The 141,169-nt window shown below is 36.9% G+C and overlaps 1 protein-coding gene across 4 annotated transcripts; it reads left to right on the forward strand.

Annotated features, from left to right (window-relative positions):
• Positions 1 to 4,124: 4,124 nt before the first annotated feature.
• On the forward strand, positions 4,125 to 120,798 carry C2H12orf56 (chromosome 2 C12orf56 homolog). Of its 4 annotated transcripts, none has more exons than XM_074220785.1 (13): positions 4,125 to 4,501; positions 27,105 to 27,261; positions 35,569 to 35,641; positions 60,005 to 60,386; positions 66,147 to 66,220; positions 78,230 to 78,374; positions 97,462 to 97,568; positions 97,902 to 97,991; positions 110,076 to 110,199; positions 113,017 to 113,091; positions 114,632 to 114,706; positions 115,462 to 115,640; positions 119,877 to 120,798. In XM_074220785.1, the coding sequence occupies exons 1-13, from the start codon at positions 4,250 to 4,252 to the stop codon at positions 120,004 to 120,006; spliced, it is 1,863 nt and encodes a 620-aa protein (XP_074076886.1). In that variant the 5' UTR covers positions 4,125 to 4,249; the 3' UTR covers positions 120,007 to 120,798. The 4 variants fall into 4 exon arrangements, with proteins under 4 accessions (XP_074076886.1, XP_074076887.1, XP_074076889.1 ...); XM_074220786.1 differs by having other exon boundaries at positions 113,023 to 113,091; XM_074220788.1 differs by lacking the exon at positions 119,877 to 120,798 and adding an exon at positions 117,989 to 118,208.
• The last annotated feature ends 20,371 nt before the right edge of the window (positions 120,799 to 141,169 follow it).

The following is a 141,169-nucleotide window of genomic DNA, read 5'->3' on the forward strand; positions in this document are numbered from 1 at the left end:
AATTAATCAATTATTTTCAACTTCTGAAGTCAACAAACATTTATTGAACACCTCTTAGCCAGGCTGTGGCTACAAAAGGAAAAAAAGAATTGAGATGGAAGAATTGAGATTACATGAGAGATTGAAGGAAAACAAGATTCCTCCCCTTAAAGAGATTTTATTAGAGATTCTCACAGCAATCTTGTTGGGAAAACTAAACTTACAAGAGAATTAGAGAATTTAAAGGCCATTAATTAAATGCTGAATTGTGTATGGTGGTCTGGAGTAGAGGGATCCCTTCACATTTCTTTTTTTTCCCCCAAGGCAATAGGGATTAAATGACTTGCCCAAGGTCACACAGCTAGTGTCAAGAATCTGACATCACACTTGAACCAGATTCCAAGACTGGTGCTCTATCCATTGTGTCCTCCCTACAGTTTTTTTCCTTTGTTAGAGAATGCCTTTAAGTGATTAGCCCAAGGTCACACAGCTAATAAGTATCAAAGTGGTCTGAAGTCAGATTTAAACTCAGGTTCTCTTGACTCCAGAGCTAGGGTGCCTATCTGGGCCCCCCCCCGCCATGAATTTCTTAATTCCACTGATATTCATGGAGCTACACAAGCTTTTCCAGATCTTGTATACAAATCAATTTTATTTCTACTTCTGGGAAAGTATTTCCTTTTGCAAATGTGTATGCATTTAGACTGTAACAAGCTTTGTAGTTCCTGAGCTTTCCTCCAGGTGGGTGTCCCAGACCATACCTCCCTGGGCTAATAAAGGAATCAGGAGTACATAGGTTATCCTTTGTTAATAGGGCAAGTTAATAGGACAAGTCCCTTGAGCAGTTTTCCTTTTGAAGAGGTTTCTACTGCAATGCTCTTCAAATTCTTTTGAAGGGATAGGTTTCAGATTTGAAAGACTCAATTACAATTATCAATTTTGTCAGTATAATAATGTTTTCAATAGTGCCTTTCAGGTACTCAGTTATTGGCAATATGATGCAGAAGGAAGAATTCTGGATTTATTCTGAGAACCTGAAATCCTGTTCTGCCACCCATTTCTTGTATTCATGCTGAACAAGATACTTAATTTCTCTGGAAGTTAATTATCTCAAATGGGGAACTTGAACTAGATCTTCTGTCTCTAAATCTATAATTGTATTAACTTCTGAAACCGAGTATTTATTTCACACCTTTTAGGAATCAGGAAACCAAAGAACAGAATCTGGTCTGGGAGCTAACTGCTTCTCTACCCCACTTCCTCATTTCCCATGAGGAGGGTGTTTGGTAAAGCTGAAGAAGCACTGGTTCAGGAGTAAAAGCAATGTGGTTCCAATCCAATTGATTGGTCTACTCCCAGTGTGATCTTGGGCAGAAGTCCCTTACCTTCTTGGATCTCAGTTTCTTCACCTGTAAAATAAGATAGTCTGACAGCTTACAAGGATAAAAAAAAAATCAATCTTGATCTTTTATGGGCAAAAGTCACTCACCTTAGGGCTGCTAGGTGGGGAAGTGAATAGACCACTGGCTCTGGAGTCAGGAGGATTTGAGTTCAAATCCAGCCTCAGACACTTAATAATTGCCTAACTGTATGACCTTGGGCAAGTCACTTAACCCCATTGCCTTTAATAAATAAAAAATTTTAAAAAGTCACACCTTGGATCTGTTTCTTTACCCATATAATAAGATGACTAGTCTTACAGCTTATGAAGATTAAAAAAAAATCCTTGATTTTTTAAATTTTTTTCCAATTATGTGCTATAAAAGTTTTGCAACATTCATCCACATGCATATTTATAATTTACACAATTTTTTTCTACCCACCCTTCCCATTCCCCTCCCCTCAGTGGCAGGGAGTCAAGAGAATATTGTACATGTACATTTGTGTATAATGTTTACATATTAATAATTTTATGTATGAGGAATTAGGAAAAAGGGTAGAAAACCACGAGATAGGAAGGAAAAATATGAATTTTTTAAAAAAGTAAAGTGTTCATTCAGATTCTGCAGTTTGTTGTTTTGTTTTGTTTTCTTCATTTGGATATACATGGCATTGTCCATAACAGGTCTCCCAGGGTTGTCCTAGCTTTCTCAACTGCTGAGAGGATCTGCATCATCAAAATTTACAATTTTGTTAATATACACAATGTTTTCTTGGTTCTTCTCCCTTCCATCAGCCTCAGTTCCTGAAATTCTTTCCAAGCTTCTCTAGAGTCTGACCATTCATGATTTCTTTTTTTAAGATTTTTGCAAGTCAAATGGAGTTAAGTGGCTTGCCCAAGGCCACACAGCTAAGTATTAATAAGTGTCTGAGGCTGGATTTGAACTCCGGGACTCCTGACTCCAGGGCTGGTTCTCTAAGCACTGTGCCATCTAGCCGCCCCCATTCATGGTTTCTTATAGAACAAGAGTATTCCATAGTATTCATGTAGCATTACTTGTACAGCCATTCCCCAATTGATAAGCATTCCCTCAATTTCCAATTCTTTACCACTTCAAAAAAGAACTGCTATGATTATTTTGGAACATGTGGAACTTTCCCCATTTTTTTATAATTTCTTCTGGATATAGGCCTAATATTGGTATTGCTGAGTCAAAGGGAATGATCAGTTTTATTGCTCTTTGAGCATAGGTTCATAATTGCTCTCCAGAATGATTGGATTAGTTCACAGCTCCATCAACCAGATTCTCCCACAACCTCTCCAACACTGATTGTTTTCCTGAGCACTATTCTACCTGCTTCTCTGTCCCCTCTCCCCCCTCCCCCTCAGGAGAGAGTGTGGTAGAGCCCATGAAGCTCAGGACTCAAGACCATGTGGGTTCCAATGCAATTGTCTGATCTACTCCTGGTGTGATCTAGGGCAAAAGTCACTTACCTACTTGGAGCTGTTTCTTCACCTGTAAAATCTTATGGTTAGTCTTCCAGCTTACAAGGACAAAAAAAAGCATCCTTGACTTTTTATTAAAGGATAATTTTGGCCAGGAGGATCTGAGTTCAAATGTGACCTCAGACACTTAATTGCCTAGCTGTGTGACCTTGGGCAAGTCACTTAACCCCATTGCCTTGCCAAAAAAAAAGTAAATGTTGGACAAAAGTTACCTTCTTGGATCTCAGTTTCTTCATCTGTAAAATAAGTGGGTTAGTCTTCTAGCTTGCAAGGATAAAAAAAATCATCCTTGATCTTTTATTAAAGGACTATCTTGAGCAATAGTCACTCATCTTTTTTTTCCAAAGATATTTTATTTTATTTTTCCAATTACATATCATGAAAGTTTTCCAACATTCATCCACATGGATATTTTAAAATTACACAATTTCCTTCCACCCTCCTTTCCCACCCTATTCCCCTCAGTGGTGAACAGTCTAGTGACCTCACCTTCTTAGATCTCAGTCTTTTCATCTGTAAAATAAGATGGTTTAGCCTTAAAGTTTGCAGGGATAAAAAAAAATCATCCATGAGCTTTTTTTTAGAAAGATTTTATTTATTTTGAGTTTTACAATTCCCCCCATTCTTGCTTCCCTCCCCCAACCCCGCACAGAAGGCATTGTTTTACATTGCTTCCGTGGTATACCATCCTTGATCTTTTATTAAAGGGCTATCTTGGACAAAAATCACTCACCTTCTTATTTTTTCCCCAAAAGACATTTTATTTTATGTTATTATTCCAATTACATAGTATGCAAGTTTTTCAACACTCACCCACAAGGATATTTATAAATGACACGATTTCCTTCTACCCTCCTTTCTCACCCTGCTCCCCTCTGGGGTGAATAGTCTAATGACCTCACCTTCTTAGATCTCAGTTTCTTCACTTGTAAAATAAGATGATTAGTCTGACAGCTTATAAGGACGCCATCCCACCTTTTCTTTGTAGAGGGGAGGTGGACTAAAATCTCTAGTGAATGATAGGGGAAAGGCGGGAAGGGAATGAACCTACAGTGGGTTCACTTCCTAAACTGGGGGGCTGAGGATCCCCGTCCTCTTCCAGGATTTGCGGAAGGGAGCAGGGTAGTCCCCGGGCCGGCCAGGGGAGAGAAGCCGGAGTGGAGGCTGAGAAGAGACGGGCGGGCCTGGCAGCTTTGTGACGTTCCCGGGTTCCAAGCCTGGGGGAGGGAGGACCGGTGAGTGGCGAGGCGAGGCTAGTGGGTGGCGAGGGCGGGGCGCTCCGACGGTTTACCTGAGCAGTTCCAGGCTGTGGCGGCGCCGTCCAGGGGGGTCCGGGGGCGCCTGGGGGCGCCCGGCGCCACGTCCCGAGGCTCGGCGCGGTGCATGGCTGGCTCGGGTCCGGTGGGCTTCCCCTGCCGCAGGAACAGCAGTCTGGATTCCTTCCTGAAGCGGCACCTGCGGCAGGAGGTGTACGATGCCATCCGCGCCTACGAGCTCTGCCTCGTGGTCTCCGACACCGAGCTCCGGACTTTCCAGTACGTGGTGCTCAGCGACAGGCTCATCTACCTCACCGAGAACCCGCCCAGGTCCATCCGAGGGGTCGTAGCCCTCCAGGACGTCCAGGCCATTGATCTGGTGAGAAGCCCGGGCTGCGCCTCGAAGCCCTCCTCTCCGCTTTCCTGCAGCCCTCCCTTCGGGCTGGGCGGCAGGAATGGGGAGCAGGAGGAGCAGGTGGGGACAGGGGGCTCGGCTTTAGCCCAGAGACGGTCCCCTTTCCTTCCACCAACTACCCTCTCCTCCCCCCTCCCAACAGCATTCAGGTAAAAGAAATACTGAGGCTCTTCTCCGATCCCAAACAAAAGTACAGCTTTCACTAGTGTTTGGGTTTTTTGGGTTTTTGTTTGAGAGCTCCTATGCGAAGGTGTGGGCAAACAGGTAAGAGAAAACTAGAGCGCCCAGGGGAGCCCTTTCAAGTCACAAACTTTTTCTTTAGGCTTTTATTTTCAAGGCAAATGGAGTTAAGTGGCTTGCCCAAGGCCACACAGCTAGGTAATTATGAAGTGACTGAGACCGGATTTGAACCCGGGTACTCGTGACTCCAGGACCGGTGCTTTATCCACTGCGCCACCTAAGTCCCAAACTTTTATGCCACCCCTCTCTTCTTTCAGCAGTCCTTATGTCCCAGGAATCAAGTCCTCTCCAAACTTTTTCAGAAGAACCAATTGATTTAGGTTCCTTTCCTATCGTCATTTTGGCTTTCTCTCCCTTCGAACTGTTTTCCTAATATATTCCACCCACCCCCAATGGGGGTAAGGTATCTAGCCTTATCTTCACTTTCCCTTGCCTGGTTCTCTGCACACCTTAGGGAGAAGCTGGCACAGCTGGTTCCTGACCAGCTTTTTTTCTACCAGCATTCTTTGTTCTGAATTCAGTCACAAAAAAATGAAAGAACAAACCCACTTTATTTTATTTTTTTAAGAAATCCACTTTAACAGAAAAATACTCTCTGCCTCTTCGAAAAGCACCTTAATGAGCTTATTTTTTTTTAATTAGAAAACTTTTTTATGTTAAGATTGAAAGAAAAATGTGCTTTCACTGTTTCTCGTGAGAGTGACAGGCAGGGGAAAGGGGGAGAGAGAGACAGAATAGATAGAGAGAGAGAAAGAGAGAGACAGAGAAACAGAGTGGAGGGGGGAGGTGGGGAGAGAGAGAGAGAGAGAGAGAGAGAGAGAGAGAGAGAGAGAGAGAGAGAGAGAGAGAGAGAGAGAAATGAAAATTTTAAAGTAGGAGAAACAAACAGTATAAAGAAAAGAGAGTTGTGTATTTTTCCTTTGAGTCTGGATACAATTTGACCAATACTGAACATCTCTAGAAGCAAGTGTAAAAAGAACATTGAATTTTGAGCCAAAGAACCTAGATTTCATTTTCAGTTCCACCAATTCCTACCTGTATGACCTTAGGCAAGGCATTCTCTGCCTCAGTTTTCTAATCTAGAAAATGAAGTCATTGGACCAGTTGTTCTCTATTCTCTCTTCCAACTCAACCTATGATCCTAAATTTAGGGCTAGAGATAAAACCAAACCCAGTCACAGAAGGCATATTTTCTTGGTTATGGATCACCATGAAGATGCAGCCTGGACTCTACAAGAGACCTCTACTTGCACAAACACCTTCAAGATCACACTACCTTTACATCACTGAATTTATCCCCTACTATTTTACCCCAGATGGAAAAATTCCTCTTTACAGGTACAACAGAAATCACTAATTTGCCCAGTACTGACTACTTTGTCTGAAGTCTTGAATAGTATATGCTTTCCTGATAAAGTCACAGTTACAGCATAACAACTCTATCCTCAGTTTTTACAGTTACTCTTTACAAACCTCTCCATTACATAATTGCTTTTGAAGCCAAATGTCATCTAATCAAGCTTCCCTTCTTGGTCTTTTATTTGTTTTAGGATGTTTTCTTAATAATGGAATTTTTAGGGGGGGCTAGGTGGCACAGTGGATAGAGCACCAGCTCTGGAGTCAGGAATACCTGAGTTCAAATCCGGCCTCAAACACTTCATAATTACCTAGCTGTGTGGCCTTGGGCAAGCCACTTAACCCCATTTGCCTTGCACAAACCTAAAAAAAATGGAATTTTTAGGGGCACCTAGTTGTTGTAGTGGATAGAGCACAGGCCTTGGAGTCAGGAGGACCTGAATTCAAACTCAGCCTCAGACATTTAATAATTACTTAGCTGTGTGACCTTGGGCAAGTCACCTAACCCCATTACCTTGCCAAAAAATGGAATTTTTTATTTTAAGATATCTTTGGTTGGTGGCAGCTTAAGGAACTTATGAGTTATCTGGCCTCTGTTCACCTTCCCATCATTACTGAAATCATTATTGTGCCAGAAATGGCACATACTATTTTTTTTGTTTTTTTAGAATTTTTTATTGAAGGGGCAATGGGGTTAAGTAACTTTCCCAAGGTCACACAGCTAGGCAATTATTAAGTGGCTGAGACCAGATTTGAACTCAGGTACTCCTGACTCCAGGGCTAGTGCCCTATCTACTGTGCCACCTAGCTGCCCTGCACATATTAGCTATTAAAATTACTTGAAACAGAATCCACAGATTACTATTGGTAAAAGAGAGTTCTTGAGCATAGACCTAGGACCAGATAATAGCCATGAAGACCTAGGACATAATATGAAAGAGGGTGGTAGTGCAAGGAAGGACACTTTTTAATTATAAAAAATATTGAGGGACACTTATTAGATTACTTTTAATATTCTTTGTCAGGCAAGTAGGTGCTATAGTGGATAGAATACTGGACTTTGAGTAAGGAAGACTCATTTTTCTAAGTTCAAATTTGGCCTCAGATACTAGCTATATGATCCTGGACAAGTCACTTAACCTTGTTTGCCTTAGTTTCCTTATCTGTAGAAAAAGAAATAGCAAACCTCTCTAGTATCTTTGTCAAGAAAACCCAAAATGGAATCACAAAGAGTAGGTCATGACTGAAAAAAATGGCTGAACAATATACTTTTTCAAAGGAAAGAAATTCTATTCTTCATGATAAAAAGTTGTGTCCATATATGTGTTTGTGTGTGTGTGTGTGTGTGTGTGTGTGTGTGTGTGTGTGTGTGTGTGAATTTTTTTTTCAGGCTCTTGTTTCAAATCCCACTTGTGCCTAAGCTACTGAGTATCAAGACTTACTAATTTGAGTTTCAATTCATTATAAACTTTGAAATATTCTAGAAGAACCAAAATAACACCTTCTCCAAAAAAGGAGGAGATGTGGGGAAGCTCAGTGAGATAGGGAGAGAAATAGTCATTATTAATCTGATCCTACCCTCCTTATCCAAGTTTAATTCATGTAACTCCCTAATTTGAATCCTGTGTTTGAGGCAAGATTTTGGGTTTTCATTGTACTAGGCTATATTTGTTCAAGGCTATATTTGCTCCCCAACTAAGACATCATCTGCTATTCTCTCCCGCTTCCATGAAACCACCTCTGACCACTTAGACCCATAATGATTTTTTTTTATTACTACTATTTTATGCTCCATACTTTTTACAGGTGGCCAGGAGTAATATTGGGTAGAGGACCTGAATTTAAATGTGGCATAGAACACCTATTACCTGTGTGACCCTGAGCAGGTCATTTAACTTCTATCTGTCTCAGTTTCCTCATAGGGAATAATCATAAGATAATAATAATAATAATAACAATAATATTTCACAGGGCTATTATGAGGCTCAAATGAGATAATATACATCAAGTGCTTTAAAAAATGAAAAGTGCTCTGGAAATATTAACTGTCATTTATGGCATTTGACTTTATATTTTCTTATGTTGTCTCTTAGTTGTTTCCTGTGTATCTTCTTGATGACTTTGTTGGTTTCACAGTATCTTATGATCATAAATTTTGTATACTACACAATGAAACCTCACTAATATATGTTGAATTGAATCCAATATATCACATAGAGGTTAATTGATTGCTGAAAATTGTAGACTTCTGTTTAAAAAGACATAGGCTGAGTGATTGAACTATAGGGAAACTGTGGACCTGTGGAGAGACAGCTATACTTGAAATTGTTCTTTGTCACTTCATTCTTTTTTATTTTTGTTTTTGCAAGATGAAACAAATGATTTACCCAAGGTTACACAACTAAGTAAAGTATTAAGTGTCTGAGGTCACAGTTGAACTCAGGTCCTCTTGACACTAGAACTGGTACACTATTCCCTGAGTTACCCAGCTGCCCCTTGTCATTTCATTCTTGAAGAAAACTATGACATCAGGGAGGTGATGCCATGACATGCAAGTGATTTAAGTGAAGTAGGACTGTACAATGTCACCAGTCTCATTTTCTCCTCCAGAGTTATATGGAGGGTACCTTCTTTATGTCTTGGGGAGTTGTCCAGGGGCAATGAAAGGTTATGTGACTTGCTGGGGTAGCCTAGCTATTATATACACCAGAAATGGAATTTAAACCTTGATCTTCTGAGGCCACTTCCTTATCCACTATGACATATTGTCTCTCTAATTTTATGAATATATGGAAATCTCAGTGTGCAAATTTCATCTTCTAATATATTTGGGCAGCACACCTATGACTTGGAATTTTAGATAACTGCTTGGGGCCCTGAGAAATTGAATAACTTGTCTAGGCTCACTCAATTGGTATTTGTCAGTGGCAGGCCTGGATCATAAATCTTCTGTCTCCAAGGCCAACACAGTCAATGCATTATGCTCATTGCCTTTCCAATATTTTCATAATCTTAAAATTTTAATTAGAAGGCATATCTTAATCCTTGAAAGCAATTGTTTAAAAGTAAATACTTGTTACTACTTTTCAGGGTAATGTAGTTGAATATATAAATTTATATGTGTGTATTATATTGTCTTCAAGATTATACAATTACACATAACATACACATATACACACATGTCTTCAAGTTTTTTTTTTTTTTAGGTTTTTGCTAGGCAATAGGGTTAAGTGGCTTGCCTAAGGCCACACAGCTAGGTAATTATTAAGTGTCTGAGACCAGATTTGAACCCAGGTACTCCTGACTCCAGGGCCAGTGCTCTATCCACTGAGCCACCTAGCCGCCCGCCTTCAAGTTTTAAAGACATTAGAAATGCCATTTTCATAATGAGTTAATAAGAGTAATTAGTGATGGTTGGAAGTATGATCTTTACCTTCTAAGACATGCTATAAAGAGAAAATTTGTCTTCTCCCAAATAATCCCTTGTAGGAAAGGAACCCATGCTAGAGGTACCATGGTTCTAAACCAGAAGAGCCTTCTTATATTCTTATGAATAATCCAGGGATAGCCATCTTGACTACAATACTCGAAAAAATCTGTATTATTCCTTAGGCAATTACATGTTTTGCAATAGTGAAAATCTGGCCACCTCAAGATTCAAATTACCTAATCCCTGGAGGAATAAACCAAAGGGAATTCTTCTGTTTACATCATTAATCAATAGGAGAAGAAAATGAAGTCATAAACAAAATTTTCTATTATTACCTGTTCTGAGATAAGGTTATTGTTCATCCTGCTATCCATGTTTGCAGATTAGGCTGAAAAGACCTTACTCTGATCCTTAGTCCTTTTCAAATTGGGAAATATGGAGGATCTTACTTCTTTTGGTTGCTGATATAGTACCTTCTATATGCTTAGCTTTTCCAAGTTGTGGCTCAGTCTTTTTGCCTGGAGGCAATGATTTCTAGTTCAGGTTTTGCTGACAATGTACCATCCAGATTGTCTCCAACTTTAGCAAGGTATACCTCAGAATCTTTAAAACAAAGTTCATTTTTCTTGGCCACTATGGGTGATTTTTCCATGCCAAGAATACTTATAGACCTTATTACTCTAAAAATAGATGTTCTATTCAGACTTTCCCTGGGGACTGTTGGCCTAAAGTCTGAGTAGAAAAAAAAATATGCCTGCTGGAGACCACAAAGAGATGCATAAGTATTACTGTGGCAACAGATAAAAATGTTCCTATTCAGGTCAATTTTTAAAAATAGCTGAGTAGACAATTTGTGATAGATATTTTCATCACTTTGAGGAGTTCATTAAAAGGCTGTCTCCCTCTCCACCTAATTCCCAAGAACTTTCCACTTTCCTCATCCATCTTCTTGGGATTCCTTCCTTTGGGTTGAGGAGGCAGCTAGGTGGCTCTGTGGATAGAGTACTATGGTCAAGTAAGGAAGACTCAACTTCCTGAGTTCAAATCTGGCCTCAGATAACTAGCTCCGTAACCCTAGACTAGTCACTTAACCTCTGTTTTCCTCAGTTTCCTCATTTGTAAAATAAATTGGAGAAGGAAAGGGCAAACCACTCCAGTATCAAATTAGGACAACAAGTTGGACATGACTGAAAAACCATTAAACAACTCTACCACCATCTCCATCTTTGTATTAAATACTGTTTCTTCCTTTGAATCAAACACTGTAGTCCTCTCATCAAGTTCAGATACACTTAGTAAGTATAACCTGTCAAATTGTTAACATTGTGAACTGGTTTATCTAAATTCTTTCTTTCCTAGCTAATTATATTACTGGAGCAAGTGCTCTGGGTTTATTCTCCTGAAACTGAAGGTTCCCAGTAATTGACTGGTTGGTTACTCCCACTCAAGGTTTTAGAGAAGCAAATATTTTATACAAAGACAGATTTAGCTGTAGCCTTCTAATTTGGGGAATTTTTATGAGCTTGAACTCTTTTTTGGTTTATTTTTATTTTGTTAAACATTTCCAATTACATTTCTTTTTTAGGTATTTTGCAAGACAAATGGGGTTAAGTGGCTTGCCCAAGGCCACACAGCTAGGTAATTGTTAAGTGTTTGAGACCAGATTTGAACCCAGGTACTCCTGACTCCAAGGCTGGTGCTTTATCCACTGCTCCACCTAGCTGCCCCTCCAATTACATTTTAAAAATTATTTTAACATTTATTTAAAGAAATTTTTTTGAATTCTCTCCCCTCCCCACCCTTTTCCCTTAAGAAAAGAAGCATCCATATAGATATAGATTATCCATATGCAGTCATGCAAAACGTATTTCTGTTTTAGCCATATTTCCCCAAAAACCACATACAGAGGGGCGGCTAGGTGGCTCAGTGAATAGAGCACCAGCTCAAGAGTTAGGAGTACCTGAGTTAAAAAAAAAAACCCCAAGAAAAATAAAAAAAAACTGTCTTTCAATCTACATTAGTTAATTCTTTGGAGGTAGCTAAGTCCCTTGAAATTATCTTGGATCATTTTGTTACTGAGTACATAACTAAATCATTCACAGATGATCATCATACAATATTGCTATTATTGTGGACATTGTCCTACTGGTTTTGCTCACTTAAAATCAGATCATTTAAGTCTTTCCAGATTTTTCTTTTCCTTTTTCTTTTTTTTGGTTTTTGCAAGGCAGTGGGGTTAAATGACTTGCCCAAGGTCACACAGCTAGGTAATTATTAAGTGTCTGAGGCTGGATTTGAACTCAGGTCTTCCTGACTTTAGGGCCAGTGCTCTATCCACTGTGCCACCTAGCTGCCCCTCTTTTCAGGTTTTTCTGAAGCCATTCTGGATGATCCTGAATCATTGTGATTACTGAATACATAAGCAATGGATTATGAAATCAGCTCCTGCAGAAGAAAAATATGATCTCCCTTGGTAGAGCTGGGATTAACTAGCTTCCGTTGAATGAGTTCATTCATTCTTATATATTTACTGGCATATTCTAATCTCTATAACTTCTCTGATTTCTGTTTGCTATCTGCTTGGATAAATGACTTCCTTCTTAATCACCATTTGTGACAGTCATTTATATAACCAGTTTTGGTGGGAGGGTTTCAAGAATGGATGTAAACTTGGAGCAACCCTCCCTCTTTAAGGGTTAGTAGCCAAGAAAGCAGTTTTTAAAAAAAAGTGTAATTTTTTATTTCATGTTTTATAAGATTTTGAGTTTCAAATTTTTCTCCTTCCCTTACCACCCCACTCCCCCAAATGCTAAGTAATCTGATATAGATTATACATGTGCAATCAAGTTAAACATAATTCTACATTAATCATTTTGTGAAAGATGAAGCAGAACAAAGGGGGAAAAGCCATCACAACAAAACAAGACCAAAAAAACCCAAAGTGAAATTATATGCTTACATCTGCATTCCATGTGTTCTTTCTTTGGAGGTGGGTCATGTTTTCCATCATGAGTCTTTTAGAATTGTTTTAGATTCTTTTATTGCTAAGAAGAACTAAGTATGTCCTAGTTGAGCATTTCACAGCTGGTTTTTTTTTTGTAATGAACTATATTCCTCTAGACAAACAGTATTAAGAAAAATATCTCTTTAGTGTTTTCTGTGAACCACTTTTAGAAAATTCTAATGGACATATATAACCATGTGCACAATATATACTTTGTTCATGAAAAAATCTCTTATTCATCTTTGATTCATTCATCACATTCCCCACAATGGCTGTTCCAAAAGTTCTCAAGCTTCTGACACCTTCACACCTCTCTCAGAAAATGACCTCTCTTCCAACTGTGTTTAGAGCTACCTCACACTATTCTTTGGTTACCCTTATCTCCATCGTGTGCATTTTTTATTTTATTTTTATGTTTTTGCAAGGCAGTGGTGGCTTGCCCAAGGCCACACAGTTAGGTAATTAAGTGTCTAGGGACAGATTTGAACTCAGGTCCTCCTGACTCCAGGGTCAGTGTTCTATCCACTTCGCCACCTAGCCACCCCTGGTTAACCTTATTTTAAAGAAATTCTAAATCCTCTAAATCTTCTCATCCTTTAGCCTTTTCCCTTGTGTTCTCAGAGGTTGAAGTGGTCCTCCTTTGCAAGAACTAACTAACCCTTTTTTCATTTATATTTCTTCCTCCTTGGTTATAATGTATAATCTTTGTGATATATTGCTATAATTGGAGCAGCTAGGTGGTACAGTGGATAGAGCACTGGACCTGGAGTCAGGAGGACCTGATATATTGCTATAATCTCCTTGCTAGTATTTCATTTAAATATTTCATTAATCATTAGGGAAATTGGTCTACAGTTTTCTTTCTTTGTTTTTAATCTTCCTGGTTTATATATCAGCTTCATATTTGTGTCATAAAAGAAATTTGGTAGAACTCCTTTTTTACCTTTTTTTTCAAATAGTTTATGTAATATTGGAATACGGTCTTTAAATGCTTGGTAGAATGGTGACATAGAAAATAGAGTGCTGCGTTTTGAATCAGGAAGACTGAATCTAACAAATTTTGGTATGTTGTTGCATTGTCATTCTCTAATGAAATTATTATTTTTATGATTTGTTCTCTGACTCACTCAGTCTTTAGAATTATTTATTTCTCAATTAAATTTTTTATTTTGGCAAGGTAGCGGAGTGAAGTGATTTACTTAAGGCCACACAGCTAGGTAATTATTAAGTATGTGAGGCTGGATTTGAACTCAGGTACTCCTGACTCCAGGGCCAGTGCGCCACCTAGCTGCCTCTAATTAATTTTTTTAAAGAAAGATTTTATTTATTTTGAGTTTTACAATTTTCCCCCTATTCTTGCTTACCTCCCCCCATCCCCCAAAGAAGGTAGTCTGTTAGTCTTTACAATGTTTCCATTGTTTACATTGATCTAAGTTGAATGTGTTGAGAGAGAAACATATACTTAAGGAAGAAAAATAAAATATAAGAGATAGCAAATTTACATAATAAGATAATGGTTTTTTTGTTCAAATTCCACAGTTCTTTCTCTGCATACAGATGGTATTCTCCATCAGAGATAGCCCCAAATTGTGCTGCTTCATTACCTATTGTAACTTTTAGTAAAATGAAGTTTCCTGCTTATCTCTTTTTCTTAAGTTTATTTTTGCTTTTGCTTTGTCTGAGATCATGATTGTTACCCCTGCCTTTTTTTATCTTAGTTGAAGTATAATGGATTCTGCTCCAGCCCCTTCTTTTTACTTTTTTATGTCTCTCTGTATCAAGTCTATTTCTTGTAAACAACTTATCATACATTACGTTCACATTCACAGTTATAATGACTGTGTATTTCCCTCATTCTATTTTTTTCCTGTTTATCCTTTTCTATCTTTTTTTACTGTATTTCTCCTCAAAAGTCTTTTCTATCTTCTAGGACCAAGCAAAGAGAATCTAATCCTTCTTTCATAATATCATCTTTCAAAATTTAAAAAAAAAATATTACTTTGGGGGCAGCTAGGTGTTGCAGTGGGTAGAGTACCGGCCCTGGAGTCAGGAGTACCTGAGTTCAAATCCAGCCTCACACACTTACTAATTACCTAACTGTGTGGTCTTGGGCAAACCACTTAACCCCATTGCCTTGCAAAAAAAAGAAAAAAATAAACCTAAAAAAACTAAAAAAATATTACTTTGTAAATACTTGAAAAATACTTATCACACCCCACCTAGCATTCTAATCCATCCTTCATATTACTACCAAAATTGTCTTTCTTATCTATAATCTGGTCACATCACTTCTGCTCGAAAATATTTTCTCCCCATTGCCTCCTGATGGCCCTCTGTAATGTGGCAATTCCCTATCTTTCCAGCCTTATCTCATATTATTCCCTTACACACACACACACACACACACACACACACACACACACACTACATACTATATTACAACAGAATTGAACAATTATCTGACCATGTAACTCACATATTTATGTAGATTTCTCCAATATCTGGTAGGTCCTGCACCCCAACTTTGATGACAGTATTTTGAATGCAAATACTTTTAAAAATGTTACTTTATTTTTTATTATATGTAAAAATAGTTTTCAGCATTCATCTTTTTGTAAGCTTTTGAGTTCCACATTTTTCTACCACCCTCCCTTTCCTTCCCTCTCCCCATGGTAGTGAGCAGTATGATATGATATGTTATACATGTTCAATCAAGTTTGACATATTTCCATATTAGTCAGAAGAATTAGAATTAAAGGAGAAAATACACGAGAAAGAAAAGACATAAAACAAGTTCTGAAAAGTAAACATAGTATATATTCAGCATCCATAGTTTTTCTCTGGATTTGGATGGCATTTTCCATCACAAGTCTTTTAGACTCTAGAATTGTTCAAATGCAAATACTTAAAAAAATTTTTTTAAGATAATTGGGGTTAAGTGATTTTAGGGCTAGTGCTTTATCCACTTTTCCACCTGATTGCCACTTGCAAATACCTTTTTTTCTTTTTTAAAAAATTTATTTAAGGTAATGGGGTTAAGTGACTTGCCCAAGGTCACACAACTAAGCAATTGTTAAGTATCTGAGCCTTATTTTGAACTCAGGTCCTACTGACTTAAGGGCCGGTGCTCTATCCACTGCACCACCTAGTTGCCCCACAAATACTTTTTTAAAAGCATTGAAACTTTGGAGAACGGAATAAAATGTAGAATATGAGCAAAGAATTTTCAGATAGAATCTACATGGCATAGTCAGTCAGTTCAGCTACCATTTAAGTGCCTATTTTGAAGGTAGACAAAAGATAATCATATTGATCATACTGTGTTTGATGTAAGATGACTGATAATGTAAATATCTCAAAGGCATTTGGACAAACATGGTATTTTAGTATAAATTAAATGCAGAGCTAGAATGTCAGTTGTATAGAGGTGATCTTCAAAGTAATGGGAATGAATAAATTCTATGAGGAAGTGAGGGTAGAAAGAATAGAGAGCTGATTTTGGCCTCAATATACTTATATTTACATGATTTAATTATAGGTGCAATTAATTGTACTTATCTCTAATTGTAGGAACAGTTGGTCACTTGCTGTCATAATATTTGTTGTTACTTGACACATTTTGATTATTAGTAACTTGCTAGGTACTATAAATTAAAGAAAATTATATAATTGCTGTATTTTTCAACCAGTCACTGAATCAGTGAACAGAGAAGCTGCTAAGTTCTTAGACTGGGGGTAGCTAGGTAGCACAAAGTGGCAGCTAGGTGACACAGTGGATAGAGCACTGGCACTGGAGTCAGGAGGATGAGTTCAAATTAGACCTTAGACAATTAATAATTGCCTATCTATGTGACCCCATTGCCTTAAGTAAATAAATAAATAAATAACATTTTTTAAAAAAAGTTCTTAGACTTATGACTATGGGATAGGGGCAGTTGCATGAATGATCCTTTTCATTTTTACAAGTCTGATTTAACTTTGAAAAATAATATACAAATTAATTTCCATTTTAAGATCCATATTCTTATGAAATTAAGAGAGTGTTCTTTTTATTTACTTTCTGAACTCATCCAAGATGATGTATAGTTTTATACTTGAGTAGCTAAAAGGATGATATAGTTGTCAGATGAAGGTAAGTTAGAAATGGGAGCCAGTTTTAGAGAGCAGATTAGTAAGAAGTTTACCCAGGAAAGGATGTAGACTGTTCATATGGCAAGAATGAGGGATAACAAAAAACAACAGCAGTAGCAACAACAAAAACAACTGGTTCCCATGGAATAATAAAAAGCAATAAAGGATGTTGTCTGAATTTTCTCTTTAGAATTTATGGAAGAATAGAGAGTCACACAGAATGAGAGGGTGTGGATGTGCATCAATTACTACAAGGGATCACAAATCATTTAAGTATTAAGAGGATATATAGAACTTAACTAAATTATTTCTATTTATTAGTAAAGAGAGGATCCACATGAGGGAAAAATTCTCTTTTTCTTTAAGGTCTAGTCTACAAGGTTGCCAAGAAAATATTTCATATAACTTGGAAAGATTTACATGAATTGATGTTGAGTGAAGTGAGCAGAACCAGGAGAATGTACACAGTAGTAGCAACATCAAACTATAATAAACTTAGCTCTTCTCAGCAATAGAATGATCCAAGACAATTCCAAAAGACTTGTGATGGAAAATGCTAACTACAGCCACAGAAAGAACTATAAAGTTTGAATGAAGATCACCCGCCTTTTAAATTTTTTTTTAATTTAAGGCAATGGAGTTAAGTGACTTGCCCAAGGTCACACAGCTAGGCAATAATTAAGTGTCTGCGGTCAGATTTGAACTCAGGTCCTCCTGACTCCAGGGCCAGTGCTCTATCCACTGCTCCACCTAGCTGCCGCATGAATGAAGATCCAAGCATACTATTTTCACTATTTTTTTTCTTTCTCATGATTTTGCCTTTAATTCTGATTCTTCTTTCCAACATGATTATCATTATCATATTTTTACATGATTGTACATGTATCACCTACAGTAGATTGCTTGCTGTCTTGAGATGGGGGGAAAGGAAAGGAAGGTGTGAGAAAATTTTAGAACTTAAAATCTTACAAAAATCAATGTCAAAAATTTTTTGGATGTAATTAGAAAAATGTTAAGGATTTAATAATTTTATTAAAAAAGAAAGTATTCCAGAAAGGACAATGATCAATGTTGGAAGGGATGTGGAAAATCTGGGACACTAATACATTGTTGGTGGAGCTGTGAACTCATCCAGACTTTCTGGAGAGCAATTTGGAATTATGCCCAAAAGGCAGCAAAAATGTGCATACCCTTTGATCCAGCAGTACCACTGCTGGGTTTATACCCTGAAGAGATTGTGAAAAAGGGTAAAAACATCACTTATACAAAAATATTTATAGCAGCACTGTTTGTGGTGGCAAAGATTTGGAAATTTAAGTGAATGTCCTTCACTTGAGAAATGACTGAACAAACTGGTATATGTATGTCATGGAACACTATTGTTCTATTAGAAACCAGGAGGGATGGGAATTCAGGGAAGTATGGAAGGATTTGCATGAACTGATGCTGAGTGAGATGAGCAGAACCAGATGAACATCAAGATGGGGGGTGATGATCAACCTTAATGGACTTGCTCATTCTATCAGTACAACAATCAGGCACAATTTTGGGGGTATCTGCTTATCTGAGATGGAGAATACCATCTGTATCGAGAAAGAATTGTGGAGTTTGAACAAAGACTATAACCTTCAATTTCAAAAAACAAAACAAACCATTATCTTACTATGTAATTTTGCTATCTTGTATACTTTATTTTTCTTCCTCAAGGTTACAATTTCTCTCTCATTACATTCAACTTAGATCAGTGTATACCATGGAAACAATGTAAAGACTAACATACTACCTTCTGTAGGGGGGTGGGGGGAGGGAAGCAAGGTTAGGGGGAAAATTGTAAAATTCAAAATAAATAAAATATTTCTTTAATAAACAAAAAGGGAAAGTATTTCATAAACCTTAAAGAGTATTATATATCTTTGTTGCCATTACTATTAAATAACTTAATAAAAGAGAAGCAGCATGGTGTAATAGAGAACTGACTTCAGAGTCAGAAAGTTCTATGTTCAAGTCCTACCTTTAATGTATAGTAGTTAACTGAAGTTGGGTAATTTGCTTAACTTACTGACTAGGCAATGCTTTAAGACTGTAAGTTGTATGACAGTTATTTTTCCTACATTGGAGGATGAAGTTTTCTGATCAGGAATTCCCTATATCAATTAAATCACAGATAATGATCCTAAAATAACCAACAAGGGTGGTTAGGTGGTGCAGCAGATAGAGCACTGGCCTTGGAGTCAGGAGGATCTGAGTTCAAATTCGACTTCAGACACTTAATAACTATCTAGCTGTGTGACCTTTAGCAAGTCACTTAATCCCATTGCCTTGCAAAAATAAAAAAACAAAACCAAAAATCATCAACAAAAAGCCTTATAACAAAGACTTACTTCTGAAACTAGGGGTTTCCTTCTAAAGAAGATCTTAGAACTTGATTCATGTGCATGGATAGGTCCTGTTTTAGGCAAGGTTTGGTCTCACAGAGAGAGGTCTTGTTCCCCCCCCCCCCCCCCCCCACTATAGAGACTTGAGGAGAATTACTTAAAGGTTAGGTATGGTTCATATCTAGAGTGTTCCCAAAAAGGAGTGGGTAGGTATGTAATATAAAAGGTAGATTAGGTGTGGAATTTCTTCAGCATAAAAGAAGTGCATAAAATTAAAAAAAAAACCCTCACAAGTGTATCTTGAACAAAGCCTTAAATATGAATATGTGACTTTAAATGTGAATTTTATTTTTAGGTTTTTGCAAGGCAAACGGGGTTAAGTGGCTTGCCCAAGGCTGCACAGCTAGGTAATTATTAAGTGTCTGAGACCAGATTTGAACCCAGGTACTACTGACTCCAGAGTCGGTGCTTTATCCACTATGCCACCTAGTCGCCCCTAAATATGAATATTTTCTGAGACTGAATAACAGCCTTTCATATTGACCTTGGTGCTGTCTACACTGTCTAATAAATCTCCCTTGGTCAATATATTTTAGTGAGCCAGATTGGAGTTTGGGCTTATCATGCCTGTACCCTTTGGGAAAAAAATAAACACTGGAGTAGTCGTATAAATGTTTTCCTTTTACTCCTCAGAACAAGTCCCAGCAAGAGTGAGTTACAAACCAAGAATTCTGGGGAGCCAAAAGAGAGTGTGGTAGAGGATAGAGTAGCTCTGATGTTCTTATAGAGTAACTCTAATAGGGTAGCTCATGATGTCATGAAAAGCAGTAGGAAAGAATTAAGGACTACTCATGATTTGCTTCAAAATCCAAAAGTCTTTCAGCTCTGAAGTTTGTTGTCCAAAGATCAAGTATTCTCTTATGTTTACCCCTATTATTCTAATGCATCAAGGTTTAGCATTTTTTTTTTTAGGTTTTTTCTTTTTGCAAGGCAAATGGGGTTAAGTGGCTTGCCCAAGGCCACACAGCTAGGTAATAAGTGTCTGAGAACAGATTTGAACCTAGGTACTCCTGCCTCCAGGGCTGGTGCTTTATCCACTAGGCCACTTGGCCGCCCCTGCTCATCATTTCTTAAAGTACAAGTGTCCCATTATATTCAGAAACCACAATTTATTCAGTCATTCCCCAACTGATCCCCATCTCGTCAATTTACAATTTTTTGCTACCACAAAAAGAGCTGTTTTTGTATGTGTAGGTTCTTTTAATTTTGGAAAGGAATGATTTCAACAGGGAGCAATGGTGGGACATTTCTTTGTTCTTGTTCCCTCTCTCTCTCTCTCTGACAAAAACAAAAGTATAGAGACAATACAGAGCAGGATAAGAACAGATGTTGAGAAGCAGTCCAGTTTAGTTGGATCAGAATACATGAAAAGCTGCAAAGTAGGATACGATTGGTAAAGCAGATTGTACAGATGTACAGAATACAAAATCTGTGGTTGAATGCCAAGATCAAGAGCTTATGCTTTATTTGGTAAGCCATGGGAAATCACTGAAGGTGTTGTGTGTTCAGAGTCATTTAATAGATTCTCTTGACAGTAGTATGATTGATGGTTTGGAGAAGGGTGAGATTGGAGACAGTAGCTTCAGTTAGGAGGCTATAAAAATAGTTTAAATGAAAGAAGATGAGTGACTATACCAGGATGAAGGCAACAAGAATGATGATTAGGTGTCGAGTATCAGAGATATTTTGAGAATAAAATTGATGGGACTCCTTGAATATAAGTATTAGTTTGCTTATATTTCTATGTTCAAGCATAGGGCTTAATAGAGTAAATTTCTTCTTCTCTTCTATTTCTTTTCTTCTCTCTCTTCTTTTTTCTTTTCTCTCCCTTCTCTCTTTTCTCCTCTCTCACTCACCCAATTACCTACCTACCTACCTATTCAAATTGACCTTACTATGCTTCAAGTAAGACATTCTGTCCCCATCTTCATATGCCATTCCAATACTCTCTCCTTATCTTGATCTTTTGAAATCCCTAGTTTTCTCCAAAACTCAACTACTACCTTCTACCTTTTCTAATTAATGACTCTACTCTCCATTTCACATCCCTGCAACCCCCCCAGAACTTTTTCTCAAAAAAGTAAATATTTTACGTATATTTATATACCTACATATATCTCATGATAGAATTAACCTTCTTGAGGGGAGGGACTATTTGATTTTTGTCTTTGTATCTCTAATACCTAACTTGTGGATTAGAAAGGGAAGGAAAAGTAACCCATCTATTATAGATAAGGAAATTGAGACTCAGAAAAGGAAATTAATTTGCCAAATTCACATATCTAGTTTGTGGTAAAACTATGACTAGAATTCAGGTCTTTTACCATCTACTACAGCAGAACGAAACCAAATTAATTGTCATCCACAAAAATCGATTTATATTCTTAACAGTTCAGTGATGTTTGTCCTTCATTCTCAAAGAAGATCATGACATTAGGAAGGTGATACCATGACAGGAACATGAGGTGGATTTGGATGAGGGGTCACTTTTTATTGTTGTAGTTCTTGTAGTCTTTCAGGCATGTTTAATTCCATGTGAACCCATTTGGCGTTTTCTTGGCAAAGATATTGGAGAGATTTTCCTTTTCTAGATCATTTTATAGAAGAGGAAATCAAAGCCAAGAGTGTTAAATGACTTGCCCAAGGTCACACAAGTAGTGTCAGAGGCCACATTTGAACTCTGTTCTTCTTGACTCTGGTGTTCTATAAATTGTGCTACACTTTCTCCCAGATCATTTTATTCCCAAGGTTATCTAGGAAGGCAATCCTCTTTCAATTCTAATCTAAATCTTTTCTTCCTTCAAAGCCTACTCAAACCCTTTCCCCTTTTTCCTAGGATACTAGGCTTTTTTTGTTTGTTTTTAGGTGTCTCTAAATTCTAAACTATTTACTTTCTTTTTCAATAAACAGTAAAGTTATCCTTGTGTATTTTAAGATAAGCTGATTGTAACAAGGATTAACATATCAAATGGAAAGAACTCAAGTCCTGGAGTTTCATATTTGTTTATTTACATTTGTTGGGGGTAATTTAACTCAAGAGACTTTTGGAATGGCCACTGCTAGGGAGTATAGTTTAAGGAGGTAATTACATCATTTTAGGCCTTTGCAAGAGTAGTCAATAAATATTAAACAGTAATTACAGAACAACATCTCTACTTTTGTTTTTTTGTTCATGAGTCTAGATGCTAAGGAAACTTGCCACAAGTGTTGGGAACACATGCCGTGGAAAGAATATAAAAAGGTCTTTGGTAGGGTGTTTTTTTTTTTAACATAAATAATGTGTATAATCACCATCCTATTATTATTATTATTATTAGAGAAAATAGTATATTTTAACTTTTTATACAAATTAAATGAAGTCCCAGTTTGAGATAGCTTAATTTAGGGATGATTTTGATGTGTGTGGACAGAGCCAATATAACTGCTTAGAAAATACTTTTTTTATTGATCAGGCAAGAGTTAAGGCAAGAATGTAAGAAGTTAGGGCAGTAAAGTCTTCTAGGGAATAAGCTGTTTTCAAATACTAAGCATTGTTTAGAACAGTTGTTCTAAACAGTGCTTCAAGAACCCAGTTAAGAGTGGCCCATGATGCTTAAGAGTGAGGAAAAATACCATTGCAGCAGACCAACCCTGTCTCCACTGCTTTCTCTTCCTGTCATCACTCAACTCTTCTGCCTCTTGGAATTCTTAGATTCCTCTGACCTATTTCCCAATCTCCAAGCTGATAGTTCTGTTCCCCCTCCCTCTGCCCCCATTACTTTTTATTTTTAAAAATATATTTTATATTAACTTATATGTGTACATGTTCTTTACCTTGTGTAATATAAACTCCTTAAAGGCAAGGGACTATTTCATTTTTTTATACAATGCCCAGTATATGCAACCTCACTTTCCTCCTATGTTTCTATATAGTTAATGGAGGTTCCCTTATTCCATTTCTATTCACTTCCTGTCAACCTTAATCATAGATTTTCTTTGTTCTTATTCCCAAGGTGCTTAATGTTGCTGGAAGAAGTCATGAAATTAATTTTGTCAAATGGTTCCAATACAAATCCTTGCCAACTATCAGTCTCAACTGGGCTCTCATTTCTTTATGGCAATTCTTCCCCACCCCAATTAACTTTCTTTAATGCTCTCCTATGAAGTGCCTAATTCCCTTACCTGATGTCTCTGAAGGTGGTGTTGCCTTTAGTTTTTTTAGAATCTGTTTTGAAATTTCAGTGCTTTGAAAGCACCATCTCCTCAATAAAGATACTTCTCATTTCCTACTTTCTCACTTCTCAATTTATTTTTCATTTACTTTTTTATGTGCACATTGCAGTCCCCCCAACAAATATTAACTCCTTGAAGGCCGAGAATATTTTATATTTAAGTTTTTATGTCTAGCACCTGTAGAGACTTGCAAGTGGCATACATTTAAGGTTTATTTGTCAAACTGAATCCATTTATATCCAAGAAATTGATAAACCTTTTACTAATCTTATCTGTTAAAATAAGGCCCTTGAAGGTGTCAACTAGAAAGTATTTGACAAAAAAAAATACTTTGTAACTCTAGTTTGAATTACCATATATACTTTAAAATAACATCTAAATTATATATTCCATCTGGAATATTTCCTTAAATTAACTTATCTGTCATTTATATTGTGCTAATTTTTCAATTGCATAAGAGGAGAAATGTGTGGTTAAAAGACAATTTCCACATATTTAAATGAAGCTTATTTAGGAAACTTTCCTGATTTTTGTATTTAGGATGTCCAATTTTTAATATTGCCTAATGATCCTTTTTACTCCACTTTGTTTCACTACATGGCACTAGTAGGCTGCAATTATTTCTGATAACCAATGGGGTTATGACCATAACTCTCAGGATTCCAGCCTTGTTAATGTGAAGATTAGCAAAATTTTTAAAGAAAAGTCAGGGTGATAAAGCCTTCTAGGGAATAAACTCTTTTCAAACACTAAGCATCATTCTAAACAATGCTTCAAGAACCCAGGTGAGTGCCACCTTTAATGGTGAAGAGTGAAGAAGGATACTATTGTAGCAGACTAACCCTGTCTCCACTGCTTTCTCTGCCTATCTCATCACTCAACCCTTTTGCCTCTTGGAATTATTAGACTCCTCTGACCCTGTTCAAGAGTCACTTCCCAATGTCCCTATCAAGGTATTTGACCCCCTCTACCTTTTATTTAAAAACATATATTTTAGGAAGGTAGGTAGGAAGGAAGGAAGGAAAGAAGAAAGGAAGGAAAGAAGGAAGATAGGTAGGTGCCAAAGACCACTCATTTCCATTTGAAACTTTCTTTCTGATATTGCTTGGGAGAAGAGGAGAGAAAAGGAAATGAAAAGACTGAAAAAGACAATTTTTTGGGGGAAAGTGAGTAGTTGATGCTAGATACTAAAAGCTGCTTGTTTGGGGAACCAAAGATATAACAATTAATACAACAGATATTAAGTATCTACTTTGTGTGAAGTACTATTCTTTTTTTGGGGGGGGGGGGCAACAGAGTTAATGACTTGCCCAAGGTCACACAGCTAGTAAATATCAAGCATCTGAGAATGGATTTGAACTCAAGTCCTCCTGACTCCAGGATTGGTGTTCTATCCACTTAGCTGCAGCTTATAGTGCTATTCTAAGTGCTGGGGGGTGACACTAAGTCTTTATATTCCTGTAAGTATTTAATAAATGCTTGTTGAATTTAATATCCTCATGATTTTGAAGTTTAGTCAAGAATTGCTTACTGGATATTTTGAATTTGTTTTGTTATTTAGTCATTTTTTCAATTGTGAATGACTTCTGACCCCATTTAGGATTTTTTTTGCAAGGCAATGCAGTTAAGTGACTTGCCCAAGGTCACACAGCTAGGTAATTAGTATTAAGTGTCTGAGGCCATATTTGAACTCAGGTCCTCTGGGCTCCAGGGCTGGTGCTCTAGACACTGTGACACCTAGCTGCCCCCTCCCTCCCATTTGGGGTTTTCTTGGCAAAGATACTGGAGTGGTTTGCCATTTCCTTTTCCAGTTCATTTTACAGATGAGGAAACCAAGGCAAACAAGATTAAGTGGCTTACTCAGGGTCATGTAGTTAGTGTCTGAAGCCAGATTTGAACTTAGGAAGATGAATCTTCCTTATTCCAAGCCCACTTCTTTATCCACTATACTACCTAGGTGATCTGGTTCATAGCTATCTCAAATTCAATGTCTAAAACAGAAGTCATGATCTTTTTTTCCCCCAATCCCACCCCTTCCCTCTACTTTTCCATGTTCACAACCTTGGTTTTAGCTTTCTCTCCACATCCTCACTCACTCCGAATATCCCATCAGGTGCCCAGTCTTATTGTTACTATCTCATTAATATCTTTCCTAGTGGTCCCCTTCCCTCCTATTCACAGAGCCACCATCCTAGGTCAGAACTTGATCACCTGTCATCTGGACTATTGCAACAGCCTCCTAAATCAGAACTCCTTCTCCTCCTACCTTGTTTCTTCCCACTTTAATGTATTCTCCACACAATCATCAGAGTGATTTTCCCCAAATAGATCTGACTATGTATCCAATGATTTCCCATTATCTTTCCAGGATCAAATAAAACCCTACCATATGTCAGTTAAAACTCTTCACAGCCTGGTGTCTGCCGATGTTTGTAGTCTTCTTTCACTTTACTCCTTTCTATGCATTTTCACTGTTCAGCCATACCGGTCTGTGTTCTGTTCCTCATATACTAGAATTCATCCCTCATTTCTGTCTTTGTATAAGCTCTTCCCCATGGCTGGAAAACCCTCCATCCTCAGTTCAATCTCATGGAATCCTTCAAGACTGTACAAGCACCACCTTCTACCACAGGTCTTTCTACTCTGCCTTTCCTCTTCAGGTTACCTTTTATATACTTTGCATGCATCTCTTTATACTTGTTTATATACATGCTATTCTCTGTGAGAATGTAAACTCCTTGAGAACAAGGACGATTTTGAATTGCTTCCTCAGCATGGAGCACAGTAACTGGTCCACAGGAAGGGTTCTTATTAAGAAGTACTTGCTATACCCTTTGATCCAGCAATACCACTACTGGGTCTATACCCTGAAAAGATGATGAAAAAGGGTAAAAACATCACTTGTACAAAAATACTCATAGCAGCCCTGTTTGTGGTGGCAAAGAATTGGAAATCAAGTAAATGCCCTTCAGTTGGGGAATGACTTAGCAAACTGTGCTATATGTGTCATGGAACACTATTGTTCTATTCGAAACCAGGAAGGATGGGAATTCAGGGAAGCCTGGAGGGATTTGCATGAACAGATGCTGAGTGAGATGAGCAAAACCAGAAAAACACGGTACACCCTAACAGCAACATGGGGGTGATGTTCAACCTTGATGGACTTGCTCATTCCATCAGTGCAATAGTCAGGGACAATTTTGGGCTGTCTGCAATGGAGAATACCATCTGTATCTAGATAAAGAACCATGGAGTTTGAACAAAGTCCAAGGACTATTTCCTTTGATTTAGAAAATAAAACTGATATCTTATTGTCTGATCCTGTTATGTCTTATACTTCATGTGTCTTCCTTAAGGATATGATTTCTCTCTCATCACACTTAATTTGGATCAATGTATACCATGGAAACAATGTAAAGACTGGCAAATTGCTTTCTGTGGGGGGGGAGGGAAGTAAGATTAGGGGAAAAATTGTAAAACTCAAAATAAAATCTGTAATTAAAAAAAAAGAAGTGCTTGCTAGTTGTGGGCTGCTTATGGGGACTCTCTCTTTCTCTCTCTCCCCCTCCCTCCCTCTGCTTGTAAAATGACATTTTAGATAAATTTTCAGTCTATATCAAAAAGTGCTTATAGAGGTTGTGCATTTGTAGAGATAAGTGCATTTTAAAAAGAAGTGGAATTGGAGTGATGTTATTTTTTTTGAACAAGTTAAAAAGTTTTGCTCTTCCTCAGTCATATAATTCCATTTTTGTTTTTCAGATTCAAGACTATCCAGACTTTTTGAATGGACTAGATAGAGAAATTAATCAACACATTCGCATAGTCTATTCTTTATCCTCTTTGAAAAATTCCTGTGGAAATGTGAAAGGTTCTAAAAAATTATTTCCATTTCCTCGATTAAAAGGAAACAAAAAAGGTATGGAATGCATTATTATTTATACATAATGCCAAAATAGATAGTATCTGTTTATGAAGAAGCTAAAACATGTTGTATTTCCTGTGATGGTAATACCAGCCACACTCTTAACCAGTTCTCCTTGACAACTAATTGATTTGTATTTTGATGAATATCAAAGAGGCACAGGTTCAAATTCTAGCTCTGACATATCCCAAACATATGAATATGGCCAAATTATTTTGTTCCTCTAAATGTCAGCTTCTTCATCTATTAAATGGAAGTCATGATACTATTTACCTTATTGGGTTGTTCTGAGGAAAGCATTTTTTTAATGTCAAAAGCTAAACATAAATTAGTTTGTTTTTTAAATCATATAGCTAATTAAATTACAGGTACAAATACATTCTCTGTGTGATACTAAATTGCCTGTTTATCCTTTTTCCGTGTGGAATTTGAAAAATTTGAGATATAATTTCTGGATAATTTAATCATTTTGTTAATAATGCCAGAATTTTTAATAATAGGTCAGTGACTCTCTCAAAAGCCGAATAAAATCGAGAAAAGCTGAGTCATGTTTTATATGCCTTTGGGAGAGGGGTAGTGCTTAGGATGGAAATCAACTCTGATTGGTTAACAATGAATATTATTACAATGAAGGGCTGGGCCTATTCTAATTAGTTTTAATTATGTCATTTACATTTAAATTACCCCCAGCCTTGGGCAATCTATTCAATCTATTTTTTTTCCTTTGGTTTTTGAAAGGCAAAGGAGTTAAGTGACCTACTCAAAGATCGAAGCTAAGTAAATATTAAGTGTTTCTGACCTGTTTTGAACTTGGGTCCTCCTGACTCCAGGGCCGGTGTTCTATCTACTGAGCCACCTAGCTGCCCCACTGGGCAATATATTTAGAGAATTTTTTCTCAGGGCAGCTAGGTGGCACAGTGGATGGCGCACCGGTCCTGGAGTCAGGAGGACCTGAATTCAAACATGACTTTAGACACTTAATAATTACCTAGCTGTATGACCTTGGGCAAATCACTTAACCCCATTGCCTCGTTAAAAAAAAAAAACCCAAACTAAGAATTTAGTCTCCCTCACCCTCCATTCCCCCAGCCCCACCTGAGTGGAAGGTAGGGTGGAATCTGACTAAGATTGAGGATAGTTAATTTGATCTCTTTATCAATGATGTCCAGTATTGTTGTGAGTAACATCAAAAGCTTCCTGTATACTATGAGAGAAGACATCATGTTTAAATTAAGATTTAATGGCTAAAGTTGTCTTATAATTTAATATTATTTTTTGAGTATTCTTCATCAGACTATTAATGATTATTCCTGGCAAAATACAATACTTAAAAAAATTAATATCTGTGATCAAATTGTAGATAACCATATCAACAAACACAAGTTTCAAACAAAATAATGCTGATTCATATCAAGTGTAATAGTGAGGGTTATCTATTTGGTCTTAGACTAATCAGCATTTCTATTACAAAGGTGATAATTTCCAGGGTGCCATCTATTTTCTGGATGATCTGAGGTTTAGTGAAAAGAGTGCTAGAATTAGAATTAGAAAATCTGAGTCCAGATTCTGGTGCTGTCACTTACTAGCTGTATTTCCTCAGATAGCTCACTTAACCTCTCTGGAGCTTAGTGTCCTTATTTGTAAGATGAGAGTGTTGACTTAGATTACCTTCTGGGTATCTTCCAAATATAAAGTGATGTTGTGGTTCAGTCATTTCCATCATATCTGTAAAACTTTGTGACCCCATTTCAGGTTTTCTTGATAAAGATATTTGAGTGGTTTGCCATTTCCTTCTTTAGTTCATTTTACAGATGAGGAACTGAGGCCAGCAGGGTTAAGTGGTAGATAGATGTTTGTCCTTCATTCTCAAAGAAGACTGTGACATCAAGTGATGCCATGACAAGCAAAAGAATTGGATTTGAGTGAGGAGGGGACTTTGCTAAGTCACCAGCCTCACCTTCTCTAGGGCCATCTGGATCCAGTGGCCAAATATGAAACAGGATAACTGGAAATGGTCCTGGATATGAGGCAATCAGGGTTAAGTCACACAACTATTAAGTGTCATGTGTCTGAGCTTGGATTTGAACTACCATCTTCCTGACTCCAAAGGCCAGTGGTCTGTCCACTGGACCAGAATTTTTCAGGGTCACACAGCTAGTGTCTGAGGCCAGATTTGAACTCAGAAAGGAGTTTTATTGACTCCAGGTCTGGTACTCTGGTACACTCTGTTATTCTGTTACCTTGCTGCCCATCAGTTGCCAATAGATAATGCTATCATCCTATTTATTAATGACAATCATGTGATGCTTTTCATAAGATCGAATGGGAAAAATTCACAGAAACCATTTTGGAAACCTAAAAAGTACTAGATAAACATCAACTACTATTACCTTTACTGGAGGTTGTAGGATGCTCATTATACTAACACAAGCATCCTCTGTGATCCCACTGCTAAGCAAAGGAGGTCAGTGACAAAAAGGAAGACCCCCTTAAACACCAAAATATTTATATTGACACTTTTTGTAGTAGCAAAGAATTAGAAACCAAATAGATATCAGTTGTGAAATAGGGTAGCAAGTTATGATACATGAATATAATAAAATATTGCTATGCTATAAGACATGACGACCAAAGAAAAGCATGGAAAGACACATGAATTGATGTACAATGGATTAAACAGAACCAGGAAAACAAAATATACAATGGCCACAAAAAAAATGAAAATGAAAAGACAACAGTTTTTCTCTCCTTGTTTATTTTTTGAAACATCTTAGTGGAGAGGAAGTTGGTCTTGAAATCAGGAAGACCTTTGTTCAAATGTGGTCTCTCATAAGGACTGATTGTATGGTCTTGTACATCACTAACCTTAATATTCTTGGAAACTTTCTAATATTGCAAGTTATGGAAAAGGTGTGACTTGTTTTGGCACAGGGAGTTTTTCCCTCTGGGATTTTTCTAAGTCAATGAATTCATAGGTTTTTCTATCTATCCCTGTTATATCATAAGGGACAAGTTCCCAAGATTGAGAGTACTCTACTGAGAAGCATTGGTGATGTAAAAATAAAATATATCAACAATTAAAAACACAAACAAAAAAATTACTGGAGTTAGTTGCATTCTTTAAAAAGGCTAGGGAAGGTTGAGAAGATCTGAATCTACTCCCTACCTATTTCTCCCTTACCTGGTGTACCAATTGCCCATGATTCACTACTCATCAGATCTTAATTCCTAAAGCATATTGGTAGAATCATTCTGAATATTAATTGAATAGTAAAAATGTACGGGAACTTTGCCTAATGTTTGTGAACTTTCAAAACAGGGTATAGTCCCTCAGTGGAATACTGTCATGGCAACTGTTTTTAGCCACTATTGTAATTAGATATTTTATTAAGTCCCTTCTTGCTTAGCAGATCCCATGTCACACTAATGAGGATATCTAACTGTTGTTTATTGCCTTAAATGCATATTTATCCTTGCATGCAAGCATAATTATTCTTGGGTTTCTCTTGCTCAAAGGGGTTTGTGTGTGTGTGTGTGTGTGTGTGTGTGTGTGTGTGTGTGTGTGTGTGAGAGAGAGAGAGAGAGAGAGAGAGAGAGAGAGAGAGAGAGAGAGAGAGAGAGAGAGAGACAGAGATGGTTCCCATTAAGGAAAGCAATCCCAAGTTACACTGATCAGTGCTTTGTAAAAATCATGGAAATAAATGTGGATAGATGTAGTGAAATGATTTGGGTCTAACCATTAATGGAATTTAAAAATAGCTTTATTTTAAAATATTGCTCCAAAGGTGCCTGTCAAATTTCTTCTGCATAGAAAAAAGTATCTAAGAACAGAAAGTTCAACTATCATAATGATTACTAGAAAAATCACCAATCTGCCTTTTCATTCTTGAAATGAAACATTCTGTCCTCCAACAACAATCTGTCTCCTTTGACACTCACAAACATTTCCTTCCCTTGCACTACCACTTCTATGCAGATAACTCCCAAATCTATAATCAAGCTGTCATGTTTCTTATTTTAATTGATACTTTATTTTTTTCAATCATATGTTAGGAAAGTTTTTCAGCATTCATCTACATGCATATGTATATTTTTAGGTTACATAATTTCCTTCCACGCTCCCTTTCCACTCCCCCCTTTCTTCAGTGGCAAACAGTCAAGTGAGTATTGTACATACACATTTGTGTTTAACATGTTTACAGATTATTCATTTTTGGTATGAGGAGTTAGGAATAAGGGAAAGAAAGAAAATCAGGAGATAGGAAGGCAATACATAAGAGAAATTTTTAAAAAGTGAATGTAGGGGCGGCTAGGTGGCGCAGTGGACAGAGCACTGGCCCTGGAATCAGGAGTACCTGAGTTCAAATCCAGCCTCAGACACTTAATAATTACCTAGCTGTGTGGCTTTGGGCAAGCCACTTAACCCCATTATTGCCTAGCAAAAACCAAAAAAAAAAAAAAGTGAATGTAGTGTTCATTCAGATTCTGTAGGGTTTTTGTTTTGTTTTTCTTCCTGTGCATATGGATAGCATTGTCCATAGCAGGTCTCCCAGGATTGTCCTAGCTCTCTGAATGGCTGAGAGGAGCTTCATCCATCAAGGTTGATCAACTCAACAATGTTGTTGTCATATAGTTTCAACCTTACCTGTAAATCTAGGTGCCTCCAGGATAGGTCCCCCTGGCATCTTCAACTCAACATGTTTAAACTGAACTCCTTTTCCTTTAAATATTCTTCTCCTGCTTTTGTCTAATACTACTATCTACTCATTCTTTCACATTGGAAATCTTAGTGTTATTATTCTTATGAATTCCAACTTTCACAAGTACCTCCCCTAATACCATCCCCCTCCCAAATTAATTCATTGCTCCTCTCCTGTTAAAAGCCTTTATAAACCTGGATTGTTGCAATAATTTCCTCACAGACCTCCTCACTTCCACACTCTGTTCTGGTGGCAGGAAGGTATTTCTTATTGGATCATGATTGGGACATATTACCCTCTCACCCCAAAATCTCAAGGTTCTCTGCTATCTTATGTCACTTACCTTCGCCACATTTATCTCATATTTTTATAAATGCTAGATAATCAAGATCAGTTAGTGACAGTGAATTGTTTAGTACATGGAGGAAAAGTATGATTTAAGAACTGGTAACTGAGTGGAGGATGGACTAGAAAGAAGAGAGACTTAAGGCAAGGTGACCTAATAGCAGATTCTGCCAAGTCCATGAGTGAAGTGATGTCTAGAGTCACATAACCAGTAACTATCAGAGGTTTGACTTGAATCCAGAATTTCCTAGCTTCTAGACTAACAGTACTATGCCACTTTGCTTCAGAGCCCAATTCAAATGCTGCCTCCTCCATCATGACCCTAGAAACTACTTCATCATTCAAACTTGTCCCAGTCCTGGAATTCATCCACTGGAAGTATTTTCTTCCAAGTGATCTTTCTCCTTGACTGGATGACTCCTCTTAGAATCTCCACTTAAGAAGAGCATTTAGACCAGTCATTCAAGTCATGTCTCATTCCTCTCTAGTTCACTCAGAGAACTTCCTCTACTATGCTTACAGGCTTTTGATATTCCTTCCCAACTGTCTTTGTTTCCTTTAATGTTTTGTTTTCATCTATAAGATTGTAATCTGGGGGTATAGTAGGTGGTATAGTAGAAAGAGCTTTGGTCCTGGAGGCAGGAGGATCTGAATTCAAATAAGGCCTCAGACACTGTGCCTGTGTCTTGCTGGGCAAATCACCTAACCGTGATTGCCTCCAAAAAAAAAAAAAAATGCACGCTCCTTGAGGGGAGAGACTTTTCTGATTGCTTTTGTATCCTCAATACTTAGCACAGTAGTATCATACTTTAATAAATGCTTGTCAACTTTTGTTGACTTTGTAACTCATCCTTTCCAGGTGTGTTAAGATAGTAGTTATTTAATTATAGTTTTCAGAAGAGAAAAGCAGGGTGGAAAATGGCAGAATGAAGATTTGGTCATATTGCACCAGAAAGAGCAGAGCCAAATGACTCAGCTCCACCAAAGTAAAGCATCTGGAAATGGCTTAAAAACTTTGGTTATTGTAATGACCTATCTTAACTTCAGAAGACTGAAGATAAAACATGTTATTCTATATCTTGACAGAAGGGTGATAGATTAGAGACACAGAGTGAGTTGGATGTGACCAACATATATATATATATATATATATATATATATATATATATATATATATATATTTTTTTTTTTTTTTTTTTTTGTTTGGCTATACTTAATTTGTTATAAGGGGAGAGCATCAATTTGGAAGACTTGTGGGTGCATATGGGGGTAATGGAAAAAAAGGAAGAGACAAAGGAATGACAAATATTAAAATAGACACCTCCTACAAGAAGTCTTTCCTGAGGGGTGACTAAACGTCGCAGTGGATAGAGCACCTGGAGTCAGGAGTACCTGAGTTCAAATCCAACTTCCAACACTTAATAATTGCTTAGCTGTGTGACTTTGGACAAGTCACTTAACCCCATTACCTTGCAAAAAAAAGTCTTTCCTGGTTCTCCTTAATTTTAGTGCCTTCTATCTGAGACTACCCCCCTCCAAGTTATCCTATTTGCACATAGTTGTTTGTATGTTTTCTTCTAAATGAATAATCATAATAAATACATAAATAATAAAAAAATGATAATTTATTAAATGAGATGAGAGCAGAAAGAATTTTAGAAAAGGACAAAGACAAGAAGGCAGTATTAATAATAATCTTGCTAAATTTAATCTACACTTCTAAAAAGCTGAATATAACAGAGACTCATATATGATCTTTTTTCTCAGATGTGGGAAAGATATTAATTTAGAAAGATGAGTCATCTATTGCTTCCCAAACCATGGTCAGTTGACCTGACTTTTGTCTAGCCACTGGGCTATGGAAGAGAGAATGAGGCTGATGACTATTTGCAATTCTGCTTCATTTAAATTCATTTCATTTGCAAATCAAACCATCACCTATGACATCCTTGGTCCTCTTTGAAAAAATGAAGGACAAACAACAAATGGGGTTAAGTGGCTTGCCCAAGGCCACACAGCTAGGTAATTATTAAGTGTCTGAGACCGGATTTGAACTCAGGTACTCCTGACTCCAGGCCTGGGGCTTTTTCCACTACGCCACCTAGCTGCCCCTCTAATCTATCTTTTTAAAAAATTTTATTTATTGAAGGCAATGGGGTTGTGACTTGCTTAAGGTCATACAGCTAGGCAATTATTAAGTGTCTGATGTCGGATTTGAACTCAGATCCTCCTGATTCCAGGGATAGTACTGTATCCACTATGCCACCCTATTTATTCCATTTTTCACATAATGGTTAAAATATTTTGTTTTGTTTTGTTTTTTTAGGTTTTTGCAAGGCAAATGCGGTTAAGTGGCTTGCCCAAGGCCACACAGCTAGGTAATTATTAAGTATCTGAGACCCGATTTGAACCCAGGTACTCCTGACTCCAGGGCCGGTGATTTATCCACTGTGCTGCCTAGCCACCCCTAAAATGATTTTTCTTAAAGCAGAGATCTACTATGTCCCAACTCCCCTTGTCAATATAGACTAATGGTTTCCTATTACATCTAGACTTGAATATAAACTACTCTATTTAAAATCCTTCACAGTTAAGACCCATCCCATTTTCCCAATCTTAATATACATTACTCTCCACACATACCATATTGCCAAACACACATACATCAGCTAAACTATCCTTGTTTCTTTCGCTTACTACATCATCTTTCTCTTTGCCTTAATGTTGGCTTTTTCCCATCCTGGAATATTCTTTGCCCTTGCCTTTGCCTCATAGTTAGGGATTCTTTAAAGTTCATTTAAAGCACCACCTTTTTAAAAATCCGAGTCAGTAAAGAATCAGATCTAGATTATACATGTAAAGTAAAGCATCACCGTTTACATGAAGTCGTCCTTGATTTCTTCTAACTGCTAATGCCGTAACCTCAAAATTACCTTATCTCTTTTGCATATATCTCTGTATGTACATGTTGAATGCTTCAAAGGCAGGGATCTTTTCACTTTTATTCTCCTAAAGTCTAGCATATAGGAGGTACTTAATACAAATATTTCAAATTATTTTTCAGATTGAGTGACAGAAAATATTTGACAGCTATTTTAATATGAAACTACACAGAACAAGTTTGGTTATTTGATATTAGAGTTTTAGTTGCAAATTTATGTGAAGTACATGCTATCAAAATGGAAGATATGAATATATCTGATAGAAGATCAATTGAAGGACTGTATTAATCATTAATTAATTCTTTTCTCCTTAGTCAAGGAAAAGAATGATGGACTGTTATCAGCTGAACACAAAGAATATGGAAATCTAAATGATTCACTTCTCAGGTAAACTTATAACCAGAGAATATATTAAATCACATGATCAATTTAATACTTAAATTTCAATTGATCTGGGATGTTTTTGATGTGCTCCCTTTTCCCACCTTTACAGATCCTAACTCATCAAAACCCTTTCTCATTCTGTGTCTTGATTGTTAATGGCTTCCCAAAAGTCATCCTTCAATGATCTACCCACATCTTGGAGATTTACTTTGTCTTTTAATAATCCATAGGTAGTAATCAGTCTGTTCATCAATTACCCTTTATTCTTGCAACTGGCTCATTTCTTTTTCCTATCAAGCTGTAAGGAAGGGAGGATGTTGTCCTTTCCCTCACTTCAGTTGATGTCTATAGAAAGCCTAGAATGCAATCACAAATGTTAATTAAAATGATTGTAAAACTGAATCTAAACCCGGATCCTTTTATTAAGTGTGAATATCTCTCATCTCAAAAAGAAAACAGAGACTGGCTGAGCAAATACATTAGATATGATTTGATGGGTTTTAAATAGCTAAACCTTAGATGAATATTAGCAGTTTGAGTTCAAACATGGGGAGGAGTTGCCTATGGAGCGGGGAGAGGGGGAAGAAATTTCTAATTTGAGAGAGATTCTCTTTCCAATTTTCTCCTTACCACAATGACCATATATATTCAAGGAGGAGCTATAGAATAGGAGACACCTTATCCAGTGGAAAGCAGAAACAGACTCTTAGGCACTAATACTGAGAGCCTGAAGCCAATTCAAGGAGCTTAATCCCTAGATCAAGTTGGGTTATGGAGAAGAGCAGACCTGGGAAAAGCAGTTGAATTTAAGAGAGAGATCGTTTAGATCTGCAGTAATGGGAATTGTGTATTGTTTTTACACTAGAATTCTACATGTGTGCCTTCCTACCATTATATTCTAGTTTTGAACCTTTCCTATTTTTCACTGGGCTGTACAATTCTGGTCATTATTGGGAAAACCTTATTCTTACAAGATCCTGTCAGCTTGGTCCCTCCCCTCCTTTTTGGATTTGTCTTTCCCCCATTGGATTGTAAAGTCTGAGAGGACAGAGATTAGCTTTATTTTCTTTTTTGTATTTGTACTTCTAGAATTTATTTTATTTTTAAAAATATTTTATTTTTGTGAGTTTTACAATTTTCCCCCTAATCTTACTTCCCTCCCCCACCCCCCACAGAAGGCAATTTGTCGGTTGTTTCCATGTATACCTCTAGAATTTAGCAAAGTACCTAACATAGAGTAAGAGCTTAATAAATATTTATTGATCATTGATTGATGTTATTTTTTCCATTGATAAAATATTTGTGGGAAAGCACAAAGGAGTTTAAAAAATTTTTTTTTTCCTTCTAATTCAGGTGAGGTAGGGGAGAGGCAACTCTGTTTAGTGTTGCTTATGTTCAGGTAGCTATGACTATTTAATTTGTGGAGCAAATGTTTCTGTACCTGTTTAAGGGGCCTAATAAATTAGTTTCAGACATTCTTGGGAGAAACAGATAAAGGCCTTCAAGAAAGACAGCCAGAGGATCAAAAAAAAAAAGATGTCTCAAAAATCTTAACAAATATGATTGTTGAAAAGTGTGTTTTACATGTAGTTCGAAAAATAGATAAATTTATAAAATAAGGAAAAAAGAGAGAAAGAGGCATGAATGTTTGAATGGTTACTGTGACTTTCAGGAACACAGACTTGTAAGAGAAGCTGACTTCGAATTTTCCCTAATTTCTAGTTTACTTCACTACTGACTTCTAATTCCTTTCTCCTGGTTTGAACTGAGATTTTATCTCATTCCCAGCTAAAGAATTATGATTCCCACTAATTCTACCAGCTTCTTGACTTTTCCTTCAAAATTTATCTTGTTTATAGTACATCCATGCCAGATAAGCAAAAACCTGGAGCAGCATACTTCTCAAAAAATTGTATTTTTCCTTTTTAAGCTGCTGAATTGATTCACTTTATGCTTTGAAGGGAGTGAGTTGCTTTCCAAATTTACTCTGTAAATTAATTTTATTCATTTACTGTATTAAGTAATCTTTAGAATATCTCCAATTTCTATTTGTTTTGCTTTAGATTGATGAATTTACTTGCCATTTAATATTTTAGATAATCTTTTTAACATTTGGTGGGAGGAGCTAAACTGATGAATATAAATTAAGGGTTACCCTCCACCTTAAGAACAATTAGTGAATCTTAGGTCTGTATTCCAAAAAGAGATGCAACACAAAGAAAAGGAGCTATAGTGTAGGATGATCAGCTGTGAATGACTTGGCTTTTCTCAGCAATACTATGACTCAAGACAACTTTGAAGAATTTATGAAAAAGAATGCTATTCATCCCCAGAGAAAGATCTGATGGTGTCTGAATACAGATTGAAATATACTATTTTCCTTGAGGTTTCTTTTTTGGGGGGAGGGTGTCTATGTTTTCTGTTATAAGATGTCATAACATGACTATTATGGAAATATTTTGCATGACTCTACATTTATAACCTGTATCAAATTGCTTGAGGTGGTGCAGTGGATAGAGCACTGGCCTTAGAGTATGAATCTGACCTCAGATATTTACTAGTTGTGTGACCTTGGGTAAGTCACTTCACCCTGATTACCTCCCATCCAAGGTCATCTCTGGTCATCCTGATTCATATCAGGCCACTGGATCCAGATAGTTCTGGAGGAGAGAGGATGATGACTTGGCACACTCACTCAAATCTAATTCATGTGCTTATCATGGCATCACCTCTCTGATGTCATGGCTCTCTTTGAGAATGAAGAAGACATTATCATTATATTTTATCCAATTGCTTACTTTCTCAATGATGGGTGGGATGGGGTAGGATGAGAGGAAGAGAGAGAATTTGGAACTTAAAATATTAAATATGAATGTTATATTTTAAATATTTTAATATTTTAAATTATTATTTTAAAAATATGTATGTTAAAATTGTTTTTATAATATAACCAGGGAAAAATCAAATACTAAAAATAAAAAATTAATGAAGAAATTTTTCTTCTAAACTTAGACTTATACAACTAGACAAGAGGTATTTGAGAAAGAGCAGATACACATATACACATATTTATATATTTTGTCTAATCTAATACTCCTCTTAAGGCCTAGAAGAGAGATTGCTTAACCTCAGCAATAATGAAATTTTCTCCACGTCCTCCCTTTCCACCCCAAGGTAATATGCAAGTAGTATAGGCTTTATCCTTCTCTGACTTAGCAAAGGTGGGTTAAACCTCACCTTCAATAATTTCTGTCTATGACATCTACAATCCATGTCTATGCATGTCTGTCCACTCTGCATAGTAATCTTATAACACTGTGCTGTCTTAGTAAATGCCTTTGCCAAGAGCTAATTATGATAACTAATTGTTTATTTTTTATTTTTAAAGATTTTATTTGAGTTTTGAGTTTTACAATTTTTTCTCCCAATCTTACTCCCCCCCCCAACGGAAAGCAATCTGTCAGTCTTTATTTTGTTTCCATGTTGTACATTGATCCAAATTGAGTGTGATGAGAGAGGAATCACATCCTTAAGGAAGAAACCAAAAGTATAAGAGATAACAAGATCAGACAATAAGATATCTGTTTTTTTTTTCTAAATTTAAGGGAATAGTCCTTGAAATTTGTTCAAACTCCAAGGCTCTTTATCTGGATACAGATGGTATTCTCCATTGCAGACAGCCCAAAATTGTCCCTGGTTGTTGCACTGAGTAATCTTTTTCCTCACCTCTGCCTCTTGGAATGATACTTTATGGGGGGAATTGCCGTTCAAAGGTACAGGAATAGGAGATGGAGCATGGTGTGGGAGAAACAACAAATGAGCCAGAATAACTGTACTACAGAGGGAGTGTTGAGTGACACTTAATAATTACCTAGCTGTGTGGCCTTGGGCAAGTCACTTAACCCTTCACTTACAAAAAAAAAAAGAAAAAAGGAAATAAGTAGGATCTGAGTTGAAATTCGACCTCAGATACTTAATACTTACTTAACTGTGTAACCTTGGGCAAGTCACTTAACCTCCTTGTCTTATAAAAAAATTTTTTTTAAAATTATTGGAAGCCATTGGAGTTTGCTGAATGGAGGCTGATGATGACATAGTCAGACCTGGATTTTAGGGTGAGGTGAGAAAAATCACTTGGGCAGCTAACTCTGTAGAGAATTGGATTTCTGGGAGGCTAATTTGAAGACTGTTGCAACTTACTAGGCAAGAGGTGATGAGAGACACATATTGTGTACAAATCATCCTTGGTAATAAGTTACTTATGCTTATCACTCATTTCTCCATTAGTTTGAGAAACATCTGCAATTCTGCTCCTTTAGAGATTCTGACCAAAATGTATTTATTACATCCAGCCCCAGAATATAGAGTGCCAGGTTTCTAGTTCAATTATAGTAAGAGCAAGTTCATAATGATGAAATGGTCTTGGAACCTCAAGCTTGTGCAGGTATTATTGCTTTATAAGACAGTGGTAAACATCTTATTTTTATTCTATCCCTAAGGGATATAGAGAAAACCAGTGACTTGTGATAATGAGACTGAGAACTCATACTTCTCAACCCTCACTGCTGTCTTTCCTCAGTAGACACATTTCTCCATTTAGATATATTTTATTGATTAGGGAGCTTAGGAAGGTACTTCACTTTACCACTTTTCTAGGACCACTACTATTGTGGGAGCTACTTAACAGCTCCTAACAGTTCATTGTATAAACTCTAAATGAAGTCTGCAACCATTTGAACACTTTTCAGAAATGAGTTTATTTTTAAGTGTAAGAAAAATGCTATTGATGTTTAAGTCTGAAGAGTCATTCTCAGTTGTGTTTCTATTTGCAACTTCTATCGATTTTCAGCAAGTGAAAATAAAAGACAATTTATTGCTACAGATCAGGGTAAATAAATAGATGGATGAGTTTTGGTGATAATGACCTGGCTGATAAGTACATATAAATCCAAACAACCCATCTTTTGTATAAATGTGAAATGTGCTGTGTTTAACTGGCACATTCTGGGGAAAGAGACATAAGGAAAAAAAAATCAAAAAATCAAATGATTGCAACTTGGGTTTCTGCTGTACCCTGTTTCAGAAATTCCTGGCTTTCTTGCTAGGAATAATCATTAAAACTTTATTCAGGGGCAGCTAGGCAGCACGGTGGATAGATGCTTGACCCTGGAGTCAGGAGGACCTGAGTTCAAATATGATCTTAGATACTTAAGAATTGCCTAGCTGTGTGACCTTGGGCAAGTCACTTAATTCCATTGCCTTGCAAGAAAACCAAACCAAACCAAACCCAAAAAAGCTTTATTCAGAAAGTGGTCCTAGAATCCTTTTGTTTTATCCAGGGGCAGAATGATTTTTGTATCTTTCAGCTATCACTAATTATACTAAGTATTCTTTAAAAGACATTAAAGAACTAAAAAAATAATTGTCATTAAAAAAAAAATTTATCTTTAGGAGACACTGAAGTATTCAGCAATGTCGAGTAGCCAGTGAAGTGTGGCTCCTGGAACAGAAATATCTGGGTTTAATCCTGCTTTTGACAGTAATTTGCATATGACTCTAGATATAACACTTTTCCCTTTTAGTCTTCTTGTCCACAAAAGGGCAAGATAAGAGCTTTGAATATAGTCTGTGGATGGATAGCTGGAAGTCTATGAACTTAGACAGGAAAAAAAATTGTATCTTTATTTTGACTACATTGTAACTGAAATTTGGTGATTTGTTCAATTGCTTAACAGCATTACTCTGAGAAGGGTATCCAGGCTTCACCAATCTGCCAAAGCAGACCACAATACACAAAAGATCAAGAATCCTTCTAATACTATATAGGTTTGTGAGAAAATGGTAACCTGCCAAAAGAGGGAGTTTCCTATATCAGTGTCATCAAACATCTAGTCCAGTCTCTATTAGTTTGATTTTTTTCACTTTGCTGTTGATTTTTTTCAATGAACAAAAATCTGTTTTCTGTTCCTCCAACTCTTTTCCTCATTGGAAAAAAGAAAAGGAAACATTTTTTATCAAATCTATTCCTTTTAAAACTGTCAAAAAATTCATTCCAGTCAGTCTGTTTCCTATAAGCAGAAAGCTTAGGGTTTTGTTTTGTTTTTAGGGCAATTAGATGGCACAATAGAAAAGTGTTGACCCTGGAGTCAGGAGGACTTGAGTTCAAATATGACTTCAGACCCTAGCTGGTAAAATGAGCTGGAGAAGGAAATGGAAAACCACCCTAGTATTTTTGCTAAGCAAATCCCAGGTGGGGGTCACTTGAAGAGTCAGACACAACTAATCAGCAAGCAAACAAAAAGTTTGCTTAGTCAGAGGGATCAAGTGCCATTCAGATGATTTCCCCCATTTGTTACAGAATCCAGGTGATAATAACTCAGCTAGAAATGGATACCTGGGGGACAACATTAGAAAAAACCTCAAATTAACATTATCTATGCTATATTTTATTTTTATTTATTTTGTTAAACATTTCTCAATTACATTTTTATCTATGTTAGGCTGGGAACTTTACATCTCTTGTTCTTGACAAATAATACAACTATCATTTTGCCCTGTCTTTATAGGTATATTTATCAAGGTTAGTAACAAACTTATGGGAAAAGTTGCAATGACCTGAGGGCCAATTGTCCTCATACTTTTATATGACATTATTCTTTTTTGCTTTCTCTTCCCTTTTGTCACAGGTTGCCTCCCTAGCTCGCTTGCTACCTCTCTTAGCAAGGGAAACCTCAGTCTGATATGTTTCTAGTACCTTAATTTCAGTAACTTAATTTCAGTTGTGTGAGCATTTATTTTTTAATTTAATTTTTCCAGTTACATGCAAAGATAATTTCAACATTCATCTTTTTGTAAGCTTTTTGAGATCCACATTCTACTACCACCATTCCTTCCCTCCCCCTCCCCATGATAGTGAGTAACCTAATAGAGATTCTATATGTACAATCATGTTTAACATATTTCCATATTAGTCATGTTGTAAAAGAGGGGGAAAAAGGAAAAAAGAGACAGAAAGAAAAAATATAAAACAAGTTTAAAAGGGAAACAGAGGCTGCTTTGTTCTGCATTCAGATTCCATAGTTTTTTTCCTTTGAATGTGGATGGTATTTTCTATCACAAGACTTAGGATTGTTCTTGATCTCTGAACTTTGAAAAGAGTGGTTCTACTTACTTCACTCAGGATTTATTCATACAAGTCAATGAGCATTTATTAAGCCTCTGCCATGTATTCTGGGCAGGGAAGGGAGACATAAAGACCAAAATTAATTTTGTTTCTACCCTCAAGGAGCTTATTATATTCTACTTGAGAGGGTTAAGTTCTGAGTTTCATCATCACAGGTCACTTATTTGAAATCCTTTAGGAGGATAAGAGTAAAGTGTTTTATTACTGTCTTGTAAAGTAACAATAACTGCATAACCACTAAAAGATATTACTACAAAGTAAGAAAATTGATTTCTGGATTTGTGCTATGGGAGGTCACTTATAACAAGTTGGGAAAGGCTTCATGTGACTTTTTTTTAGGTTTTTGCAAGGCAAATGGGGTTAAGTGGCTTGCCCAAGGCCACACAGCTAGGTAATTATTAAGTGTCTGAGACCGGATTTGAACCCAGGTACTCCTGACTCCAAGGCCAGTGCTTTATCCACTACGCCACCTAGCCACCCCTCATGTGACTTTTGAGTTGTGTCTTAGTTGGGTCATTGTACATCACAGGCTGGTTCCCTCTACTATCTAAGAAAATCATCATTCATTCCATTATACTACAGACAGGACAAGTCTTCCTAAGGTTCCTCTTGTTCACAACACAATACACAATTAAGTGGAAATCTCAGGACTTCCTTTGCTTGGTCCCTCTTGTCTCAGCATCCTGAGTTTGTAAATCAGTGAACTGGTATAATATAATCATTTAACAGCACTAGATGGGCTTATAGATCATCAGGATCTGATACTGCCTCTGAACAGCTCTGCTTCTCCTAATTAATGATAGGAGCCATTACAGATAGATGATTGCAGTGGCTACCTTGTGAATCAGTAGAAGTAAACAGAAGCCAGGGTTCCACATTAAGAAATGCCAGAGGTGGATGGAAGCATGAGTAATTCCCAGGTAAAGGTAAATAGAACAAGACCACAACTCCAGGAAAGCTGAGAGAATTTTAGGCTGAGATATTGCTCCATGATTCTTGAGCTAACATGACTTTGAGGATTTCTTTTCACAGATGCATTTAGCTTCATGCATTTTCCTTGTTTAGCTGCTCTCTGATCAACAATTAATTTAACTATTTAATTCAACTCACTGGAACCATCTGGGTTCTGCAAGCACCATGGTAACCAATACAACCTGACTTTTCAGTTCTCCCTGCTTCTTTTGCTCCAGATGAGAATGACCTTAGCTGCACTGGCACCCCTTTTCCCCCTAATCATCAGAATGTGTCAGTAGTGGTAGTGGGGGAAGAACGGGGGAGGGAAGGAAATGATTTTTCTCTTATAGTCCACAGTATGAGGTTCAAAGACCCCAAACTGCCATAGACATTAACTTAACATTCTGAAAAAAATGCAAGGTATATTGGGAGATGAAATGAAATAAATGTCTTGGAGCATTTGGAGGCAGAAGCCCAGACTCTAACAAACACCTGAAATTTTCTCTGCAAAGGACCTCCTATAATTCATGACCCAGTCATGTGGCCTATTAGGGTTCTAATGATGTTATGGCCATTAGTTCCTGATCATTAGATCCTCTGAAAGGACTCATTGTGTAACCCTGGGCAAATTACTTACCCTTTCTATGCCCTAGTTTCCTTATTTGCAAAATAAGAGAATCAGACTTAAGATTCCCTCCAGTTCTAAATCTATGATGCTGTAATTTTCCAGATATCTAAGGAGAGTTTTATACCACCCCAACCCCACCCCAGAACCTAGCCTGTTTTACATCGCATTAGCTGGTTCCAGTAGAAGAAAGGAACCATGATGGATGTAAGCAAAATCCTTCTAGACCATGGATATCCAACCTTTAACTTATTCTGGCCTGTTACCCAACAAAAAACATACAGAATTTAGGATTTATTTATGATTACAATGCAACCCATATCACCAATGAATATAATAATAATAAATAATAAATAATAAAATAATAAAATGCAGTAGATAAAGGTTAAAGTGATGTTGCAACACTGCTCCATGTGCTCACCCTTCTTTCATTTTCCAGTTATGATATGTGTCACATGAATGTCCAGTGTGGGCTGGACATACCTAAACCAAGAATCATGACTGGGCATTGTGGACCAAGTTTTTGAAGGTTTAGTCATGTTCATCTAACACAAGTTAGACACAGCTACCAAAGTTACTTATTTGACAATATGTCTTGCCTTCAGTCATGGTCAACCACTCACACAGCTTAACCATCAGGAACTGGCTGCAGGACTGAGGAGGAATCAGGGAAGCTTAGAGAGTACCATGTCTTATTCCATTGATTCCCTCTATTATTTTTACATTGAATTTCCTTAGCCACCCAAAGATTAGCCTGCCAGACTTCTATATAGGAAAGGGGAAAGCAAAGCCCTTAACCCAATCCTTATCCCTGGAGTTTCTTTTTTATACCATAATCTATTTCTTCTGATAAAGAGGGCCCCCAAATCAATAACATGATCCTATGTTCTGTGAACTTTTTGGACTGAGAATTTTGCCATAAAGAGGGGAAACAATTGACAGGAATTTGCTGATCTGGACCAATGACCCAACAGATTAGACTTTGTCCCTTTGGATCTGAATAAGAAGATAATTTAAAAAGCTTATCATAAAAATAGTATACTTCCCCATCTTTCTGATAGTACTGGCTATTAGTGGACTGAGTCTGCAGCAAGTAGAACTGAAGGAAGTCAAATTTCCACTTGCATTACAATGTCAGAGACATTGATTAATATTGTTGTCCCATATCCCATATCCCATGTCCCAGGTCCCATATCAGTCCTCCTTCCCCATACAAGGACAATGGCATGGCTAAGGCAAAAAAGTTGGCTTCACAAAGATCAAAGCCGCAATCCTAGCCAGTGGGACTTGTCAGGATTGACTAGGGAGGCAGTGACCATGCCGAATTTCTTGGAAGAATTTATCATTCAGAATATTTACATTTCTTGGCATGGAGATACAAGGACAGGGCATGTTAAGTACTGTGTAATGTGTGGGCAATTGTTTGATTCAGTAAATATTTATGCGTCTACCATGAACACAGGATTCTTATGCTAGGAGCTGGAGATTCAAAGATAAAAATGAAGCAGTCTTTACTAACATAGAGGTTATAATTCTACCCAAAAAATCCCCCCAAAGCAAAACTAAAAGAATTCTTATCTTTGAGAAGCTTACATTTTATGGTGGGGATTTTCTTTCATAGTTTTATCCTGTATATTTGCACTAGGAAAAACAAGAAACCAGTCGATGGGGTAATGTTTTGTTGTGGCTCTTTTTTTTTTTGGGCTAGTGAGGGTAAGCTGGGGCATAACCAGACCCCAGGTTATAAAGACACTCTTCCAGTGTTGTCCATTGACCTCGTAGTTATTAAATAGTCTTCAAAAGTTTGTGGTTGAGACTTTTCTTGCTAATACCATCAATTGGAAGGCAATCTATCTTGATCAGAGTTTTTCCATCTATCTAGGGGACATACCAACTCTGGACCATTTTTCTTTGTGTTCCATGGAAAGAAATGGCTTTTTCCAGGGAAGATTTCTTTTACCCTCTCAAGTTGCCATTTAAATTATGGGTCATGACTTTTCCATTTGCCTCAGAGACCTTGGATTCACATTATACTAAACTTACTACATAGGTGACCATAAGTAAAAATCAGATAACTGTCATGGGTTTCCATTTCCTCAGCTGTAAGGAGTGGAAAAGGCAGAAGTTTGGACTCAATGTCTTTTGAATCACCTTCTAACTCTAGATCTATGATCTTTTTATTTTTAAATTTTTTTTTAAATTTAAGGCAATGGGGTTAAGTGACTTGCCCAAGGTCACACAGCTAGGCAAGTACTAAGTATCTGAGGCTACATTTGAACTCAGGTCCTCTTGACTCTAGGGCTGGTGCTATATCTACTGCACCACCTAGCTGCCCCCCTATGATTATTTTTAAAAGAAAATTATAATTTATTTTTGATGTTCATTTTTTCCTCACTTATTTTTCAATATTCATCCTTTACAAGTTTTTGGGTTCTATCTTTTTCTTCCACACTCCCTTCCTTTGTCCTATGGCAGTGAACAATCTGTTATAAGTTGTAAATGTACAGTGTATTTAACATATTTCCATATTAGTCATTAACATTCATTTTTTTTTTTTAGTTTTTTTGCAAGGCAAATGGGGTTAAGTGGCTTGCCCAAGGCCACACAGCTAGGTAATTATTAAGTGTCTGAGGTTGGATTTGAACTCAGGTGCTCCTGACTCCAGGGCCTGTGCTCTATCCATTGTGCCACCCAGCCACCCCCTAACATTCATTTTTTTTTTTTAGGCCTAACAATCATTTTTTTTTTTTTTAGGTTTTTGCAAGGCAAATGGGGTTAAGTGGCTTGCCCAAGGCCACACAGCTAGGTAATTATTAAGTGTCTGAGAGCGAATTTGAACCCAGGTACTCCTGACTCCAGGGTGCTTGATCCACTGCGCCACCTAGCCGCCCCCTAACATTCATTTTTAAAAAACTTTTGAGTTCTGAATTTCTTCCTCTCTCATTCTCCTTAAGAAGGCAAGAAATGTATATCAGTGGTGCACATGCAATCATGCTAAATGTACTTCTATATTATAGATTTATAATCCTAATGACTTGGAGGGTGATGATATTCACAGCAAAAATAGGGATGTTAGAGAGGAAGATGAGTACTCATAGGTGTCCATTAAATTTGAAATGTTTATGAAACTTCCATGGGGAGATAACTAGTGGGTATTGATATCATACTACTGAAGTTCAGGAAAATAGATCTTGAAGTAATTTGTTTAGATATGACTTTAACTCATGGGAGCTGATAAAAGTCATATGCTTAGAGGTGATAAGCCCATGGGGACCTGATGAGTTCTCCAAGAAAGTGTGTCTGGAGAGACAAGAAGAGGTCTCAGATCAGAGTCCTGGAATAGAAGCTTAATGAGGCAAGAGATTGATAATGATCCAACAACAGATCCTGAGAAACAGCTGGCAAGAAGAAGCAAGAGTGATGTTATCAAAGCCAAGGAAGGTAATAATGTCCTGGAGACAGAAGTGGCCAACAAAAAATCAACACAAACTTATTAAGCATTTGCTCTTTTTGGGGCAGCTAGATAGCACAGTCAATAGAGTATATGCTTGGAGTTAGGAAGACTCAGCTTCTTGAGTTTAAATCTGGTCTCAAATACTAATTGTGTGATCCTGGACGAGTCACCTAACTTTTTGACTCAGTTCCTCATCTGTCAAAGTAGCTGGAGAAGGAAATGGCAAGCCATTCTAGTCTCTGCTAAGAAGAGTTAGACATGGGGGCGTCTAGGTGGCGCAGTGGATCAAGCACCAGCCCTGGAGTCAGGAGTACCTGGGTTCAAATTCGCTCTCAGATACTTAATAATTACCTAGCTGTGTGGCCTTGGGCAAGCTACTTAACCCCATTTGCCTTGCAAAATAAAAAAAAAACCTAAAAAAAAAGAGTTAGACATGAATAAAAAACATCTAGGTGGAAGTAGATTGATATCCATCCTCCCCCCCCCAACCCTCCCAAATACTGAGAAAACATTTAATAATAATTTTCCTAATCTTAAATGAACATTCATTTAGAGTTTACTTTGTGCTTGGCACTTTATAATTATCTTATTTGATCCTTATAGCAATCCTGTGAAGTAGGTGCTATTATTATCCTCATTTTACAGATAAAGAAACTGAGGCAAATGGAGATTGAACAATTTGCCCAGAGTCCACTATTCTTTTTTTTTATTTTTGCAAGGCAATGGAGTTAAGTGACTTGCCCAAGGTCACACAGCTAAGTAAGCATTAAGTGTCTGAGATCATATTTGAACTCAAGTCCTCTTGATTCCAGGGGCAGTGCTAGAGCACTACTGTGCCACCTAGCCACCCTGAGTCTGAAACTCTTAAAATATGAGGTTGGATTTGAACTCAGGTATTCTGACTCAAAGTCCAGTACTTTTTCTATTATGCCATTTATAAAAAAAAAAACAACTTTATGAATCTTTAACTCTAAATTCTAAAACTATACCACTAACTAAAATCTTTTGATATCATTCTTATCAAAGACCTAACCAGTTTCTCATTCCCTACCTTGACCTCTTTCTCTTATCTACCCAGGAAGGATTCCTCTCAGTGATTAGTGTGGAAACCCCCAGGATAACCACTAAGATTGAGCCACTTGATACATTAAGAGATATTATCTTTTATCCCTTTCTTGCCTTCATTTGGGTAGTGGTCACACTAAGTGAAGGAAGAAGGTTTTTTTTATTACTTTAATTAATGAAGCAGCTTTTAATTTTACTTCTGGACAGTTGGAAAGGGCATTCCATAAAATGACTGGTTAAAGAGAGACTGAATGAGTCTTTTGGAAAATTATTAACCAAGAATGTGTTGAAAGTTAAGATTTCCTAATCAATTGTTATTTTTGATGAAGCAAATTCTGACTGAACTTCACATTGAGCTCTATAATTGCTTGATCTTATTACAGAATTTTCTCTTTTGTTTGGGAATATTACCAATTATTTACTCTGGCTTTCATTGAAGAGGAATAATAGCTCCAATCCAAGCTTCTTGGATTGTTTAGGTTTTGATGGCTTACAGTAATACCAATGATATTTGTTCTTCGTTCTCCAAGAAGACCATGGCATCAGAGAAGTGATGCCATGACAAGCAGGAGAATTGGATTTAAGTGTGGGAAAAGCTGTTCTAAGTTACCAGCTTTACTTTCTCCTGTGGAGCCATATGGGTCTAGTGGTCAGCTATGAATCTGGACAACTGGATGAGAGGCAATCAGAATTAAATGACTTGCCCAAGGTCTGAAGCCAAATTTGAACTCTGGGTTGTCCTGACTACAGGCTGGTTCTGTATTCACTGCTCCACCTTGCTGCCATCTATCTCAGAATGAATATAAATAGCAGTTGTTTCCTGTTCTAGTTAGAACAGGAGGGGTTTCCCCTCCCCGACTGAACTATTTGTTCTGTTAAATTGAGTCATCTTTTGTCTCAAGTCTTATTCAACACTTAGCCATTGAACAACCTTGGCTTTAGACAAACTGAGACCTGGGAAAGACTTTAAAATAGGAAGGCCAAAGTCACCCAATGCATTCTGGGACATGCCAGTTATCTTGACCTTGTCTTGCCACTAGACTTTTATGACTGTGGAGGAAAGAGTGAGACTGATGATTTTGAACATACTTACCTTACTCTTATCCAATTCATGATCAAGTCAAGAAATCGTCCTTGTGAATTTCCCAAAGTTCTCTTTGAGAAAGTAGGACAAACAGCAACAACAGTCATAAATTGTGACTCCAAAATGACTTGTGTTGGAGACTTTCAAAATCAAGGGTAATTGCCAGCCTTTGGTTTTCTCTATGCAGAATTATTTAGATTAGAATAGAATTAATTGATTAAAAATGATCCTTGAAAATTTGTCCTGAAATTGAAGACTTGAAGAATTTTCTTTCATATCCTTGCCAGATATGGTGCTAAGAACTAGGGATATGAAGAAGTGCAAAAATAACTCCTGCCTTCAATTTTTTTTTTTTTTTTTTTTTTTTTTAGGTTTTTGCAAGGCAAATGCAGGCCACACAGTTAGGTAATTATTAAGTGTCTGAGACCGGATTTGAACTCAGGTACTCCTGACTCCAAGGCTGGTGCTCTATCCACTGCACCACCTAGCCACCCCTGCCTTCAGTATTCTAATTAGAGAATATAAATGGACATATAGAAGAGACTCATAGAAGAGTAGGGGAGGTAACTGTAGAAGTGAAGACTCAAGTGAATTTTTTTTTTTTTGGATTTTGCAAGGCAGACTTGCCCAAAGTCACACAGCCAGGTAATTATTAAGTGTCTGATGCTGGATCTGAACTCAGGTCCTCTTGACTCTAGGGCTGGTACTGTATCCACTGTGCCACCTAGTTGCCCCTCAGTTTTTCTGCCCCTGTAGAAAAATATATTTGAGTTGAGTCATGAAGAAAGTTAGAGATGGGACAAGGCAGGAATGAATAGGAAAAGCATTTAAGATATAAAGGTAAGCCAGGGCAAAGAGAGAAAGAGGAGATGGAGTAGTGTGTGTGGAGAATGAAAAGGGAACCTTGATTTACTTGAGACCCTAATTATCCAGGTAACTGGCAAGGGCTGTATGAAGATTGGTTGTATCAACTATGATACTGTTTGACTTGATAAATCATTAATCCTTCTGGGTAACCAGTACACTCAGCTGGACATGCATAAAAATCATTATTAATTTAGCTTATACCAGTATTGAAGCAGATCCTGAACCATTTGATGGTATATGGACCTTCATGAGACATTCTTATCTTTAGAGACTCCCCTAATTATTGGTTATGAGACTCTCAGACACATTGTGTTTTAGGGTTTTGGGAGACATTAACTCATTTTATTGTTTGTGTTCAAACCTTGAACTGTCGGTCTGATTTTTGTATCAAAGGTTACATTACAGCTCTGACACCTGGAATTCCTCACTCCCCCTCTTGGATCTTTGAGGTTTCCTGACTTCTCAAATTCTTTTCTTTCCTTTGTTGAAAAATATAAATATCTCACTCTTTCCAACTGAGTTTTGAAGAGTGAGTCAGTGTTCTCCCCTGTTCCAGCTTGTAAGCTTCTTCTTCTCAGATAATAATGTGTTTATAATCAGTGTAAATTGTGATTGAATGCTGGTTCATTCCAGATTCCATTTTTGACAATTTAATATTAATTTAACAATTTACAGGGGTTTTTTCTTTAATAGAAGAATATCAAGTGTGCCAACAGTACTGCATCATAGACTGTGTGGAGGGGAGTAAAAAAAAAATATGAGAGGTCTGGGAAGTCAGGAAAGGGCCAGGTTGTTAAGGTCTTTAAATGTCAAACAAAAGTTCTCTATATTTGATCCTGGAGGTAATGGAGAACCATTGGACTTTATTAAGAGTGCTAACATAGTCACACCTCACTTTTGGAAAATCACTTTGCCAGCAGAATAGAGGACAGAGTTGTTACAAGGAGACGAATTAGAGGGTTATCAGAGTAATTCAGGTTAGAGGTGATAAAATGATGCACTAGGGTGGTGGCTGTGCGAGTAAAAAGGAGAGAATATAGGAAAGATGTTTCAATGATAGAAATTAAAAGATGGCATTTGATTAGATACTGTAGGGGAAAAACAATATTCAAATGGAAGCTGAAAAGGTGGGAGGTAAAGAACTTGGGCCGTGATGAATGAATCCAAAGAATACATCCAAGTGGGAAATGAAGAAATGACTGGCCTGCATGCCCTCCTTAAATAGAAGTTCTGGAGGAGCTTGTTAATTCAACCTTCTTCATTCAAAGAGAAGGACCCCGGGGCGGGGTGGGGGGTAGATGGTACTGATAACTTGTGAATTCCACTGTTAAAGTGATCTTACAGGATGATGAGGTTTCCAAGGGAAGATGGAGAAGTGCAGAGAAGTTCAGCTTGTGGGAAATAAAGAACAGAGACACAATCAAGTGGTGGGGGTACAAAACCAGAAAGCAAAGCATTAAGAAATGAATGGGAAGAAATTTAAATGGATGGAGATGATTCTAAGAGTGTGGCAATAAAAGTTATTGTTTTTTGCCTGCATTCTTGAAGAGGACCATGATATAGGGAGATGATGCCATGACTTACAAGTGAACTGGTTTAAACAGGGGAAGGGCGATGTTCAAAGTCTCCAGCATCACTTTACCAGAACCATCTGGGGCCAGTGACAAGGTATTAAATCAGCAAGACTGGGGAGGAGTCTGGATGTAGTAGGAGACCTTGGACTTTTTTAAACTAAGATCTTTTAACAGGTCTCAGTGATTAGGTCTTGGTGAGAAAGAAATGTGGCAGAGAATGTCTACTTTTACCTAGTAAAACAAAACTAACAAAAACAGAAAGATGAGCAGTTAAGGAATAACTTGAAGGATTGCAGGGCTGATGAAAGGTTGTTTTTTTTTAAAGTGTGGGATAGACCTGATTATATTTGTAGACCAAAAGGAAAAAGTGAGTAGATTGGATGAGAAGCTGCTGAGTGCAAAAGTCACTACTTAAGAAGATTATATTTACTCCTTCTGGTCCAGTGTGTCAGGGACATGAAAGGAGGTGCAGCTAGCACTGGAAAGTCTGTGTTGATAGCAATGCTATATCCTCAAGAAAGAGCTAGATTTCTATTGCAACCCCTGCTTCTGAATTAAAGTTTTTAAAAATAAGAGTTTAATATTTTTTTAAAGTGTATTTGATTTCAGTTATGACTTTATCTTCCTAAATAGTCCTGAGATTCAATCCAGAGTCTGGACATCTCCTTTCTTCCCCCCCCCCCACCCCCCTGTTTCTCATATCCAGCAAAAATAGAAGAAATTGTTTGTTGTCTTTTTGAAACAACCAGTTTCTTGCATCTCTTTCTTTCTTGTGGGGCCAAGTTTTTCCCTTAGAGGTACATAAGTAGCCCCTTAGAGGATATTTTAGCTTTCAGTAACCTCACAATGTAAGGTTAAGATGCAATCAAGCCAATTAAAGTTCCTCGAGTTTGTATTTCGAATAAACTGCTGAGAGAAAGAAGAAAGAGATAGAGATAGAGATAGAGATAGAGAAATATCCAGAGAGAGAAGACAGATACACAGAGACAGACATAGTGAGAGACAAATAGAGACAAATACAGAGAGAGACAGAGACAGAGACAGAGAAAAACACAGAGACAGAGACAGACACAGAGAGAGTCAGAGATGGAGAGACAGACAGAAAGACAGAGACAGATATACATAGAAACTGAGAGTGGTGTTTGGGAGAGGAAGAGAATTATTATTGAATTGCAAATAAAGACTATGATTTGATTCCATTACTAAGCCCAGTTTAATTGGTACCAGCTTAATAAGATACAGAGTCTATTTGTACTACTAAGTAAAGATATCTTTTATAGAAACACTTCTAGAACAGAAATTGTCTGAATGATAGGTTCTTTATACAAAAGAAAGAAGCAAGAGACATTTCAAGAGAAATTTTTCTGTATTTTCCTATATTTTACTGAAAGAGCACAGATACTTAGCATTTTGATGCAGTTCTATCTCACTTGCATTTATTTTGCATCTCATTTCCATTTATATATATATAGTTTTAATATATAATAAGTACAAGGATAGGAAAAAATAATCACTTTGGAAGGGCCAAAGCACCTGCCATCCATGTTCATACAAGAAGAACCTTTTACATTCACATCTTGGTATTAAATATCTTCTATTTTTAGTTAGATTGAGAACACAGCTTCATAATACTAATGTTATAGGGAAAACAGGGTGGAATAAGAGCTAATTATAGCTTTTCGAATGAGCATTTTCCAGTTGCTTTTTAGCAGGTTGGGTGTGGGAGGTGTGCTCAGGTGGGTAACTCAGTAAATACAATTTTTTGTGATGATGGAACACCATTTCTTGGCTGAGTCTGCTGCTTTTCCCTTGTTCTTTAAGAAGTGGGCAGCCAGTGAATAGACATTATTGAGAGATTACAGGATATGTAACATTATAAAGGTCTTATTAACTTACAAATGGCCTATCTAATAAAATGAGGATCAAGTGCATTTTGCTACAATAATGAGAGCTGGCATTTATAGTAACACTTGAAGGTTTGCAAATTGCTTTACATAGCTCATTCCATTTGCTTTCATAATAACCCTTTAAGAGTTTATCCCCTTGTGTTAATATTGTATCTTGTTCTGGTCTCCCCAGCCAACCCTCCCTTCTAGTCAGTAGAGCAAGTTTATGAATAACTAGAGTAATTGGACAATAGCAAGAAGTAAGTTTGCAGAAAGAAACCTGGAAATGACATATAAGTCATTTCAAAAATTAAAAGAACATATTATAAATATAATATATAAATTATATATAATTAAATATTATTCTATTATACATATATATTAAATTATTTTTATTTTTTCTCAATTACATGTAAATAAAAGGATTTTAACATTTGTCTTTTAAAATTTCAAATTCCAGTTCTCTCCCTTCTTCCCCCTCCCCTTTGGAGAAGGCAAACAATTTGATATAGATTATATGTGTTCAGTCATACAAAATCTATTTTCCTATTAGCCATGTTGTAAAAGAAAACACAAATCAATAAAAGAAAAAAAACAAGGGAAGCTAAAAAAATATGCTTCAATCTGCATTCAGACTTTCAGTTCTTTTTCTGGAGGTGCTTAGCATTTCTCATCATGAGTCCTTTGAAATTGTCTTGGATCATTGTATTGCTTAGAATAGTTAAGTCACTTATAGTTAATTGTATCATATATTAATCCCAAGTCACATCCTGATAAAATGTGCTGAATCAGGGGAAACTCTTCCCTCTCCTAATGATCCATGTTGCTTCATTGTGCCAAACTTGAATCTGCCATTACCTTAATGAAAGAAAAGAAACGAGACATTTCAAGAGAAATTTTTCTGTATTTTCCTATATTTTACTGAAAGATATGCACTTAAGATATATGCCTTCTTTCATCATTCCATCCCTAGTTTCTCCACTCTCTGCCTCTGTATCCCTTTTTTTCTTTTTTCCTTTTTAAATTTTTTTGACTTTTACAATTTTTTCCCCAAATCTTGCTTCCCTCCTCCCACCCCCCACAGAAGACAATCTGATAGTCTTTACATTGTTTCCATTCTATACATACATTGATCGAAGTTGAATGTGTTGAGAGAGAAATCATATCCTTAAGGAAAAAATAAAATATAAGAGATAGCAAAATTATACAATAAGATAACTTTTTTTTAAAAATTAAAGGTAATAGTCTTTGGTCTCTGTTTAAACTCCACAATTCTTTCTTTGGATATAGGTGTTATTCTCTATTGCAGTGTGTCCCTTTTTTAAAAAAGGATTTATTTAAAGCAATGGGGTGAAGTGATTGCCCAAGGTTACACAGCCAAGCAATTATTAAATGTTTGAGATTAAATTTGAACTCAGGTCCTCCTGTTTCCAGGGCTGGTGCTCTATCCATTGCACCACCTAGCTCCCCACCCCCTATATCTGTTTTATAGATTCTCTCTGTATTTTCTGTGCTGTTTGTTTTCACACCCTCCTTATCTTGTTAAAGGATGACTGCTATCATGTTTCCTGATGCCATCATCATCTTTCACCCAAAGAATCCCATTGTACCTATTCCATAATTTCATGAATTAATTAATAATTCATCCATTTTACAGGGTATCCCAACTAATCTGAGGTTGGATTCAGACTCCCATCATCCTTCCTGGAATCAGAGATTCTATTTATTTTACCAGCTAGTGACACATTGAAATGCAAGTCAACTAAAACATCTTGCTACACTAATCATAATTCTGAATTTTAGAGTACAACATAAAAAGAGGATTCACTGTGAAACCATCTTAGAGTAATTCAGCAAGTATTTCTTAGCTAGCACAGTGTCTAGCACATAGTATTCAAAAATATTTAATGATGGGGCGGCTAGGTAGCACAGTGGATAGAGCGCTGGCCCTGGAGTCAAGAGTACTTGAGTTCAAATCTGGCCTCAGACACTTAATAATTACCTAGCTATGTGTCCTTGGGCAAGCCATTTAACCCCATTGCCTTGCAAAAACCTAAAAAAGAAAATTTTAATGAAAATATTGATTGATTTTTCCCCCCCTAATTTTTTTTATATAACTGAAACCTACATTTTCAACACTGTCTTGTCTGTATCTCCTTCTAAACTACTTTCTTTTATTTATTTTTAAATGTTTAACTTTTTTCGTTTCTCACTTTTTATTATCATTATCACTGCTTCCCTCACAACTCTCCTCCTCCACATTAAATCCTTCCCTTGAGGAGTTACAAAAAATAAATTCACAAATTGGCTGGATATGAAAATATGTGTCTATTTCTGTAGCTCTAGTTTATCATTTCTCTGCCAAAGACAGAAGAAACATGGTTCATTAGCAGTTTTCATATCCATTAAATGACCTATAAATGTCTAATTTTGTTTAAATATTTATTAAAAACTACCAGGGGTTTAGACTGAGGTAGGACCAGTTCAAAACAAATAGTATCCACTATATATGTATAGTTTAGGGAATTTTGGGGTATTTTTCCAAATTACCTTCCAGCAGTATATTAATATGCCTGTCCTCCCACAACCCCTCTAGGAATGGTCATTTTCCTATTTTTGTCATTTTTGAAAATTTAATAGCATAAGGTAGAGTCTCAGAGTTGTTTTAATTATTTCTCTTTTTATTAGTCATTTGAAACATTTTTATGTTTGTCAGTTGTTTGCTTTACTACTTTTGGTAATGTTCTGCTCATATCTTTTGATCATTTATCTATTGGGAAATGGCTCTTGTTCATATGTAAATATCAATTCCCTTTATATTGTGGATATTGATCTTTAATGGAGAAGTTTATTACAAAGATTTTTTTCCCCACTTAAAAAAAATCTGTATAGCAAGTTTCCCAGATAAAGCTCTCATTTCTCAAATATATAGGGGACTGACCCAAGTGATATGAACCAAGAGTTTTCAGGGGAAGAAATTAAAAGTATCAATAGTCATATGAAAAATTATCTAAATCATTAATAGTTAAGAAAAAGAAAATTAAAATTATCCTTATCAGCCCTTCATATCTATTGTACTTAAGTAAGAGGACAGAAAAGAAAAATGACAGATGGGAGAGGGGATATGGGAAAACAGATACACTAGACCACTCTGGAGAACAATTTGAAACTATGCTCAAAGGACTATAGAAATATGTAAATCCTTTCATTCAACAATATTAGATTTGTATTCTAAAGAGATCAATAAAAGAGAAAAGGGTATATACATATATATGTGTATTGAAAATATTTGATAGCTCTTTGTGTGGTGGCAAAGAATTAGAAACTGATTGAAACTCCATTAATTGCAGAGTGGCTGAATAAATTATGGTATATGAATGTGATATGGAATACTATTGTGTAGTAATAAATTATGAATGGGATGGTTTCAGAAGAATTTGGGAAGATTAATATGATTAATATGCAAAATGTAAACAGAAACAGAAGAATAACCTAGACAGTAATAGCAATATTGAAAAGATAATCAGTTGTATAATTCTGATCAATACAATGATCTACCACACTTCCAAAGGACTCATGATAAAAAATGCTATCCACTTCCAGATAGAGAACTAATTGACTTAGTCTACAGGGGAAGTATATTTTTTCACTTTCTTTTTCTTTTTTCTTTGCCTAACCTGGCTAATGTAGAAATATGTTAGCATGATTTCACATGACTAATGAGTTTCTTGTGTGGGGTGGGATTAGAAGGAGAGAGAGAGTATTTGGAACCAGTGTCAACTAGTTCCTTCTTCGGAGAAAGTGTTCAGGATACTGAGGAAAGAGACTTTTTGCATATAAATCTTTGATTTCTCTCATTTCTTCTTACTGAACCATGTAACTACCTGATGAAATAAAGAATACAATGTATATATGATTAATCACATAGCATAGTAATGCCAAGTGTCCAATGACACTGAGAACCCAGAGGAGGGAGAAGTCATCATGACCTGGGAGGAAGTCAAGAAAAGTGGTCAAGGTAGGAGGTAGACACCGAAATTTAGTTTATACATGGATTGCACCTGAAAAAGGTGCTAGTAGTATGGGGAAGGAGAGGTGTTTTGGACAAATAACAATAATAATTATTAATATTATTTATTAATATTATCATTAATGCCAATATTATTTTATTATTTAATTTTATTCTTTATTATTCTTTAATTATTCTTTATTAATATTATTAATTCTGACTACTGAATAATTTTTCTTTGTGGGATCCCTTAGAAATGTACAGGCATCTTAGGTGGCACAGTGGATAAAGTGACTGTCCTGGAGTCAAGAACACTAATCTTCATGAGTTCACATTTGATCTCAGACACTTACTAGCTGTGTGACCCTGTATTAATCACTTGATCCTGTTTGCCTCACTTTCCTCATCCATAAAATAAGCTGGAGAAGTATGAGAGTTTCTGGTAATTAATAATCAATTTATTAATTAGGCTAGCTAATAATCCATAAATTGTTGGTCAGTGGTTTCTCTGACTCCAGTGGAGAAAATGAATGGCTTAAATACCTTTGTAAAAGAGAATGCTCCTGACAAATAAAAATCAACTTCAATTGATGGACATTTAATAAGGAAGTGGGCTAGAAGTCAGCTTTTCTTGCTGACTTGATCACGAGACTCAACTACCTCCAGCAATCTGGACAGGGAAATCCATTTCTATCCAGACTATTCTGGTCAGTTTTCTCCTTGAACTGGGTCACCTTAATCTTTAATGGAGGAGTACAAGAAGAGGGCCTTATTTCTTCTGGGTAGGAACTTGCTTAGACTGGATTGCTTTTACATTCTAAACATCCTAGATGGGTGGGTCTCGAATAAGATTGAAGAGCAAGTACCCTGAAGGCTAAAACAATCTCATCCGTCAACTTCAGAGAATGAAATGAGGAAACTTAGTAAAATCATAATTTCTTTCAGAAGGAAATGAAAACCACTCCAGATTTTTGCCAAGAAAACCCTAAATGGTGTCATTAAGAGTCAGACAAGACTGAAGCACTACAAAATAATAGAAATGCACATTGTATGTCATGAGCTGTCAGTAATTAAAACAGAGTATGATTAAGTCCTATGAATGCAAGGTCTGAGATACTATGAAAGCGAAAATAGAAATTGAAGTGGTCAGTTCTGGGAGGATTGTATGTGGCCTGGACCTTGGATTTCATTGATGCAGAAAACTTCTGGTCTGGCACTCCTACCACCAATTCAGATCAGCAACTTCCCTGTAACTGGTAGTGTTAGAGATTTGCCTGGGGATATTGAAAGTTTAAGTGACTTGCTTACCGCCACATACCTAGTAAAGTATGAGGAAAGATTTGAATCCAGATCTTCCCATCACCAATATTATTCACTTTTTTTCTCAGAAGTATACTACTTAACATATAAAATATATTTTGCAAAGACTTTTTTTTTCACATTTTCTCATGTTTTGTTATAATTTTACTGTATGTTTAATTCAATACAATGATAAGAAATGAGGCAAGCTTCTCTCCCTTTCTTGAGTAAATATTCTTTTCAGATAGTCTCCTACATATCATATTGTACAATCAGGTTTTTTTTAATTTATTATTTTTTGTTTTTTAATTCCTGTTCTTAGAACATGCAATTCTATGTCTTTTTTTTTTTAATCTCATGCTACAGGAACCAGTGGCCTGATGGGGATCAGAGTGCCTTTCGACCCTTGCCCATCCCCTCAGAGAGGAGCTGTTTATCTACTGTATCCACTGGCATCTCAGACAACAGCCTCTCAGCAATGATGAATCGAACAGAAAGTATCCTGTCATACACAACAAACCCAAAAGAATTCCAGACATCTTCTGATCTGAAAAACTTTCCAAGTGAAATGCAGTTCAAATTCAGTGGGAATAGAGATGATTTATACTTGAGAAATGTCTCCAGTAGGGTTATTTTACCTCACAACCCAAACCTGGAGAAAAAGGAGTCTGAGCTTCACCTGTATATTATTTCTTCTACTTCACCCATGTTTCTATACTTAAAAAGTTCATGGAATAATAATATCATAGTAAGTGTTCTCTACTATACTTCACTGCCTCTCTAGTATACTGTATACTCTCCAGTATACTCCAGTATACTCTCCAGTATACAGGACAATAAAGCAAATGGTCAGTTTGGGCATCATATTCCTAATAGTGTTAAGAACTGCCAAAAGGAAATAGGAAAGCTTTTTTTTTTTTTTTAGCAAGGTAGTAGGGTTAAGTGACTTGCCCAGAGTTATAAGTAAAATCTGAATTTTTCTCTGACAATACAGCTAAAATATTAGGTTTCCTTAGAGGAAGTTGTTTCAATCATGTTCAACTCTTCATGACTCCATGTAGGTTTTTTTGGACAAAGATACTGAAGTTTGTTTGCTATTTTCTTCTCTAGCTCATTTTACAGATGAGAAAACTGAGGCAAACAGGGTTAAATGACTTGCCCATGCTCATACAACTAGTAAGTGTATGAGGTTAGTTTTGAACACAGGAAATGAATCTTCCTGACTCCAGGTCTGGGAGCTCTATCCACTGTGCCATCTAGTTACTCCAAAGTATACTTAAAGAAGGCCCTAAATATATCCACAGAAAAATCTGAATTAGTAGCACATAAGTAAGATGAGAAATTTTCAACTCTGAACTCTGGAATTTTTCTAAGCATAAATATTGTGGAAACAATTTGAGAAAGCTTTCTCCTTTCACTATCATCTCTTGAGCTCTCTCAAGGTTTAGGCTATGGATAACTTGCCATGCTAGACTCTTCTGGAACCTCCCAGTTCATGGATTCTCTCCTTTTTTTTTTTTTTTTTTTTTTTGTTAGGTTTTTGCAAGGCAAATGGGGTTAAGTGGCTTGCCCAAGGCTACACAGCTAGGTAATAAGTGTCTGAGACTGGATTTGAACTCCAGACTCCAGGGCCAGTGCTTTATCCACTACACCACCTAGCCGCCCCTCTCTCCTCTCTTAAATACTTAATTTTTAATACTTAAAAAATGTATTTGCATTTGTTTTTCCTTTGTATCTTCAGTCTATAACATGGCCATTAGCACATAGTAGAGACTCTTAAAGTGTTCCATAAATATGTATGTTACATAGTATATAAGTATGTATATATATATGTGTGTCTCTTAGAATTCAGCAAATTTGTAAGTATAAGTTACAAAGTCAATGAGATGTGTGTTGAAGTTGCATTTCATATGTAGACAGAGGGACTATTCCATACTTTGTACAAGAAATAAGTATTTGAATTTGTGTTTACATATGAAAAAGAAGCAGAACTTCCCCCCAACCCCCAGACTACTCTTAAGCCTTTTCCACAGATACTCATTTGCTTATACCAATAGTAACAACCTTAAAGTTAAAAAACAAAACTTGGAGGAACCTCTAATCTAGAGATGCATAGTCCTTTTTGGGTAAATGACCCAATAACAAATATACTGGATTGTCATCAAAAGTTAGGGTGAGGTCTTTCTCACTGAGATTCTTCATACCTCTGAATCAAGAAGAGCCGTCAGAAGGTTAAAAGTAACCTCTGTTTTCATGCCTCCTTTTGAAAAGATGACAAGTATCAGGGCATGAGCCCTGAGGATGAATGTAGAATTGAAAAACTGTAACTAGTCTTGGGGACCTCCTCTTTCTTGGAAGAGTTCAGGTGAACTTGAAGTTGGAGATGCTAGAGAATAGAGCTACTAGTAAGGAGCAAGCCAAGGGAGGCCTGTGAATTAACTCATTTAATAGAGAAGTTTTCCTCCATGAGGAGCAAATCTAGCTGAGCAACCGGTGTAGTGCAGATACTCAACCCCCCAGTGACAATGCTGAAGCAAGTCAGTTGCCTTGGTCATGTTTTCCTAGATGCGTGCCTCACTACCATTGTATTTTGTTTGTTTTAATTGAAATTTTATTTTATTTTTCCAATTAGAGGTAATGATAGTTTTTCAAAATTCATCCATTTGCAAATTTATGAGTTCCATATTTTTCTTCCACCCACCCTTCCCTCCCCCTCTTCCCATAGTAACAAAGTCTGGCAAAAGTTGTACATGTACTTTTCTGTTTAACATATTTATATATCAGTCCTGTGAAAGAGGAATAAGAACCAAGGGAAAAGGAAAAAACCATGAGAGAGAAAGAAATAACATAAAAGAAGTTTTAAAAAAGTGAACATAGTATGCTTTGCTCTGCATTCAGACTCCACAGTTTTTTCCTCTGGGTGTGAATGGTATTATCCATAGCAGATTTCTCAAGGTTGTCCTTGATCTCCAAACTGCTAAGAGAACGCCATCCATCATAGTTAATCATCTCACAATATTGTTAATGTATATACCATGTTCTCTTGGTTCTATTCATTTCACTCAGCATCAGTTAATACAAATCTTTCCATGTGTCTCTAAAATCTGATTGCTCATGATTTATAGAACAATAATACTCTATAACATTCTTGTGCTAAAACTCAACCATTTGCCAATTGATGGGCATCTCCTCAATTTTCAATTCTTTGCTACTAAAAACAAAGCTGCCATAAATACTTTTGAACATGTGAGACTTTTCCTTTTTTTTTTTATGATTTCTTTAGGCTAGAGATTTAGTATTAGTATTGCTGGATCAAAGGTTATTATCAGTTTTATTGCTCTTTGGGCTTAGTTCAAGATTGCTCTCCAGAATAGCTTGATCAGTTTACAACTCTACCAACAATGCATTAATGTTCCACATTACCACTTCCCCACAATCTCTCCAACACTGATGCATCATTTTTTGCCATCTTAGCCAATGTGATAGGGATGAGGTGGCATTTTCTCTGGGGTGTAGTGTATATTTGTGAGAGAGTATGCTTAGGGTTTATGGGGAAGATTTTTTGGTTAACTACTGTTCTTTGCTATGCTATTTGAGTAAATGCATTTCATAAGTGCGAATTGAGTTCACTGATTGATTGCTAACAGAAAATGCACTGGTGTGAGCTTATGGATTATAGTTTTAAAAGAGCAGTGTAATAGAGTATAGCCTTGAACCTTGATTATAGTAATCCTTCTGGGGAATGTGAGGGAAAACTAGGTGAGTATCCCAAAGTGGGTTATATAACATGAACACATCTAACATATATTTAGGTGCCCTACATATTTGCAGAGATTCACTGGAGAGTCTTCAGCTTGATCTCTCCTTCTAGAATATCTTAATTTTACAAAGAAAAATTAGCATATATTTTCATTTGTTTTAGACTATAATTAGATAGTTTTCTGGTGTTACTTTTGCATGGTTCAGTGGTTTAAATATTGTTATTTATTTTACTACTGCATTTATTTCAAGTCTGGAGGCAATGTACTTGTATCTTTCTGCTCTGGATGTTGCATCCCTAAAATACTGGTGCTTTGTTCTATACCTTGAGTTAAACAGGGTACTCCTATGTAAAGGTGTGTCACATGACTTAAGAAATAAGAATATTAAGAACATTTTTTTTTTTAGGTTTTTGCAAGGCAAATGGGGTTAAGTGGCTTGCCAAAGGCCACACAGCTAGGTAATTATTAAGTGTCTGAGACCAGATTTGAACCCAGGTACTCCTGACTCTAGGGCTGGTACTTTATCCACTACACCACCTAGCCGCCCCTAAGAACATTTTTTAAGATGCTATTTCTAATCCTTAAGGAGTTTTGTGCTCATTGAATGTTATAAAGGGAAATATCAAACTTTGTCCATTTTTCAAAAATTTCCTAAGGATTTGAATTTTTCTAAAGTTTTTGGTAAGAAAGGAGTTTCAGAAAATGTTTGGAAACTGATTCCTAGGCATCTTGCAGAGAATAAAAGGATACTGCCTAAGGCTAAAACTCTGCCAATCATTGAAGACACATCTGGGAACAGATAACTGCAACTAACCTAGAAGAAAAAGTCTTTTGAAGGATTGAGGTTGGATTAAATTACACACATTGGAACCATGAGTCTAATTTAAAATTTATCTCAAGTCCCTCTGGGGGAAACCCCGCCCCATGAAATGTCTGGTTAAGAAATGTGGCCAAAGCATTACATCATTGACGTATACTTTTCATGTTGTCCTACTTCCATCAAATTCCTATTCTAGTCACCTCAGAGAAGAATCAGATCCTATCACAGACATTTAGCTGTGTGATCTTTGGCAAGTCACTTATCCTTTGCCTACCTCAGTTTCTTCATCTGTAAAATGGGAATGACAATAATAGTACCTACCCCCTGGAGTTGTGGGGACTATATATGATATTTGTGAAGTATTTTTAAAACCTTAAACCCCTATATAGGGGCTGCTAGGTGGCGCTGTGGATAGAGCACCAGCCCTAGAGTCAGGAGTACCTGAGTTCAAATCTGACCTCAGACACTTAATTACCTAGCTGTGTGGTCTTGGGTAAGCCACTTAACCCCATTTGCCTTGCCAAAAAAAAATGTAAATGAAATTATCATTATTACCACGAGCATTTTTGTCAAAGGACTTCAGGTTTCATTCTTTAGACACTGTAAAATATCAAAAGCAGATAGGATCATTCACTGGGAGAAGCCAGGGGTCAAAAATTGACTGAAATAATTTATTACAAGTAGCTTACATTCTTATGGGGAAGAGAACAAATATATCTATCCATCATCATCATCATCATCTTCCTACCAATCATCATTTCTATATTTATATATATATATATCTCAATATTTTATGTCATCTTATTTAATCTATTATTTAACTCATCATCATCTATTTACCAACCTATTTACTTATAAGTATATATAGGGTAATATAAAAATATAAAAAGAATAGATACCAATAAATCCAAAGCATTTAAGTATAAGTTAGATTACACTAACAGTCAGAGAGATTCAGAAAGGTCTTGTAGAATTGGTTGATGAATTGTGAGTTGATCAACTTTGATGGATGCAGCTCCTTTTAAGCACTTCAGAGAGATTGGACAGCCCTGGGAGACCTGCTATGGACAACACCATTAAAACCCCCCCAATAACTGCAGAATCTGAATGAGCACTATGTTCATTTAAAAAAAATTCTCTTATATAAGTTTTTCCTTCCTAACCCATGGTTTTCTTTTTTTTCCCTTTAGTTCTAATTCCTTATATGTAAAATGTTAAGCACAAATGCATGTGTACAACATTCACTAGACTGTTTGCTGCTAATGGGAGGGGGGGTGGGAAGTGGGAGGGGAGGGTGGAAGAAAATTGTGTAATATAAATATGCAGGTGGATGAATGTTGGACAACTTTCATAACATTTAATTGGAAAAATAAAATGGTGGTGATTGAACTGCATTTGAAGGAAGAAAAATTCTGTGAGGCAGAGGTGAGGAAGGAAGGCATTTAAGGCATGTGGGGGGGTGGAGAGCTGTGGAACAGAGCTACAAAGGTGAAGATGGAGACATATTTGACAGCTTTGAAAGTGCCACTGAAAATTTTTGAGCAAGGAAATGATGGAGTCTATCTGTGCTTCAGGAAGATTTTGGATTGGAAGTACTAGATAATGGAGAGGAACTGAGGTCAAGGAGATAAACTAGAAAAATTTCTTTGGAAAAATTTTAAAATTGTATAGCTTCTCATCTATTGGGGATAGGAAATTAACTCTGACAATTAACCTTCCTATTATAATAAATACTATAATGATTTAGTATTAAATTATTGATAATAATGAAATAACAATAAGTTATTGTTAAATAAAATATAATACAAGATAAGGAACTAATAAGTAATGACAATAATATTTTATTATTAAATGATTAGTAATAATAATTAAATAACATAAGTGTATTGTTAAATATACTCTAACTCTACTTTTTCCTCTATTCTAGCAATCCACCCTCTTGCAAGATCCACTGTATGCTAGCAAGTTCAATTCTACATCTGGATGCCAGAAACCATATAGGTATGTCTGTAATAATTTGGGTATTAGGATAAGATTTTTTACTAAGTGGAATAGCTACTATCTCTTTTTTTTTTACATTGTCCTGGCCATTCAGCATGTGCTGAAGGGTTCTTTTCTACCAGTGAAGTTAGAAGCATAGATAGAATAGAATCAGTTGAAGACTTTATATATATGTCTACAGCTAGAGAGAGAGAGAGAGAGAGAGAGAGAGAGAGATCCATTCTGCATTTTTTCAGAAATGACTTCATCTTTTGTGGCAATATTCTATGGTTGCTGCCTTAAATAGGGTATAAGAAAAGTACTTGCTTAAGAGTCTTACCTGTAGGAGTTGACTTGCCTCATGTTTTATGCAAGATTCCTAAAATTCAAATTCCAATAGAGATTCAGATGCAACTTCAGAGGTTATCTGGTCACTTTACAGATGAGGAGTTTGTGGGAAATTGTCACAAGGTTATTCAGGTAGTAAATGGATGAGTTAGGATCTGGATCCTGGAACTAATCCCAAAAGTTAGCATAGGGTAGTGCAATAATTTTTGAGCTTTTAGGGTCACAGAATCTCTCTACATTTTTTTGTTTTTGTTTTTGTAAGGCAGTGGGGTTAAGTGACTAGTCCAAGGTTGCACAGGTAATTATTGTATCTGAGGCCCGATTTGAACTCAGGTTCTTTTGACTCCAAGGCAGGTGCTCTATCTACTGCACCATCCAGCTGTCCCTATCCTGCCACATTCTTAAAAATTATTGAAGGCTATATTTATTGGTACCAAATTAGAATGAAAAAAATTTCAGTATTATTATGAAAATAGTTTTCACTTTGTGGATCCCTTTAAAGAATCTTGGGGTATTTTCAGGAATCCTTTGAAAACTTCTAATATGTAGTACATCAAAATTTGGTTCAAATCTTGTTCTTAATACTTATTGGTCATTTGGCCATTGGTCAATTATTTCATATCTATGAATCTCAATTTCTTCACTTGTGAAATGGGCATTATTAGACTTAAATCACCTTTTTCAAAGAGCCATTATGAAGAAAGTCTTCCATATACTTTAAGGTACTTTGAGTTTTTTTAATTTATTTTTTAATTTAATTTATTTGTTTGGGGGGGGGTTGCAAGGCAATGGGGTTAAGTGGCTTGCCCAAGGCCACATGCTAAGTAATTATTAAGTGTCTGAGGTTGGATTTGAACTCAGGTACTCCTGACTCCAGGGCCAGTGCTCTATCCACTGCACCACTTAGCTGCCCCTGAATTGTTTTTATTAAATACTAGGGCTGACACACAAGGCAATAGAAAAATACATAGTGCATACATAGGATGCTTTGTAAATAATAAATAGATACCTTGCTGACACAGTTCTGGGAATCAGGAAGACCTGAACTCAAACCCAGTCTCAGTCACTTACTAACTATATAACTCCATGTAACTTAAATATTTCTCCTCTATACAATTTCCTCATCTGTCAAATACAAATAATATTAACACCTTCCCAGGATTGTGATGCAAACCTTAAAGCACTTTATAAATGCTAGATATTATTATTATTAATATGCTTTTTTCATTTATTCATTTACATTATCTGTATAATATAGGGAGTATTCAAGTCACAAATGAGAAAAGGGACATCTATGTCCAGAAAGGGAGGAGGCTTATCATGTTATAATAGACAACAGATTGACAACCTGAGAGTTGAGTATAGCCACGAGCTATTAAAAGAACTGGCAGAAGACTGCCAACACATGTCATATGGGCTAGAGTCATAGAATGCAAAGAGAGTATGTGTTGCAATCTCCATCTTTGCTGGGAGTACCAACTAATAAGATCATGCATCCATTGAAGTGAGAGTCATAACAAGAAAAATTTTCACTGGGGACAAAAACAATTAAACAGGATGGATTTATAATAATATAACAATAATATATTAATAATATGATAATAATAATAGCAAACATTTTTTCAATTCAGGGGCACGATAGTAATGCTTCAAATCCCAGGTCCTTCTAGTAGCTATCTTTCCAACCAACTAGAAATGATATCTAGCTCTTCAGTATCCAAGAATCTCCATAATGAGGAATTCTTTTTTACCTTATAGCTAGTACTGGGGATTGGAGTGAAATAACCCAAATGTAAAGATCTAGGTCCATATATGTAGTGGTATTTTTTTTAATTTTATTTAAGGCAATGGGGTTAAGTCACTTGCCCAAGGTCACACAGCTAGGCATCATTAAGTGTCTGAGGTCACATTTGAACTCAGGTCCTCTTGATTCTAGGGCTGGTACTGTATCCTCTATGCCACCTAGCTGCCCCTACATGTAGTATTAAGTAGAACAGAGACCATTGAAATACAGGATGAATATGTGTCAGTGCTGGGAAGTTATTGTGACTCTGAGAGAAATTATTATACTTTTATAGTAATAACCAATCATTAAATTGGGATCCAGGCTTTTCTCCTCCATTTCCTCATTAAGACCCAGCTCTTGTTAAAGTCAGTCTCAGTAAGATGTGACTGATAGATGAAATTGCTCCTAGCTCTTTATTCTTGGGTGGGATCTCACCCAACACTTCTTAGTTATCTTTTTCTTTTAGGGGTTTTTACAAGGCAGATGGGGTTAAGTGGCTTGCCCAAGTCCACACAGCTAGGCAATAAGTGTCTGAGGTCACATTTGAACTCAGGTCCTCTTGACTCCAGGGCCGGAGCTCTATCCACTGTGCCACCTAGCCATCCCCCAACACTTCTTTAGAGTATAAACAGAATCCAGTTTGGGTGAGTACTTAACCCTGGGGAACCCTGCCCTTGTACCTTTCTGTTAGAGTTTAGGGTGGCACAGCTCATGAAAGAGAAAACTAACCCTAATGGGCTGAATTTCCCTGTCCAGATTCCTGGAGGTGACTGATTCTCAAAATCAAACCACATTCTTATTAGCAAGGGGAACTGAAGACTTCTAGCTGACTTCCTCATTAAGTGTACACCAATCAGAGTTGATTTTCAGTTGCAAAGGAAATTTTCTTTCAGATCTTTCAGATGCTTTCAGCATCTTCATTTGTTGTCTGGTTACCTGGAGAAACAACTCCATTAATCTATTGATTGCTGAATAGCCTAATTAATAAATTGACTATTATTAAATTACCTAGAAACTCTGTCTCTTGAGGTTTTTCCATTCATTTCAACTATGAGGTTCAATCTCTTGATGATGAAAAAGAACTGGTTAGTTTGGTGGATTAGCTTCTTTGAAGAACCTTTGAGGGGCTTAACCACATCTGAAACATGATACCCCTGATTCTCTATGGACTTGGAATCTGTTAGATCTAAGTTTTAATTCTGCTTCTGACATTTATTAGCTATAGAATCCTAGACAAAGTACTTTCCTCACATGTACAATTGTGATAGATTGATAATACTCCCTTCACAATGATTATGTAGATCAACTGAGAAAAAATATGTAACACATTTTGTAAACCTTAATCAGTGTTAACCATTATTTTTTTAGAAAGATTTTATTTATTTTGAGTTTTACAATTTTTCCACCCCCCACAAAAGGCATTCTGTTAGTCTTTACATTGGTTCCATGTTATACATTGATCTCAATTGAATGTGATGGCAGAGAATTCATATCCTTAAGGAAGAAAAATAAAGTATGAGATAGTAAAATTACCTAAAAATAATAAAACATTTTTTCCCCCTAATTTGATAGTAATAGTCTTTGGTCTTTGTTCAAATGCTCTAATTCTTTCTCTGGATACGGATGATATTCTGCATTGCAGATAGCCCAGAATTGTCCTTGATTGTTGCACTGATGGAATGAGCAAATCCATCAAGGTTGATCATCACTCCCATGTTGCTATTAGGGTGCACAATGTTTTTCTGGTTCTGCTCATCTTGCTCAGCATCAGTTCATGCAAATCTTTCTAGTTTTCCCTGAATTCTCATCCCTCCTGGTTTCTAATAGAACAAGAGGGTTCCAAGACATACATATACCACAGTTTGTTAAGTCATTCCTCAATTGAAGGACATTCACTCAATTTCCAATTCTTTTCCACCACAAACAGGGCTGCTATAAATATTTTTGTACAAGTGATGTTTTTGCCCTTTTTCATCATCTCTTCAGGGTATAGACCCTGTAGTTATATTGCTCTATCAAAGGGTATGCACATTTTTGTTGCCCTTTGGGCATAATCCCAAATTGCTCTCCAGAAGATCTGGATGAGTTCACAGCTCCATCAACAATATATTAATGTCCCAGATTTCCTGCATCACTTCCAACATTGATCATTGTCCTTTCTGGTCATATTGGCCAGCCTGAGAGGTGTGAGGTGATATCTCAAAGATGCTTTAATTTGCATTTCTCTAATAAGTAATGATTTGGAGCAATTTTTTATATGATTATGGATTGCTTTGATTTCTTCATCTATAAATTGCCTTTGCATATCCTTTGACTATTTGTCAATGTCAATTGAGGAATTAGCCATTATTATTTGTTTGCCTTTTTTAAGCCTCTAGCTGCTTCTTCTGTAACCTCCCATTCCCCAAGGTAGTTATCCAGAGCTGGGTTGGTTGTATGGGGCTATCACGATACAAATGCAACCCAGTTTATCCCAGCCTTTCCTTGATGGAAAGTGAAACAAATCATCCAACACTACAGACCTCCTCTGGCCAAGAGTGTCTTTCCCACTTGGGTCATAGACAGTTTCTCCTCTATGCAGGCTTCCTGTGCCTGTTGTTGGTCCTGTTCTGGTCACAAATCACATACTTGTCTGAGGCAGAGCTTCTGAGACAAGGCATCTGATTACAGTAGCCTGGATCGTACGCATCAAAAAAAAGTTAAACTGGCTTAGGATGGGGGAAAAAGGGGGGGGGAGGATATGCCCTCTCTATATGTCTCTGCTGTTTTGGATTCTTCTACATCTTTGTGGTTTTACTAGACAACTGGTGTGTGTGTGTGTGTGTGTGTGTGTGTGTGTAGTGACACCTCCCCCTAGAAAGTTATAGCTGTCAGTACTGGCAAGGAAGTTATTCCTTTTTTGGAATGATTTTTCTACTACTGATAACATTCTAGGGGAAAAATAAATGCACTGGATCAACATACCCAAGGAGGAATTGCCTGTTTGGGATAGGATAGCTTTTATTGCCCAGTCAGAGACATCATTTCTTTTTTGCTGTTGTTGTTGTTTTTCCATTTATTTGTTCTTATTTTGTACAAATAATTTTTTTATACATTACTAAAATATTCTTGTTTAAGAGTAAACATAATGCCCCCTCCCTCCAAAAAAATATAGACCCATGTGAGCGATAAAGGGGAGAGAAAAAAATTAAAATTAAAATAAAAAATAATAATAGTTGTAGGTATGGCCAGGTGGCACAGTGGATAGAGCGCTGGCCCTTGAGCTAGGAGCACCCGAGCCCAAATCTAGCCCCATACACCCAACAATCACCCAGCTGTGTGACCCCATGCAAGTCACCCCAACCCCACTGCCCTGCAAAAACCAAAAAAAAAAGACCCAAAATAAAATAAAATAGTAATAATAATAATAGTAGGGATGGCAGGGTGGCAGAGAGAGCACCGACCCTGGAGTCAGGAGCACCCGGGTCCAAATCCGGCCTCAGACACCCAACAATCACCCAGCTGTGTGGCCCCAGGCAGACCACCCAGTCCCATTTGCCCTGCAAACCCTGCCCCCCCAAATAATAATAATAAAAAATGTGCTTCAGTCTGTGTTCCAACACCACCAGCTCTGTTGTGGGTGGATCACATTCTTTGTGATAAGTCACTTCTCCACAACCATGTACTATATTTTCTCTCTCCTTTCACTCTGTCTCTGCTGTAGGGTAGCTGAGTGGTACAGCAGACAGATCCCTGGCCCTGGGGCCAAGAGGTCCCGAGCCTCCATACCACCCCTTAGTCCCAGCATCCACCTGACCCTATGGTCCCAGACAGCCCATCCAATCCCAGCCCCTTGCAAGAAGTAAAAAAGAAAATGTGTTATATCTGACCATTCTCCCCCCCATGGTCCATCCTTTCCTCCTTCATTCACATCCCCATCCCTTCCCCCTGACCCCCCTTTTCTTCTTACTCCAGATGCCTATACCTCATTGAGTATATATGCTGTTTCCTCTCCTAACCATCTCTGATGAGAGCGAAGATTCCCTTAATCCCCCTTGCCTTCCCCCCTTCCATATCACTGCAATAGCTCATTGTAATAAAGAAAAATATTATTATATGAAATATATTGGCCTATTCCCCCTCTCCTTTTTCTTTCTCCCATTACATTTCCCTTTTTTCCTATTGACTCCATTTTTATACCACATTTTATCTTCAAATTCAGCTTTCTCCTGTGCTTCATCTATAAAAGCTCCTTCTACCTTAAATGAGAAGGTTCATATGAGTATCATCAGTGTCATTTTTCTACACAGAAATACATGCAGTTCATCATCAAGTCCCTCATATTTTCCCTTTCTCCTCCAATCTCTTTACTTCACCTGAGTCCTGTATTTGAAAATCAGACCTTCTGTTCAGCTCTGGCCATTCCAGCAGGAACATTTGAAACTCCCCTGGTTCATTGAAAGTCCATCTTTTTCCCTGGAAGAGGATGTTCAGTTTTGCTGGGTAGTTGATTCTTGGTTGCAATTTAAGCTCTTTTGCCTTCCAGTATATTAGATTCCAAGCCCTACGAGCTTTTAATGTAGTTGCTGCTAAGTCCTGTGTGATCCTAACTACAGCTCCACGATATTTGAATTGTGTCCTTATGGCTGCTTGTAATATTTTCTCTTTGACTTGGGAGTTCTGGAACTTGGCTATAATATTCCTGGGTTTTTTTGGGGGGGGTCTCTTTCTTGGGGAGATTGGTGGATTCTCTAAATTTCTATTTTGCCCTCTGCTTCTAGGATATCAGGGCAATTTTCCTGTAGTAATTCTTTGGAAATGATGTCAAGGCTCCTGATTATGACTTTCAGGTATTCCAATAATTTTTAAATTATCCTTTCTAAATCTGTTTTCCATATCAGTTGTTTTTTCAATGAAATGTTTCACATTTTCTTCTAATTTTTCATTCTTTTGGTTTTGAAGTATTGTGTCCTGATTTCTCCTAAAATTAGCAACCTCCCTTGGTTCTAGTCTTTGTCTGAAGGATTCGTTTTCCTCAGAGAGCTTTCTTATCTCTTTTTCCATCTGGCCAGTTCTGCTTTTTAAAGCATTCTTCTCCTCAATAACTTTTTGAACCGTGTTATCCATTTGACCTAAGCTGGTTTTTAACGTGCTATTTTCTTCAGCATTTTTTGGATGTCCTTGACAAAGCTGCTGACTTCTTTTTCATGTTTTTCCTGCATCTCTCTCATTTCTTTTCCCAGTTTTTCTTCTATCTTCCTCACTTGATTTTCAAAGTCTTTTTTGAGCTCTGTCATAGCCTGAGCCCAATTTCTGTTTTTTTTTCTCGGAGTCTTTAGATGCAGGAGCTTGTCCTCAACTTCAGATTGAGAGTTTTGATCCTTCTTGGGATCACAGGCAAAGTATTTTTCAATTGTGTTCCTCTTCTTTTCTCTGTTTACTCATTTCCCCAGCCTGTGCCTGGTTTTGGGGTGCTTCCTGAGCTTTTGAGTATTGGTGGGACACCTCCGCAAGGATCTCCGTGTGTGAGGTTCTGTCTTCCCTCCTGGTCTGTGAATGACCACAAGCACACCCCCCCTGCCATGGGGCTGAGGTGGGGGGGGCCCTGCTGTTCTATGGGGGGCCTAGACTGCGATCAGGATCTGAATGTGATCAGAACCCCAGAGTCCTTTTCCAGGGACAGAGGACAGAGCTCGGCAGTCTCTCTCCACTCCCCTCCCTAGGCTCAGCACTCAGACCCTGGGGTCTTCTGCTTACTGGCTTCTGCTTCCTGTTCCTGGATCTGGGCTTCCTGGGTCATGCTGCTCACTGTGTGCCCTGAGGGCTGGGCTTCACATGCTCACTCTGGCAGGGGTACTCCCTCCGATCCCCCAAGTTGTTTCTGGTGCTCCCTGGGGTCTAGGTCAGGAAACTGCCCCTGCTGCAGTGAGCCAGGCTCCCAGCACCCTGGGGTTGCCTTCCGGAGGCTGAAGTTCCTTCGCTCTGGTGGGCTGCCCTCCAACCCTGGGGGAGTGGAGCCTTTCCACTCTTTTCCAGGTTACCTTGGGTTGGGGAACTGCCTCATTGGATCCCTCTGTGGATTCTGTCTCTTGGAAATGTAGTTAGAGTCCTTAGTTTATAAGTTTTAAAAGAGAGCACCTAAGAGATGATCCTCTATTGTTGCCATCTTGGCTCCACCCAGAGTCATCATTTCTAATATGAATGACTTTGGGAATTTTGGATATCTTAACACAAGGGCACTCATTAATGACTGTATTACCTCATAAAGGTAGCTTCTGCTTAAAGAATCCATTAAGACATTCTGGAGTCTTGAGTTCTTGAGAACATCTTGAGAGGCAGCATTTTGATTCAGTGAAAAGAGCCCAGGTTCTTAAAGTGCTGTTTCAATGTGAGCCCTTATTTGTTTGCCTTCTGGAAACTTATAGTAAATGCTCTCTTATAGTATGTAATTAAAGGACCTGAGTTCAAGTCTCATCACTGACCCTTTTAGTGTGTGGGACTTTGACCAAATCACTTAATTATTCTCAGTCTCAGTTTCCTCATCTGTAAAAGGAATGGGTTAGACTAGATGTCTAAGATCTCTTCAACCTCTGTATGAATCTAGGGATAGGTTGTAATCTACTATTAACCAGGTTTGAGTGGGATTATGGGTACATCAGTTCCTGTTGGATTGATTCATTGTTCAAAAAGCTGACTGAGATCTTCAAATACACCAAAGTTTAGATTCAGAATACCCAACCTCCTGGCAGGTCCTTGTCAAGGCAGGAACAGGCAGCATGGTAAACATTCAACTCAAGGAGCAGGGGGACATTATGGCTCAGGTTTCCTCTCTATGGAATTCTTATTTCAGACAGAGAATTCCTAAGCTGGAAGGGATACCAGAGATCATTTAGTCAAAAGTTACCTTTTTTCAAAATTACCATTAAATCATCATCTAATTTCTGAGAGTGACAGCTAGGTGGCACAGTAGAGAGAGTCCAGGTCCTGGAGTCAGGAGGTCCTGAGTTCAAATTTGATTTCAGACACTTACTAGTTGTGTGACCCTGGGCAAGTCACTTAACACTCCAATTGCCTCAAAAAAAATCCATTGAGACAATCCTTTTTAATTTTAAATAATTCTGTTTCATAATTCTTTCTCATTTCCTGCTGTAAACTGCAACTTTACAGCTTCTATTTCTTATTTCTGTTCTAAGATTAAGTAAGATAGATTCCTTTTTTAAAAATGTCAGCCCTCAGGTGGCTAGGTGGCGCAGTGGATAAAGCACCGGCCCTGGAGTCAGGAGTACCTGGGTTCAAATCCAGTCTCAGACACTTAATAATTACCTAGCTGTGTGGCCCTGGGCAAGCCACTTAACCCCATTTGCCTTGCAAAAACAAAAAATAAAAATGTCAGCCCTCTAGGTTCTTAGAAGCAGCTATTCTGCCTTGACTAAGTCTCTACCTTTTTTCTTCTTTTTCCTACTTAGCTTTTAAAAAGTCACATTTGCTTTCCTTAGCACTCATTGCAATATTCAATTTATTCTGGTCTTTATGTTCTGACATTATTGTGGTAGGACCTTATTTATATACAGGAGTTCAAATCCAGCCTCAAACACTTGCCACTTGCTAGCTGTGTAACCTTAGGCAAGTCATTTAATCCTTCAGGGTCATCTCCAGTCATCCTGATTCATAGCTGGCTACTGGACCTAGATGACTCTGGAGGAGAAACTGGCTAGTGACTTAGCACAGACCCCCACCCCCATTCAAATCCAATTCACATGCTTTTTTATGGCATCACCTCCCTGATGTCATGTTCTTCTTTGAGAATGAAGGATGAGCAACCCATCCTTGACTATAGTCCTTCAGCACATATATTTTCAACTATGTTGCATAGTAGATAGAATGTTGAACCTGGAGTCAGGAAGAAATGGGAACTCTGTGACCCCGGGCAAGTCTCTCTCTCTCTTTTTTTTTAATTTTTATTAAAGATATTATTTGAGTTTTACAGTTTTCCCCCAATCTTGCTTCCCTCTCCCCACCCCCACCCCACAGATAGCACTCCATCAGTCTTTACTTTGTTTCCATGTTGTACCTCGATCGAAATTGGGTATGATGAGAGAGAAATCATATCCTTAAAGAGAACAGAATTCTCAGAGGTAACCAGATCAAACGATAAGACATCTGGGTTTTTGTTTTTTTTTTCCGAATTAAAGGGAATAGTCCTTGTACTTTGTTCAAACTCCACAGCTCCTTATCTGGATACAGATGGTATTCTCCTTTGCAGACAGCCAAAAATTGTTCCCAATTGTTGCGCTGATGGAATGAGCAAGTCCTTCAAGGTTGAACATCACCCCCATGTTGCTGTTAGGGTGTACAGTGTTTTTCTGGTTCTGCTCATCTCACTCAGCATCAGTTCATGCAAATCCCTCTAGGCTTCCCTGAAATCCCGTCCCTCCTGGTTTCTAATAGAACAATAGTGTTTCATGACATACATATACCACAGTTTGCTAAACCATTCCCCAATTGAAGGACATGTACTGGACTGGGCAAGTCTCTTAACCTGTTTACCTCAGATACCTCATCAGTAAAATGAGTTAGAGGAGAAGAAAGTGGCAAACTACTCTTAGTATCTCTACCAAGAAAACCTCAAATGAGGTCATGAAGAGTAGGACAAGACTGAAATGACTTAACCAGAAAAGCCCAATTAATCTTTTTATATTCTTTCTCATCCTGGCCATCCCATTTTCTGTCCTAATCATTAGTGATTGTGTGGTCATAATTTTAAGAATATTCCATCCATCTTAAGCCAATTTCCACCTATAGATTCTTAGTCCATAGGATTTTACTTACTTGTCTTTTTCACTTGTTGGTCAGATATTTTTTAATAACTCCATGGTAGTTATATTGCCTTTGGAGAGGGGATGGAGCTGAATCCTCCTAGACTATACCTATCTGCTTTGGTTATGGTCAACACCTTTTCTTTTCCCTCTTCTTTTCAACTGGGTAGGTAGAAACTGCTTATCCTCAGGTGCCTATTTCAAAGGGACCTGCCAATGAATGAATGATTTACTTAATACTGGAGCAGAAAGAAGAGTCCCAGGTTCTACTTAAAATGCTGCCTTTTGTGAGTTTTATCAAATTACTAACTAAACAATGCTCTGTGTCCTCAGATCAGTTCCTAGATCTGGTTGCTAGAACAGAATAGAACAGAATTTTTCCTGATGAAGTTTTTTAAAAAAATTCCTGCATTTTCAGCTAGGCACTGAATCTTTCCTTACCTTTTTTACCTATCCCTCATTTCTACTATTATATAAACATGCAGTATATAAATTGAATGTTCAAGATTGTATATAATGAGAAACAAAATCAGCACAACTTAAAACATAATAAAGAAACCAGTAATAAATGGTTGCCAGGTAATAACTAGTCATGGCAGAATGGGAGAATTGGAGAGAAAAAATCTTTCTGAAACATCTTTTGGTCTTAAAAGGACCCAATATTATCAGGCTGAATTCTCTGTTCATAGAGCAGAGATTTTCTCTGAGGCTAACCTACTACATTAAGTTCAAGGTCTCATGATACCCCCACAAAACTTATGCAGGAACCCAATAGTTATCCCTTCTTTTTTCACCTCTCTCCTAGTTTTTGCTCTATCTCTCTGCATCTCTCTCCTTAGTTCAGTTCAAAGACTTCCTTTGGGTCAGTGTAATTCTTCCTAGTCCAAAAATTGCATGTTATATAAGCTGAAAAAACTACTTTTTTCAGATATTGGACTATAAAAATCCTTAGCTAACTCCTGGATGCCTCTTCCTTTGCCTGTAAAAAAAAAAGCTGACTCCTTTGGAACTGGGATTAAGAATAGACATAAAGTGATTTTTCCATAAAGTGCTCCTGTGACATTTTGAACTCCCTGGAATTTGTTTTTGTTCTTTTTATAGGTCTGAAAAGATGATTCAACTATTCAGTCAACTGAAATCTGAACTCTTTCTTAAAGACAATACATTAGGGCGGATAGCCTGCTTATTGGCAGAACTTAAAGTCATAGCCCAGAGAAACTTCATTTTTAGAAAACTTTTCTGGAAAGTAAGTGATTTAAATTTTTAAAAATATTCCCAAAATGTGGAACTTTGGTAGAGTCTTCATAAACATAAATGGTAATCAGAAATTATATGAATAAATATTTTGTTTCTTTTTAGCATTACATTTAAAAAATAAATTTGATATCTTCTTTTTTATGTTGCCTAAATCTTTTACTGTATCTTCCGCTTCCTCCTTGTAGATCCCCACCATCCTTTAAAAAAAGGGAGGAAATTATTATTTATTTATTTTTTTTTGCAAGGCAATGGGGTTAAGTGGCTTGCCCAAGGCCACACAGGTAGGTAATTATTAAGTGTCTGAGGTTGGATTTGAACTCAGGTACTCCTGACTCCAGGGCCAGCACTTTATCCACTTCGCCACTTAGATGCCCCAGAATTATTTTTAAAAGAAAAAAAGAAAGAGGAAGAGGGGGAAAAATCAGCAAAGCAGATTAATATGTGGAAGAAAAATATGATGATATATGTAGTATTCCATAGTATGGAACTGCAAAGTTGTGGAGGATGTGCTTTCTAATATTTCTTCTTTAAGGATTCCTTTGTTCTTTATAATTTTTTTCAATTTTTGCTCTTTCTATTTACGTTTATAGTCATTTAATATATTATTTTCTTGACTCTGCTTGCTTTACTCTGCATTAGGTCATATAAACCTTTCCATGCTTTTCTATATTCATCACATCCTTCATTTCTTTCAGTCCAGTGTTATTAAATTCATGCACCACAATTATTATTTTAGCCCTTCCCTAATCAATAAGTGTCTATTTTGCTTCTAGTTTTTTGCTACCACAAAAACTGCTGCTATAACTATTTTGCTGCAATATATATGGAACTTTTTTTTTATCAGTGCAAATTGCCATTAGTGTTTAAATATATTATCAAGCAAAACAGATTCAGGCAGGTCAATTAGTTTCACTAATCAAAGGGAAACCCTCACCAATCAGCCACTGAATCACTGTTTGTTTCTGGTTACAAGGTGATAACCTTCTTTACCTGTGACCTCTGCCTTTCCCTGTCTCAGCATCCTTCAGTAGCAGCTGGGGACTCCTGCGGTTCTAAATTTTCTTTCACTAAGTTGTTAAAGTGTCTCTGAAGTCAGCTGTATGGTACAAGAACAGTTGAATATCCAGAGGCTCAACTGGTGACAAAGGGTGATCCCATGAATAGATTGGATGGATTAGACCTCCACTGGAACAGGAAAAGAATTTAAAGTGGATCAGCAGTATCAGTCATTCATTTATCTATCAGTTTGTAACCACAAACTTGAAGAGACAGTACATTATACATTTAATAAGTTTTAAAGCCTTCCATTGTCTACTTGCCTATATCCAAGACTACACACTCTACTTTGATGAGCAGGCTAATAAACTAAACGATTTGTTTCTGTCTTTCAATGTGCTCCCTGCTTAGGGCACTTGATACAATGACAATTTGCTGAACTAGCTCAGCCATCAATCAAATGAGTTAAAGGGGTTTCTCATCATTGCCAAGTTCAGTGGGAAAGTCTGAATCATCCTAAGTCAGAGAGATAGTTGATAAAGTCCAGTCTGAGAGAATGCCTTCTTTGAGATAACTATTTACAATAAATTGAAATATAAAACTAGGTGGAACTGCCTTAAACATCTGCTGAGCTTACTACCAAGTAAAGTGCTCTGTAAATCTTTGTAATAGCTGACATTAGTACTGTGCCTATTTATAGCATCGGTTCTCTGGTTCAACTTAAATTAAAAAATAAACCTCCCTCTCCTCACCTTGGCTCTTGTTACACTCTCCCCCTGGATGCCTTTTACTTCTTGCCTCATCTGCTTTCTCTATGATACCTCCTTCATAAATCCTTTGGCTTCTACCAACCAAATCTAGGTTCCCAATCTTTTGAGCATTCATACATCTCTGTTATAGTACTTAGATATGTTTATCTTGAGAGACAGTGCTTTGCATATTTACCTTAGTCAAGTAGACCAAAGAAAAGAGTACGGTGCATGGAATCAGGAGAGACATTGGGTTTTAAATCTTGCTTTCTGATACCAGCTGGATGATCAGTCAATCAATCCAGTTCAGCCTTGATAAGATGGGATTCAACTCATAAGATTGTTATAAGACTCAAATGAGATAAAATTTGTAAAGTCCTTAGAGAAGACTTAAGGAAAAGTATAATGATGGGATGAGTGATTTCATGGATACAAGAAAGTCCCCATGAGGAAACTCTCCATCGATGAAGGTCAGCACTTTTCTTTGCAATTTGTGGTCATAGAGAGTTATTCACAGGAAAGAGTGGTTAGGTGACTTGCTAAGGGTCACAAAGCCAATCATTTATTGAGTACTTACTAGATGACAGGCACTTTTTGCTAAGCATGTAGGATACAAAGAAAAGCAAATAAATAGACAAACAAAAAAAGTCCTTTCAAAGAATTCTGTTTAACTGGAGAGAAAACATGTAAACAACTATGTGTATCCAACCATTATTAATGTCTGTCTGTCTATATGTCTATCTATATAATCATGATATATTGAAGATAATCTCAGAGGAAACATATTAACATTAAAAAAGCCTGGGAACAATTTCTTATAGAAGGTGAGACTAATGACAACTTGAAGGAAGTTAAGGGACTCAGAAGGTCTGAGTGTCTTGTTCCAGGAACAAAGAGACCAGTGTCATTGGAATGAAGAAGTGGAGCAAGAGTAAATTATAAGAAGACTGAAAAGATGGGAAGTGGGGGCGGCTAGGTGACGCAATGGATAGAGCACCGACTCTGGAGTCAGGAGTACCTGAGTTCAAATCCTGCCTCAGACACTTAATAATTAACTAGCTGTGTGGCCTTGGGCAAACCACTTAACCCCACTGCCTTGGAAAAAAAAAAGAAAAGATAGGAAGGGGCCAGACCAAAGCTTTTAAAAACAAAACAGAGGATTTTTATATTTGATTCTAGAGGTAATTAGGAACCACTGGAGTTTATTGAATGGGGGTGAGGGAGTTGTTAACATGATCAGACCTGCACTCTAGGAGGATCACTTTGACTGATGAGTGAAGGTTGCATAGGAGTGGGAAAACCTTGAGGCAAGGAGATCAACCTACAGGCTATTGGACTATTTCAGGCATAGTGGGATGAGGGCTTGAACCAGGGTGATGACAGTGTCAGAGAAGAGAAATGGATACATTCAGGAAATAATATGAAGGTAGAAGCAATAAGATTTGGCAACAGATTCAGTTGTGGTGATGAGAGAGATTAAGAGTCAAGGTACTTGAAAGGGAGTCCAGTAATATAATAGCCAAGTTACAAAACTCCCAGGATAAGGGAAGATATCGGAAGCAACAAGAATTTAAATTTAATTTAAATAACATGGAGTTGCAATAAAGATTACACAAGCAGCTACCATGTTGAAACACCATGGATTTTGTAATATTATAATCCACAAGACAAAAGAACTGGGATTACCCCAAAGGGCAATTTACTCAGCAAAGTTAAGCATAATCCTGAATGAAAAATGGACATTTTTTATGAACTGACAGAGTTTCAGGGGGAAGAACATGTTACTTTTATTGGGAATAGGTTAAATAAGGAACTATATATCTAAGAAAAATACACAAATCTTCTAAATTCAGAAAAGAATAATATGGTAAGGGAATAAAGTTGGGGGAGAGGATAAGAGAGATTTTTGAAGGAATGGGTAGGTTAAGGAACAGAAGATCAAGGTAGCAGGTAGAAATAAAACAAAGAGGTTTAGGGTAAATAGGGTAAGAAGGATAGTGAGGAAAAATAGGAAGGAAGAAAACAAACAGCAAGTAATTATAGCTTAGAATGTGAATTGGATGAATTTACTCATAAAATGGAAATTGATAGTAGCTTAAAAATTTGCATTCAACAATGTTGATTTCAGGAAACACTTTAAAAATGAAAGATAAAATAAAACAAAGAGCAGGAGCAGAATTTATTATATAAAAGAGCAAGGGTAGTAATCATGATCTCAGATAAAGTTAAACTAAAATAGATTTAATCAAAAGAGAAAAATAGGGAAACTGCATATATGTCAACAATATTAATCTATATTGTTTTAGAGCATTTTAAATAAGTAAAAGATGTAAAATATCTGAGTATACCTGCCAAAACCAACACAGAAACTATATGAATATAAACATAAAACACTTTTTATACAAATAAAGTTAGATATAGTAATATTGAAGTAATATTTATTGTTCATGGGTTGGTAAAACCAAATATAATTTTTGAAATGACAGGTTTATCTAACTAATCTATTTATTCAATGCCGTCCTAATTAAATTACTAAAAAACTATCTTATATTCCTAGTTATGCCTTGTATATAACAGATTTGTTGTTCACTCATTTTTAGTTATGTTCAAATCTTTGTGACACCCTTTAAGATTTTTTTTTATGGCAAAAATAATGGAGTGGGTTGCCATTTCCTTCTCCAACTCAATTTACAGATGAGGAAACTGAGGCAAATAAAGTTAAGTGACTTGCTCAGAGTCACACAGTAAGTCTCTGAGATCAAATTTGAACTCAGGAAGTGAATCAGTCTTCCTGACACCAGACCTAGCACTCTACTGTATACACGAATGAAAATAACCGCTAGACCTTTCTTGGTCATATGTGATTTTTCTCATATTTATCATATTTACAAGAGTTATCACTAGAGTAGGGCCATAAGGGGCTTGTCCTAAAGGCATCTACTTTGGAGGACCCAATACAATTTGCCATCTTTCAGCACTAGAAACAATGGAGCTCAGCATCTACTTAGCAAATAGATTATATTATATTAATTAATATAGGGAGGCAGCTTAGGTGGCACAGTGGATAGAGCACTGGCCCTGGAGTCAGGAGTACCTGAGTTCAAATCCGGCCTCAGACACTTAATAATTACCTAGCTGTGTGACCTTGGGCAAGTCACTTAACCCCATTGCCTTACAAAAAAACAAAACAAAAAACAAACAGTTAATATAGGAAGCTTCAAGATGGCAGACAGCTTTGCTTTTCTCTGCATTATCAAGGTACCTCTTCCTCTTATGCTAGCCACAGTTTTTTCTTGATTACTCTCCCCCCCCCTTAACTGAAGATCAACTTCAAAGCACTTAATCTGACACAAAAATTAATCATTTTATAGATATATTTCAGTGGTTTAGGAATTCATATTCAAGGACTTGGTATTGTTGTTATAAAATAGACTTCCCTAATGTTAGAAATCACACTGACCAGTATAAAAAAAATAGCACATCCAACACTCACAAAACTGAGAGGCAGGAAACAAAAGTCAATAATGTATATAAACTGCTTTAGACCATAAAACACCTTGGAATGTAGGTAATTGTTGTTGCTATTTTGGAGCACAAATGCTTTAAGTACTACTATCATTCAAGTTTTTAACTCCTTAATTTAAAAGGATTATAGAGATATCTTAGGCGTAGTTCATGGTGAAATGACTTTGAAGGAAGAAAAATCTTCCCCTGAAATATATTGATGATATTACCCTGTGTTTGACCTGTCAGGGCTTTTGGTTAGTGATGGCAAGCTCAAAATAGAAATTGGGAGTACTAAACTTTATGTAGGGGCATGCTCAGGGCCTGGAATCAGGAAGACTCATCTACTTGAGTTCAAATCCAGCCTCAGACACCTACTAGCTGTGTGACTTTGGGCAAGTCATTTCATCCTGTTTGCTTCATATAAGGAGCTAGAAAGGGAAGTGGCAAACTACTCCAGTATCTCTTCCAAGAAAAGCCCAAATGGGAATCTCAAAGACTGTACAACAACAAACTTTATGTAAGCACCTTAAGTAACCTTATGTAAATATCTTATTTTATGCTTTACTGACTTAGTTTTAAGACATGACACTATATTTTATTGTGATTTTTCTTTATTTTGTTAGTTATTTTCCAGTTTTAATCTGGTTGGGCCACATTCAGGAGTTTTATATGTTTTATGGGTTGGGCATTTGATATCTCTGATTTAAGGAGCTCTCTTTAGATGATGTTTTAGAAAAGGTGCTGACTTTCACTGGTAGAGGGAGTGTTCTTAGTAGGTAAACAATCTAAACTGCATCAATTCATTTAAATAAATATTTATGCTTTGTTTTGTTTTTAGTTTTTGCAAGGCAGTGGGGTTACGTGGCTTGCCCAAGGCCACACAGCTAGGTAATTATTAAGTGTCTGAGGCCGGATTTGAACTCAGGTACTCCTGACTCTACTGGGCCACCTGTCCGCCCGTAGATATTTATGTTTGTGGAATGCACAGTGTTAAACTGCTGGGGAAGATAAATAAACAGAGCCTCTGCCCTCCAGGATGTTACTATCTAGTTGTTGTTCAGTTGTCTCTGACTCTTTGTGAGCCTGGATTGTAGAATGCCAACTTCGTTCTTGGGATTTTCTTAGTAAAGACATTGGAGTGGTTTGCCATTTCCTTCTGCAGTGGATTAAGGTAAACAGATGCAGTAACCTGTCCAGGATCACATAACTAAAATGTCTCACCTGTGGCTTCAAGAAGCTATAGCATGTGCAGTGGCCATGGTCTGGTAAACTGTCTCAGCAGATAGGTTAATGAAGGTTGAGGTTAATTGGCAGGTCTCAGACCCATCAGTGAGATAGGGGGATATCTATCCTAAGCATGTGAAGACTTCCCCCATCAGAATAGGAGGATGAGAACAGTGTGTTCCAATAGTCATGAAGGTGGCTGAAGCAACTTCTGTGGAGCACTTAGAGATTGATCAGGTTACACTCTCCACCCAGCTGACTTCCTAGGCAATCATAAGTATCTGAGGTCAAATTTGAACTCAGACAGCTGATTGATGCAGTGGATAGAGCCCTGAACCTAGAATCAGAAAGATCTGAGTTCAGATCCAGCCTCAGACATGTGCTGGATATGAGACTCTGGGCAAGTCACTGCACCCTGTTTGTTTCAGTTTCTTCATCTGTAAAATGAGCTGGAGAAGGGAAAGGCAAACCACTCCAATATCTCAAACTCCAAATGAGGTCCCAATTGAACAGCAACAACTTCTTAGTAGGAGTCTAGAATAAAGGCTAGCATAAACTTAGAATAACTAGACTAAAACTTAACTGTCACTTGTGCAGCTCCCTCATTTCATGGTTCAGGAAAAATCAAGGTCACACAGAGCAAATGGAAGAGCTGAATATTAAACTAAGATCCTCTGATTCCAAATTAAGGCATCTGTGTAGCAGAAAAATTGAGAGATGTGAGTAAGACTATAACCACCTGATGGCACTGGTGTGCAAAGCCTCAGAGCCTGGCTGTAATTATCTGGGACACTCATTTCCTCCTTCCTTTACCCTAGCTCCTCACTTCCCTTCTGGGTCCAGGTTTTCTTTCTATTTTTTTTTTGCATGTGGTTGGAAAAATGAATAAATAAAATTATTTTTTTTTCAGGCTTTCTTTTTGAAGGTGAGGCAGAGGTTTGCCAGCTTTGCTTGTCTTTTTTCTGGGGCTATGTTGGCTTCCCTGAGTATTTTCCCCAAGACCATTGACATAAAGAGTATCAAGAACCCTAAGGTCATTTAATCCAACTCCCTGATTTTTTCCGATGGGGAAATAAAGGCACAGAGGAGTTATTGAACTTACTAAAAGTCACACAGGCAATAAGTGGCAGGGCTGGGATTCAAACTCAGGGTCATCTGACTCTAGACTTGATACTCTTTCCATTGCATCTTGTTGCTTCAATCATTCAATATTTATTAAATACCAGTATTTCTCTGTATAGGGGTGGCCAGGTAGTATGGTGGATAAAGCATCAGCTCCAGACACAGGAGTTCATGAGTTCAAATCCAGCCTCAGACACGACACTGAATAGCTATATGACTTTGGGCAAGTCATTTAACCCTGATTGCCTTGTACTCAGGACCATCTCCAGTCCTCTAGGAGTTAGATGGTTCTGGAGGAGAAAGAGAGGTTGGTGACTTAACATGGAACCCTCTCACTCAAATACAGTTTATCTGCTTGTCATGGCATCAGCCTTACTGATGTCATTGTCCTGGACAAATAGCAACAACAATTATGTGCAGGCATGGTGCTAAACTGGATGGTGAAGACTTATTTTTCTTAATATTCATTAAGATGATAACGATAATTTTTGTTGTTGAGTCATTTCAGTTGTGCCCAATTTGCCATGACCTCATTTAGGATTTTCTTTTTTTTTCTTTTTTCTTTTTTTTTTCTTTTAGGATTTTCTTGGCAGGGATACTGGAGTGGTTTGCCATTTCCTTTTCCAGCTCATTTTTAAAATTTTTTTTTTTATTTAAGGCAATGGGGTTAAGTGACTTGCCCAAGGTTACACAGCTAGGCAATTATTAAGTGTCTCAGGCCACATTTGAACTCAGGGCTTCCTGCTTCCAGGGCTGGTGCACTATTCAGGGTGTCATCTAGCTGCTTTCCACAGTTTATTTTAAAGATGAGGAAACTGAGGCACATAGGGTTAAGTTACTTAACCAGGATCACACAGCTAGTAAGTATCTGAAACCAAATTTGAACTCAGGTCCTTTTTAATACAAGCTAGTTTACTGCACCATCTAACTGTCCAAATTGTAATAGCTTGCTTTAATATATCACTTTGAGGTTTACAAATATTATTACATTTTATTCTCACAACTCTAGGAAGGTAGATGATATTATCTTCATTTTACAGAAGAGGAAATTGAGGTCAGAAAGGTTAAGCAGCTTCTCCAAGGTTGCACAACTAGTTAGTGTCTGAGGCTGGATTTGAACTAAGGTCTTCTGGATTCCAAGACCCACTGTCCATCCACCGAATCACCTAGCTGTCTTCTAACAAATATTGATCTAAACCTTTATTAAACTCTTCTTGCTAGAAATTGTACTACAATTAAATTCAATGAAATTATAAACTAAAGGGGGAAACTATATATTTTATACATTCAACTGAAACTTAAGTAAAGATATATATGATGGGCTGGATTTATATTGATCAATAGTTTTATCACATTTAATAGTTTAGAACTAAAAAATGAACATGTAAAAATATTATAAGCAAATTAGAAGATCAAGGACTAATTTACCTGTCAGATCTATGGAAAGGGGAGCAGTTTATGAATAAGGAAGAGATGGAGAAAATTATTAAAAACAAACTAGACAATTTTGATTACACTTAATTAAAAAGCTTTTGCGCAGACAAAACCACTATAACCAAGATCAAAAGATATGTAGGAAATTGGGAAATAATTTTTGCAACTAGTATTTCTGACAAAGGATTCATTTCTAAAATATACAGAGAACTGAGTCAAATTTTTTAAAAAAAGGCACCCCCCAATTGACAAATGGGCAAAGGATATGAAAAGACAATTTACAGATGAGATCAAAATGATCCATAGTCATATGAAAAATTGCTCTAAATCATTACTTTTTAGAGAAATGCAAATTAAAGCATCTCTGAGGTACCACCTCACACATCTCAGACTGGCCAATATGACCAGAAAGGACAATGATCAATGTTGGAAGAGATGTGGAAAATCTGGGACACGAATATATTGTTGGTGGAGCTGTGAACTCATCCAACCTTTCTGGAGAGAAATTTGAAATTATGCCCAAAGGGCAACAAAATTGTGCATACCCTTTGATCCAGCAATATCACTACTGGGTTTATACCCTGAAGAGATTATGAAAAAGAGTAAAAACATCACTTATACAAACATATTCATAGCAGCCCTGTTTGTGGTGGCAAAGAATTGGAAATTAAGTGAATGTCCATCAATTGGGGAATGGCTTAACAAACTGTGGTATATGTATGTCATGGAACACTATTGTTCTTTTAGAAACCAGGAGGGATGGGAATTCAGGGAAGCCTGGAGGGATTTGCATGAACTGATGCTGAGTGAGATGAGCAAAACCAGAAAAACACTGTACACCCTAACAGCAACATGGGGGTGAGGATCAACCTTAATCAACTTGCTCATTCTATCAGTGCAACAATCGGGGAAAATTTATAGCTATCTGTGATGTAGATGTCATCTGTATCCAGAGAAAGAATTGTGGAGTTTGAACAAAGACCAAAGACTATTATCTTTAATTAGAAAAAAAACCCATTATCTTATTATGTAATTTGCTATCTCTTATACTTTATTTTTCTTTCTTAAGAATATGATGTCTCTCTCACCACATTCAACTTAGATCAATGTATATCATGGAAACTATGTAAAGACTAACAGACTGCCTTCTGTGGGGGTGAGGGGAGGGAAGGAAGAATAGGGGGGGAAATTATAAAACTCAAAATAAATAAAATCTTTAATTAAAAAAAGGCTAGAACTGAAAAAAGAAAATATATACTATGAAGATGAACTTTTTCTCCAGGAAGCAAGAAAAAAGCAGGGATTTGTTTTTTTAATTAAAATTTTCATTAATAAACATTAATTAATAAATTAATAAATATTGATTAATAAGCACTCATTTTCTCTCTTTCCCATACTCCCCCTTTGAAAAAACAAAAACAAACCCCTTGTAACATATGTACAGTGAAATAAAATAAATTCCCACATTGACCATGAATTGAAAATAATACATTTTGTCACATAAGTTGGTCTGGTATTGAAAGTTACTGTGAAAACTGATTGTTTCTGTGTAATACGCTTAGAATCCAAAATTAATTAGCAACCACTAAAAGAAAAAAAGAAACTCTAATAAAGGCAAGACATGATTGTCACTGAAAATGTCTATCTGCTTTACCTTCTGTCCATCATCATTCTGTCAAGGGGTAGATAGCATACTTCACCATCTGTTCTGTGGGATAACAGTTAATCATTGAATTGATCTGAGCTCTTAAGTCTTTCAATTTTTTTTTGTCTTCAAGATGTTATTATTATATAAATTATTCTTCTGGTTCATCTCATTTCACTCCTTATTTCATATTTATCAGTCAGTGAGTAAATAGTAAGTCCCTTTTATAAGTCAAATACTGTTCTTAGTGCTTAAAATATAAGGAAAGATAAAAGACAGCCCTTGATCTCATGGAGCCAATAGTTTAAAGGCAGAGAATGAGAAGTTAAGAATGATACTTACATTATAAAACTGGATCATTGGGAGAATGGAGGTATCCTCAATAGTAATAAGGAAGTTAGAAAGAGGGGAGGGGTTGAGGAAAAAGGATAATGACTTCATTTTGGGATGAGGGAAATTATTATTTTTCCCTTCTATTAATAATCAATTATTGAATTTGGAGTGGGATTTTTTTCAGAGACTTCTAAGGACAATTCTGATAATGAAATTGAATTAACTTTCTTCTCAATATAATTGACTCCACCCAACCTTACAAAGAATTTACTCTAAGGTGGGAAAGCCTTCTACATAGGATGGATAAGGATAAATTCTTTGATTAAATTGGCCAAGATTTAAAAGAGAATGATATAACAAAAATTGCATCCCCCAATCCCTCATCAGAATAGGTTCATCTCTCATCAGAATATTAATTCTCACATTAATTGTTAACCAATCAGAGCTGTTTGCCACCTTCAGGAAAATCACCATTCCAAGGACATAGAAAACTGTGAACCCAGGGTCATGATTTGTCATTGGCATTTAAGCGTGTGTGTCATTGACACTTTTATTAGTAAAATGCTAGCATTATAAATAAAATGACTACTTACCCAGAAATTATGTCTCTCAAACTTCTTAAACATCACAGGGAATCTTGTATTTAAGATGTCTACTGGAAATCCATTTTGAGATGTCCAATAGACAGTTGGAGATGTGACATTAGAGGTAAGCAGAAATAGTAGAACTAGATAGATCAATTTGAGAGTAATCGCCATAGATATGATCACTGAATCCATGGGAGCTGATGAGATCACCAAATGTAATAGTAAAGAGGGAGGAGAGAAAAGACTTGGGACAGAACCCTTGAGAACACCCATGGTTAGTGTGATTATGGCTTGTAGGAAGGTCCAACAAAGGTGCTTAGAGAAAGATGTCAGAACCAGGAGAGTAGTGTCACAAAAACTTAGATTGAAGAGAACATCAATGAGAAGAGGGTGATCAATAGTCTCAAAGACCAAAAGTGGTCAAGAAGTATCAGGATTGAGAAAAAGCCATTAGGTTTGGCAAGTATGAGGTAAGATATTTTGGAGAGAGTAGTTTGGTTGAATTATATATCTTCCTAGGTTTCTCTAAAACCATTTCTTGTACCATGATAGTATTCCCATTACATCCATATACCATAACTTGTTCAGTCATTCCTCAATTGATAAATTCCATTTTGTATGAGCCCTATCAATTCCATTTCTTTGTCACACAAAAAGAACTGCAGTCAATATTTTTATACATATTAGTCTTTTCCCCCTCTTTCTTCGATCTCTTTGGGGTACAGTCCAGTGAGTGGTACAACCAGTTCAGTTAATAACATTATAATCATAGTTCTAAGCTGAGAAAAGCAAGGAGTTTAGAATAAGTAGTTAGCCCATAGCACATTTTTATTTTATCTATCTGTCTATCTATCATCTATCTATCTATCTATCTATCTATCTATCTATCTATCTATCTATCTATCATCTTATCTATCTATTCAAGGTAAATGGGGTTGTGGCTTGCCCAAGGCCACACAGCTAGGTAATTATTAAGTGTCTGAGGACAGATTTGAACTCAGGTCCTCCTGACTCTATCCACTACACCACCTAGCCCCTCCCCCCAATGGTACATTTGACTCGCTCCTTGGTTCCAGGGGAATGAAGGGGTGGAAGAATTGTTCTCTCTCCCATCTTCAGTGGTGCTGATTTTTCCCATGGTTTGTGCTTAAACTTTTTCATTGCCTGGATCAGGACTTATCACAGCTGTTCACTGCAAAGTCTGTGCCAACCACCCTTCATGGTCCCTCCTTTGCATTTACTTGCTTGTGGGGACTTGTCTCTTCTCTCAGTTTTCTGGTTTTCTACCTTGGCAAAAAGCAAGGAGAAATCCTGGTCCAGAGCCAACCTTTATTATTTTGGTACTTTAAATCAGATAACCTAAGCCAAATTCTGAATACAAATTTTTCAAGTTTTTTACCTGAATTTCTATTTTGCTACTCTTCCCCTCCTTGACCCCCAATTTCAGAAATATGTTTGATCCTTCATGCTTTACTTGGCTTAAATTCATAGGACATGTAATATTTATAATAATTATTAATTTAATGTTATTAGCATTATAGATTATTGATTATAATAATTCTAATACTAATTCTAATAAAATTATAGTATTTGTATAACTCTTTAAATTTTGCAAAGTACTTTTCAGATATCTCCTTTGATCATCAAAAGAACCTGAGAGGTAGAGGCTTTTATTGCTCCCATTTTACAGATGAGGAAACTGAGGTAGACAAGTTAAATGATTTGCCCTGTATCATACAGTTCATAAGTGTCTGAAGCTAGATTTGACTCAGATCTTCCTGATTTCAGGTTCAGATTTCTATAACCACTCCTAGTTAAATTTTATTATATCATCTATATCTATATCTATATCTATATCTATATCTATATCTATATCTATATCTATATCTATATCTATATCTATATCTATATCTACATCTATCTATATCTATATACATCTGCTAAATCATTTTTCAGTCATATCTGACTCTCCATGACCTCATCTAGGGTTTTCTTGGCAGAGATATAAGAACAATTTGCCATTTCCTTCTCTAGTTCATTTTACAGATGAGGAAACTGAGGCAACAGAGTGAAGCGACTTGTCCAGGGTCAGAGTAAGCATCTTAAGGTCAGATTTGGACTCAGAAAGCTGAGCCTTCTTGACTTAAGGTCCAGCACTCTATCCAAAGCACCATATAGTTGCCTAAAGGCCCATTAATTAACTGAATCTAGTTAGAGTAGCTAGGATCTTCATTCTAATTCCCATCTAAGATTATCAAAGTGACCCCCTTGGCATCATGTGGGTCAACACTGATGGAGTCATGACTGGCAAGTTTTCGATCTGGTCCTTGTCATCAACTCCCAGGTAATCTTCTCTGGTAATAACTTCTAACTAGCAATTTGTCTGGACCATCTTTTGTCTCCCTGTTCTATGCTTTCCTCAACTTTCAATTGTTAATCTTAATAACACTTGTCTCACAGGGTGGTTGTAAGGATCAAATGAGGGAATATCTGTAAAAAGCATTTAATGTGGTTGGCACATGGAATACCTTTCCTTCTCAACTTCCCAAACTGATGCTTCTTTTCTCCCCATTCTTACTATTCCTAGTACTCCTTACTTATCTTTTCTTAGTACCCACTCTTTCTCTCCCCTTCTCATTATTGAAACCTGCTCCTAAATCCTTCATTCAAAAATACAGTACGAATGACTAGTAAGAGTTGCCAGTTGTTTACATTTTCCTTGGACTAAAGGAATAAAAATCTAATGGCAAAATCCCAGGCATCTGTGAATGTAATAAAACACACACCACACACACACACACACACACACACACACACACACACACACACACACACATAGAGTGCTTGTAAAAGGGAGGAAAAAACTGTAAGGACAAAGCATGTCTCTACACCTCAGTCAGTAATCACTTCTCCTCCTCACTTGCCCAATTATTCCCAGCTCAGTCAAGCATCTTTTTAATACTTTACCATTTCCCCAGGCTAATATAACAATTAAGCAAGTCACTCCATCTCTGTGACGGGGATGGATCAACCTTGGCATATTTAGGGTTTTAATCTATACAATGGGTCCCTAAGGGCCTCCTCGCCAATTTTGCTACTGTAGAATTCTGTGACCTGTCTGCAGCAAACTCATCTTCTGTAAACAGTAGTTCCAAGAAAATCAGGTATGAAGGAAAGTAGGGAAGAGTAAAGTTTATTTTTTTAATTTAATTTAATTTAATTTTTTTAAAATTTATTTTTATTAAAGATATTATTTGAGTTTTACAATTTTCCCCCCAATCTTACTCCCCCCCCCCCATGGAAAGCAATCTGTCAGTCTTTACTTTGTTTCCATGTTGTACATTGATTCAAATTGGGTGTGGTGAGAGAGAAATCATATCCTTAAAGAAGAGACATGAAGTCTAAGAGGTAACAAGATCAGACAATAAGATATCTGGGTTTTTTTCCCCTTAAATTAAAGGGAATAGTCCTTGAACTTTGTTCAAACTCCACAGCTCCTTATCTGGATACAGATGGCACTCTCCTTTGCAGACGGCCCAAAATTGTTCCCACTTGTTGCACTGATGGAATGAGCAAGTCCTTCAAGGTTGTACATCACTCCCATGTTGCTGTTAGGTATACAGTGTTTTTCTGGTTCTGCTCATCTCACTCAGCATCAGTTCATGCAAATCCCTCCAGGCTTCCCTGAGATCCCATCCCTCCTGATTTCTAATAGAACAATAGTGTCCCATGACATACATATACCACAGTTTGCTAAGCCATTCCCCAATTGAAGGACATTTACTTGATTTCCAATTCTTTGCCACCACAAACAGGGCTGCTATAAATATTTTTTTTTTAGGTTTTTGCACGGCAAATGGGGTTAAGTGGCTTGCCCAAGGCCACACAGCTAGGTAATTATTAAGTGTCTGAGACCAGATTTGAACCCAGGTACTCCTGACTCCAGGGCTGGTGCTTTATCCACTGTGCCATCTAGCCGCCCCTATAAATATTTTTGCACAAGTGATGTTTTTACCCCTTTTCCTCATCTCTTCAGGGTATAGACTCAGTAGTGGTATTGCTGGGTCAAAGGGTATGCACATTTTTGTTGCCCTTTGGGCGTAGTTCCAAATAGCTCTCCAGAAAGGTTGGATGAGTTCATAGCTCCACCAACAGTATAATAGTGTCCCAGATTTCCCACAACCCTTTCAACAATGATCATTATCCTTTCTGGTCATATTGGCCAATCTGAGAGGTGTGAGGTGGTACCTCAGAGAAGCTTTAATTTGCATTTCTCTAATAAGTAATGATTTAGAGCAATTTTTCATAATGATTATGGATTGCTTTGATCTCCTCATCTGTAAATTGCCTTTGCATATCCTTTGACCATTCGTCAACTGGGGAGGGAAGAGTAAAGTTTAAAGTTGTTCAATATGGCCTGATTTTATAGGCTAGTATTTATTTTAAAACTGAGTTGATCCAATCAGTCACTATTGTAACACTGGTTCTTTTCTTAATTTTGAAGCAAATAACAATACTGGATGAGGTTGATGCCAACTCATGTTATTTATTAATTGTCATTCTACTGTGTCTCCCTATGTATAAGGCACACTCTTTTTCAAAAAGTTTGGGGTCTAAAAACTGGGAGCGTCTTAAATGGTGGTTGTAGATTTTTTTTTTGCAAGGTAATGGGGTTAAGTGGCTTGCCCTGTAGATTATTTTTACTTGCATTTCCCACTTTTTTTTGCTTTTGTTGTCTTTGTGTTCATTGTTTTGCATTTGTTACTGTTATATTAGTTTACACTTTGCCATGTTCTGCCCAGAATTGGCTCAGAAAAGATTTTCATACAAGGCTGAATTAAAATTCAGAAGGATCCAGTTTGCAAAAGTGAATCGAAATCATGCTGCTGAACATTGGTTTAGTCCTCCTCCAACTGAGAAAACAATCTGTGACTGGTTATGGGAAGAAGAAACCCCATGGAAAAGGCTATGGCAGAAGAAGGCCATGAGAGACAAGTTGGCAAAATGACCTGAGTTCAAGAGGAAACTGAAGATATGGATTGAAGAGCAAAGGACAATTAGAATTCCTGTGTCCACAAAGATGGTTCATCATGAGGCAAGAAGATTTGCTGATGAAAAGGAAGTGACTGATTTCAAAGGAAATATAATTGGTGCTTCAGATCAATGAAACAGAATGGACTAAGCATACATCCACCTACCAGATTTGCCCAGGGAGTGCTTGTGGTCAACCACAGACCAGAGTACAGGCAGGAGAGCAGTCAGAACCTCTCCTAAGGCAGTGATTTGCCATCAAACACAGAAGAGGATGAGATAATGGAGGAGAGTTTTGACAGCTATGAGGAACTGTATGAATTTTATAATGAATAAAACTTGACTTCAATAACTTTATGTAATATATTTTTTCACATTTTGGTTCCCCAAATTTAAGGTGCATCTTATACATGGGGAAATATGATAACTTGACCTATCCATCCATCCATCCATCCATCCATCCATCCATCCATCCATCCATCCATCCATCCATTAATCTTATGTATATATCTATCCATCCACCCATCTATCTATCCATATATCCATAATTTATCCAGTAATCCATTTATATTTACATCCATCTATGCATCATCTATATCAACCTATCATCTCTCAATCCACATATTCCTTTCATTAATGTAAATTAAATTATTTTTCAATTCAATATCCTTTGTCTAGAATATACCAATACCTGATATTTCCTGAAAATAGCACTTTCCCCAACTTTTGTTTCATTTTATCTCAGCAATATCTCTGTGATGGTTTAGTATATATATCCCTCTTATCAGAGGCAGACTATTAGATAGATAGCTAGACCTTAGTCAGGGAGAACTGGGCTCAGTACTTGTCTTTCACATATATAGGATTTCAGCTAATAGAATAAAATCACTCAAGATCTTAGGGTTATGATTAAAAATTAGGGAAAAATTATCAATCTGCATTGGGAGAGAAGTTTTCTCATTGGAAATTCCTTATGTCCAATGAAATCACAAGTTTATAAGAGAAAAAGAATTGACCATATGAGAACAAAGAAATTGTGTGATTTGTCTAAAGTTCCACAGCTAGTTGATGATAGAAATAAGGCCAAGTTAATTTTATTTCTATATTTCTAGCAACTAGTGGAATTCCCTGACTCACATTAAGAACTGAATAAATGCTTATTGAATTGAATTAGATGATAATTGCATTATTATTTTTTCTTTCTGGAGATAGACCTAGGATTTCAACAGCGTAGGGAGCACTTGGTGTGTAACTTCTGGTGCCCTTTATGCAGAATGGGAAAAATTCCATCTCAAATGGTAACCACTCCTCTCCAGACCTTACAGATTACTTTATATCTATTTTATTACTGTTCTGCCTCCTTCCTCCTTGATTTTAAACTTCTCCATAAAGGTTTTCATTCTCTATTAGAATGTAAGCTCCTTGAACATCATTGACTTGTATTTCTTTCCTAGAATTTGGTAAAATATCCAGCACAGGGGTGACTAGGTGGCACAATGGATAGAGCACCAGCCCTGGAGTCAGTAGTACCTGGGTTCAAATCCAGCCTCAGACACTTAATAATTACCTAGCTGTGTGGCCTTGGGCAAGTGACTTAACCCCATTGCCTTGGGAAAAAAACCTAAAAAAAAAATACCCAACACAGAGTAATCACATAATGAACACTTGCTCTGCTTACCCACTTACCTATCATCTATATATCCCCTGTTTGCCTGCCTATCATCTCTATCCTCTATGTAACATTCCTAGCTATCTTTCAGTCTCTTTGTCTATCATCTATCTTTTTATTAACTATCTATGGTCTATCATCTATCTGTATGTCTATAATGGATCTATACAATCATCTATTTATCTTTTATTATCTGTCTTGTCTATATGTATATCTCTATCATGTATGTCTATCATCTATTTTTTTATTATCTATCTATTATCTGTCCAAGTTTATCATCTATATGTCTGTCTCTAATATTTAGCTCTCTCCTCCCCCCCCCCCCCCCCCGTCTATCTGGTGTCTGAGAGGTCAAAAGTTTCATTTATAGACAAACACCTAGTATGTGTCAGAAGCAAATCTTTCTGTCTGCAAAGCTGGCTCCTCTCTACACTAGGACACCCTGCTTTCTGAAAATGCAAATAACTGACATTTACATTAAGTTTTAAAGTTGTCAATGGGTTACATGATCTCACTGGTCAGATCTCCCCTTTTAGGCCTTCACTCTTTTCTACTAAGACAGACTATCTCTGTTTTAAAAATAATAAGTTTGTTTCTGGGAGAGGATGGCTTCAAGTTTGGTTATGCTGGTGTTTCATGGAAAATACTGTAGCTTATTGTCTCAGTTAATCAATGGACAAGTCATTGCTTGGTCCTTGGTTATGTAAGATCTCATATCTAAGAGAGCTAGAAACATTTTTTCCTTGAATGACCTTTTTCTTTCTCTTTTTCTTTCACAGAGCAGTGACCTGTACTATTTCCTGGTGAGCAAGCTTCATGAATACTTGCCCAAACCTCAGGATCCTAATGCATTTCAAAATAAAAACCAAAGGGCTGATCAGCTGGAGTAAGTTATTTGGTGGAAGAATCACAGATTTCTAAAATTTTAACTAAAAATAAATTTTAATAAATTAATTTTTAAAAAATTTTAATTTTTAATTCATATCAAATGGAAAGCAAAGGAACTTAGTACTGGATATTGGTAATGACTTATTTAACAGTGTTGTGATCTTTGTTTTACATGGATATTTTAATAAGACATATTATTATATTAATAAGACTTCTAATAAGACATTAGATTATTAAGAAAGAGATTGCTAATGAACTCACAGTTTGGAGAGGGGAAAAGAAAGTTGTATTGTGACTGTTTATGTGGTTTCTTGATTTCCTTGTTTTCTAGGGCTTGCATTCAGATTATCCAAACTCTGGGCCTGATGTTCAGGGAAACAGAGACAGAGTTGTCCCGCCTGAACACTTTAGTTGCTAAACGGTGAGGATTTGGGTGAAGATATCTAGAGATAGCAGTTTGGAGGCTTTTAATAGTCTTTTTAAAGTCTTCTGCAGCTTATCACCCTATTGTGTTTTGTAAATATACCTATAAATATTGAATATTTGTCTCCTCTACCAATTTTGTTTTATTTTATTTTTAAATTTAATTTTCCAATTACATGCAAAGATAGTTTTCAACATTCATCCATTTACAACATACATCCATTTATGAATTCCACACTTTTCTACCATCCTCCCTTTCCTCCCTCCTTCCCATGGCAGCAAACAATCTGGTAAAAGTTGTATGTGTACAGTTGTGTTTAACATATTTCCATATTAGTCATGTGAAAAAGGAGTTAGAACTAAGGGAAAATCTGAGTAAGAAAGAAAAATCATAAAAGAAGTTTTAAAAAGTGAACCTAATATGCTTTTCTCTGCATTCAGACTCTGTAGTTTTTTCTATGAATATAGATGGCATTTTCCATAACTGGAGTCTCAGGCTTGTCTTTGATCATTGAATTGTGGAGAGGAGTTTCATCCATCATAGTTGATCATCTCACAATGTTGTTAATGTGCTTACTTCAATCAGTATCAGTTCATGCATGTCTTTTCATGCTTCTCTATAATGTCTAGCCATGTATTATTTCTTTTTTGTTGTTGTTTTTGTAAGGCAGTAGGGTTAAGTGACTTGCCAAAGGTCACACAGCTAGGTAATTATTAAGTGTCTGAAGCCGGATTTGTACTCCAGGTCTTCCTGACTTTAGGGTCTGTGCTCTATCCACTGCACTACCTAACTGATCCCATTTATTATTTCTCACCAGAACAATAGTACTCCATAATGTTCATATACCACAATTTGTTCAGCCATTCCCCAGTTGATGAGCATCCTTTCAATTTCCAGTTCTTTGCCACTACAAACAAGAGCTGCTTTAGATATTTTTGTTCATGTGGGATATTATCTATTTTTTATGATCTCTTTGGGATATAGACCCAGTAGTGGTATTGCTGGATCAAAGAGTAAGCAGTTTTATTGCCCTTTGGGCATGGTTCTAAATGCTCTCCAGAATGGTTGGACTAGTTCACAACTCCACCAATAATGCATTAGTTTCTTATTTTTGCCACAACCTTTTCAATTTTGCTCATTTTCCTTTTTTGTGCTCTTAGCCAATCTGATAGGTATGAGATAAAAAGAGTTGTTTTTAATTTGCATTTTTCTAATCAATAATGATTTGGAACACTTTTTCATATAACTATAAATAGCTTAAATTTCTTCAGCTGAAAATTACCTGATCATATCCTTTGGTCATTTATCAGTTGGAGAATAAATTGTAATTTGAATCAGTAGATTACATATTTTAGAAATTAGTCCTTTATCAGAAACACTAGCTGTGAAAATTATTTCTCAGCTTTCTGCATTCTTTCTGTTTTGACTGCATTAATTTTATTTGTGCAAACCCTTTAAAATTTTTTTGTCTTTATTTTTTATTTTTTAATTTTTATTTATTAACACATTGCTAAAATATTCTTGTTTTAAGAGTAAATATAATCCCCCTCTCCCCCCACAAAAATATAAAAACCTCATGAGAAATAAAGTGAAAGAAAGAGGAAAAAAATTTGCTTCAGTCTTTGTTCAGATACCATCAGTTCTGTCCCTGGGGTATATTGCATTCTTTATCATAAGTCCATCAGAGAAGTTAGTTCCATATTTTTTTCCACAGTTGCTGTTGCCTATTGTAATTCCCTCCATCCATTTCTTCCCATTACCATCTATTATATTTTCTCTCTCCTTTCACTCTGTCCCTCTTCAAAAATGTGCTGTGGGACAACCAAGTGATATAGTGGACAGAGCAATGGCCCTGGGGCCAAGAGGCCCTAAGCCTACATCCCACCCCAGAGACCCAGCAACCATGTGGCCTTTTGGTCCCAGACAGGTCACCCAATTCAACCACCTTACAAAAAGTAAAAAAAGAAAATGTATTATATCTGACTATTCTCTCCCATGATCTACCCTCTCCTCTCTCACCCACATCCCCCCTCCCCTCTCCCAGTCCCCTTTCCTCTCCTTTTCCCTCTAGATTTCTATACCCTATTAAGCTTGTGTGTTGCTCCTCTCTGAGTCATTTCCGATGAGAATGAAGGCTCCCTCATTCCCCTTCACCTCCACCTCTTCCATACCATTGCAAAAGCTGTTTCTTGACTCTTTTAAATGAAATATCTTAGTCTATTCTACTTCTCCTTTTTCTTTTTCCCAGTACATTTCCCTTTCACCCATTGACTCCAGTTTTACAATATATTATACCTTCAAATTCGGCTCTCTCCTGTGCCTTTTCTATATAAGATTCGTCTAAATGCTCTAATAAAAGAGAAGTTTCATATGAGTATTATCAGTATCATCTTTCATTCAGGAATACACACAATTCATCATCATAAAATCCCTCATAATTTACCCTTCTCATCCACTCTCTATGTTTCTCCTGAGTCCTGTACTTGAAGATCACACTTTCTGTTTAGCTCTGGTTATTTCAACAGGAACATTTGAAATTCCCTTGTTTCATAGAATGTCCATCTTTTCCCCTGGAAGAGGATGTTCAGTTTTGCTGGGTAGTTGATTCTTGGTTGCATTCCAAGGTCTTTTACCTTCTGGAATATCATATTCCAAGCCCTACAAGCCCTTAATATAGTTGCTACTAAGTCCTGGGTAATCTTGACTGTAGTTCCATGATATTTGAATTGTTTCCTTCTGGCTTCTTGTAATATTTTCTTTTTGACTTGGGAGTTCTGGAACTTGACCATAATATTCCTGAGGGTTGTTTTTTGGATCTCTTTCAGGAGGAGATTGGTGGATTCTCTCAATTTCTATTTTGCCCTCTGATTCTAGGAGATCAGGGCAATTTTCCTGTAGAAATTCTTTAAAAATGAAGTCAAGGTTCTTTTCCTGATCATAACTTTCAGGTATCCTAATAATTTTAAAATTGTCTCTTATGAATCTGTTTTCAGATCAGTTTCTTTTTTTTTCAGTGAGATATTTCACATTTTCTTCTAGTTTTTCATTCTTTTGGTGTTGAATTATTGTGTCTTGATTCCTCGCAAAGTCATCGGCTTCCTTTAGCTGTATTCTACATTTGAAGGATTTATTTTCCTAAGAGAGCTTATCTCCTTTTCTCATTTTGCTTTCTTCAGTATTTTCCTAAATCTCCTTGACTAAGCTGCTGACTTAGTTTTCATGTTTTTCCTGTATCTCACTCATTTCTCTTCCCAATTTTTTCCTCTCTCTCTCTCTCTCTCTCTCTCTTTTAGGTTTTTGCAAATCTAACGGGGTTAAGTAGCTTGCCCAAGGCCACACAGCTAGGTAATTATTAAGTGTCTGAGACTGGATTTGAACCCAGGTACTCCATACTACAGGGCTGGTGCTTTATCCACTATGCCACCTAGCCACCCCATCTACTACACCACCTAGCTGCCCCTCCTCTATCTCTCTTAACTTGATTTTCAAAATCTTTTTTGAGCTCTGTCATAGCCTGAGACCAACTTCTATATTTCTTGGAATCTTTAGATCCAGAAGCTTGCACTTTCTCATCTTCAGAGTCTGTGTTTTGGTCTTCCATGGGACCAAAGTAATTGTCTATGGTCAGGTTCCTTTTTTTTTTCCTGTTTACTGATTTTCCCAGCCTGTGCCTGGCTTTGGGGTGCTTCATGAACTTTTGAGTATTATTGGGACACCTCCCACAAGGACCTTAGTTCCTTCAAGGTCTTATGGAAGGCTATGTCTACTCTTTAGCCTGTGCTCTGGTCTGTGGATGACCACAAGCTATCCCCTCTGCCCTGGAACTGTGAGGAGAGTCCCTGCTCTATGACAGTATAGGGGCCCAGACTGTGACCAGGGTCTGAATATGGGCAAAGACCCTGAGTCCTATCCCAGGGACAGAGGACACACCTCAACAGTCTCCCCACACCCCCTTACCTTCCATGGGCTGAGTGCTCAGGGAGCAGCTGCTGGGCGACTCCCTGCTGGGCAGCTCCACAGGTCTCCTTCTGTTTCCTGGGATCTGGGTTGCACTGAGGAGGGCCACACTGGTTTGGGCTTTGTGTTTGCTCTGGCAGAGGTTCCCCCATTGGTCTTCCAAGTTGTGCTTGGTGCTCCCTGGATTGGCAGATCAGGAAACTGCTTCTGCTGCCAGGAGACCCAGGTGCCCTATTGGCTGTTCCCAGAAGGCTGGTCCAGTGTGTTGCCGCCCCCTCCAAACACGTGGAACAGAGCCTTCCTTTGATTTTTCCAGGTTACCTTGGGCTGGAGAATTGCCTCACTGGATCTTTCTGTGAAAGCCTGTTCTCCTGCCACTATCTCCTTTTTAATTTAGTATAGTTGAAATTATTCATTTTGTAATTTACAATGTTCTCTCTCTCTCTCTCTTTTTTGTTCATAACCTTCTCCCCTCTTATAGTTTCAAAAGATTGAGTATTTCTTGTTCTCTTAATTGGTCCATGGTAGCACCCTTTATAGCTAATCCTATAGCCATTTTGATCTAATTTTGGGATAGGGTATGTGATATCGGTCTGTGTCTAGCTTTTAACTATACCATTTCCCAATTTTCCCAGCAGCTTTTGGCAAATCGTAAATTCTTAGCCCTTGGGTTTGTCAAACAGTAGATTGCTATAGTAATTTATTACTGTTTCATTTGTACCAAATCTAAGCCACTGATCCACTTCTCTGTTTCTAAGCCAGTAGCTGACAGTTTTGATGACTGCCACTTTATAATATAGTTTTATATCTCAGAGAGCTAGGTCACCTTTATTTTCATTCCCCCCATTAGACCCCTTGATATTCTTGACCTTTTGTTGCTCTAGATGAATTTTGTTACTATTTTTTCTTAGCTCTGTAAAATAGTTTTTTTGGAGTTTTATTGGTATGGCACTAAATAAGAAATTTAATTTGGGCCGAATTGTCATTTTTATTATACTAGCTTGGCCTAACCATGAGCAATTGACATTTTTCCAGTTGTTTAGCTCTAACTTCATTTGTGTGAAATATATTTTGTAATTTAGTTCATATAGTTCTGAGTTTATCTTGGGAGGTAGATTCCCAAGTATTTTGTGTTGTCTACAGTTACTTTATGAGATATTTCACATTTTCTTCTCATTTTTTCATTCTTTTGGTGTTGAACTATTGTGTGTTGATTTCTTGCAAAGTCATCAACTTCCTTTAGCTCCATTCTACATCTGAAGGATTTGTTTTCCTCAGAAAGCTTTCTTATTTCCTTTTCCATCTGGCCAATTCTGCTTTTTAAAACATTCTTCTCCTCAATAACATTTTTTTTTAGGTTTTTGCAAGGCAAATGGGCTTAAGTGGCTTGCCCAAGGCCACACAGCTAGGTAATTATTAAGTGTCTGAGACCGGATTTGAACCCAGGTACTCCTGACTCCAAGGCCGGTGCTTTATCCACTATGCCACCTAGCTGCCCTCCTCAATAACTTTTTGAACTGTTTTATCCATTTGACCTAAACTGATTTTTAACATGTTATTTTATTCAGCATCTTTTTGTATTTCCTCGACTAAGTTGCTGGCTTCATTTTCATGTTTTTCCTGCATCTCTCTCATTTCTTTTCCCAATTTTTCTTCTGTCTCCCTTACTTGATTTTCAAAATCTTTTTGGGGTTCTGTCATAGCCTGAGCCCAACTCCTACATTCTTGGAGTCTTTAGAGGCAGAAGCTTTAACTTTCTCATCTTCAGACTGAGTATTTTGGTCCTCCATGGGACCAAAGTAATGGTAATTGTCTATGGTAAGTTCTTTCTTTTTTTTTTCTCTGTTTACTCATTTCCCCAGCCTGTGCCTAGTTTTGGGGTGCTTCCTGAGCTTTTGAGTATTATTGGGACACCCCCCCCCCCAGGACTTCAGTGTGTGAGACTCTGACTGCTCTGTGAATGACCACAAGCTCACCTCTCTGCCATGGGGCTGTGTGTGTGTGTGTGTGGGGGGGGCATCCTTGCTCTATGGGGAGGCCTAGACTGTGACCAGGGTCTGAATGTGGTCAAAGCTCTAGAGTCCTGTTCAGGGACAGAGGACAAACCTTAGTAGTCTCCCTCCACTCTCTTACCTTTGGAGGGCCAAGCACTCAGGGAGCAGCTGCCTAGAGGCTCCTTCTGGGTGGCTCCATGGGCCTGCTTCTGTTTCCTGGATCTAGGCTGTTGCTGTGCTCAGTGCCCCAACCGCACTGAGGACCTGGGCTTTGCGCTTGCTCTGGCAGAGGTCACCCTGCTGATTGGTGCTTCCTAGGGTGCAGGTCAGGAAACTGCTTCTGCTACCAGGAGCCAGCACTCCCAGGTGCCCTGGGGCTGTTCCTGGGAGACTGAAGTTCCTTCCTGCTCAATGCTGCCTCTCCAACCCCATGGAACAGTTTTTCCACTATTTTCCAGGTTATCTTGGGCTAGAGAATTGTCTCACTAGATTTTTCTGTGGGTTCTGTCTCTCAAAAATTTAGAGTCAGAATTTTAAGGTTTTTTGAAATATTTTGTAGAGAGTACCTAAGGGAGGCTCTTCTCCTGCTACTAATCCCTCCCCGCCAAATTCCTCTACATTCCCTTTAAATGGAATTTCTATTTCTTGCTCTTGGGCTCCTCTACCCATTAAAAAATGTTTTATTTGCTTTTTGTTTTTATATCAGTCATCTTTTTTAAACAAGGATTTCTTAATTTGGGAAGTGTGAATTTTTTTGAAAAATATTTTGATATGTGTATTTCAATATAATTGGTTTCCTTGGTGTCCTATGTGTTTTACTTTATGCATTTCAAAACATTAGCCTGAGAAGACAGGTTAATTTTTCGTTGAAAAATTTTGAGAGATCTAATTTCTGAGTAATTATTTATTTTATCAATCATATTAGTGGATAATTAATAAAAGGGGTCAGTGGCACTCTTTAATGCCAAAAACCTCTCATGAAACCCACTCAATACTTCCATGCTTAGAAGAGTGTTTGTTGTTCCTGAGGGTGACAGTCAACTCTGATTTGTTAATGTAATGAGAGGTTGAATATTATAAGAAGAAATGGACCCACTCTGATAAGGGGGGGGGTGATCATTCTCACTCCCAGACTGGGGCAATCTAGACAAAGGTTCTACCTCCCACCCACCTATCCAAACCTGAGTAGAACATAATTAGTTTCCCCCTTTGGGTGGGACCTGAACAACATTGAGGAGAAAGTTAATCCAGTTTCATTAGCAGCAAACCAATGGGCCCACAGGCTGAGTAAGATCTATGTCTGGAGCTGCCATAGCAATGCAGGCTAGCATAGTCATTTCTGCATATACTAACCCCTTTACCCTGACCCAGTGAGTCTTTGTAACAAAGAAAAATAAGCCAGATCAACCAATATACTGAACTAACAAAGTATTCAACTTTTTTTGTATCAAGTCAAGTCCCTCACCTCTTCAGCAAAAGGAAAGGGATGCATTTCTCATTTCTTTTCTGGGAGGTAGCAAATCCCTGTGCCCTTCCCCACCTCTCCCCAAAATGGAGTGAGTCTCACCTCTGGTACCAAGATTGGTTTTCTTTTAGGTTTGTTTGTTTGTTTGTTTTTTGCAAGGCAATGGGGCTTGCCCAAGGCCACACAGCTAGGTAATTATTAAGTGTGAGGTCAGATTTGAACTCAGGTACTCCTGACTCCAGGGCCAGTGCTCTATCCACTGCACCATCTAGCCACCTACAAGATTTGTTTTCTTTAAGTCCCAATTGAAATCTCATCTTTTACAGGAACCCTTTCCAACCCCTCTTTATTCTACTTCCTTTCCTCTCTTAATTATTTCCTCATTATCCTGTATATATCTTACTTTGTATATATTTGTTTGCATGTCATCTCCTCAAATAAGCTTCTTATAGTCTGTTGTGTATGAAAAAAAGTCCATGAACACAAGTTTTTTAAGATTCAGCCTTCTGTCATTGTGCTGTACTATCACTCATTAGCTATATTCAGTTAATGTCTAATATAACACAGATTATATCAAGTGAATGTTAAGATTGCCTCTTAAGATTGGAATTATAAAAGCATTCTGTTTTTATTTTTATACTTTGAAAATAAGAATATTCTCAGTTGACTATAAGAGTATCAAACCATTGTGCATGAGGTAGAAACTCACAGTAATCTCTATTTTCAGGCTCTGAAACTCTAGGAAAATTATAATTTGAATAATTAAAATCTCATTCATCCATCTGTCAGTCTAAGTTTAGACTTTTTCCTTTGGAGAGAGAAAGCTTTTTTTAAAATAATAAGTTCTATCTGAATAAATGCAAATAATACTATCATTCATTGCACAATTTCACTTATTTGCACTTGAATATGTTATTTTAGCTATGTTCTTTGAGCCTTTTTACATAAATATCTCTCAGGATTACCACAGGTGTAATCTGATGGTGTCATGGAAACTAAACCAGTTTCCATTCTGTGCCATAGCCTTAAATTTGCAACTGCTCCAGATGTAAGCATTGGTCTTTCTTTTTAGGGGGAAGTAGTGATTATAACTCCATTTAAAATTCATCAATGTATAATTCATCAGTGTATAATCATCATTAAAAATGTATTTACAAAATTAGAGCTGAAACATCTTGTAATTGTTACTAAACAAGGATTATTTCTGGAACTAAAAGCATATTTTATTCCAGTATGAAAGAAATATGTATAGTTGAATATTTGTAACAATTTCCTTTAGGACATTAACTTAATTTTTCTCGTGGACCACTTTAATGCCCTGGATATCTATATGTATTGTCTATTATATATGAATGTAGGTATATTCATTCTTTGTTTTAGCCAAAGGGCATTAGTTAGCAGCACTCTTCTATGAGAAAATGATGTTAGACAGAATTAGGAATTAGAAAAGTTGAGGGCTAGTCAGCTGGGTGCTGATAACTATTTAACAACCAGCTTCCTGGGCTGGGGATGAGATAATGTTTCATTGACAGAATGAATTATTTTTTTTTAGGTTTTTTTTGGTAAGGCAGTGGGGTTAAGTGACTTGCCCAAGGTCACACAACTAGGTAATTAGTAAGTGTCTGAGGCTGGATTTGAACTCAGGTCCAGGGCCAGTGCTCTATCCATTGTGCCACCTAACCACAATGATTTAAATGTATCATTAAGATTTTCTCTTATTCCTTAAGCCTAAACAATTAACCATATAGTAAATTGAACACTGATTTATAGTGTTTGTCAAGTTCTGATGTGTAAATAAATGCTCATACTGATAATTTAACTATCAATTCTCCTAGCCAGTTTGAATTGATTCCACAGCATCCTTGGTGCTAATCTTAGCCATATCTCTAATTCGTTAGCTAGCTGTGTGATATTGGGCCAGAGGGAAACTAATTCTGTTGAGGATAAAGAGAGAAAGCAAATATGCCAGGATCCTTTGAGTCTGCCTACTGAGGAGGCCAATGAGAAGAGTTTAGTGCTTCCATCCCTATTCATCTTTTTTTTTTTTTTAAGGATTTTGCAAGGCAAATGGGGTTAAGTGGCTTGCCCAAGGCCACACAGCTAGGCAATTAGTAAGTGTCTGAGGTCACATTCGAACTCAGGTTTTCCTGACCCAGGGCAGGTGCTCTATCAACTGCACCACCTAGCCACCCCATCATCCCTATTCATCTTGCTGTTAGTCATAGGCTAGCTTGCATGATAGCAGTTGTCTGCTCCAAATGGGATACAATCCCACCAACTCTGAGTGTTGACGGACCCTGGATTGTGGAGTAAATGAGTGTTCACTATCACCTCCCCATATTGGCACTCTGGGGTCAGGGCCCAGTCACTAACATTAGTCATGCTTCTACTTTGGGGATATCACAATTTTCCCAATACCTGTTTCCTCATTTGATCTAGGAGATAGTTTGTTAGAGTTAGAGTGTCTTCTATTTTTGTGCTTCTACATTTCCTGGAATATGTGGCATTCTAAAAGCAAATTTGTACTAATACCACAATGCAAGTCACCTAGATTGTCATAATAATAATAATAATAATAATAATGATAGTATTATGTATAAAACTAATTTTTTTTAGGTTTTTGCAAGGCAAATGGGGTTAAGTGGCTTGCCCAAGGCCACACAGCTAGGTAATTATATAAAACTAATTTTTAAGGCTTAAAAAGTGCTTTACAAATATTATCTCATTTGATTTTCACAATAACCCTGGGAAGTAAGTATTGCTATTATTTCCCATTTTACAAATGAAGGAACTGAGGCAAACAGAGCTTAAATGACTTGCCCAGGGTCATACAGTTAGTATCTGATGCTGAATTTGAACTTGGGTCTTCCTGACTTTATGTGCTTTAGCACCTGCATGCCTTATAATTTAGCATATCACTCCATAGGTTCATCAACAAGGATCAGTCTTACTAATTATATGATCATAGCATATTGAGTTTTTAGGGATCTTAGATGTAATTTAGTCCCCCATATCCCATTTTATAGATGATCATACTGAAATCAAGAGATGTTGCACAATTTCTCCTAGTGAATAGGAGACCCATAATTCAAAGCCAGATTTTCTAAGTCCAGGGCTCTTTTCTAGCCCTCAAATTACAGAATTCCACTTTACTTTTTTTTTTTTCTGTGCTAAATAACACTACCCTAGCAGGTATTCCCAAACTTTATGTGCAGGTATCTGGGAAAGGAAGACTTAGAACACGGGTGCCAACCTCTTAGCACTTTTGGGCTACATTACCCAACAAAAACTTGTCAAGAGTTACATGTAGGATTTAATATTTTTTTATGACTGCAATGTAACTATTGTTACCAATGAGTATAATAATAAAATGTAGAAATGTAATAAAGTATAATAATAAAAATAAGTATCACAATAAAACACTTTTAAAACAAAAAATAAGAACCTGTCTTTTTAAATGTGAACACTGAGCCTTCTTTTTCAGTACCAGTACATCTCTCTCTCTCTCTCTCTCTCTCTCTATATATATATATATATATATATATATATATATATATATACACACACCTATGTGGCTATCTCTCTCTCTCTCTCTCTCTCTCTCTCTCTCTATATATATATATATATATATATATGAATTGATAGAGTTCTTAGCAATGTGAAGAATATTTTCAAGATGCTTGTTTGAAATTTTTATTCTATTTTTGGGTTTTTTTGTGTGCTTTATATGAAGAAAAAGGTTGCTTTCAAATATACATATTCCCCAAAAGAGACATCATGAACAGTACATGTTCCTGAAATGTTAAATATTTTTCTTTAAGCAGATACAGTAAAGTCCAGTTAAGACACTTGAGTAAGTTTTTCTTTCAGTTGTATATCTGATTGCAATTCTATACATTCGGTTGCAAATTTGTAGACAACGTATTGATGTCAACTGAAAATGGAGTAATAGCTATATTGAAATGCAATTGAATGGTTTTTAAAAACCTTAAAATTTTTTCTCAGAGTCCTGTGACAAAATAGTAATTAATGCTGCATACAATAAAGTTGTCTTGCAATTAGGATGAGTCATATAATATTTTAAAATAAAGATCCTAATTCCTACATGCATGTTTTTTGTAAAAATAAAAAATAAAAAGAACTCAAAAAACTCCAGTGGCTTATGATACTGCACAAAGTTAGTTATGTGAAAAAGTTGAACTGTGTTAGTTAAGGGTGAAGTTGGTCTGTGATGGTGCAATGTTGGCATATGTGCTCACATGATCATTTTCTGGTTACACTATGCAGAATGGGGCCTCGTGAGTGGGCTTTGAGGCACCAGGGGAGTAGTCTTACATACACTAGATGGTACCATAGTACACAGAACACAAGTTTTGGAGTCAGGAAGACCTGAGTTCAAATCCATCTTTAGATGTTTACTAATTCTGTGACCCTGGGCAAGACCTTTGAAGACTACCTAACTCAGTTTCATTTATAAAAAAGGATCAATAATAGTACCTACCTCTTAAGGAAGTGAGGCAAAAATAAAATATATTTTCGAAGTGCTTTGCAAATCATACAATTACTATTTAAAATCTAGGTATCATTACTTGTAAGTCATCATCTTTGAATTCTACCTGAATCTACAGATTTTTACTCATTACTTCCCTTTTATGTATTTTACAGGGGAACACTAAATACTCTTTTGATAATTTTAATTAGTGAACCTGAAATTCCCAATTCTTGTCCTGTGTTTGGTATCCAGGTGGTGACTGATTCATCTTTAGTGGAAATGTCCTTTGATGCAAAGGTGAGATAGAACATTTTGGGGGGAAGATGACACTCGGTTTCTTTTCACAGGGTCTGGGATATTGAGAAAATGTTAGGTACAATAAGTTCATAATTTTTCAATTACTGAATTCAGGACACGTGAAATTAGTGTGTCATTAATATATATTATGGATTATACATGGTTTAGTGAAGACTACCTAAGAATATGATCATCAAAGACAAACTATTTTTAGGAGTCCTTGTAGTTATTCAGTTCAATTTAACTAGCATTTTTTTTCACATTAGTTTATCTTATTTTTTCCCCAATTACATACAAAAGTATTTTCAACATCCATCCTTTTGCAAGCTTTTGAATTCCACATTTTTCTACCACCCTCCCTTCCCTCCCTCTCTTCCCATGGCAATGAACAATCTGGTAAAAGTTGTACACGTATAATCTTTTTTTTTTTTTTTTAGGGTTTTTTTTTTTTGCAAGGCAATGGGGTTAAGTGGCTTGCCCAAGGCCACACAGCTAGGTAATTATTAAGTGTCTGAGGCCGAATTTGAACTCAGGTACTCCTGACTCCAGGGTGCTCTATCACTGCACCACCTAGCCTCCCCTTTATACATATAATAAGCATTTATTAAGTGTTCTCTCTATGTGTATGTGTATGTGTATAAATAAATATATATTTATACACATACATACAAATAACACATGTAGGTATGTATACACACATATGCAGAAGCACAATACACACAAACGTGCATGCATGTATGCCTGTGTATGCATATATAAGACCAGTGCTGGAAATACAAAGGGGGGAAAAAACCTCAAATGGATCCTACCCTCAAGGAAATGGTTTATATAAACTTAATTCTCTACTTTAAATATAAAGAATAATAAATTTAGTTATAATATTTTAAGAAAAATATAAAATCCTCTTCTTTTTCTTTTAAAACTCTTCATTTCCTGTCTCCTTTGTACTTTTCCATTCTTTTAAAATTCTGTTCCCCTCCATGCATGTTGAGATCCATTGACAGACATTAACTTTGTTGTTTCTCCAATAGACGATACATCTCCCAACTCTGTATCTTTCCCCTGGTTGCCTTTCTTTCATATCTGGAATGCTTTCTTTTCATACCTCCTCCTTCTGGTCCTCCTGGCTTCCTCCAAGGCTCAATTCAAATCCCACTTTCTGCAAGAAGCCTTTCCTGCTGATGCTAGTACCTTCTCTGTAACATTGTATATTTATGTTTAATTCAAAGTATGTGAACTTTGGAGAGAATTTTTTCATTCATTCTTTGAGAAAGAAAGTTAGTTCCAGGTGGTTTGGGACCAAATCTTCCCTTTGTGCAGTTAGGCAGGGCCAGGTCAAATTTCTAATAAGAGTTGAAAACAAGATTCCCTAGCCTTGTCTAAAAAAACCAAAAAATAATCAGTCCACTGGAGCTAGTCCATAATCTGACTTTTAAAACAAACACACATTAATGATTCTGAAATGTGACCTTAACAAAGGTTTTTAGTATAAAGTGCTAGTGTTATAAGATAGAACCAATATTGACATTTTGGTTCAAAATCACTGAGGAGCAAAAATGGTCAAGATTATTCTTTGTGTAGGGTACTATTAAGAGTAGGGCACTGTTAAAATTAGGATAAGGGTCTAAACAGTTGAGGTAGTTTCAGTATGTAATTAGAATAAAACCTTCCTCTCTTTGAGTGCTGCTATTTTTCTTTAATTAGTAGAATAAATGGACCCTAATAAAGATAGCTTGCTTTTTGGTTCAGATAGTGGTTTTGACAAAACAAGTTTCTTATTTAATGACAGTTGGGTTTTTTCCCCAAAGATCTTATCCCAAATCACTCAATAGTGAATTAAGTGTGACATCTGAATTAGCAAAATCCAATGTTCTGTCTAATTTGATGCTCATTAAAAACAAAACAAAAACAAAACACCTTGGGAAAAACAGCTTGAAGTAGTGGATAGGGAGCAGGTCTTACAAGTAAGGAGGGTCTGGACTAGAGATCTTCCTTTGAAGTGTACAGATTGTGTAATCCCTACTGAAGTCCCTTCACTTCTCAGAACCACAGTCAACTTTATGACTAATAATAACATTATTACCTTTATTTTTATTAATATTATTATCATCCCTAGGGAAGTCCTGTGACTTCTCAGTACCACAGTCAACTTTGTTTATTAATAACACAACAGATACTGATCTCCATTACTAAAGGGAGTTTGTTTGCTAGGAGTATCCTACACCTATAAAATCACCAAAAAATGTCAAAACAACAAGAAGAATAACAATACTAGCAACAACAATCCCTATCTCTGACACCTATTGCCTATATGACCTGTGCTTAGTCTCTTATCCTCCTCCCTGGACCTAGGGTTCCTCATCTGTAAAAGGGAGTTGTATTAGATGACCATAGAAGTTCTTCGTTAGAGGCACTCTCTTAGAAATAACAGAACTCAGTAGGAAAGGAAAAGTGTCTGTAGAGTGTTCTGACCTAGATTGCATTTCAAAACAATTAAACTATCTTTCAAATGTATACATTTATGCTATGCACACATGTGAACAGAATGCATGTATATACACATGATCACACAATACAATTTGTAGGCATATATAACACACACACACACATATATAAATGCCTAAATCTATAGGTATAGACAAACACATGTAAACACACATATATACATACAGTAGATGTATGCATGTAAATGTATGCGTGGAGAGAGAGCCCCTGAGCACAGGTCAAGGAATAATTTTCACTTTCTGGTTTTGCTACATTCCTCCACTTAAAATTGTTGGTTCATCGAGTTGTATTGATTATTTTTCTTTGTTTCAGTTACAGAGGCTTATTTTGGAATACACAAATACAGCAACTGCACTCTTATATGAACTACTGCTTGCTTCTCTTCAGGTAAAATTTTCTGGGTTTTCTAAATCACTCATGCTTGAGAAGTTGTATTTTTTACAAAATCACGAAGCATTATAGTAAATAAGATGAATACAAGTGATTGATTTGTAGAGGAGAAATCTCCAATAGTGGTGGGATCATTTGCCCATTATACCTGTTTTTTCTTCTTTTTAACTTAACAGTCATCAAAAACATTCCAATGTACAAGGTAGATCAAAAGAGATACTAGGACTGTTCTATTATAAAAAAATGTTTTCTTTCTTTTTTTTTTAAAGACATTTTACTTTAAATTTATCCAGGTAGTAGTGAAATTATCCTTTTTTGTGTTACTTCCTTCCTAATTTTTTTTGCTTTCTTCTCTATATTTCAAATATTGTATTGCTATTTTTGAATTTCTTTTTTGGCATCTCTAACCCTTCCCATTAAGTCCCCCTCCCACAAATTAAAAGCCCTCCCCTGGAAATAACTAAGCACAGTCAAGGAAAAGCATTCAATACATTGAATATATTTGAAACTGAATGTTTCATTCTACACCTCTGGTCCATCACCTCTACCACGTGGTGAGGAGACATGCTTCATCATCTGCTTGCTGAAGTCATTATTGATCAGTTATGATTTCTTTCAGTCATTTTCCTTTAAACTGGTCCAAGTTCAGTATGCTCTCTTCTGTGTTACATTGCCTCCTTAAAAATCATTAAAATTCAGTTCTCAGTTCTAATAGTTTTGGTTATTTATTTATTTATTATTATTTTATTATTAAAATTGAGAACTGATTTTTTTTTTTAGGTTTTTGCAAGGCAAATGGGGTTAAGTGGCTTGCCCAAGGCCACACAGCTAGGTAATTATTAAGTGTCTGAGGCCGGATTTGAACTCAGGTACTCCTGACTCCAGGGCCTGTGCTCTATCCACTGCGCCACCTAGCTGCCCTGAGAACTGATTTTTAATAATTTTTAAAGGAGGCAGTATAGCATAATGGGAAGTATATTAGATTTAGAAATCATGAAAACCCATATTCAGGTTTCACATCTGGCACTAGTTATGTGACCCTGCGATCAAAGGTAGATAGAAAAGACAAATACAAAAATACGTACAGCAGAATTGGAAAAAAATGAGTGACTTAATTGAGAAAAGCCAAAGAAATTAGCATAACAATAAAAGGGAACATTATTTTGTTGTATTAAATGATGACTATGAAAAATTTAGAGAAGCTCAGAAAGACTTGAAAGGATTGATGCAGAGTAAAATTGTGAGAACATTCTATACTATGACCCTCGGCAAATGACTGAATTTCTTGTCTCAGATTGCTCCCACTAACTTCTAAATGAGAGTTTAAAATTCTCCATAGGATTGGTGAAGGGATTTTTCCACATCAGAAGTTTTTACATTGATGAAATAACAGATCTTTGCTATATTTGGCTTGTTAAAAAAACATAATTGGGAAAATCAAGCAAAACATCATACTTAACTATTTCAAGTAGTAGTAGATGATTGAATTTAACTTTAATTCCATAAATAAGACTTTTTTTCCCCTTGAATTTTATAGGGAAACCTAGGATTGGGGTCTAAGAAGTTTGCTGTCAGTTGGATAATGTCCCTTCTGCAAAGTTTCCCACCCATGGTAAGTATGAAGGTGTTTAACTGATAACAAAAATCCCTAATCTGAGTTAAACAATTGTTCTTATGGTTTATGAACAGATATGAATGTCCTATCTAAAGAGGCTGTGATAGTATTTTAACAAAAGCAACATATATAAACTGGAAAATTTAAGTCATCCATTAAAATTAAATAGATATTTAATTTGGTCTGTAGACTTTCTCCTGAATTCCAAATGCTATTTTATACATTTTCTGTTTAGTCTAAGCATTGAGGCTCAGTTTTCCAATTCCCACTGAATTAAGTAGACTTGGTCTCCAAAGGGCAGCTTGCTACTTGTCTCTTCAGGGATCCACAAGACCCTAAAGGACTGACGGGTGGTTTTTTTGGTTCTAAAGTATGAACCCTTACCATCAGCTTTTTAGATGACAAGCTACTAATCATACCATAGGTAAACTTTCTCATCATTCCCTTCCTCATCACATATACACACACACACATACACACACACACACACACACACACACACACACACACAGACACATAAACACACAAACTACTTGACTAGTGTATTTCTCCTTCTGGGACCCAAAATTGTTAAGACACTGAATAGAATTTTAGTCATAATCCAGGCTTTCATGTTTATGCATATTCTTACTCAGACCTTGATAAATGACTGCTCATCCCTGTTGTGTAGTTAGGGATACTAGTGAAGCACTGAAGGTTCCCGTGAGTCTGTGAGGTGTGTGTTCATATAGAAGTTTGTTTTTTCTTTCTAGATTTCGTTTGTGGCAAGCATGGTGAAACAAGTGATAAAGGAGCTTCTGCCATCCTTGCCACTTCTGAGCCCATACCAAGCTGTTCTTTTGTACCAGCAGTTTTACATCCTCAAGAGCTGTTTGCAGCATAGTAACATCCTGGCTGAATACATTAGGAACAACCACAAAGAAGAATTCAGGTAAGAATGGCCATATTTCATTCCAAGTAGAATTTCATTCACTGGTGATGAAAATGCATGGCAAAACTGTGTTGTATCTGTCTGCTACTTTTATACTAATCACAGAATAGACAGAATATTGAGTTTTCCTTTCATAGACTCTCTCCCCTCCCCCTCCCCCTTCCTTCTCTTTCCCTCTCTTGCTTTCCCTCTCCCTCTTTTCCCTTTGAAAATCTGCTTTCTCACCAGACAGGTTAAAAAACCCCAAACTGGGTAAAAAAGCCATTTTTGCCTTTGTTGCCACCACCAATTCACAGCAAAGGGAATTTGACCTATTTTAAGTAATTAAGGGAAATAATCTCGATTGAGAGAGATTGTGAATCTGAGGAAGTCAGTCAAGGAAAAATCTATTCCTCACCTTCCCAGTGCCACCCCTTATTAAATTTGAGGCACTCATTAAATGTTTTATATTTTTTAGATTTTTCAAGGCAATGGGGTTATAAGTGGCTTGTCCAAGGCCACATGGCTAGGTAATTATTAAGTGTCTGAGGTTGGATTTGAACCCAGGTACTCCTGACTCCAAGGCCAGTGCTCTATTCACTGCGCCACCTAGCCGCCCCTCATTAAAATCTTTTTTGAACAGAATTGAATTGGTCACGTCTTTTTTAGTTTTTGAGACATGAAATAAAGGAGCAAGTCTCTGGAGCCAGATAAAACTGAATCCAAATCTTGCCTCTTACTGGTCCTGAGAACTCTGGCCAAGTCATTTGATCTCTCAGTAACCTAGGTAACCCTCTAACTAAAGACGGAAAGTTGGAGAGAAGGCTGCTGACCTTTACTGATAGAGGGACTTATCTATCTCGAAGAAATCATGGGTCTTTATATTTTCTTATGCTCACCCATTTTGCCTGTTATTTCCATTATGATAACAGTGTTCTAGTCTTGCCTTCCCTCATTCCATCCTTCACACCAATGTTATATTGATCATTTTTACACACTATTAAAAACTCTGCAGCATCTCCCTATTGCCTACCAAATAACTCCTTAGCTTAGTATTATTATTTCCTTAACCCGCTATAATGTGACACCATTTGCTTCTCTTTTCTTACTAATGGAACAGTATTGATAATTAGGGAGCTGTACGAATTTGTTTCACCAGTCATCCATAATTCCTTGCCCAAGTTTTATTTATAGACAAGAAAAACTAAATATACTTAGTGGTCACAGTTCTCCATTAGCACCCATAGAGAAGGGGGAAAAAATCTGCTATACATAATATGAATCCATGAAAAGTGAAAATTGTTCATCAACTAAGCATCCTTTCCTAAGCCTCTGGGCAGGGCACAACACTGGCAATGATAAAAAAAGGGTTTTGAGAATGGGGAGGGTGGGGATTTAAAAAAGTTCTAAATTTTAATCTTGGAATGGTATATAAAGATATAGAAGTCAATTGTGTGTGTCCTGCTTCTCACTACTTCTCCTTTTTAATTGAAGGTTTTGGGGAAGATTTCCACAACTTTTGCCTTATTTTTTAAAAATTCTAACTCTTTGACTTTTGCCCTGTGAACACAGAATTAACTCTTAATGCCAGCCTTAATAAAAACAATCATTTAGTATAGTTTAGCTTCACCAAGGGAAATGGAAATCAAAGGAGGTTGTTACCTATGATAGTGGACTTAAGGAAATGACATATATTATTGTATCATATACTCCTAAAACACAGGTATAGTTACCACACACTGTATCTCTTTCTTCCACTTATGACCTACTCCATCATTCTTATACAAACCTTTTTTTTTATTGGGATGGAAATTCTGTAAAGGGAAAAAACCCTACATTTTCTTCCTTCACTCACTGCCTTCCTCATTTTCTTTCCCCCATTTTATATCCAGGTCAAGTTCCCCATATTGTGATCTTTAAGGTCCAATACCTTTGTAAAGACGTATTTACAAAAATTATTGAATACTACTTCTTTCTATGGATCCATTTGGATAGTCTTAATGTAATATTTTTCTGCAACAAGTCAGCTAATGGTTCCTGCTCATCTTATGTCTGTTTCCCTTGTCCTGCTTGCTTCCTTCCCATTGATCCTTCTTATCCTTATCCATCATATATTCTGATAAACTTAACCAACCCATTTAGGACCTGAGACTATAATCTTATCACTGTGATGTTAATGTTTGACTTAGAAGACCTGAGTTTGAATGTTTACTTTGCAAAATACTACATCAGTTATCTTGGATAAGAATTTTTTTTTTCTTTCCTGGGGTGGTTATGGGAGAGAGAGAAAATAGATTTAATTTTTTTTTTTTTAAAGAGAAGTGGAAGTGGTGAGTACTATAGATTTCAAATTTTACATGTACTTCCAGGTGAAAGTACATGCCAACGCTGGAAAAAAGACTCCCATTATGTTACCCTATTACGCAGACCACTACTCAGCTTATTCATGAAGTTCTGGACCTGGTTGAACAGGAGCAGTGTGTGAAATGTTCATAAACAGATTCAAGTAGTTTAAAACTTTTAAGAAATTCACATTTGAATTCCTATTAAAGCCATGCCAGCTACTAATTTCAAATCATGAGAGCTCTGTATTCACCTTCTTTTGAAATAGAATTGATTAGTAGTTTTACTTAACTGTTTTTTTGCCTTCTTACAAAATAGAAATAATCTGTAAGTGAAGGTTCAGATGATAGATGGCCTTAAATAATGTATTTTTAAATTAAGACAAAATATCCTTCATTATATGCCCTCCTCTTTCATCATGTTAAATCCTTAGCTGCCTACCTTGTCTTCTTCTAGTACCATTCTATTGCACTCTTGCCCCTTATTCCTTCCTCTCAGCAAAGCTTTCACATTATTTAGCTGAGAGACAAGAAACAAGGGTCCTGGTTTATTTTATGGTAGAGGTTGTATGTGGACCTGACCATTTATGTCTTTGTGATTGATGCATTATGAATGACATGCATTTATTTTGCTTAACTTAAAAATGTTTTAGTGAAGTGAGAACATACATTAAAGATGGTATCAAGAATAAAGAGGGGAGGAGAGGGAGAGTGAACCTAAAAAGATCATCTTTTTATTTTTTTGTTAAAGATTTTATTTGAGTTTTACAATATTCCCCCCAATCTTACTTCCCCCCCCCCCCACAGAAAGCAATTTGTCGGTCTTTACTTTGTTTCCATGTTGTACACTGAAGATCATCTTTTTAAACAGACTTCTGTAAGAGGGGAGGGATATGCAATAGAAAGAATACTACATGATTTAGAACAAAGTTTTTAATGTTTTGGATGTGTCATGGTCTCTTTTTGGCAAACTAGTGAAAGCTATAAACTACTACTCAGATCTTTGACTATTTTTTTGGTTCTTTTATATTTCTACAGCTTAGCATTGATACATAATAGGTGGTTAATAAACACTTGTTGACTGTGTAATGATTATTAAATAACCAAATATTGGGGAGATCTAGGATTTTTTCCCTTCCTCAAAACTTAGTTCTTTGAAGGACTGGTCTAGTGATGAAGAGAAATCTTGGAATTATTAACTCATCCATCTAAAGAATCTTATAAAAAAACTAAATCTAAGGTGAATTCTGACCCATTGTCTTCAACTAAGGTAGACTAGATTGCCCCACGGCTGGTTGTCAATAGTCTGGCTTGAGATAGTACCTCTTTGTCCATAAATGACATAATCAGTTATATCTCCCAGTCCGTCATAGAATAGCCCCCTCACCCCATTCCTCATTATCATATTTATTCTTTCATTACTTGTGTCAGGAACATCTAACTCTTCCAAAGGCATATAAATATTCAATGGGTTCCAAGAGGAATCTTTTTTTCCAGAGTGCTGCTGATCCCTTTTATTATTTGCTAACATGATTTGTAAAATGATTAATTACCCAGAAACTGTCTCTTGAACTTTTTATACATCACAACTATCTGTTGCTTGATAGTTTTTAAACACATTTAAAAAATCCATAGGATTAAAAAAAGAGAGAAAATGAAGATGTAATTTGGTGTTTTTTCACCTATACAAGTTCATGCACTCTCTCAAGTCTATCCATGGATCTCTTGGGAATCCAAAGACCTCAGTTTCCTTTTCTGTAAAAGGGGATTGGAATTAATGGCTTCTAAGGTCTTTTCTCTCTCTAAATCTGTGATCCTTTGATCCAGAATGATGCTTTTGTCTGCTGATGTGGCCTCCTGGAAAAGATTCCCCTTTTAAAAATTTGTCCATTTTCTTTCTCTTTCTGATCTTCAGGTACTTTGTTCACATGCCAACGCTGGAAAAAAGACTCCCATTATGTTACCCTATTACGCAGACCACTACTCAGCTTATTCATGAAGTTCTGGACCTGGTTGAACAGGAGCAGTGTGTGAAATGTTCATAAACAGATTCAAGTAGTTTAAAACTTTTAAGAAATTCACATTTGAATTCCTATTAAAGCCATGCCAGCTACTAATTTCAAATCATGAGAGCTCTGTATTCACCTTTTTTTGAAATAGAATCCTCAGAGAAACTATTTCTCTTTAGTAGAAATGCAGTGAAATACATTTTCTCATAAATACAGTGGAACTAGAATCTGTTGGATTTCTTCAGGAGGAAAAAAATGTTCCCTTCAACCTTATAGGAAATTATAGTAGCTCTATGTAGGATGTTTGTACCAAGAACTTTCAGATTCTTATATTTTGAGGAAAGAGTTAAATATGTTGAATAGGGTAGTATGTCTGAATGTTCCAAGAGCCTTTAGATTTCTATATTTTTGAAGAAAGAGTGAAGTATGTTGAATAGGGCAGTGCATAATAGAACACTTTATCAGGCTCCAAAGGGAAAATAAAGTTAAAAAAGTGATGCCAAAAAAGTATAGCTTGCTCTGTTCCAGTTGGTAGAGTAACAGAAAGTTGAATGAAGTAATTAATGGCATTGGAAGGAGATTTTTTTTGGCACACAAGAGGATTGTTAAAAGAATGTTGATTAAGAGTTTAGCTACCTCACATGTAGATATACTTCTCCAGTAATTGAGGTTTCTCTGAAATTAGTATTTCATGGAAAGATCAAAGTATATGTCTCTAGCAGGAATCTGAAATACTGATAGAAGATGGAAAGTTAAGATTACCTATGTTCTTAAAAAAAAGGTAATTTCTGCCATTTATTTTTAGTCTGTATAAACTTGTTAGCAAAGTTCCATGCAAATTTCCTTCTTTGGAAAGGAATTGTCTGTTTGATAATAGCATTTTTTCTTTCTTTTAACATATTTTTATGTTTTTTATTGTAGTTGATGCTTTATGGAAATAAACAGTATCATCCAACAAGTCTTGACTTTGATGTCATTGTGTACAAGGTGGAATGAATACAGGATCTTTTAAAAACTAAGGAGACACTCATACCATACCAGCCAGTCAATAAACATTTATTATCAATTATGGCCAAGCACTGTGCTGAGAATAGAGAAAAGAGGGAAAGACAGTCTCTGTCCTTAAGGAGATTACCATTAAATATGAGAGACAACTAGCAAATATAATAAACAAGACATATACAGGTTAAATAGGAAATAAATAGAAGGAAGAATCTAATTTAAGATTTCTAAAAAACAGAGATTCAAGATGTTAATAGAGAGGTTAGGGCAGTATAACTATCAATTTAGAGATGATAGTTAAATCCATGAGAGTTGATAGGATCAGCAAATGATATAGTATGGTGAGAAAAGAAAAGAGCCACTCAGGACAGAGCCCTGTCTGGGCTTGGCCATATTTTAATGAGAAAACAGGAAAAACCCCCTATCCTCTGGGGATAAAGGGATTAAAGGGTCCATGCCACAGAATTGCTTCTTGCCAAGGTGGTCCTGTTCTTCTGATCTTTTTCTTTTGCATTTTTTTAGTTTATTTATTTTATATTATTACAATAATCTTGATGTGAGAGTAATCATAACCCCCCCCTCCAAAAAAAAGATGAGAAACCTCAAGAATAGTGTGAGAGAGAGAAAAAAAAGTGTTCAGATTCCAATGGCTCTGTCTCTGGAATGAGTTGCCTTCCCCATCACAGCCACCAGAGAAGTTGCTTCAATATTTTTCTCACAGGTGTTATTACTAGCTGTATTTCCCTCCACTCTACTCCTCCCCACTCTCATCTATTCCATTCTCTTTCTCCTTTCATCCTGTCCCTGTTCAGAAGTGTGCTGTATCTGAGTACTCTCTCCGACGATCTTCCCTCTCCTATCACCTACTCCCTCCTTCCCTCCCCTCATTCCCCCTTATCCCATCCTTTCCTCTTATTTTTCCTCTAGGGTAAGATAGATTTCTATGCCCTATTGAGTATGTATATTATTTGCTCTCAGAGCCATTTCTGATGAGAATGAAGGCTCACTCATTCCCCCTTACCTTCCCACATTCCACTCCATTGAAAAAAGCTTTTTCTTGATTCTTGTGTAAAAGATCTTAGCCTCTTCTCCCTCCTCTTTCTCTTCCTCCTAGTACTTTCCTTTATCACCCATTAACTCCATCTTTTTACTATATTATAACACTATATTCAGCTCTTTCCTATGCCTTGTCTCTCTCTCTCTCTCTCTCTCTCTCTCTCTCTCTCTCTCTATATATATATATATATATATATATATATATATATATATATATATATATTGCTCCTAACTACTCTTATAAATGAGAAAGTTCATATCTGTTATCAGTCTCTTTTTCCCATGCAGGAATACAAACAGTTCAACATCATTAAGTAGCTCATAATTAGTCCTTCCCGTCCACCCCCTCTATAGTTCACCTGAATCCTGTACTTGGAGATCAGACTTTCTGTTCAGTTCTGGTCATATCAATAGGAAAGTCTTAAAGTCCCCTGTTTCATTGAAAGTCCGTTTTTTCCCTTGAGAGAGGATGTTCAGTTTTGCTGGGTGGTTGATTCTTGGTTGTAAAGCAAGATCTTTTGCCTTTCAGAATATGATATTCCAAACCCTACAAGCCCTTAATGTAGATGCTGCCAGATCCTGTGTAATACTGACTATAGTTTGTTTCTGGTAGCTTTTAGTATTTTCTCTTTGACTTGGGAGTTTTGGAGTTTGGCTATAATATTCCTGGGAGTTTTTCTTTTGGGATCTCTTTCAGGAGGTGATTGGTGAATTCCCTCAATTTCTGTTTCATCCTCTACATCTAGGATCTCAGGGCAATTTTGTTGTATTATTTCTTGACAAATGAAGTCTAGGCTCTTTTCCTGGTCATGACTTTCAGGTATCATAGTAATTTTTAAATTATCTCTCTAGGATCTGTTTTTAAGGTCAGTTGTTTTTTCAGTGAGATATTTCACATTTTCTTCTAATTTTTGTTTTTTGATATAGTTTTTGTTCTTCCTGATTTCTTGCAAAGTCATTAGCTTCCTTTAGTTCCATTCTGTATTTGAAGGAGTTGTTTTCTTCAAAGAACTTTTTTTATCTCCTTTTCCAGCTGACCGATTCTGCTTTTTAAGGCATCATTCTCCTCATTTACCTTTTGTGTTGCTTTTTCCATTTGGTCCAAACTGGTTTTTAATATGTTATTTTCTTCAGGTTTTTTTTTGTATTTCTTTCACCATGTTGCCAACTTGGTTTTCATGATTTATCTGCATCGCTCTCATTTCTCCTCCCAAGTTTCTCTCAAACTCTCTTAATTGCTTTTCAAAGTCTTTTTTTGGCTCATCCATAGCCTGAGTCTATTTTATATTTCTCTTGGAGGTTTTGGATACAGAGGCTTTGATTTTGTCATCATCTGAGTATATATTTTGATCCTCCAAGGGACCATAGTAATTTTCTGTGGTCAGATTCTTCTTTTTCTGTTGTTTGCTCATTTCCTCAGCCTATGACTGATTCACTGCACTTGCAAGGCTTTGGGGTTTTTTTTTTGGGACACCTCACAGAGACCTTAATTCCTCCAAGGTCTTATTAATGAGGCTCTGACTGCTCTCTTGCCTGTGTTCAGGCCCTCCCCTCTGCCTTGGATCTGTGAGGAGGGTCCCTGGGTCAGATATGGTGGTATTGTGGGGGCCCAGACTGTAACCTGGATCTGAGTATGGACAAATGGTTGAGTCCTGCCCCAGGGAGAACAGAGAGACCTCTGCAGTCTCCCCTGACCCTCTTACCATATATGGGCTTGGCTCTGTCCCCAAACACTTTTTAAGGACATCTACTTTAAGCTTTGTAGCATCTCCAAGCATATATGCTCATTAGCTCTAATGAGCAAAGACAAGAATGTTATATTTGAAGGACATGAATATATTTACCTAAAACACCTTATTATAATTCAGTGACATACCAGGCTTACTGGAGGAAATGAAGCAGTCATTGATTGGTTTTTCCCATTAAGTTTTACTCACAGTGATGATAAGATTTATTTCAAAACTCTCCATGGATTACTTTCTAAACAGACAAACAAATAAGAGACAACTTCTTGTGATACCTTTTGTCTTTATATCATAATTATTTTGTGTAGGGAATATGAGACTTTTTGCTATCTGAAGTAATAGTTCCAAACAACTTCTGTTCATAGATATGTTTAATATAGATGGAAATATGGGTTAAATGATAGGAGAACACTAAACTTGAAACCCTGAGTTACCTTTTGTTCAGGTCAAACTCATTTGTTCTTTATTTCTGATTAAATTTATGGCTTAATTTCTTGAGAAGACTTTTCATAATCAATACCTCTCCATCCTTTCCTTTCATTCTCTTCTTAATTCTCTTTAGACTGGATTCTGACCTCATTCAACAGAAACTGCTCTCTTCAGTTATGAATGATTTCTTAATCTCCAAATTTATTGGCCTTTTCTCAACCCTCATAGATCTTTGCTGCTTTGAGGCCTTTGACACCATCAATCATCTTCTTCCCCTTAAAGCTCTCTTCTTTTAGATTATCCTGACACTGCTTTCTCTTGTCTTTTCTAATAACCTGTCTGATCATTCTTTCTGTGTCCTTTTTTGCTGATGCTTCAATAAATCATGTCTACTAACTATAGGGGTCCTCCAAGACTCTCCTCTAGACCCTCTTCTTCCTCCAAACTATTTCACTCAATTATTTCATCATTGAAATGGATTCAATTATTATCTCTAGCTAGATGATTCATGAATGTATTTGTTGAGCTCTAACCTCTCTCTCTTTATTTCCAGTCTTGCATCTTCATCTGCCTATTGAGCATCTTAAACTGAATGTTTCACAGACATTTAAATTAAACATGTACAAAAATCAAGTCATTATCTTCACTTCTCCCCCCCACCCCTTTTTTAAAAAAATTATGTATTTAAGGTTATGAGGTAAAGTGACTTGCCTAAGGTTACACAGCTGGGTAATTATTAAGTGACTGGGGCTGGATTTGAACTTAGGTTCTCCTGACTCCACTGTGTCACCTAGCTGCCCCTTCCCCCTTCCCAATTTCTCTAAGACCTCAGTAGTTATTGATGATATCACAATCTTTCCATTCATTCATAGTCAAAATCTAGGTATCATACTCAGTTCTTATTCTCTCATACTTCCCCCATATACAATCTGCAGTCAAGTCTTGTTGTTTCTACCTTCTTCTCTTCTCTAAAATAAACCCCCTTCTCTGATTCATTAGATATTGCATCCAAAGCCTGAACTTTACAGTACCTGTTAGTAGGTTTCTCTACTTCAAATATCTCATTTCTATCCTCTATTCAGACTTCCTGACTCACAGGTTTGACTATGTCACCCCCTTAATAAATAAAATGCAATGCTTAATTCCAGAATTAAATAAAAGTCCTCTGTTTCACTTTTAAAACTGTACCCCCCAGGGGATGGCTAGGTGGTGCAATGGATAGAGCACTGGCCCTGCAGTCAGGAGTTCCTGGGTTCAAATCCAGCCTCAGACACTTCATAATTACCTAGCTGTGTGGCCTTGGGCAAGCCACTTAACCCCATTGCCTTGCAAAAAACCTAAAAAAAGTAATAAATTATTATCATTTTTAAAGGGTTGCCTTTACTTTTTGAATAAATGCCTAGAGTGAATCTTTAAGAGGACTCATAGCTAAAACTCTTGAAAAAAAAATAACTCCTTGAAACACAATAACTGATTGATAATCTTGTAATTAATTAATAGCTAAAATCTCTCTCTCTCTCTCTCTCTCTCTCTTTCTCATTACCCCTCCCTCCCTTCTTCATATTTTATTAATTTTCCTTCAAAAGTGGCTCATTATCAAGGTTTTGTGTAACTGATATTAAAGAAAGGATCAGCAACCTTTTTGGAGAAAATTACACCCAAAGGTCTATAAAATTGTGCCTATCCTTTGATCTAACAATACCACTACTAGGTCTATATCCCAGAGAGATCATGAAAAAGGTAAAATCCCACATGTATGAAAATATTTTTAGCAGCTTTTTTCATTGCAGCAAAGAACTGGAAATTGAGGGGATGACCATCAATTGGGGATTGACTGAACAAATTGTGGTTTATGAATGTGACAGAACACTATTGTTCTAAAAGAAATTATGAGGGATGGAACTTCAGAGTAGTCTGGAAAGACTCTCATGAATTGATGATGAGTTCACATTAACAACACACACCAATAGCAACAAGGGTGATGATCAGCTATGATGGACTTATTCATTTCAGCTGTACAATAATCAAAAACAATTCTTAAAGACTTGTGTTGGTAAATGCCATCCATATTCAGAGAAAGAACTGTGGAGATTAAATACAGACCAAAGATTACTAAGTTCCATTTTTAAAAGTTGTTTAATGTATTATGGATTTTTCTTTCCAATTTTTTCTTTTGGTTTTGATTGACTCTTCTTTAATAACATGATTAATAAGGATCTATATTTACTATGGGTTTACATGTATAACCTATATCAGATTACTTTCTGTCAGGGGGAGGGGGAAAGAGAAGGGAGGGAGAATTCAAAACCTTCAAAAAATTATTGTTGAAAACTACCATTGCATGTAGTTGGAAAAATAAATATAATAATTTAAAAAAGGGATCAGGAATGCCTTGTCATATAAATAAGGACAAACATCATCACTTGCAGATAGTATGTTTAAAACCTTCCTGAATTCCTTTTATGCACTTTATGATTTCTAACTATCTGTGAATAGGAACTCTAAATTTTCCCACCAGCTAAAGGGATGTTCCCAGTGATTGCTTTCCTTTGCCACCAGTAAATACAACTGTAGCTCACTGAGCAAGATTCTAGTACAACTCTTAACTATTCCCTGGAATACTGCGTGAATCTTAGTGTCCAGCATTGTTGTTTATCCTTTGTTCTCAAAAAAGATCATGGCATCAGAGATGATACTATGACATGCAAGTGAATTGGATTTGGGGGGGAGGAATATGTGCAGTCACCAGCCTCACTTCCTCTTTTTAAAAATTAATTAATATTCATATGTACATGCATTTTTTTAAGTTACAAAATTTCTCTCCACCTTCCCTTCCTACCCCCCACCCTTCAGCAGGGAACAGTCAGGTTAACATCTTACATACATATTTTATTTTATTTTTTAAATTTAATATTTATTCTCATTTTGTACAAATAATGTTTTTTTATACATTAATAAAATATTCTTGTTGAAGAGTAAATGAAATACCCCCTCCCCCAATAAATATAGACTTGCTTGAGTGATAAAGTAAAGGGGAGAGAAAAAATTTAAAATAAAAGAATAATAGTAATAATTGTAGGTATGGCCAAGTGGTGCAATGGACAGAGCACCAGCCCTGGAGCCATGAGCACCAGAGCCCACATCCGGCCCCATACACCCAACAATCACCTAGCCTGTGACATGCAAGCCACCTGAACCCCACTGCCCTGCAAAAACAAAAAAAGAAAAAGAAAAAAAGACCCAAAATAAAATAGTAATAATAGTAGGAGTGGCTGGGTGGTGGACAGAGCACTGGCCCTTGAGCCAGGAGCACCCAGGTCCAAATCTGGCCTCAGGCACCCAACTATCACCCTGCTTTGCGACCCCAGGCAGGCCACCTAGCCCCATCTGCCCTGCACCCCCCCCAAATAATAATAATAATAATAATAATAATAATAATAATAATAATAATAAATAAATGTGCTTCAGTCTATGTTCCAACACCACCAACCCTGTTGCAGGTGGATCACATTCTTTATGGTAAGTCCATCACAAAATTTACTTCCATATTTTTCCACTGTTGCCATTGCTGATTGCAAATCCCTCCTTTCGTATTTCTCTACTACCATGTACTATATTTTCTCTCTCCTTTTACTCTGACTCTGCTGTAGGGTCGCTGAGTGGCCCAGAAGACAGATCCCTGGCCCTGGGGCCAAGAGGCCCTGAGCCCCCCTACCACCCCTTAGGCCCAGCATCTACCTGGCCCTATGGTCCTGGACAGGCCTTCCAATCCCAGCCCCTTGCAAGAAATAAAAAAGAAAATGTGTTATATCTGACCACTCTCCCCCCATGGTCCATCCTCTCCTCCATCACTCACATCCCCCCTTCCCCCTGTCCCCCTGCCTCCTTCTTACTACAGGTGTCTATACCCCATTGAGTACATATGCTGTTTCCTCTCCTAGCCACCTGTGATGAGAGTGAAGATTCCCTCATTCCCCCTTGCCTTCCTGCCTTCCATATCATTGCAATAGCTCATTGTAATAAAGAAAAATCTTATTACATGAAATATCTTGGCCTATTCCCCCTCTCCTTTTTCTTTCTCCCATTACATTTCCCTTTTTTTCTATTGACTCCATTTTACACCATATTTTATCTTCAAATTTAGTTTTCTCCTGTGCTTCAACTATAAAAGCTCCCTCTACCTGCTCTATTAACTGAGAAGGTTCTTATGAATATTATCAGTATCATTTTTCTATACATGCAGTTCATCCTCATTAAGTCCCTCATATTTCCCCCCTCTCCTCCAATCTCCATGCTTCACCTGAGTCCTGTATTTGAAGATCAAACCTTCTGTTCAGCTCTGGCCATTTCAGCAGGAACATTTAAACTCCCATGGTTCATTGAAAGTTCATTTTTTTCCCCTGGAAGAGGACATTTAGCCTTGCTGGGTAGTTGATTCTTGGCTGCATTCTAAGCTCTTTTGCCTTCTGGTATATTATATTCCAAACCCTATGAGCTTCCAATGTAGTTGCTGCTAAGTCCTGTGTGATAATGACTGCAGCTCCATGGTATTTGAACTGTGTCCTTCTGGCTGCTTGTAATATTTTCTCTTTGACTTGGGAGTTCTGGAACTTGGCTATAATATTCCTAGGGGTTGGTTTTTTGGGGATCTCTTTCTTGGGGAGATCAGTGGATTCTCTCCATTTCTATTTTGCCCTCTGCTTCTAGAATATCAGGGCAATTATCCTATAGTAATTCTTTGAAAATGATGTCAAGGCTCTTTTCCTGATCATGACTTTCAGGTATTCCAATCATTTTTAAATTATCTTTCCTAAGTCTGTTTTCCATATCAGTTGTTTTTTCAATAAGATGTTTCACATTTTCTTCCAATTTTTCATTTTTTGGTTTTGAAGTATTGATTCCTGATTTCTGGTAAATTCATCAATCTCCCTGAATTCTATTCTTTGTCTGAAGGATTTGTTCTCCTCAGAGAGTTTTCTTATCTCTTTTTCCATCTGACCAATTTTGCTTTTTAAAGCATTCTTCTCCTCAATAACTTTTTGAACTGTTTTATCCATTTGACCTAAGCTGGTTTTTAGAATGCTATTTTCTTCAGCATTTTTTTGGATTTCCTTGACTAAGCCACTGACTTCATTTTCATGTTTTTCCTGCATCTCTCTCATTTCTTTTCCCAGTTCTTCTTCTAACTCCCGCATTTGATTTTCAAAGTATTTTCTTGAGCTCTGTCATGGCCTGAGCCCAATTTCTGTTTTTCTTGGAGTCTTTAGATGCAGGAGCTTGTGTTTCCTCATTTTCAGACTGAGTATATTGATCCTTTTTGTGATCATAGATAATGTATTTCTCGATGGTGTTCCTCTTGTTTCTCTGCTTGCTCATTTTCCCGGCCTAAGCCTGTTTTCAGGGTGCTTCCTGAGCTTTTGGGACACTCCCAGAAGGGTCTTAGTGTGTGAGGCACTGTCCTCTCTCCTGGTCTGTGAATGACCATATGTGCCCCCCTCTGCCACAGGGCTGAGGTGGAGGGAGGCCCTGCTGTTCTATGGGGGGGCCTAGACTGTGATCAGGATTTGAATGTGGTCAGAACCCCAGAGTCCTGTTCCAGAGGCAGAGGACAGAGTTCTGCAGGTCTCTCTCTTCATGCCCCTCCCTATGTTCAATGGGCTCATGCCCTGGGGGCTCCTGCTTCAGCTGTGCCTGCTTGTTTCCTGGAACTCTGCTGAGCTGGCCACACTGCTCTCTGTGTGCCCTGAGGGCTGGGCTTCACATGCTCACTCTGGCAGAGGTCTCCCGCTGTTCCCCCACTTTGTGCCCGATGCTCTCCTGGGTGTAGCTCTGGAGACTCCCCTGTTGCTGTGAGCTGTGGCTCCCAGTGCCCTGGGGCTGCCTCCAGGAGGCTGAAGTTCTTTCACTCTGGTGGGCTACCCCTCTGGCGGGCCACCCCTCCAACCCCAGGGAGCAGAGCCTTTCCTGCTCTTTTCCAGATTACCTTGAGTAAAAGAATTGCCTCCCTGGGACCCTCTGTGGGTTCTGTCTCACACATATTTTATTAAACATGTTTACAATTTAGTAATTTTTGGCATGAGGAATTAGGATTAAGGGAAAGAGATACATAAGAGATAATTTTTATAAGTGTTCATCAGATTCTGAAGGGTTGGGTTTTTTTTCTGTGTGTTTTGTTTTGTTTTTCTTCCTCTGGTTGGGGATAATATAGTCCATAACCAGTCAGATACAGTTGTCCTAGCTCTCCGGACTCACTTACTCTTTTTAGAGCCATCTGGTCCAGCAGCCAGATATGAATCAGGATGACTGGAGATGGAGATGGTCCTGGATACAGTGGGTAAACTTGAACTTTTTGAGCTAAGACCATCCCCAGGTCACAGTTTGGCTGAAGCAATGCCCATTCAAGTGATTGACTGGATAAGAAAGAGATGAGGCAGAGAGGTCCCTCCCTCCCTCCCTCTCTTCTTTCTTTCCTTCCTCCCTCCCTCCCTCCCTCCCTCCCTCCCTTCCTTCCTTCCTTCCTTCCTTCCTTCCTTCCTTCCTTCCTTCCTTCCTTCCTTCCTTCCTTCCTTCTCTTTCTGTTTCTCTCCCTCTGCTTCTCTCTTTCCCCCACCCCTGCTCTCCCACCAGCCTCTTTTCTTCTCTTCCTTTCTCCTTTCTTCCCTATCTTCTTTTTCTTCCCCAGAAGAGGGAAACCAAATCACTCTAGCTCTCCTTAATTGCCCAACAATAGGTCTCAGGCCAAGTCCATTTGGTCATTGCTTGTGCACTAATAGACTCAGAGAGAATGTTTGTAAATAGCAATTGTTTCTGTTTTGGTCAAATATCCTGAGGATCTTCCCCTCCCAGATTGATTTTTTTAAAACTATTCAAAAGAGGCTATTTTTTGCCTTGTATTGTGAATTCATTATTAATCCTTTTCCTTTGATCTTATGCTTTGCCTTTTCCTTGCTGTTGACCTGTCACTTAATTAACCCTTGATAAATTCTTTTCTAATTGACTGCCTACAAACTTATGCTGTATTTAGTACAAAGAAAAGCACCAAGTGTCCTAGTCTGTTGAAATAACTAAATTTCTTTAAAATTCAATTCATGTGTTACCCCTATTATAAATCTTTCTTAATCCCCTTAGTACTGTTTCTTCCTCAATCATATAGTTGTATCTGTGTCTAGATTGGAATATTCTTATCTGTGATCATTTATTTTTCCAGTGAAATGTAGGGTTAAGAACAGCTTCATTTGTATCTTTTTATTCCTTTATGCTTAGTTGCTTTCTACACAGCAAAGGTCTAATGAATGCTTGTTGAATAAATATATGGAACTTGATTTACCTAAAATGTTTATTTCTTTAATTGTTCCTTATTTCTTAAAAAAAATCCTTTTTATTGTTCACTTAAGTACATTTTAGGCCTTAATTTTATCTGCACAACTATTTTTCATTTTGCAAAATCCCTCAAATGAAAGTGATAATACTTTCATATGTGACTTATTGAATGTCAACCTGACAGTATAATTTCTTCATCTGTAAAATTGGAGATTGACCTTTATATTGCATTTAAAATTTTGCAAAGTACTATCTAGCCCTGTCATTTGAATCTTACGACAACTTTGTGATATAGGTTCTATAATTATTTTCTTCCCATTTTAAAGATTAGGAAACAAGTTCAGAGAAGTAAAGTGAATTTATCCTCAAGTCACACAATGGAAAAGTGGCAAAAGTAGAATCTGAACCTTGATCTTCCCAACACCAAACCGTCTAATCTGTTTCTTTTCAGGAGTCAAACTTACATTATCTACATCAAAAGGTTGTTGTGCTTTATAAACTTTAAAGTGCTATTTGAATGTGAGCCATGACATGATAAATTCAGTTGTACAACCCTTTATCCAAAGAGTTTGAGTGCAACTGAAATGGATAACCCAGGATAGAAATATTCAGTCAGATTGAATGACAATGAAGTATGTGACTATATCTGAAAAGGAAGCTCCTTCTTTTCTGTACCCATAGGAGAAAAGAGAGCTAAAATGTTTACAGAAATGAGAAATGAGCAAGCTGAGGGAGGTGCTGCAAAGGTGGTCCACATGAGGAGGCATGACCAAACAGCCCCAGAGGAAGAGGGGACCAGAGAGAGGTCATCCTAGGAGGCTGTTTAGATCCACCTCTGCTGCTACCACAGCTGCTCAAGAAGTGAATACTAGAAAATTCTATAATCATTTCTAGTGGATGTATAATGGTGATAGCTGTTACTCTTCTGAGAACAAAACTGGTAACACTCCCATTTTCCTCTCCTTTTTATCTCAGATTGAGCCTTTTGCATTTATATTTACCACATTTTTTAAAAAAAGAAACTGGTTTCTCTAAGATATCATCATTTTGTGTATGTGAATAGTGTGTACCTATTATATATATATATATATATATATATATATATATATATATATATATATATATATGAAGCTGTAGTTGGCAGGGACACAGTGGGAAAGAAAGAATAACAGATTTTCTTTTTCATTGTTGGAACTAATAGCCAGGGAATCAAGCTACATACGATATTTTATTAACATGTGTTATTATAGTTTCCCAAATTCAGAGAAGTAAAAATGCATCTGAACTATAAAGCAATTTCTTTTAGGAAAATGTTTGTTAAGGAAGAAGGAGTCAACCTGGTCTTAGACAACTTCCATTCCCATTTTCTCTTCTTGGGCAAGTTTGGAGAAGCCATTTTCTCCTTTCTACCAGAAGCAGAAGGATGATGAAAACCAGTGAGGCTACAGGGACACCTGAAGAGAGGACCTGGGTAAAAATGGCACTGTTCATGTGAAGTGGTGGCTAGAAAGGGAGTGACTTACACTGTTGATATTTTAGAAGTAGTAATAGTAAGTTGTCCTATGATCTTGAAGAAGAACAAGACATCAGGAAAGTGTAGTCATGACTTACAAATAAGATTAATTAAAATGAGGGGATATTGTGCAAAGATGTCTCTCTCTCTCACTCTCTCATGATGTTTTACAGCTTAATAATATGAACATGCCTTTATATATGTCTACTTGTATATACTGATCTCCAAACATATATAAATATATATACATATATGTGATAATTTTGATTATATATAGAACGCATGCAGAGATAGAGATACCAAGGCACATACTTGTATATATACATATATGTGCCAAAGGAATTAGTTTCTTTTCTCCAGAGTATTTTATTTAACTTAAGCAAAAATGAAAAGGAAAATATCTTCATTATACATATCAAAGCAGATTTTAAATAATTATTCCCATTAATCAATACCTTTAATGAATTAATTGGTTATACTATAATATTGTGTTAGTGGTATGTTTCATGAATGTCACTTAATTAACAATATTTTATTTTGTTCTTTTAAATGTCGGTTAAAACTTTATATTTTAGAAACCCCCAAACTCCTGGACTCCAAAAGAAAAAATAATGATGGTGATGATAATTATAATAAGGTATTTATTAATGAAAATTTCCCTAGAAGTTTCAGAAATTTCAGTGCTTCCTGGCAGATCTTGGCAATAATGTAAAGGGATTAAGGAATGGAGACCATAGAAATAGTGGCATAGAGGAAATTTACAACTGATCAAGTATCAGTTTTGTAATGATTCTCTCAAGTATGTAAATCATTTAGTATCTCAACAAAGTATAGGCACAGACCTTCAAAAGATCCATAGAACCTTAGAAATCTAAGAACTTTCAAAAAATTTGGTAGTTATAATAAATAATACAAATAACCCAATACTAGCTAACATTTATATAATGCTTACTATAAGCTAAGCACTTTAGGATTATCTCATTTGTTCTTCCCAGCATCCCTGGGAGCTATTATTATTGCTGCTTTACAGATGAGGAAATTGAGGCAAACAATTTAAATAATTTGTCCAGGATCATATAGCTAAGAAGTGCCTGAGGCTTAATTTTAACTCAGGTTTTTCTGACTCAAGACCTGGTGCTCTATGCACTGATCCACTTAGCTGCCAAATTTGTCAAGAACTATATGGTTTTGGTAGACTAATCTGATTAGATGTCCAGTATGATGGGCCTTGAGGAGCAATGGATCAACAGACTGCCTAATGAAAGGTGAACCAGTTCAGTTTGGAAAAGCAATAGCTTTAAGCTCCCTCACCAATTAACCATGGAATCAACCATGAGTGGTCATTGCACTTACAGCCTACATGAGAAAGGGTCATCCAGTCTCTAAAATAAATTCTGCTTTGCTATCCACTAAATAACTGCATTTCTACATGTGTAATTCTTTTGTTGTAGAAGAACAAGAAATTCAAAGTTACCTTAATTGGGGTGGCTAGATGGCGCAGTGTATAGAGCACCGGCCCTGTCATCAGGAGTACCTGAGTTCAAATCCAGCCTGAGACACTTAATAATTACCTAGCTGTGTGGCCTTGGGCAAGCCATTTAACCCTCATTGCCTTGCCAAAAAAACAAACAAACCCCTAGAGAGAAAGTCATGCCTGGAGAGAGGAGTTGGGAAGAGAGTGACTCTAACCCACTTGATGGAGGACCAGAGAGAAAGAATGGATAAGTTCTCCATAGCCAAGCATCTCCTAACCCCAAACTGCTGCTAGAGAAAATAACCTAAAATGCTGTTTTATCCAATAGCACCTGGATAACTACATATGGCCCCATTTCCCGAGGACAGAACTCCCCTCTCCTGCTATATTATTAATATCCCCATCAGTATTCAATGCTTTTCCCATTAGGACTCAGAAAGAACTCTGAGTTAGTATGATTACTATTTTTGTGACTGATTTGAAAAAGCTTTATACAATTGTATGTGTCAGACTATTTACTGTATCAGGGAAGCTTAAAAACTTCAAAAATGTTTAAAATTGTTTTAACATGTATTTGGAGAAAAATATTATATAAAAATATGACCACTATTTTTGGCTATATTACGACTTAATAGGATTTTGTTGACTTGCCTGAAAACCTCAACATCATTTGTGAAAATATTAGAAAATGAATTCCAAATTTTAAAACTGTAAAATACTTAAAAATGTATTTTTTTTAAACAAACTAGCTCATGATTTGGGGATGAATTTTTCCCAGTAGGAAATAAAACCACCAGAGGGCAGAGCTGGATTGGGAAGAGATAGGAAGAAAGCGATTTGGAAGATTTTCACACCCAAGATTTGCAGTCTAAGGGTTAAAAAATATGTCACTTGCACTATTCATCACTTATGATCTGGGGATATTGAAGTTCAGCTCCAGACTGACAGCCACCTACATTAGCAAGGGGAGTTAGGAGACAAAGAAATCAATGCGATACAGACATCGCCTTCTATCACTTGAAGCTCAACTCTACAGATATGTGTAAGGCTTTGGAGGAAAAACTGAGTGATACTTTTTTGGTTGAGTTGTGTTCTATCTTATTGAGTTCCTTCCCCAAAGCCAGAAAAATGATCTGACTCAGAGTCATCAGTGTTTCCTGCCATCTCATGCCTGTCCCCAACAGACACCCAACCTTTGTCTGAACTTGATAAAAGGAAAATAGATAAAAGGGAATTTAATCTGAATTGAAAACCAAATTTTAAGACCAAACCAATTTCTGGTTCATCTAAAGGTTGGTTTCTAAAAGAGTTGCATTTAATCAGAAGAACCAAAAACTAGGAGAGGAATAACTTCCTTTTTTTTGTGACTATGGAACATAGTTTGACTGAACACTGTGCATTGGAGTTTTTCCATAGATTCCAAAAATGAGGCCCAATGGTCAAGTCTTAAGATGAAAAAGTACAATTAGCAGTCATTTCAGAATGTTAAGTTTGTGAAAAAATGGCATGAAATAATGCTTTTCAGAATGGGAGATGTTTTTTAAAAATCATGGGAAATACTGATGCAGTGTTTTGGGGGTAGATTGTTCTTTATTTGAGGAGTAAGCTCACAAGTTTCTGGAATAACTCCCACAATCAAAAGGGGCTACAAACTGAAATGAGCTGAGCCCATGCTGTTGGAGCTAAATGAGACTAATGAGTGCATTTTGCCAAAACCTGTGTCCTCATTCTTTCAGAGGATGACTATTATTAGCATTATTTCATATTTATCAGGCTCCAACTGGGATAGCTGGTCATAATGGACTGGGTAGGCAGAAGAAAAAAGCACCAGATGTCCCTGGAATCAACATAGTATATAGCCAATGCTGACTGCAGGGGAATAGAATGAACAAAATTGTTTCTAAAAGATCTGTCACTTGTGCTTGCTGCTGTCCTGGGAGGAAATCAGGGAGCTTTCTGGTTGTCTAGTTGTGCCTGATATTATCTTAATTCTCTCCCTTGCTCTGTCCTTCAGCTTTTCTTGTCTTTTTAAAAAAAAATTTTTATCAGGCAAAAGGTATTTATATTTTGTAAGACTTCACTGGAGAGACACACTCATCTCTCCATGTCCCAGATGGCCAAAAGTAGTTGGATGTCAAATTTAACAATATCATATCCTTTTGAATCTTGAAGATGAATCTGGGGCATTACTCTTAAGTGCTTACTATTGGGGTTAGGGCTAATAAACTGGGATGCAATTTAGGTGAGGGAAGGGAAACCAGAAAGATGTGGCTTTTCTTTTTTCTCTACAGAATTGGGAAATTACATCTGGACATACAATTGTTCTTCAAATTCTCCTTAATTATTCCCCAATGACTCAAAATTTTCCTTCCTCAAATTCAATCTTTGACCTCTCCAAGTTCCCATCACAATGGCCTTCTCCTTATTTAGCTTAAATCTTTCTCTCTTCTGATTTTTCTCCCATAACCTTTTTCAACTGACACCAGTTATAAATGCCAATATATGTTTGCATAAATAATTTTGAAAACATATTAATATTTAACTTGGCTAGCTTTAGGTTCTTTTGACCTGAAGGACCGAACCCCTTAACCCAACTGTGAAAACTTTAATTTTTTGCATTTTGAGTGATTGCCACAAAGGGGATCCTGGACAAACTATTAGGAACACATGCTCAAGTGAGTGGCTAGTGATTTGGAGGCCCACCTGTGGAAGGAGTCAGAGACTCTTGAACACCTCTTTGAAATTACTATTGAGGAGGAAGGATCAGAAGTGGGAAGAAAACAAGGAAGTGTCAGAAAGGAGCTCACTCAAGCCAAATATTTTGTAGTTTCTTATTTTAACTGACTTTACTATTGTTTCTATATAGCTGGAGGTATTGCTGTTAGGACCCTCTAAATTCATAGTCTGGGCAAAAGCCCCAATCGCCCTACCTTAGTTATATAAGGACCTTACCATCAAGTTGCTGTAATAGAATAAATGGAAGACTAGGAATCCCCCTCCCCTCAATTAAAAGTGTTCCATTTATGGAACAGTATGCCCACACTTTGAACATCACAATTCATTGTTTGATTATTGTAGATAAAATCTGAATATTATCCCTATACTTGGAGATTTTATTTATTTTGAGTTTTACAGAAGTAACCAATAGCAAAATATATACCAACAAATATGTATGCACAGTAATAAGGATAACCATCATTTATATGGCACTTCAAGTTTTGCAAAGCACTTTTTATATGTTGACTCGTTTGATCTTGACAACTTTGGGAGGTAGTGCTATTATTATCCTCATTTAAAAATGAGGAAACTGAGGCAGTCAGAAACTATTTATTATTTACCCAGGGTCATATAGCTAGTTACTAAGTGTCTGAGGCAAGTTTTGGGCTTAGATCTTCTTGTCTCCAAGTATTGTGCTCTATCCATTTTATACCTAACTAGCTATAATTCTACACATATGGTCAAAGTTTAGGCAATAATCAAAGGAAACTTTGAAATCCAAATGGAAGAAGGTAAGTTTGGCCTCCTAATTACCACTGAATCTTGGTATGATGAAACCCATAGCTGTAATAAAACTTGAGTTAGTTCTCTTTTGTTCAAAAGTATTAGGATAGGTTGGAGGGAGAAGGTAGCATCATATTTTTCCTTATGTGAGGAAGTCCAGAAAGTACCAGGAAGGAAATATGATTAAGGACATTTGGGTGAAGATTAATGGAAAGAGAAACAAGTAATTTTGTCATCAGACTACCTACAAAAAAAAAGAAATAGATGAGTTCAGTAAAAAACATTTGGGTGAAGATTAATGGAAGGAGAAACAAGTAATTTTGTCATCAGGCTACCTACAAAAAAAAAGAAATAGATGAGTTCGGTAAAAAAGAATGGCATCACCTACAGTGATGAGTGACCTCCATTATCCAGACATGTGCTGGAGATTTCTCTATGTCCAAGACAATGGCACTACTAACTTACTGAGTTACCTTAATAATAGCTTTAAAAGATGAAGGAACCTAATGGAGAAACTCTACATAGGATCTGAATCTCCTTAACAGAAAGGAATTGACTGGTGGATTGGAAATGATAGGGATAACACTGGACAATTCTCTCACTCCTAGAATATGTGATAGAAAGAGCAAAATGGGCAGAGTTTGACTAAGATTTTTTAAAAATAATAATTTCATTCTTGGAAGTTTCCCATCCTGTTGGGAAACTTCCAAGAATGAAATTATTTTTACAGAATGATGTAGTAACATTCTTTTAAGTTTTGAATTCCAGATTCCCTCCTCCTTCTGATCCCTCTCACTGAAAAGGCAAACAATATGATATCAATTATACATGTGAAATCATGCAAAGCCTATTTCCATATTAGTCATGCTTCCCCTCCCCCCCAAAAAAGCAAAAGAAAAAACTGAAAAAAATTATACTCAATTTGCTCAGAGATCATTGGTTCTTTCTCTGTAGGTAGATAGCATTTTTTTCCTTATTATGAGTCCTTAGGAGTTGTCTTGGAGTACTGTTTTGATCAGACTAACCAAATCTTTCACAACTGATCATCATTGCAACATTGTGGTTACTTTGCACAATGATCTCCTCATCCTTCTCACTTCACTTTACTTGGTTCATATATTGCTACTTTTTTTTTTCTGAAACCACCCCATGTTGGGGAGCACCATAGTACTCTGTCACAATCATATTCTACAATTTGATCAGTATTTCTCCAGTTGATGTGCATCAATTTCCAATTCTTGGCCACTACAAAAAGAGTTGCTATTCATATTTTTGTATCCTTTCCCTTTCTTTAGTTATCTCTGGTCTTTTTCATCAAGGATACTTGGAAGTCATCTATTTAATGAAATATCAATTTTTTTCCCCATGAGGAATTATACTTAACTTTGCTGCATAGGTCTTGGTTGTAATCCTGGCTTCTTTGCCTTCTGGAATATCATATCCCAAGTGCTTTGGTTCTTTAATGTAGAAGCTGGTAATTCTTGTGTGATTCTCCTGACTGTTGTTTTTTCCATTCATTCCTTCATTTGTTCCTTCCTTCTTTCCTTCCTTGCTTTCTTTTTCCATATTTGTATTTCTATAGTTTAGCACTGTACTTAGCATATAGTCTGGCATTTAATAAATATTTTTGACTGACTGACTGAAGACATAAACAGAAATCATCCCAGTCAGCAGGAAAAATGGGAAAGGTGTGGAGACCCTGGAAACTCATCAATAAACTTGGAATTTTAAAAGATATGTCCAAACTACAGAAGCAAAGGAAAAATAAGAATATAAGAGCATGGCATGGTTCTGAAGAAATCGTGTCAAAATGTTAAAACTCACAATAAGCTGTGATAGTCATAGGAAGTTAAGGATAACTACCTATATTAGGGAAAAGAGAAGGATCAAAGGGTTAGAAGTAGTACTGTTAGAGTAGATAGGACAATGGTAACTGATAATGGAGAGAAGATGTAATTGCTCAGTTCTTATTTTGCCTCCGTTTTCTCTGCCAAGGAAGCTGATCTGTGTACCTGAAATGACAGAATAAAATGGTGAACAGAAGTTTAATAAGCAAAGTAAATAAGGAATCTAATAGGGAAAAAAACTTGATGAATTCAAGTCACCCAGTCCAGATGAACTACATCTTTGGGAACTGAAAACACTGGCAGATGTGATTATTGAACCTCATCCTACTTAAGTGAACTACTGCAAAGATATTTGAAAGATCATGGAGAGCTAGAGGACAAATGCTACACCAACTTTCAGAAAAAGGAAAGAGCACAGAGTCTTCAAACCAGTGAATTTGATTTTGATTCCTGGTACAATTTTAGAACAGATCATTAAAAGGTCATTAAAAAGAAGTTATGATTATAGAGTCATCATGGCTTTGTCAAGAGCAGGTAATACCAGACTATATTTCCTATTTTTAATAGGGTTACTAAATTAGTAGATCTTGGGAATGCTTTAGATTAAAAAAAAATTCCCTATCATTTGATAAAGTATCCCATTCAATTATTGTGGAAAAGTTATTGAGAAGTAGACTAGATAATTCAATTATCTGGTTGAATGGACAAACTCACAAAAAAGTAGTCATCAGTGGTTCAATGTCAGCTTGGAAAGAGGTCTCCAGTATGGTGTGGAAGGGATCTGGGCTTTGCCTTGGGCTATTATAAGGTTTCTAAGTGACTTGGATAAAGATATACTTTGTGGAGTTGACATAGAGCTGAGAGCACCAGCTAATGCACTGACAGACAAAAAGTCCAAAGACATCTTGATAATTAGCATATTGGGGGGATTCTAATAACCTGAAATTCAATAATGTAAAGGCTTACAGTTGTGTTTTTCAAATTAACTTGTGAAGTACAGAATGGGGAAGTAAAAGTATACAGCAGTGTGTCTATGGAGGGAGATTAGAGGACTACAAACTTAACATGAGCTTGCTATACATGATCATACTATGCTACCATGATTTTGACTAATATTATAAGAGTCATAACAATCACGTTGGCATAGTGGTCAGAGTGTCAGGACTAGAATCAGGAAGAACTGAATTCAAATCTAGCCTCAGACATTACTAGCTATGTGACCATGGGCAAGTCACTTAATTCTATTTGTTTCAGTTTTTTCATCTATAAAATGAGCTAAAGAAGGAAATAACAAACCACTCCAGTTTCTTTG

Source organism: Macrotis lagotis, chromosome 2 (genome assembly GCF_037893015.1).
Source record: "Macrotis lagotis isolate mMagLag1 chromosome 2, bilby.v1.9.chrom.fasta, whole genome shotgun sequence".
Lineage (NCBI taxonomy): Eukaryota > Metazoa > Chordata > Mammalia > Peramelemorphia > Peramelidae > Macrotis > Macrotis lagotis.

What these genes read in the sequence shown, in the direction of transcription:
- C2H12orf56 (XM_074220785.1), top strand. Translation starts at nt 4,250, where the DNA reads ATGGCTGGCTCGGGTCCGGTGGGCTTCCCCTGCCGCAGGAACAGCAGT. An exon ending in TTAGAAAACTTTTCTGGAAA is followed by an intron (nt 78,375 to 97,461) that starts GTAAGTGATTTA and finishes TTTCTTTCACAG; the next exon opens with AGCAGTGACCTGTACTATTT. An exon ending in AACACTTTAGTTGCTAAACG is followed by an intron (nt 97,992 to 110,075) that starts GTGAGGATTTGG and finishes TGTATTTTACAG; the next exon opens with GGGAACACTAAATACTCTTT.